This window comes from Phacochoerus africanus, chromosome X (genome assembly GCF_016906955.1).
Source record: "Phacochoerus africanus isolate WHEZ1 chromosome X, ROS_Pafr_v1, whole genome shotgun sequence".
Classification (NCBI taxonomy): Eukaryota; Metazoa; Chordata; class Mammalia; order Artiodactyla; family Suidae; genus Phacochoerus; species Phacochoerus africanus.
In genome coordinates this window covers 55342249-55486427 of record NC_062560.1, presented here as the reverse complement: position 1 = coordinate 55486427, position 144179 = coordinate 55342249, and the positions used below count along the sequence as shown (strand labels likewise).

Genomic DNA, 144179 nt, shown 5'->3' with positions numbered 1-144179 from the left:
TACAGTGAAGCACTGTAAGTGAAGATGAATAAAACTTGTCATATTTGATTTAAAAAAAAACACAAAAAATTTTAAAGTCCAATTAAAACATGGGTGAAAATACACAAACAAACATTTTAGTTAAAAGGATATACAGGAGTTCCTGCTGTGGCACAACAGGATTGGCAGCATCTCTGGAGCACTGGGATGCAGGTTTGATCCCTGGCCTGGCACAGTAGGTTAAGGATCCAGCATTGCTGCAGCTGTGGCATAGATTGAAACTGTGGCTCAGATCTGATCCCTGGTCCAGGAACTCTATGTCCCTTGGAATGGCCAAAAAAGAAATAAAAAAGGATATACACATGATAAACAAGTACATGAAAAGTTGTTCAACATCAATAGCCACTAGGGAAATATAAATTAAAAGCACAATTAGATATCACTACATACCTATCAGAAGAGCTAATTTAAAAAATCCATTAAAATATGAAAAGATGCTTATCATCATTCTCTATCAGGGAAATGCAAATCAAAACTACAATGAGGTACCACTTCACAACCACCAGTGTGGCTACTAACAAAATGACAGAATATATAGAAAGTACTGATGAGGATGTGGAGAAATTAGAATCCTTATATATTGTTTGGGGGAATGTCAAATGGTACATCTGCTTTGGGAAATAGTCTGGAAGTTCTATGATTTATAAATATAGAGTTATGTTACCCAGAAATTCTCTTCTTAGGTATGTACTCACATACGTTGACAAAACAACTTGTATTTGAATGTTCACAGCAGCATTACTCTAATAGCCAAAAGGCAGAAACAACCCAAATGTTCACTGTCTAATGGATAAAATTTGGTATAGTCATATTATGTAATGTTATTCAGCTATAAAAAGAATGAAGTACATGCTACAAGATGGATGAACCTTGAAAACAGCATACTAATTGGAAGAATCCTGTCACAAAAAACCCACAAATTTTGTGTTTCCACTTCTTCAAAATGTACAGATTAGGCGAATTTTTCAAGACAGGAAGTACATTTGTGGTTGCCTAAGGCTGGAAGGAATGGGGTAATTGGGGGATGAAGACAGAGGTGTGAAATTTCTTTCAGAAGTAATGAAAATATCCTAAATTGGGGTAATAGAACCACTACTCTGATTATATTGTCATTAAAGCTCATGCTTTAAGTTGGTGAATTGTATAATATGCAAATTATATCTCAGTAAAGTTTCAAAAATAAAATATTATCTTGAAATCAACAATAATCTTGTGATAAAAAATATTTTAATCAGTATGTTATCTATGAGTGTACTAAAGAAGGTAGTTTAGTTTTAATTAAATCAGCACCTTGATTAACCAGGACCCCGAATCCTGAAATACTGGCACCATGATGAAACTGGAAGTTATAGACAAAAATGGGGAAAATCTAGAAAACTTTGAACATATGTACCTAAAACCTACCTATCTGATGCCCACAGACCCTCTCCTATCTAGCTTCTTTGCTACCACCCACCTAGAACCTTACCACCTCTTAATGGACTACTAAGATCTACTAATTGGACTTTTTTCCTTTAAATTTATGCCCCACAGTGATTCAAATTATATTTACAGCCATATTTGCACATCCCTACCTCATGTCCTAATGAATTAAGTGGCACTCTACTCTTAACAGCTTAAGTCTAAACATTCAAGGCTGGCACTCAAGGTCCTTCCTAACCTGGCCACCACTTATCTTTTTGCACTCTTTTTATTGACGCCCTAGGTGACCTCATTGACTCTTACTGTTTTAACTACTACCTAAACTACTAATGCCATCCAAATCTAGTCTCAGCCTCTACTCTGAATATGACTATCCATCTTCACTTGAATGTCTCTGATAAGTATTTCACAAGCTCTGGAATCAGACTCTTTGAATTTCAGCTTCAACCTTTGCTATCTGTGTGACCCTGGAAAAATTATGTAATCTCATCTGAAAATGTGATAATGACTGCCCCTACCTCACTCAATTGTTGTGAGGATTAAGTTAATTAATACATGGAAATTGTTTAGGATAGTGCCTATTGTATGGTAAGGGATCAATAAATGTTATTAGCTAAAATAATTATTATTATTTTCTAAAATGAATATATCTTCTTTTTTTTTGTTTTGGTCTTTTTGCCTTTTCTAGGGCCGCTCCCACAGCATATGGAGGTTCCCAGGCTAGGGGTCTAATTGGGGCTGTAGCCGCAGGCCTACACCAGAGCCACAGCAACATGGGATCCAAGCCGCATCTGTGACCTACATCACAGCTCACAGCAACGCCAGGTCCTTAACCCACTGAGCAAGGGCAGGGATCGAACCCACAACCTCATGATTCCTAGTCGGATTTGTTAACCACTGCGCCACGAAGGGAACTCCTAAAATGAATATATCTTCTTATCCAACTTTGTCATCCTATGTTCTTTGCCCATCATCCAGCTATCTGTTGTAACCAGAAACTCAGGACTCCTAATTGCCTTCTTCCTTTTCCCTTTAATACCTATTAAACCAAGAACCAAAACATGATTATTTTATCCCTGCATAATTCTTAGTTTTGTTTTTTTTCCTCTTTCCCTATTACTGACATACTATTTCAGGCCCTTCTTCTAAGAACTATAATAACCTCCTACATAGTCTTCCTTCCTATGATCTTGTCCTCTTCAAATGCATTTTTTACATTACTACTGGAGCAATATACAGAAGGTAATTTAAAATAAATGAATAAATGACATGCAAATCTGAACAAATCATGCCCTTATTTACAACTCTGCAACGACAAACATTACCTATCTATCAAAGGACCTAAGGTCCAAGCCCAATGCCCATAACATCTCTCTTATTTATCTAATTCAATAATACCTATAACTTATTTAATAATTTCTACCTTTCAAAACTATTAGTAATTAGTGAATACCTATAAGACCTCCTATAACATTTGTGCAGCCCTCAGTCTCTATTACCTTGAATTTCATTTCTTTGTTTTAAATGCCACACCCACAGCATATGGAAGTTCCTGGGGCCAGGGACTGAATTTGAGCCACAGCTGTGACCTATACCACATCTGTAGCAATGCCAGATGCTTTAATCCACTGCATCAGGCCAGGGATTAAACAAGCTCCACCACAGTAACCCAAGCAACTGCAGTTGGATTATTAACCCACTGTACCACAGTGGGAACTCTTGAATTTCATTTCTTTATGAATATATCCTATTATTCCCAATTGGCTTCTATGCTCCTCAAAGTCAAGGACTTTGGCTTTTATCTTTTTATACAATCTACCTCATTATTTTTTTAGACTATAGATCACAATCAATAAAATAAATTTAGTGGGTTGGCACTAGCATTTTCTAAAAAATGAAACCGAAAACATCAGAGAACATTGAACATGGTAAGAGTAAAGTGCCAAGCCAATTTTAATTAATTGTCTTCAGTCTTCAGTTTCAATTGCTCTTCTGAGTTGGCTCCTGAAGAGCATGGTGGCCAGCAGAATGTAGCACCTCCCCATGACAAGCTTCCTCTTGGCACAACCTTAAGTGTGGAGTGCCATCAGTAGGGCTTCTCCTCATAAAAGTTTTCCCTAGCACCCTCAAGCAGTTTTCCAGCAAGTATTGCCAGTGTGACACCTACCTATGACTGTTTTTTTGTTACATATTCAGGCAGTTTTGTCATGAATTTCAAACTATACATCCTCATGAATGGCTTTCCCTAGCATTCCAGAAAACAATTTCCTCAGCTTCCCGGTGAGTGACCTCAGTCTGCACCTCACCTAAGTTTCTCCACCATCCATTAAGCCACAGCCATGCCCTTTCAAGATGATCTCGATTCTCTGTCAGGGGAGAGGGAAGGAGGGTTTTCCAGATTAGTTCCAAAATTGGGTGCTCTATCTCAGCCCTAAGAGTAGTAGCTGCACCTTGTATCTGCTATATTATATTATAATATCTTATATTATATTATTAATGAGTTTGTTTTATCCCCCTTACTAGCCAATCACCCACTATTATGATCCTATGCCATAATTATTTTCTTATTTTTTTCTTTTATTTATGTGTACATTTTTGTCTACTGTACAGCATGGTGACCCAGTTATACTTATATGAATACATTCCTTTTTCTGATATTACATGTTCCATCATAAGTGACTAGACAGAGTTCCCAGTGCTACACAGAAGAATTCCATTGTTAATCCATCCCAAAGGCAACATTCTGCATCTATTTACCCCAAGCTTCCAGTCCCTCCCAGCCCTCCCCCTCCCCCACACTCCCTCCCCCTCCCCTTGGCAACCACAAGTCTATTCTCCAAGTCCATGATTTTCTTTTCTGTGGAAATATTCCTTTCTGCCATATATTATGTTCCAGATATGTGATATCACATGGTATTTGTCTTTCTCTCTCTGACTTACTTCACTCAGAATGAGAGTCTTTTTAGTTGCATCCATGTTGCTACAAATGGCATTATTTTGTTCTTTTTTATGGCTGAGTAATTTTTATTATTTCCATTATAGTTGGTTTACAGTATTCTGTCAGTTTTATACTGTAAAGTGACCCAGTCACACACACACACACACACACACATATTTTCTCACATTATCCTCCATCATGCTCGATCACAATTGATCAGATATAGTTCCCTGTGATATGAATCAGGATGTCATTGCCATCCATTCCAAATGCAATAGTTTGCATCTATTAACCCCAGATTCCCAGTACATCCCACTCCCTCCACCTCCTCCCTGGCAACCACAAGTCTGTTCTCCAAGTCTATGAGGTTCTTTACAGTGGAAAGATTCATTTGCACCACATATTAGATTCCACATATGTGGTGTCATATTGTATTTGACTTTTCTTTCTCTGACTTACTGCACTTAGTATGAGGGTCTCTAGTTCCATCCATGTTGCTGCAAATAGCATTATTTTTGTTTTTTTTTATGACTGAATAGTACTCCATTGTGTCTGTATACCACATCTTCTTAATCCATTCATCTGTCAATGGACATTTGGGTTGTTTCCATGTCTTGGCTATTGTGAATAGTGTTGTAATGAACATATGGGTGCATGTGTCCTTTTTAAGGAAAGTTTTGTCTGGATATATGCCCAAGAGTGGGATAGCTTGGTAATATGGTAGTTTTCTGAGGTACCTCTATACTGTTTTCCATACTGGTTGTGCCAACTTACATTCCCACTAACAGTACAGGAGGGTTCCTTTTTCTCCACACTCTCTCAAGCATTTATTTGTGGACTGATTAATGATGACCATTCTGACAGGTGTGAGGTGGTTCCTCATTGTAGTTTTGATTTAAATTTCTCTAATAATCAGTGATGTTGAACATTTTTTCATGTGCTTGTTGGCCATCTGTATCGCTGGTTTGGAAGAATGTCTATTCAGGTCTTTTGCCCATTTTTCAATTGGGTTGTTGGGTTTTTTTGCTGTTGAGTTGTATAAATTGATTGTATATTTTAGAGATTAAGCCTTTGTTAGTTGCATTATTTGAAACTATTTTCGCCCATTCCATAGGTTTTCTTGATTTTTTTTTTAATGGTTTTCTTAGCTGTGCAAAAGCTTGTTATTTTGATCAGGTCCCACTGGCTTATTTTTGCTTTTATTTCTGTTGCCTTGGGAAACTGACCTAAGGAAACATTTGTAAGGCTGATGTCAGAGAATGTTTTGCCTATGTTCTCTTCTAGGAGTTTGATGGTGTCTTGTCTTACATTCAAGTAATTAATAATTCTTTATACTAACCTTGCTTGTTCAAATTTCTGGTTTCTGTTTCTTGATTGGGCCCTGACTGACATTAAGTATTGTTTATTAAACTTTCACTTCAGTTGTGTGTACTAGATCATAATCATAAAACACATTTTGAAAGATCTACATCATGGATAATAGTAATTCAATAAATGAAGTAAAAAGAGGCCCTAAAATCTGGTTTGAGAAGCGTAGGCATTTCTCAAAAGCAAAATTTCGACAAAATAATTTAACAGTACCCTCATAAGAAAGAGAAGCATAGTTAATAAGCCATTATGGGAGTTCCCGTCGTGGCACAGTGGTTAACGAATCTGACTAGGAACCATGAGGTTGCGGGTTCGGTCCCTGCCCTTGCTCAGTGGGTTAACGATCCGGCGTTGCCATGAGCTGTGGTGTAGGTTGCAGACGCGGCTCGGATCCCGCGTTGCTGTGGCTCTGGCTAGGCCAGTGGCTACAGCTCCGATTCAACCCCTAGCCTGGGTACCTCCATATGCCGCGGGAGTGACCCAAAGAAATAGCAAAAAGACAAAAAAAAAATAAGCCATTATGACCAAGCAAATAGTTATTTCAGCTCTTTAATGAAGTCAGAGTTAAGCAAATGTATAAAAGATGGAAGAAGGGGCAATTAACAATGGATGAATATGTAAAACAAAGAATCCTAAGAATTGTTTTTGAAAAACCAAAGCCCAGAGTGAAGTAAGGGCTATAAAAATTCTAGTAACAATAACAATGACTTATTAAAGGAAGGATCAGGACAAAAAATTCCACATAAGGAATGGCTTTATTCTTTGGGCAATGTGGCATCATATTATCAGATAAGAAAGCAGAACTACTCAACTTCAATTTATTTCATTTTTTCTTCAAAGAAGAATGATTATCAAGCTAGATAGGGTAGAAAAGCATGGTTATGATAGAATTAAAGTGGATTATGTCAGGTGAGAAAAGAGTAAGAGAACAAGCTACTCTGAAATAAATCAAACTTCCAAAACCAGACACATTATAAACTAGGACACAAAATGCTACAAGTTTGAAAATAGGAGAGGTACTGGAACACTGGATATAAGGTTTTCTGGTTTTATATAAAGGAGGAAGGTAAAAAACAAAAACTTTATAAAATCTAGAATGGAGAAAGTAATATTAAGTCCCACAAAATTCTAGAATGAATTACTAAAAAGACAGTTCATGAATAACCTAGAAAGAAAATTGCTTAAAAAGAGCCAGCATGAATCTAATAAAATTAATAGTGCCAAATTAAACTCTATTGGTTTATTAGACTGAAAGATAAAAATGCATGCCAGAGATATAGTGTACCTTTTACGAATATCTCATAATACCCCAAAGTTAGAGCAGATATGTAGATTTGTAACTGGCACAATCCAAAGAAAATGATAGAATGAATAAACTGATAATAACTTCAAAAAAAGTAACTAGGAACACATCAGTAAGGGCTTCATTCTTGGCTTTATTCTTGAATTATTTTAACAATTTAAGGACAAATAGGAGATACTTACTAAATCTTGGTAGAATGGATAGAAGGATGTATAAGGCAACATGGTATAATTGTTCTCAAAATTTTTGGCCTCATGACCCCTTTACATTCTTGAAAAGTTTAGAGAACCTCAGAACTTGTTTTAATATGGATTCTATCAATATTAACTATATTTAGACTGAGAAATTTTTACTTTTTAATATATATTGAAAACAACAAATAAACACATCACATGTTAATATAAATAACATTTTGTTTAAAAACTACCTTTTAAAATAACTATATTGATCTTAGCCAAAATACTTTCAATTTTTCACCACTGAGAATGATGTTAGCTGTGGGTTTGTCATAAATGGCTTTTATTATATTGAGGTAGTTCCCCACTATGGCCACTCTCTGAAGAGTTTCCATCAAGAATCAGTGTTGAATTTTGTAAGGATGTCCTCTTTCACCAATGTTATTCAACATTGTTTTGGAACTCCTAGCCATGGCAATCAGAGAATAAAAATAAACAAAAAGAATCCAAATTAGAAAAGGAGAAATAAAATTATCACTGTTTGCAGATGACATCCTATACCTATAAAATCCTAAAGACATTACCACAAAACTATTGAAGCTCATCGATGAATTTGGTAAGGGTGCAGGATACAAAATTAATACATAGAAATCAATTGCATTTCTATATACTAACAATGAAAGAGTAGAAAGAAAAATTAGGAAAACCATCACATTTACCATTGCATCAAAAATATAAAATACCTAGGAATAAATTATCTAAAGAGACAGAAGACTTGTACTCTGAAAACTATAAGACACTCATGAAAGTAATCAAAGATGACACAAATGGATGGAAAAATATATGATGCTCTCGGATTGAAAGAATCAATACTGACAAAATGACAATACTACCTAAGGCAATCTACAGATTCAATGCAATCACGATCAAATAACCAATGACATTCTTTACAGAACTAGATCAAAATATTTTATAATGCGTATAGAAACACAAAAGACCTCAAATAGCCAAAGCTATATTGAAGAGAAAAAAGGAATTGAAGGAATCAGGCTCGCTGACTTCAGACACTACTACAAAGTTACAGTCATCAAAACAGTATGGTACTGGCACAAAAACAGAACTACATATCGATGGAAGAGGATAGAAAGCCCAGAAATAAATCTAAACACCTATGGTCAATTAATCTATGGCAAAGGGGGCAAGAATATACAGTGGAAGAAAGATAGTCTCTTCAATAAATAGTGCTTGGAAAACTGGACAGCTGCATGTAACAGAATGAAAGTAGAACATTTTCTAATACCATACACAAAAATAAAATCAAAATGGATTAATGACCTATATTTAAGGCCAGATACTGTAACACTCCTAGAGGAAAACGGGCAGAACTCTCTTTGACATAAATCACAGAAACATCTTGTCTGATCCACCTCCTAGAATAAAGACAAAAAAAAGACATAAAATATACCAATGGGACCTAATTAAACTCAAAAGCTTCTGCACAGCAAAGGAAACTATTGAAAAAAACCAAAGACAACCCATGGAATGGGAGAACATTTCTGCAAATGAATCAACAGACAAAGGTTTAGTCTCCAAAATATACAAACAACTCATACAACTCAACAACAAAAACAAACAAAAAAAAACCTAATTGAAAAATGGCCAGAAGATCTAAATAGACATTTCTCTAAAGAAGACATAGAGATGGCCAGCAGACACCACCTTACACCAGTTAGAGTGGTCATTATTAACAAGTCAACAAACAACAAATGTTGAAGAGGATGTGGAAAAAAGGGAACCTCCTTCACTTCTGGAGGGAATGTAAATTGTTACAACCACTATGGAAAACAATATGGAAATATCTCAGAAAACTAAATATAGAACAACCGTATGACCCAGCAATCTGACTCCTGGGCATATATCCAGACAAAACTTTCACTGAAAAAGATACATACATGCTCCCATACGTTCACTGAAGCACAATTCACAGTAGCCAAGATATGGAAACAACCTATATGCCCATCAACAGTAGAATGGATTAGGAAGATGTGATACATATATACACAATGGAATACTATGCATCCATAAAAAAAGATAAACTAATGCCATTTGCAGCAACATGGCTGGAACTAGGAACTCAATACTGAGTGAAATCAGAAAGACAAAGACAGAAACCATATGATATCACTCATATGTGCAATCTAAAATACAACAAAAATATCTACAAAACAGAAAAGATCATGGACATGGAGGACAGACTTGTGTTTGCCAGGGAAGGGGGAGTGAGTGGGATGGATTGGGAGTCTGGGGTGAGTGGATGAAAACTGTTGCATTTGGAGTGGATGAGCAATGGGATCCAGCTGTATAGAACAGGGAACTATATATTTAATCATTTGTGATGGAACATTATAGAGGATGTGAGAAATGGAAATGTTACTTTGCTGTGCAGCAGAGATTGACAGAACATTGTAAATCAATTATAATGGAAATATTTTTAAAATGAAAAACTATATTTTACAAAACAAAAATAATGAGAAAAGTAGCACTGTTTTATATTTTTGCAAATCTCTTTAAGATATGGCTTAACAGAAGATAACTGGATTCTCATATTAGCTTCTGTACTCAAATCTGCTGCAAAATGTTCTTAGGGTTGTAATTTATGAAGAAAATTCCAGATATGTAATTGGCAAAAGGTGGAGTATTTTAATATTCTTTTCAGACAGTTCTGAATATTTTTTGGTGCTTTACCAAAATTCAACAAATGATAGTTTCTTAAAGGTTGGTTGTAATGTGGAATCTTAACTCTATCAATTACTTCTTGAAGGTTAAAAAAACTTTTATTTAGAAAAATTTGAAATGATTGTATGATAATCTGAACAGCTAGGCTGTACAAGAAATAACTTGAAAATTCCTTTTTGGTGTGTCCTTCAACAGTTGGGTTCTATTATATGTGTCTTGTTCTTTCTTCAGACCTTAGAAAAATATATAAAATTGATTTTTAAACAAGTGATTATTTTTCCCTTTTCCATGTTTAGAAATCCTTATGATCCCTCAGATAGTTAGTATCCTTTAGAATAAACTCATCTTCTCTCCAAGGCTGCTCCAATGGGTTCACATTTATATTCTCTGGGACCAGGACAGAAGGTAAGTCATGTGAATGTTTCTTCACTAGGATTAATGATCTTCTATAGCTCTATCACACTAAAATTTGTTGATCTTTCTTGCACTTTGTCTCATGCATTTTGAAGCTCTATCATTAGGCACATACACATTAAGAATTCTAATGCCTTCATATAAAATTGACTCCTTTAACATTATGTAATGCTGCACTTTATCCCTAATAATTTTCCTTGCTCTCAAGTCTGCTCTACCCGAAATTAATATAGTTACTCTAGTTTTTTATATTAGTGTTAACATGGTGCACCTTTCTTCATTCATTAATGTTTAAGCTATGTATATCTTCATATGATTCGACTTTCTCTCCTTTCTTGGACTATAAATTAACTTTTTTTTTTACTCATTTTAGTGGTTGCCTCAGAGTTTTCAATGTACATTTATAACAAATTCAAGTCTTTTTTTATTTAAAAGTTTTTATTTTTTTCCATTATAGATTGTCTAGAGTTCAATTTTCTACTATACAATGAAGAGACTCAGATATACATAAAATACATTCTTTTTTCTCACATTATCCTCCATCATACTCCATGACAAGTGACTAGATATACTTTCCATTATCTCATTGCTTATACATTTCAGATGCAATATTGTGCATCGATTAACCACATATTCTGAGTCAATCTGACTCCCTCCCCTCCCCATTGGCAACCACAAGTCTGTTCTCCAAGTCCATGACTTTCTTTTCTGCAGAAAGCTTCATTTGCACCACATATTAGATTCCAGATATAAGTGATATCATATGGTATTGTCCTTCTCTCTCTGACTTACTCCACTTAGTATGAGAGTCCACTTAGTATTAGTTCCACCCAAGTTGCTGCAAAGGGCATTATTTTGTTTTTATATGGCTGAATGTTATTCCATTGTGTCTTCTTAATCCATTAATTTGTTGATGGACATTTAGGTTGTTTCCATGTCCTTGCTATTGTGAATAGTGCTGCAGTGAACATACGGGTGCATGTGTCTTTTTAAGGAAATTTTTGTCTGGATATACACCCAAGAGTGGGAAGGCTGGTTCATATGGTAGTTCTATAATTAGTTTTCTGAGGTACTTCCATATTGTTTTCCATAGTGGTTGTACCAATTTACATTCCCACCCACAGTGTAGGAGGGCACCCTTTTCTCCACACCCTCTCCAGCATTTGTTACATGTGGACTTATTAATGATGACCATTCTGACTGGTGTGAGGTGGTACCTCACAGTAGTTTTCATTTACATTTCTCTAATAATCAGTAATATTGAGTACTTTTTCATGTGCTTGTTGGATATCAGTATGTCTTCCATGGAATAATGTGTATTCAGGTCTTAGCCCATTTTTCAATGGGCTGTTTTTTTGTTTGTTTGTTTGTTTGCTACTGAGTTGTGTAAGTTGTATATTTTAGAGATTAAGCCCTTGTTAGTCACATTATTTGAAACTATTTTCATTCACTCTGTATGTTGTCTTTTTTTGTTTGTTTGTTTTGTTTTTAAGGTTTTCTTTGCTGTGCAAAAGTTTGTCAGTTTGATTAGGTCCCATTGGTTTATGTTTGCTCTTATTTCTGTTGCCTTGGGAGACTGACCTAAAAAAAAAATTTGTAAGGCTGATGTCAGAGAATGTTTTGCCTATGTTCTCTTCTCGGAATTTGATGGTCTCTGGTCTTATATTTAAGTCTTTTAGCAAATTTGAGTTTATTTTGTGGATAGTGTGAAGGTGTATTCCAGTTTCATTGATTTGCATGTGGCTGTCCAGTCTTCCCAGCATGACTTACTGAAAAGACTGTCTTTTCCCTGTTTTATACTCTGGCCTCCTTTATTGGAGATTAACATACCATAGGTGTCTGGCTTTATTTCTGGGATATCTATTCTCTTCCATTGGTTTGTATGTCTGTTTTGGTACCAGTACCACACTGTCTCGATGACTGTGGCTTTGTAATATTGCATGAAGTCTGGGAGAGTTATGCCTTCTGTTTGGTTTTTGTTCCTCAGGATTGCTTTGGCAATTCCGGGTTTTTTATGGTTCCATATAAATTTTTAGATTGCTCTCATTCTGTGAAAAATATCATGGGTAATTTGATAGGGATTGCATTGAATCTGTAGATTGTTTTGAGTAGTATGGCCATTTTTATGGTATTAATTTTTCCAACACAGGAGCATGGAGTATCTTTCCATTGTTCTGAATCCTCTTTAAATTCTTTGATTTATGTTTTATCATTCGCAGCATAGAAGTCTTTCACCTCCTTGGACAGGTTTATTCCCAGGTATTTATTTTGGGTATGATTTTAAAAGGTATTTCTGTATTCCTTTTGCAATATTTTATTGTTAGTATACAGAAATTGAATTCTGAATGTTAATCTTGTATCCTGCTACATTGCTGAATTCATTGATCAGCTTTGAGTGCTTTTTGTTGTGGAGTCCTTAGGGTTTTCTATATATATTGTTACATCATCTGCATACAGTGACAATTTTACCTCTTCTCTTCCAATTGGGATACCTTTAATTCCTTGTTTGTCTGATTGCTGTGGCCAGGACTTCCAATACAATGTTGAATACAAGTGAGAGTGGGCATTCTTGTCTTGTTCCAGATGTTAGTGGGAAGGCTTTCAGCTTTTCTACATTGAGTATTATATTTGCAGTGGGTTAGTCATCAATGGCTTTGATTATGATAAGGTATGTCCCCTCTATAACCACTTTGGTAAGAGTTTTTATCATGAATGGATGTTGGACTTTGTAAAGGCTTTTTATTCATCTATTGAAATGATCATATGGTTTTTTACTTTTCTTTTGTTAATGTGGTGTATGATGTTGATTGTTTTGTGTATGTTGTACCATCCTTGTGAACCTGGGATGAATCCCACTTGGTTGTGCTGTATGATTGTTTTTGTATGTTGTTGGATTCGATGGGCTAAAATTTTGTTGAGAATTTTTGCCTCTATATTCTTCAAAGATATTGGTCTATAATTTTCTTTTTTGGTAGTATTTTTGGTTTTGGTATTATGGTGATGGTAGCATCATAGAATGTCTTTGGGAGTGTTCCTTCTTCTTCAACCTTTTGGAAAAGTTTAAGGAGGATGGGTATAAGTTCCTCTTTGTATCTTTGGTGGAATTTTCCTGTGAAGTCATCTGGTCTTGGACTTCTGTTTGTAGGAAGTGTTTTTATTGCATTCAATTTCATTTCTAGTGATTGGTCTCTTCAGTTGATCTATTTCTTAATTCAGTTTTGGTTGGCTGTAAGTCTCTAGAAAGTTGTCCATTTCTTCTAGGTTATCAAATTTGTTGGCATATAATTGTTCATAGTATTCTCTTATGGTATTTTGGCAGTATCCATTGAGATTTCTCCTTTTCAATTTCTTAGTTTTGTTTATTTGGATTCTTTTCTCTCTTCTTCTTCATTAGTCTGGCTGGAAGTTTGTCAGTTTTGTTTACCTTTTAAGAGAACCAGTTCTTGGTTTTATTCATTTTTTTCTATTGTTTTTTGAATCTCTATTTTATTGATTTCCTTTCTGATCTTTGTGATTTCCCTCCTCTATTGACTTTAGGTTTTGTTTGTTCTTTTACTAATTTATTTAGTTGGTGGGTTAAATTATCAATTTTATATTTTTCCTCTTTTTTGAGGAAGCCCTGCCATCACTATGTATTTCCCTCTAAGCACTGCTTTTGTGGCATCCCATAGATTTTAGAATTGTAGTGTCTTCATTATCATTTGTCTCAAGGTACACTTAAATTTCCTTTTTGATTTAATCACTGACCTATTGGTTTTTTAGTAGCATGTTTTTTAGTCTCCCTGTAGTCAGTTTTTTCTCATTTCTTTTCCTGGAATTGATTACTACTTTCATGCCATTGTGGTCAGAGAAGCTACTTGAAATAATTTCTATAGTCAAATTTGCTGAGGTTAGTTTTCTGCCCTTAACCACAAGCTATAATCATCAAATTCATCACTGATATCATTTTGAACAAACTGTTGTCTGTTAGGTTAATAAGAAAAATAAAAGTTTTAACTTTACCTTCTTTTGTTCCTTTTCTATTGCTCTTACTTTCTTTATATAGATTTGAGTTTTGACCTATGTCATTTTCCTTTTCTCTGAAAAATTTTTGTTTATAACCACAGCATGTGGAAGTACCCAGGCCAGGGATTGAACCCATGTTACAGTAGTGACCCAAGCCACTGCAGTGACAACAGTGGGTTAACCCACCAGGCTATCTGGGAACTCCATCAACAACGTCTTTTAGCATTTATTACAAGGAAGAGCTAATGACAACAAACTTCCTCAGTTTTTGTTTATCTGAGAAAGTCTTTATTTCTCTTTAACTTTTTAAGGATAATTTTGCATGATCCAGATTGATGTTTCCTTTTCACCAACACTTTAAAGATTTCAATCCACTCTCTTTTTGCTTGCATGGATTCTGACTATAACTCTGATCATTGTTACTTTATAGGTCAGGTATTTTTTTCCCCTGGCTTCTTTCAGGAGTTTTTCTTGATCTTCACTTTATTTAGTTTGAATATGATATGCCTAGATGTAGGGATTTAGGGTGTTGTTGTGTTTTTGTTTTTGTTTTGCATTAATCCTGCTTGGTATTCTCAGCATTTCCTGGATCTCTGGTTTGATGTCTGACAATAATTTTGGAAATTCTCAGCCATTACTGCTTTAAATATTTCTTCTTTTCTTTCTTCTGGTATTACCACTATAAATATGATACCTTTTGTTCTTGTCTCAGAGTTCTTAGATATTCTGGTCTGCTTTTTTTTTCTTTCAGTTTTTTTCCTCTGCTTTTAAGTGATGGAAATTTCCATTGACATATACTCAAGTTGAGAGAGTCTTTCCTCAGTTTTGCCTATTTTATCAATGAGCCCATCAAAGGCATTCTTCATTTCTGTCACAGTGCTTTTTATTTACAGCATTTCTTTTTGATTTTTTTTTCTTTTTAGGGATCACCCATGGCATATGGATGTTCCCAAGCTAGGGGTCCAATCAGAGCTACAGCTGCCATCCTACACCACAGCCACAACATCAGATCCAAGCCATGTCTGTGACCTACACTACAGCTCACAGCAATGCCAGATCCTTAACCTGCTGAGCAAGGCCAGGGATCAAAACCACAACCTCATGGTTTCTAGTCGGATTTGTTTCCACTGTACGATGATGGGAACTCCCCTCTTTTTGAATCTTTTTAGAATTTCCTTTTCTCTCCTTATATCAGTCACCTGTTCTTATATGTTTTCTACTTTTTCCATTGGTGCCCTAATTATTTTAGGTTGCTGGTCTAGTAATTCCAGCATTCCTGCCATACCTGACTCTAGTTCTGATGTTTGCTCTGTCTCTTCAAACTGTGTTTTTTGCCTTTACTTAGTGTGCCTCATTATTATTAAAAGCTGGTCATGATATACTACGTAAAAGGATCTGTGGTAAGTAAGTAATGTGGTAGAAAGGTGGAGGGAGGGTAAGTGCCTATAGTCTAATATTTGGTCTTTTAGTGAGCCTATGTTCCTGTACTATAAACTTCACAGATCATTTTCAGTTTTATCCTCTACTTAGGTGGCACAGGATGGTGAGGGGACTAGAGTTGGGTATTTCTCTTCCCATAAGCCAGTCAGGCTCTGATAAAACCCCAATAGATTAGTCTCTCTAAAATAGTTTCACCCAAGAGCAGGCTAAGAACAGAATACTCTGGCATATTTCAAAATGGCTACATTTCTTCCTCCCACTACTGGCAGCAGGAAGGGATTTTTCTCCAATCCTCACCCTTAGAACCTGGCAGAGCTCTTGGAAATAAAGCTCATACAAGTGTAGATGTGCCCCATATAACAGGATCCCCCTACTAGGGTTTTTAAGTCTCACATTTGTCCACAATGAGCCATCAGCTATTTGTCAATTACAGTTCAGGTCTTCCTACCCTAGTACTGCTTCCGCAGAGATTTCAGCTTGAGGATCTCTGCTTTGGTGTGTTGTGATATCTTTGTCTGCTTGTCTGTCTCTCCAATTTTGGGGAAGAAAGTGCAGCAATTTTCCCTGTGATCTCAATTCTCCGAAAGAGCTAAGAAAGTTTGTGAATTTTCAGTCTGTTTAGCTTTTTTTACTTGTTGTTAGATGAAGGGATAGCTTTCAAACTCTTTACATGCCAGATCATAAACCAGAAGTACCTGTCTTGAACTTAGAATACAACACTTTATTTTTTTATTTTTATTTTTTGTCTTTTTGCCTTTTCTAGAGCTGCTCCTGCAGCATATGGAGGTTCCCAGGCTAGTGGTCTAATCGGACCTGTAGCTGCCAGCCTACACCAGAGCCACAGCAACGTGGGATCTGAGCTGCATCTGCGACCTACACTACAGCTCACTGCAACACTGGATCCTTAACCCACTGAGCAAGGCCAGGGATCAAACCCACAACCTCATGGTTCCTAGTTGGATTCATTAACCACTGAGCCACCATGGGAACTCCAGAATACAACATTTTTAAATGTATGATTTTCTAATACAAAGTTTTTAGTAATTTTTATTGATTCAATGAGTTAAGATCTTCCATATTTTGACCAATTTCAACATTTAACATTTTAAAAAATCACTTAGTATCACCAATGACCACATGAGAAAAGTCTTTTTTGTGGTGTCTTTTAAAAATTTTTTAATTAAAAAATTTTATTGCAGTTTATTTACAATGTTCTGTCAATTTCTGCTGTACAGCAAGGTGACCCAGTTATACAGATGTATGTGTGTGTGTGTATATATATATAGTTTTTCTCACATTATCCATCATGTTTCATCACAAATTATTATAGCTCCCTGTGCTATATAGAAGGATTTCATTGCTTATCCACTCCAAATTCAAGAGTTTGCATCTACTAACACCAAACTCCCAGTCCATCCCACTCCCTCCTCCTACCCCTTGGCAGCCTCAAGTCTGTTCGCCATGTCCATGAGTTTATTTCATTTCTATAGATAGGTTCATTTGCGCCATATATTAGATTCCAGATATAAGTGATATCATATATTTGTCTCTCTCTTTCTGACTTATTTCACTTAGTATGAGAGTCTCTAATGCATCCATGTTGCTGCAAATGACATTATTTTGTTCTTTTTTTATGATTGAGTGGTATTCCATTGTGTATATATATCGCATCTTCTTCATCCACTCATCTGTCAATGGACATTTAGGTTGTTTCCATGTCTTGGCTATTATGAATAGTGCTGCATTGAACATAGTGGTGCATACATCTTTTTCAATGAAAGTTTTGTCTTGATATATGCCCAAGAGTGGGATTTCTGGGTCATATGGTTGTTCTATATTTAGTTTTTGAGGTACCTCCATACTGTTTTCCATAGTGGTTGTACCAATTTACATTCTAACAGTTTAGGAGGGTTCCCTATTCTCCACCTCCTCTCTAGCATTTATTTTTAGACTCACTAATGATAGCCATTCTGACCAGTGTGAAGTGGCCCCTCTCTGTAGCTTTGATTTGCATTTCTCTAATAATTAGTGATTTTGAGCATTTTTTTCATGTGCCTGTTGGCCATCTGTATGTCTTCTTTGGAGAAATATCTACTCAGGTCCTCTGTCCATTTTTCACCTGGGTTGTTTGTTTGTTGTTGTTGCTGTTGTTTTATTTTTCTGTTGAGTTGTATGAGAAGTTTCTATATTTTGGAGATTAAACCCTTTTCAGTTGCATCACTTGAAAGTATTTTCTCTCATTCCATAGGTTGTCTCTCTTTTTTATGGTTTCCTTTGCTGTGCAAAAGCTTGTCAGTTTGATTAGGTGCCATTGGTTTATTTTTGTTTTTATTACATAAAAGACCCTGAATTTCCAAAGCAATCCTGAGGAACAAAAACCAAGCAGGGGGGTTCCTATGGTGCCTCAGCAGTAACAAACCTGACTAGTATCCATGAGCATTTGGGTTTGATCCTTGGCCTCATTTAGTGGGTTAAGGATCCAGCTTTGCCATGAGCTGTGGTATAGGTCACAGATGTGGGTTGGATCTGGCATTGCTCTGGCAGTGTCATAGGCCAGCAGCTAAAGCTCCTCTCCCAGACTTCAGACAATATTACAAAGTTACAATAATCAAGACAGTGTGGTACTGGTACTGAAACAGACATACAGACCAATGGAACAGAATAGAGGACCCAGAAATTAACCTAGACCCCTATGGTCAATTAATCTCTGACAAAGAAGGCGAGAGTATAAAATGGGAAAAGACAGTCTCTTCAGCAAGTGGAGCTGGGAAAACTGGACGGCTGCATGCAAATCAATGAAACTAGAACACACCCTCACACCATGCACAAAAATAATCTCAAAATGGTTTATAGATGTAAACATAAGACAACACACCATAAAACTCCTAGAACAGAATGGAGGCAAAACATTATCTGACATCAACCTTACAAATGTTTTCTTAGGTCAGCCTCCCAAAGCAAGAAAAGCCTTTAAACACTGGAAAGCTGTCAAGATCATAGTAATGGATACATTTTTTCCAAAATTCTAATTTTCAGTTGAAACCCCAAATTTTATCATCTGTAAAAATTTGCTTTAAAATGACAACTTGAAACAAGTTATTTGTTTTGAAATGATAGTTCCAATTCATCCATTTTTGAGAAAATGTCTGTAACATGGCTAAGTCTGCATAACCATAGATTTTTTTTTGTCTGCTGTTCCTTCAGATAAAAATGGTACTCCATAAAAATACCACTATTTTGGCTCACAACTCAATCATACAAATGCTTTTCCTTAAAACAACCATCACACTTCTTTTTTAAAAAAATTTTATTAGAACATAGTTGGCTCACGAATTTGTGTTAATCCCAGACACACAGCAAAGTAAATCAGTTATATACATACATATATCTGTTCCTTTTCATATTATTTTCCCATATTAGCTTCCACACAGTACTGAGTAAATTTCCTTGTGCTATATGGTAGGTCCCCGTTACCCATATATTCCATACATTATAGTGTGCATCATACTTCTTAAGTAGCAGAAGTGCTTTATATGTACTTCCTATTTTGTAACAAAAATACTAAGTGACACACACTTAGGGCTCAAGATTTAATAAAATTATTTAAAAATTTCTCATTGAGAATATTTCCAAGTGAAGCTTATTTTTTTTTCTGTCTGTGGTTGGTGAAGAAATCAATAACTATTAGTACAGTTTGATACTACTTCCTTGATTTGTGCTAAAATGTAGTTGCTTTTGCCCTATCAGTGGAAATACTGACACAGGGTGAAAAAAAGGCAAAATAACATCTTAGCATTATGTTGAAAATAGTTTTGACCTCATGGACTCCCTAGAAGGGTCTCAAGGACCCTGAGGGTTCTTGGCCAACACTCTGAGGTTTTATAACCATCCAGACTTGCCTTCAAATCCTGCTTCCTCAACAGGCTTTGTAGTTGGACAAATATGTAAATTTTTTGCCTCCCTGGATTTACTATTTTTATTAAAGTATAGTTGATTTACAATATTACAATATTATATTAGCATCAGGTGCTCAACATAGGGATTCAAGATTTTTATAGATCATACTCCATTTAAAGTTATAAAACATAGGCTATATTCCCTGTGTAGTATATCTTAGTACCTTATTTTATACATAGTATTTGTACCTTTTAATCTCCCACCCCTATAGGGCCCCTACTCCTTTCCATTGGAAACCACTAGTTTGTTCTCTTTATTTATGAGTCTGTTTCTGTGTTGTTATCTTTATTCATTTGTTTTATTTCGTAGATTCCACATACAGCAAAAACATACAATATTTGCCTTTCTCTGTTTGACTTATTTTACTAAGCATAACACACTCCAGATTATCTATGCTGTTTCAAATGGCAATATTCATTATTTTTATGGCTGAGTAGTATTCCACTATGTGTGTGTGTGTGTGTGTGTGTGTGTGTATACCATCTTCTTTATCCATTTATCTTTTGATGGACACTTAGGTTGCTTTCATATCTTTGCTACTGTAAATAACTCTTATATGAATATTCTTCATGTGTATAGCCAGGAGTGGAACTGCAGGATCATATGGTAGTTCTATTTTTAGTTTATTGAGGAATCTCCATACTGCTTTCTGTAGTGGCTGCACCAATTTACATTCCCATCAACAGTGTACTTGGGTTCACTTTTTCTACACATCCTTGCCAAAATTTGTTATCTGTTGTCTTTTTGATGTGTCATTCTGACAGGGTGTGAGGTAGTATCTCACTCTGGATTTGATTTGCATTTCCCTGATGATTAGTTATGTTGAGCAACTTTTCATGTGTCTAGTGGCCATCTATCTGTCTTTGTGCAAAATGTCTGTTTGGGTCTTGTGCCCACTTTTTAATTAGAGCTATTTTGCTATTGAGTTTATGAGTTTATCATACATTTTGGATTTTTGGATATTAACCACTTATCAGACATATCATTTGCAAATATTTTCTCCCATTCAGTAGGTTGTTGATAGTTTCCTTCGCCCTGGTCTTACTTCTAATTTTTAATTAATAAATTTTATTTTTATAGCAATTTTAGGTTTACAGCAAATTTGTACAGGAAGTACAAAGAGTTCCCATATACCCCTTGTGCCCAAACACACGCAGCATCCCCCACTCCAAACCTGTACTTAACAACTGCTTAGATGTTCATTATATGATCTTAGATAAATAATTTTATCTCTTTGGACCTCAGTTTTTTCATCTATATAATAGGGTTAACAATATTTATGTAAAGTAGTATCAAGAGAAAAAGAAGTGCTATTAGTAACATTACCTTTCGTTATACCCATACTTAGTACTCATCTATAAATCAAAAGTCTTCTTATAAAAAACAGCAATCTTGACAGGCCAGAATAATGGGCTAAAAATAACAAGATGAAGTATAAGATATGCATGGTATCATATGACTGCTGAAATAAATTATTACAAACTTGGTGACTTAAAACATATTTTCTTTCTTTTACACTTTTGGAGGTTGGAAGTTCAAATTTAATTTCCCTTGGCCAAAATCATACTAGAGCAAGGCCATACTCTCTCCAGAGTTTACTGCCTTTTCTTGCTTCTAGAGCTACAACCGTTTCATTTCTTGGCTTGTGGCCCTTTCCTCTATCTTCAAAGCCAGTAGCATAGAATCTTATTTCAGTTGTCACAATGCTTTCTTCCTTGGTCATATCACCCATATCCTCCCTCTTATAAGGACTCTTATGGAGTTCCCATTGTGGCTTAGCAGGTTAAGAAACAGACTAGTATCCATGAGGATGAGGGTTTGATCCCTGGCCTTGCTCAGTGGATTAAGGATCTGGTGTCGTGGCAAGCTGCTTTGATGGTCACATATGTGTCTTGGATCCTGTGTTGTTGTGGCTGTGGTGTAAGCCAGCAGCTGCAGCTCTGATTTCACCTCTAGCCTGGAAACTACCATATGCCACAAGTGTGGCCCTAAAAAGAAAAATATATATACATAAGGATACTTATGATGCCATTTAGGACCTACTCAAATAAGCCAGGCTAATCTCTCCATCTCAAGATCCTTAATTTAATCATGTGTTCAGAGTCCCTTTTACCATATAAGGTAACATTCACAGGTTCCAGAGATTCAAACTGGATGTATGTGGGAGACATTATTCAACTTACCATAAGTATAAATATTAAGGTGGCATCTAGAATTCAAAAAGAAAAACTATTTCAACTTCAGTGTAGTTAAGAAACTTGGACAAATAGCAGTCCATTTGAAAATAAGGTTATTTGATACAATCAATATGATCATTGGTGTGACTTTCTAACCAAAAATAACCTACTTTATTTCAATTTTATGCTGCATCAAAAGAAGAAGAGGGTTCAAGATGACAAATGCAATAGTCTCAGGTTGGTTTACTATACTTTGTTACAAATTAATTACAAAGTTTAAAAAGAGACAATTAAAAAATTCATAAATATCTAGAGAAAAATAACTAGTATGATGAAAGAACTAAAAAGTCTGTTCTATAATATATAGCTAATATCTATGTACTTATTATATGCCAACCACTGTTCTAAATATGTTTCTTAGCTCATTTAATTATTTGAACAATTCTATGAGGTAGATACTATCTGTTAACTGCTCCCATTTTCCAGGCACAAATAAGTAATTTGCTCAGAAGTGCATATGCTAATAAACTACTAGTTCAGATTCAAACCAGGCAATCTGGCTCTGGAGCACAAAATTTAGGCACTACATCATACTGTCTCTTTAAGACATCAAGAAATGAAGGAGTCATTTCAGAAGATAAGAAAAATTGTCCTTAAATGATTAAAGATAATCAAGCAGAAGAGGAATTAGACTTAGTCTGTGTTATTACAGAAAGCAAGTCTAAGACTAAGGGCTAAAAATTACACCATTTGAGGAAATTCAATAGATTAACTCTGAATCTGCTTTGTGAGACTGTGAGTCTCCCATTAATGGAAATGATTAGGCAGAAGCTAAACACCTGTTTAAAATTTTCTAAAGACTAGATGGAGTAGTAAAGACTACAACTCCCTAAGAAAGCCTCACTAGTGGGATCCTGGTGGGAAGAAGCCCCCTAGGGGAAATATTCCATCACTACACCAAAGGGTTCTCTTCATACCTCCCTCTTTAGAGTCACAGAGACACTTTCTAAAGAGAAGCTATAAGATCAGCAGTAAATTAAAAAGACTTTATGAATGCTAACTTTATCTAGCAGCCCAATAAACTTCCACAGGCTAATTTAAACCTTGCTGTCATTACCACCTCTACAAAATATCTGTCATCTAGAGGCCACAGATTATACTAAGACAGTGGTATTCAAACATTTTCAACCCTGAGCCACAATAACAAATTTTAAATCATCACTAAGCATAAAAGAGTTTCAAAAATAATCCTTACCCTTATATACCCTCTGATATTTTAATTATCTATTTTATCTTTTAAAAATTGTTGACTATAACTCACGAAATTAATTTCATGATGGTACCAAGGGTTTTTTCACTCACAGCACAAAAAACTTTAAGCTAAGAATAGTATTTACCTGTTGTTTTCAAAGCATTTACGAATCTTTCTAATACTATATATTCACCATTTACATATAAACGACATTTTTCTGTATTCTCAGTTCTTTGACAGATTTCTTCACCTACCATGATCTTTTCCAAAATATTGTTTCAGCTACCCTGTCAAACAGTCAAATCCTAGACCTTTTTCTATAATGATACCACACCTAAAATCACATTTTCAAGTGTATTACTCACTGACTGTCACCAATATCTTTACTGGCTCTCTATAAAACCATTCCTAAAATTCTTTGCACATCCAATTTGTTCACCCCATCATATCTGATTCTCCATTGCCCCCCTATGTCTTCATGCAGCTTAGGTTTCACAGTCCATCACCATAATCATTACTTTTATATACCCCCTTAACTCCCTTACCACTCTCTCTCTTTGTCATATAGTCAATCCTCTGCATCTGTAGGTTTCATATCTATGGTTGGTTTAGTCCACTGATTCAAAGCCTGTGGACATGGAGGGCCAACTTCATTATACTCATTATATTAGGCCATTCTACATAAAGGACTTGATCATCTGCAGGGGGCTCCTAGAACCAATTCCTTCTGTGGATACTGAAAGACAAGTCTACTTCCTTGGTAAACCACTAACTCTTGTTAAATGTACCCCTTTCCTCTTCTCAAACAATTCATCCTAAAGCCATTAAGCAGGATAAAGCAAGAACAAGGAAAGTGTTGAGAGTGGAGAGGGTTATCTATGGTAGCTTGGCCTTGGGTGTCAGGACCCCAACAGTGTGAGGAAGACATCTAACCAGAGGGAATCTTAGTGTGATGTGTCAGAGCCCGGGGGGGGGGGGTGAGTAGTGGGATGGACATCTGTTCTGGGTATCAGAACTCAAATGTAATAAGCAAGGTATCCATTAGACTCAGAGAGTATGGGAGAAGATGTAGGAAAACAGCATAGGTTTAGAATCATATGAACTTTGGCAGAATGCTGTCAAGCCTCTTGCAGAGATTGATTGTACCAGGGGAAAAAAAAAAAACAGGAAACTGACACCACTCTGGTGGTTTAGAAAAAAGACCTTTGATCAGAATGTCTTGCATATGAGGGTCTGATGATTGTTACAAACCCTGCAGTTTATAATCTATAGCTATTTCTGTTTGATCATATCTGTTTAACCTTTAACTGGGTGCAGGGTTACGGGACATGCAGGCACTTGTAAGATCCTCAATGAAAGAACAGCCTAAAAGCCTAATCAGCACTTGGACTTTTGAGCACAGAACTCAAGTCTCCTCTCTTTTCTTTCAGTTGCAGAAATAGCATTGTCGGGGACACGAAGTGCTTCAAGTCAATACACCAGAGCAACACCCGCAGAACAACCAAGAACTGAGTGCACCAGATGACTTGACGATCCCACCAGAACAGTAAGGGACAGTGGAACTCTATTGAAATCCACTGCCATGGGACATACTTTACATAAGAGGACATAGGGAATACTCTCCAACCAGAGCAGAAACGATATATTCGAGTGTTACAGGCTCTCGATCAGGCGATAGGAGTAGAGCTTTCTACAAAGGCTTTACTAAAATTACTGTACTGTGAGCTCACTACCCATGGTTTCCACCACATGGGTCCTTTGATATGGAAATTTGGAAAGGAGTAGGAAGGAAACTTAAAGAAAGAGAGAGATAGGGGAGCTCAGCCCCGAAATCGTTTTGGCTTGGTCCCAAGTTAGAGCAGCTTTAAGGCTGTTACATCAAGATGCTATATATAAAAGTGTTGAAAAAATGGAATGAGAAGATGAGCCTGATGATAAAGATGGGGCTTCTGTCCCTGAGACTTGCTTGGAAAGACCTCCTGCTGCACCTAACTCTGTGCCACTGAATAACTCTCCACCTGCTACCACCACTGCTTCTTCTTTAAAAACAGCTCTGCCACAATCACCTTCTGCACCCTTGCTAACACCACTACCTACAAAGAACTAACCAATCACTCTCTAAGTCAGAAACTCCTATGCAAAAATGCATGAAGGAGGCTTTCCAAGCAGGAGAATTACAATTTTTTCCAGTCATTCAAGAAAATGGCCAACCTATATATGATGGTATTCCTTTCTACATGGTAAAATAACTCCAAAAGTCAGTACAGGCATATGGGCTTAACAGCCCTGATACTTTTGGGATTGTAGCAACAATAGCTAGAAGCTCCTTTATGTGTGCCCTTGGGACTGGAATGTTCTTATGAAGACAGTCCTATCTCCTGCTCAATATGCAGTATATAGACAGAAACTTAATGACGTCTGTATTACACAGGCTATAAAAAGCTTAGATATTAATATACCTATTTCCTTGGAACAGCTGATTGGATTTGGTCCTTATGCCCATCCTCAACAACAAGCTGTCTTTCCCATGCTGGGGAGACAACAATTAACTGAAATCATAAAGACTATATGACATAAAATTCCCATTTCAGACCAAGGTACTGGTTCCTTTGGGAATGTCAGACAAGGGGCCTAATCATCCACATATGGAATTTATAAATCAATTACAAGAGGCCATTAGTAGGTAGATAGTTAATTTAGAGGCCGCAGAGACTACTATTATCTTTGGCAGTAGAAAACACCAGTGAACACTGTAAGCGAATTTTAAGAGGCATCAAGGTAGACAAAGACAACCTTACTTCCACAATAGCACAATTTATAAATGCGTGCCAAAATGTGGGGACTGAATTTCATAAAGTGCAGCTACTAGCCTTAGCCCTTAAAGGAAAGCCTGATAACTCCACTATTAAATGCTTTTCAGGAGGAACAGGGCCATTAAAAGGGAAAAAACTTAAACAGCTAAAGAAGTTAATCTCGGAACAATTGGAAGCAGGACATATTGAGCCCAGTAACAGCCCCTGGAATTCTCCGGTTTTCTGCATACCTAAAAAAATCAGGAAAATGGAAAATGTTACATGATCTTAGAGCAATTAATGCTGTGATTGAGCCTATGGGGCCTGTTCAGACAGGAATCCCTTCCCTTTCTATGATCCCATCAGTTTGAAATGTCACCTCAAAGACTGTTTCTTTAATATTCCACTAACAGAATCAGATTTTTAAAAATTTGCTTTTACTGTCCCTGCTATAAACTTTACACAGCCTGAGGTTCGATATCACTGAAAACTACTGCCACAAAGAATGTTAAACAGCCCTACCATTTGCCAGCTTTTTGTATACCAGGCTTTACAGCCCATTAGATATTCTTTTCCTTCTACTCAAATCTGTCATTATACAGATGATATTCTATTTGCTCATCCTGATTCTAAAGAATTAGATAATATAATGACTATTTTGCCAACTATACTTCGTGATTATGGCCTCTACATTATCCCAGAAAAAGTCCAAAAAGCTAGCCCATGGAAATACTTGGGACAGACTATGTTAGCTCAAACTATTAAACACAGATACCTCAAATAAAGGCCAAAGTAAGAACCCTAAATGATGTACAATGTTTACTAGGTACAATCAATCAGCTACGTCCAATGTTAGGTATTTACGATGATCAAATCCAACACCTAACTGCCCTTTTAAAGGGAACTGAAAAAGACCTTGATGCCCCCAGAAACTTAAATGATGAGTCACTATTGAAATTACAACAAATTAACCAGAAATTACAAAAGTGCTCATATGACAGGAGAGTTGCACACTTGCCCTTTCAACTTTTGATTTTGCCCACAGCCCAGTGGTCAACAGCTTTAATCACAAAAATTGTGCCTGCTTGAGTCCTTAAAATTGAATGGTTGTTTTTGCCTTTGACAAAAAGTCGTACTCTTACACCCATCATTACAAATATTTCAGAACTTATTTTACAAGTGTGAGAAGACTTTTAGAGTTGAGTGGGGGAGATTTTGAAATCATTTATTTACCAGTACGTCACAAGTGGTTTGAAGGAATGTTACAACAATCTCTGGAAATACAAATTGCCTTAGCTGACTATATAGGTCAAGTTTCTTATCACTTGCCCAAAGACCCTATGTTAAAACTACATAGTGAAATTGAGATGATTCATTTTCCAGTTCTACAAAAAACCCCAATTAAGAAAGGTCAATATGTTTTCACTGACACATCTGGAAAAAATCATATGTATGGTTACACTTGGCATTTTAACAATAAATGACATTCCATCAGTGGGCAGGATATAGGCTCTACACAACACTTGGAATTAATAGCCATTATTAAAGCTTTACAAATGTTTCCTGAGCCACTTAATATTATTAGCGATTCTCAGTATACAGTAAACCTTATTCAACAAATTCCTAAAGCAATATTAAAGTTACCTAATGGTGAGAGATTTGCCTTACTGTTTTCTACTGTTTATACTTTAGTTAATACCCGGACACAGCCTCTGTATTTGATTGATATTCGCTCACATAACTCCCTGCTGGAATGATTTTATGAAGGAAACGAAAGAGCTAATACCCTCGTCTCTTGTTTCCCTGTAAGAGCGGCTGAACAATCACATTCCTTATTCCATGAAAAATAGATATCTCTTAAAGTTTTAACATTTCATCATAACTAGATAAACAAGTTGTCTGGGCATGTCCTGACTGCCAGTTTCTGTCACAGCACCAATCCTAGGGGAGTACAACCTAATGCCCTCTGGCAAACAGATATAACTCATGTCCCAGAGTTTGGTAAAAAAACAGTTCTTACATGTCTCAATTGATACCTACTCTAAGGTTATCTTTGCCTCTGTGTATTCTAAAAAAAACATCCAAAGTTCCTATAAAACATTTATTGCCTGCCTTTGCAACTTGGGGTAAGCCTCGAGAATTAAAAGCAGATAATGGTCCGGCTTATACCAGTCATACATTTAAAAAATTCTGCCACACTTGAGGAATTCAACATAAAAACGGACTTCCATACAATCCTACTGGTCAAGCCATTATTGAACATGCCCACCTTACACTCAAAACCCTCATTAAAAAACAAACCAAAAAAAAGGGAGTCCGATATGGTGGGCCATTCCACCCCCAGAAGTACAAGTCAATATGGCTCTCCATACCTATAATTTTTTAAGTTTGGATAATCATTATTCATCCCCGGCTGGTAGACATGCCTCTGTTAATTCCTTTAAGATTAATCCAAAAGTACTATGTAAAAATTCAGAAGGCGGCCCTTGGAAAGTGCCTGTGGACCTCCTTACTTGGGGCAGAGGGTATGCCTGTGTTCTTACCCCTACAGGTCCTCAGTTGTGTCTGGCCAAAGCTGTAAAACCATACCATGGATTGGTGGAAGCAACCAGGGCTTCCAGTCCCCCGGGATCAGATGACGATGCAGATGGCTGACGTGCATTTGGAATCATCACTTGTTGATCCATCTATGGGTATACAAGGCACAGTGTCCACCACCCGCTTGGCCCCTAACATCACCTGAGGAAGCATTAAGCGCCTAACTCAACAAGCATGTTTGAGGCTAGAGAGCTGCTGCTGCCCATTAACTCGGGAAAATATGTGGCTGACTATGATTACCATCATTAACTTTAACACAGAAGTAATAAAAAAATTATGGTGGGTCCTTCTTCCCTTAACAGTTGATGCCCAATCCTCCTATATTTGACCCTATTACTTGGAACGTTCTGAATATCCCATTAAGTCATAATGCCTTCCACTTCATGGGAGGACAAAATTTTAACCAACCTTATATCAAAGACAATGAACACTGGATCACAGTTAATGTTAGATCCTCTCTTTTAAAATGGGAATCCCATGACCCACCAATATGTTTAACAAATCAAACTTCTCTCACAAATAATAATTGGTGTATTGATGTTCTTCCACACTGGTATCTCCACTTCAAGGAAAAGAAAAAAGACAGCCTGCTAACATGACAATTATCAGAGTCACAGTTTTTCATATTTTTAATAAAGAAAATATCTCTATGTCCCCTCACGAATACCCACCTTGTGTCTCAAAAAAAGAGCTTCTCAAAACAATGGAATAAAATAAATGGGCACCCTGTACAGGGGATTGGCAATTTTATCATAAAAATAAAGATCATATGTTTATAGACCAAGGGCCTCAGGGACACTTAGAAGGCAGTGTAAGCCATTCTCAGATAAACTTCTTTCAAGCAAAAAAATGAGACCATTTCTTGGAAAGGCAATGGTCTGTCTGGTCCTATAATAACTTATGTAACTAATAACAACCAGATTATTTGGCATGAAAAATTATGGAGACTGGGGTTGATTTGGAACCCCCTACTCATTTCCCACAGTGTTTATAAGAGAACGGGTTCCTTTAATCAGATTCTGCTGGTTAATAACATAACACCAACCATCACAGTATGTACCCCTTCTCCTTATGTCTTTTTCATAACTACTTCTCCTATTCTGTCGTTCAGCTATACCACAGGTAAGTATAAAGTCAAGGACTCTAAGGAAATAGTCTTTTCCTGTATTGGGTATAAAAACATTTCTTCTGAGTTTTAGTTGTTTGTCCTTCGCCAGAGACCTTATTTGTTGTTACCTGTTAATAGTTCTGAACCTTATATACCTCCATCTGGCACTAGACTTATGTAACAAATTGTAAATGGTTGGATAAAAATGAGCAAACGAATTCGGCGTTTTATAGGGATGTTAATTTTGGGCATCCTAGCTGATGTGACTTTGATAGCCTCAGCAGTTTCTGCTGGAATTAGTCTTCATCATTCAGTCACTATATACACCATTTGGAGCAATTCATGATTAATACTACTAAAAAACTTATCACTCAAAGTAATACTGACAGGCAGGTATTGAGCCAGCTGGATGCCCTAGAAAATGCCGTAGAGTTCCTTGGCCAAAGACAGCAAGGTATTATATATCAAATGAAACTTCAACGTGAAGTTTCTCTCATGTCTGTATGACCACTCTCGAATGTAATCATAGTCTTTCATGGGAACAAGTCCAAGCCCATCTTAGGGGCAGTTTCTGCCCCAATTTATCTGCAGACATAGAATTATTAGATGTTCTTCTTCATAAATGACTGTTAATAGCCCAAAATCAGGCCAAAAAAGATTGGGATCAATCCTGGATTGAATGGATCTCTACAAACACTCCATCTAAAATTCTGGATACTAATTGGAGAATGTATGTTACTGTTTTTTCTATTTCTTTGTCTCTGTAGAAGGCTTGAATTAATCCCCCGCCAGATCAATCAAGATAAAAAGGACCTCCTGTTTTTCATCTCATCGGCTGCAGCCACAAAAAAGAAGAAAGCACCTCCAAAAAACAAACAAACAAAAAAAAGGGAATATGTGGGAGAGGATATAGAAAAATAGCATAGGTTTAGAATCACATGAGCTTTGGCAGAATGCCGCCTATAGATTAAGAATAGACTTGGGGCTTGGTGGAATGCCACCAAGGCTCTTGCAGAGATTGATTATACTAGGGGAAAAAATAGGAAACTGACCCCGCTCTGGTGGTTTAGAAAAAAGACCTTTGATCAGAACGTCTTGCATATGAGGGTGTGATGATTGTTACAAGCTCTGCAGTTTATAATCTATAGCTATTTCTGTTTGATAATATCTGTTTAACATTTAACTGGGTGCAGGGCTATAGGACATGCAGGCACTTGCAATATCCTCAATAAAAGAACAGCCTAAAAGCTTATTTGGCGCTTGGACTTTTGAGTACAGAATTCAAGTCTCCTCTCTTTTTTTCTTTCAGTTGTGGCCAGTTCCACGCTGGACACGGAATAATAGCATTGTTGGGGATGAATTCCCCGACAAGAGAGGAGACTCAGAGCCCAAGTACGGTGGAAAAAGAGTTCCACATGGAGTGGTGGCCCCAGCATTAGAACCAAAGCAAGATAAGGGAGGTGTACATACTAGAGCATAGTCTGGCATGGGATGTTACAGCCCAAACAGGGTGAGGTAGGTGTCTGTGTGTGTGGAGGGGAGTGGCCTGGAATGGGGAGTCAGAGTCTGAGAAAGATTATTAGATCATCCGCATTAGGAATGGACTGGTGTTGGAAATGGGAAATTGGTTACAAGGGTATTATGCCATTAAGGATAATGAAAGCCAGGTTTCATACTGTTAGAAATAAATGGAGAAAATTAGAATAAATCCTTTAGTATTAGATTGGATTTAGAATTCATGGGTTTATATATATATACATATATATATGTAAATAACTGCATAATTTTCAAAAGTGTCATGGTCATAACATTCAAGGAAAAATTGGGCAACTATTTCAAACTTCTTTAAGAGACTAAAGACATATGACAGCTAAATGCAATTACGAACTTTTTTCTCATAAAGAACAATATTGACACAATTTTTAGAAAATTAATGAGCTTTAAGGATTGAATTATAGCATAATTTCATTGTTAATTTTTTATATTTTGGTGGATGCTTTGCAGTCACATAGGAGAATGTCTTTGTAGGAAACACACATGAAAGTATTCAGGGGTGATGTGGTGCAACTTATACTCAAGTGGTAATTTTTTTTTAACATTTTAAGTTCTTTAGGGAGTTCCTATTGTTGCTCAGTAGGTTAAAAACCTAACATAGGGTCCATGAGGATGAGGGTTTGATCCCTGGCCTTGTTTAGTGGGTTTAGGATCTGGCATTGCCACAGCTGCAGTGTAGGTCACAGATGTGGCTTGGATCTGGTGTGGCTGTGGCTGTGGTGTAGGCCGGCAGCTGCAGCTCCAATTAGACACCTACCCTGGGAACTTCTATTTGCCTCACCAGCAGTCATAACATAAATAAATAAACAAACAAACAAGTTCTTTGGGAGTTCTCCTGTGGTGCAGTGGGTTAAGGATCTCACACTGTCACTGCAGTGGCTCTGGTCACTGCTGTGGTGCAGGTTCAATCTGGCAAAGGAATTTCTACATGCGTGACCCCCCAAAAAAGAGTTATTTTTACTATATTCCAACTTTTCTCTAAATCTATGATTGTCAAAATTTTAAGAATGAAAATAAAACCCACAAAACCATAGAGATTTTGTTGCACTTTAAATTTAAAACCACAAGTGCAAAGTGGGCAATCAGTGCTGTTCAACAGTCCTATTCTATTTCCCTAGTTGGTTCATTCTCCTACTTGTTGAAATTTCTACTTCACATCTCTCTCCTCTCGCCTTCAACAGCCATCCTTCTCATTCTAAGCTTCTAGTTCCAGAAAAACAAAATTTATCAAAAGAGGAGTTCCCTACTTTTCACAAGTTCTTCATCCTAACTACATCTGGACTGATATACTCTACCTCCCCATCTGTAACTATGAATAAATTATTTATTCTCCTAAAACCAATCCTTCACTTATATACTTGCTTCCATTTTTCTTGCTGCTATATCAAATTTTCTTCTCTACTAAATAATTCCTATCAGCATACAAACATACTCTATGATCTCCCATTAAAAAGAAAAAGAAAAATGTACATTTCTTTGCTCCAAATTTTAGAAGATTCCTCCAAATGATTCTATTATTTCCTGTCTCCATTTCCTTTATATCATCCTCTTGGACCCACCCCAATCAATATTTTGATCTCAGGGTTCCATTAAAGTATCTCTCACTATGGTCACCAATAAACTTCATAGTACCAAATAGCCAATCCTCAACTTGATCTCTCAGCAGCATTTGCTATAATTAATCACTCCTTCTTTCTGAAAACATTTGTTTTATTTGGCATTCATGACAAAAAACTGTCCTTATTTTTCCCCCTACCACATTAACTATTCCTTTCATCTCCTTTACTAGATTCTCTACTTAACATTAAACATTGGATTGTGCCAGGGCCAGTCCTTGGACTTATTCTCCTCTTTTATCTACACTCATTCTCTAAGTGATTTTATTCAGTCTTGTGGGGTTTTTTAAATTATTTTTATTTTTTCCATTATAGTTGGTTTATAGTGTTCTGTCAATTTTCTACTGTATAGCAAAGAGACCCAGTCTCTCTCTCTCTCTCTCCCTCTCCCTCTCTCTCTCTCTCTCTCTCACACACACACACACACACACACACACACATTCTTTATCTCACATTATCCTCCACCATGCTCCATCACAAGTGACTAGATACAGCTCCCTGTGCTATACAGCAGGATTTCATTGCTAATCCATTCCAAAGGCAGTAGTCTGCATCTATTATTAACCCCAGGCCCCTAGTCCATCCTACTCCCTCCCCCTTGGCATCCACAAGTCTGTTCTCCAAGTCCAGACATTCCTTTTCTGTGGAAAGGTTCATCTGTGCCGTATATTAGATTCCAGATATAAGTGATATCATATGGTATTTGTCTTTCTCTTTCGACTTACTTTGCTTAGTATGAGAGCCTCTAGTTCTATACAGTCTTGTGGTTTTTAAACACCATTTGTAAAGGATGATTACCAAATTTATATCTCCATCTCTGAAATCCAAATTTACTAGACATCGTCAATTAAATATATCAAATTTAGCATATCTACAACAGAACCCTTAATTCCCAGTCCCAGCCCCACGAAATCTGTTTCTCCCCTAGTACTTCCTTTTTGAGTATATGGTGCTACCATTCACTTTACTGTTTAGGCTAAAATTCTAGGAACCACCCTTGATTCTCTTTCTCTCACACCCAAAACATAATCCCTCAGCAAAATGTGTTAGTTTGGCCTTTAAAAATAGATCCAGAATCTCTGGAACAAGATAGTGTAGACTCAGATTTCCCTGTTCCTTCACTCTAAATACAACTAAGTACTATAGAAATAATTAACAGACATGACAAAATAATTTTGTAATATGAAATGAAGGGAGACAGAATAGGGATTTCAAGCTTTGAAAAACAACAATGCTGTGAATTCCCTGAGTTTTCCTGTCATCTCCTAAATATTCAAGACTAGGAACCAGGAGGCCTGCAATCCAGAACTGCCAATAAACATAGAAAAGACGGCTTTCTTTGGCCTAGTTACTGAGAAATGGGAAGTCTAAAAGTTACTGAAAAATGGGAGATCCTAGAAGGGAGCCCTAACCCCTACCTCACAACTGGGCCACCAGAGGGTGATCTGATCAGGACACAGAGGCAGCTGCAAAGCCCCTGGCAGACCCAATCTCCACTCCACAACATGAGCATGTGGGCTGATACGCCCTCAGTAGAAGCTTCAAAACCCCAGTGGGTCATCCCATCTTCTGCTTCACAAAAAAGACACCAGTAGCCCACAGTGGCATCAGCAAAGCCTAAGCAGACTGACTCAACCCCAGCTCAACAATGGTGGCAACTTCAGACTGACCTGTCTGCAGTGGAAGCAATAAACCACTAAGCCAACCCAATTCATGTTCCATACCTGGGCACCACCACCTCCCAGTTCTCTATCTCGTGGCATGAAAAGATTCAGTCACAGTGGCTTCTACCCCAACCCCTGCAAGAGGTGGCCCAGTGACACTAGTGGCATAGGAAATAGTTTTATGCTTTGGCAAGTTGCAGATGAACATGGGATGAACAGGAGCTATAGCAGCATCAGAAGAACAAAACAGATCAGAATAGGATGAAAATGACTGAAAACTAAAATGTCATAGGACCTAAAGTCCACAAAAGTAGGCAAGGACCTCTATTCTAAACCTAAATAGGATGACTTCCTGCTAAAATATAAGATTTAAATAGGATCAAGAGACTCCTGAATTAGTAACCAAAATGCCCAAGATGCAATAAAAAATCACCCTTCACACCAAGAACCAAGAAAACTATATTTTGAATGAAAAAGAGACAATTAACGTAAACCAATACAAAGATTATTTAGTTGTTAGAGTTAGCTGACAGTTTTAACTTGCTATCATAAAAATGCCTCAACAGATACTTAAAAATTATCTTGAAAAAATGCAAAAAATTGAAAATCTCAGCAGAGAAAAAGGACTGTAATTCCATTTGGTTATTTAAAAAAATAAGTCCATGGACTTGGAGAATGGACTTATTTTTTTTAAATAACCAAATGGAGATTACAGAACTGACAAAAACAAAATGGCCAAAAATTTTTTTAAAATTGCTAGATGGGTTCAACAATAAAGATGAAAGAGAATCAGTAAAATTTGAAGACAGATCAGTAGATCTGCCCCAGTCTGAACATAAAGCGATAATAGAGTGGAAAAAGGGGGAATAAAACAGAGACTCAGGGATATGTGGAATAATAACAAAAGATTTAAGATCTCTATCACTAGGGACTCAAAAAGAGCTGAAAAAGAATGTGGAACTGAAGAGGTATTTGAAGAGGAAAGAAAAAGAGGAAACAAACAGAAAATAAATAATAAAATGAAAACAGATTATTTCAACAAGATGGTGGAATAGGAAACCCAGCCTTCCTTCCCAAACACAGAAGCCCCAATTAAAAAAATACCCAGATAGGAGTTCCTGTCGTGGCGCAGTGGTTAACGAATCCGACTAGGAACCACGAGGTTGCGGGTTTGATCCCTGGCCTTGCTCGGTGGGTTAAGGATCTGGCATTGCCGTGAACTGTGGCGTAAGTTGCAGATGCGGCTCGGATCCTGCGTTGCTGTGGCTCTGGCATAGGCCGGCGGCTACAGCTCTGATTCAACCCCCAGCCTGGGAATCTCCATATGCCGTGGGAGTGGCCTAAGAAATGGCAAAAAGAAAAAAAAAAATTCCCAGATAAATACACTTTATGCGAAATTCAGAAATCAGTTAAAAGGCTCCTACACCCTAGATGACTGAAAACCAGTTGCATCAAAGCCCTCATTTGTGGCACTCATTTACCATAGTCCCCCTCACTGTCTCGGGATGCTTCAAACAGATATAATTCTCAGCACTGGCTTCCTCCTGGGGAGGAAAAGAATACAGAAACATAATCCAATATTCAGACTTTTCAGGGAATGAACCAAGGGACTGGTTTCTGACTTGCCTGAATCTGGGAACTGGTGGGGATAGGCATCAGGTCAGGGACTGCTGAGAACAAGAGTGAAGTTTGGACTAGCCTGCATTCATTTACCATAGCCACTGCTTCCCAGCTCAATACAGAACAAAGGGGAGAAAATCCTGAACTCCCAGCTTCTCCCTGAGGAAGGAATGACTTGGAGTGTGTGTCCAACATTCAGATTTTTAGGGGGCTAGTCACTAGCTAACCTGTCCCAGGACGTTGACAGGAACTGGCATACTCTAGATTCCTGGAGGGTACTGGGAACAAAAGAAAACTGGGTGGCTTGCTGTTGCTCTAGACGCACATACTACAGCAGGCAGGATAATACAGTTCAAAGGCCTTCCCTCAGGGAGGTGGGGAGGAGGAAAGAAGATTGGAACATCTAAAATTCTTGCTTTTGGTGGGGTCTTCCCAAGGCACTGGTTTCTGTCTCACCAGATTCAGAGCACTGATAGGACCCAGAATTCTCTATAAGACTGGGGATCACTGAGAACAAAAGAGATCTGTGCTCTAGAAAGCCAGTAGTGCCACAGACAGACATTAGAGGGAGGAAGAAATTATCTCCTGAAAAAAAATAATAGAGCAAATCTCTCTGATAGAGAATTTAGACACACAAGTCCAGAGAAAATATACACAAAGAAAACATTTTAGAGATTATCAGAATCTCTAGCTAGGATGATTGATAAAGGTCTTTCACTGTACAAAGCCAATAGGTAAAGAGTCAGAGAGGTAACTGTTTTGTCAAGTGTGCATGTCCCAACAGAAAGTTACAAAGGCACATGAAGAAATAGGGAATCACCATCCAAACAAATGAAAAAAAAAAACCTCCAGAAATTGCTGCTAAATTATTTATATGAATTAACTAATAAAGAATTTAAAGGAGTTCCCATCATGGCACAGTGGTTAACGAATCAGACTAGGAACCATGAGGTTGCGGGTTCGGTCCCTGCCCTTGCTCAGTGGGTTAACGATCCGGCATTGCCGTGAGCTGTGGTGTAGGTTGCAGACGCGGCTCAGATCCCACGTTGCTGTGGCTCTGGCGTAGGCCGGTGGCTACAGCTCCAATTTGACCCCTAGCCTGGGAACCTCCATATGCCACAGGAGCAGCCCAAGAAATAGCAAAAAGACAAAAAAAAGAATTTAAAATAACCATCATAAAGATATTTAACAAGCTTAGGAAAATATGCATAAATCTAATGAGAATATTAACAAAGAGAATATATAAAAAGAACTAAACATAAATTTTGGAGCTGGATAATATGCCTGAACTGAAAAATCCATTAGGGTGGTTAAAGAGCACACTCGGTCAAGCATAAGAAAAAATCAGCACTCCAAGAGAATTCACTTGAAAGTATCCAGAGGATCATAAAGAAAAAAGAGTGAAGAAAGCCTGAAGGACTTATATGACACCATTAAGTGAACTCATATACACAGTATGGGAGTCCCAAAAGGAGAAGGAGAGAAACAGGCAGAAAGCTTATTTAAATAATGGCAAAACTCCTCAAATCTAAAGAAGAAACGGAGATCTACATTCAGAAGCCCAGTGAATTCGAATTATGATGAACACAAAGTAATATACACTAAGATACATTATAATCAAATTGTCAAATATCCAAAAGACAAATATTTAGAAACCATCAAGAGAAAAGAGACCTGTCAGGCAAATGGAGCCATCATAAGATTATCAGCAGATATGTCGGCAGAAACACTGCTGCACAAGAGGGAGTGGGAGGATATATTCAAAGTACTGAAAGGCAAAAACTGCCAATCAAGAATACTATTTCTAGAAAAACCATCATTCAAAAAGGAAGGATAAATAAAGACTTTTCTGGATAAACAAAGGCTGAGGGAGTTCATTACCACTAGACTTGCCTTGGAATAAATGCTAAGGGGAGTCCTTCCATATAAAACATAAAGATGTTAGAAAGCAATATGAAAGCATAATGTTCATGGAAAAAGTAAACAACATTTAAACAAAACAGGATATTATAATACTCTAATGGTGTGTAAGTCACTTAATTCTGATACAGAAGTTAAAAAAAGTATAAAAATAATAACTATGAAAATGTGTTAATGTATACAGAATGAAAATTATGTAATTTTTTTTTCTTTTTAGGGCCACACCCACAGCAGAAGTTCCCAGGCTAGGAGTCAAATTGGAGCTGTAGTTGCCAGCCTATACCACAGCCACAGTAATACCAGATCCAAGCTGTGTCTGTGACCTACACCATAGTTCATGGCAATTCTGGATCCTTCACCCACTGAGTGAAGCCAAGGATCAAACCCACATCCTCATGGATACTAGTCAAGTTCTGTTACCTTTGAGCTACAATGGAAACTCCAAAATTATGTAATTCGTGACATTAATACATTAAGTGTGGGGAAGAAGAATTAAGAGTAGAGTTTCTATATGCAATTGAAATTGTTATTGGCTTAAAATAGTTTGTTAATAACTATAATATGTTTTATATAATTAATCCCCATGGCAATCACACACACACAAAAAAACTAAACAAATACATAAAAGGAAATGGGAAAAGAGTGGAAGCATGTCACTTCAAAAAACTAAGGAAACACAAAGGAAAGTAGCAAGAGGAAAAGAGAGACAAAAGAGGTACAAACTAGACAGAAAAATATTAACAAAATGGCAATTGTTAAGTCCTTCTCTATCAGTAACTGCTTTGAATGTATATGGATTTAACTCGCCAATAAAAATACATAGAGTAGTTGAATGCATTAAAAAATCCAATATATACTGTCTGCAAGAGAATCATTTATATTTAAGGCCATATATGGGCTAAAAGTGAAGGCATGGAAATATATATTCCATAACAAAAAGAGTAGCCATATTTATATCAAACAAAATGGATTTTAAGTTAAAAACTGTCACAAGAGACAAAGGACATTATAATAATAAAAGGGTCAGTTCAACAGAAATATACAACAATTATAAATGTATATGAATCCAACATCAGAGCACTGGAATATATTAAACAAATGTCGACAGAACTGAAAGGAGAAATAGACAGCAACACATCAACAGTAGGAGATTTCAATACCAATGAATAGAACATCCATACAATCAATATGGAAACAGAGAATCTGTACAACACCATAGGCCACGTTAGAACACTATGAACCTGACAGACTTAAATAAAACCCACGTGCAACAGTCTTTGGGGTAAATCATATGGTAAGTGAAAGAACATGTCTTAATAAATTTAAGATTGGAAACATAAAATCTATTCTTATCACAATGGAATGAAAGTAGAGATGAATATTGGAGAGAAAACTAGAAAAGTTACAAATATGTGAATGTTCATCAGCACATCCTTGAACAACCAATGTACCAAAGAGTAAATCAAAAGGTAAAAGTAATGCATCATGAGATGTGAGATATTCTTCCTTTTAATCCCTTTTTCTGACAATGAATTAGATATTTATTCATGAACACAAGAATTATTGTGGAACCAATGGACCCAGAAGGAGTCTCACCCATCTGTGTATCTAGTAATAGGCAGACAGACATTGGTGCATACTCTGGAACCTGCAAAGCCAACAAAGAGCATAACTGCCCAGATTCCTTTAATCAGGTCAGGAAAAAGCCTGGAGAGTGCTGACCTGGATAGATTCCCATTCATAAGACAGACTTTGCAGAAGTCCATCCTTCCCAAGGGAAGATGCCTATATGGCACTGGAGGAAAAAAAAATGTTCCCCCCACCTAGGATTTACTACATGGGGCTGATCTATTTGGCTGTAGTGACTTCTCCCTCAGGGGAAAAGGAGAGCCATGAGTTAGTGCCTGGCTCCCCAGCTATGTGGGCTGCAGCTGGTGAAACATTTTTCTCCAGGAGCACCCAAAGAACTGAGGTGAGACCTCCGTGACTACAGGGAGGAAGGATATTGGAGAAAAGGCAGACAAGAATTTCATAGGGCATTTAATGGGATTGTGCTCAGCAGGAAGTCCACCCATGAGCCTCTGGGAGTAACACACCCAGGAATCTCCCTTCTGAATCCACATGCACCCTAACACCCTGAGGGCTAAACCCACACCTTCTCCCACTGAGGCCAGTTTCTGTGTATGCTTCTGTGTGCAGTGCATGATAGAGTTCCAATAGACAAGGGAGCACACACAGAAAACAGGCCCCAGTCTATGGGCAAGGGAGAATGCACAAACTTCAGCTCCACTTTATGGAAAATAAAAGAGAGATTTCCAGTAGCCAGCATTTTAAGAGCCAAAAAAGACATAAAACTTAAGAATTCTGCCACAAGAGGGAGTAAGAAGAGTGGAGCAGGTATACTGATACCAAGACGGAGAAACACCACCATGGAACAGAATACTCCACCCTGAAGGTATCTAGCAAAAATTTAAGAAAATATTGTCTACTTTAAATACAAAGGCAGCAATAAAAAATGATAAGGAATGTGATAAATCAAGGAAACATATTATCACAAAAAGAAAATAATTTTCCAATAATGGAGCTCAAAGGCATGAAGTTTTGTGAACTAGCTGATAAAGAATTTAAAATTGCTGTTTTAAAGAAACTCAATGAGCTACAAGAAAGCTCAGAAAGAAAATTCAACATGGTCTTGAAAAAATACTTAATCAAAATGAGATTTTTTTTTTACCAAAATAAGAATCGTATAAAGGAACCAAGCAGGAATTCTGCAGATGAAGAATACAATAAATAAAATTAAAAATGCTATAGAAAGCATCTGCAGTAGAGTAGAGCAAATGGAAGAATGAACAAGTAAGTAAGAAAATAGGAATTTTGAAATAACTCAGTTGGCAGTGAACAAAGAAATAAAAAATGGAAAAGACCAAAGAAAGCCTACATGATATATGGAATTCCAATAAAAGAACAAATATTACATTAACAATTACATTAGAAACATTACATTAGCAATCCTAAGAAAAGAGGAATAAGGTAGCAGAAAATTTATTTAAAGAAATAATAGCAGAGAACTTTGCAAACCTGGGGAGAGAAAAGGACATCCAAATATATACCACTAATACAGGCATACCTCATTTTTATTGTGCTTCAATTTATTGTGCCTCACAGATATGGCATATTTTCTGAATTAAAGGTCTGTGGCAACCCTGCCTTTAGCAGGTTTATTGGTGCCATTTTCACAACAGCATTCACTCACTTTGTTTCTCTGCACATTTCGGTAATTCTCACAATATTTCAAACTTTTTCATAATAATTATATGTTATGGTGGTCTGTGCTCAGTGATCTTTGATTCTACTCTTATAATTGTTTTGGGGTACCCCAAACTGTACCCATATAAGACAGAAAACTTAATTGACAAATGCTGTGTGTTTTCTGACTGCTCCACCATCCAGCTGTTCCCCCATCTCTCTTCCTCTCCTCAGGCCTTCCTATTCCCTGGGACATATCAGTATTTAAATTAGACTAATTAATAACCCTACAAAGGCCTCTAAGTGTTCAAGTGAAATGAACAGTCATACATCTCTCACTATAAATCAAAAGCTAGAAATGATTAACCTTAGTAAGGAAGGCATGCTGAAAGCTGAGATAGGCCAAAAGCTAGGCCATCTATGCCAAACAGTTAGCCAAGTTGTGAATGTAAAGGACAATTTCTTGAAGCAAACTCAAAAGGCTACTCCATTGAATACACAAATGATACGTGAAACAGTCTTACTATTGATATGGAGAAAGTTTTAGTGGTCTACATAGAAGATAAGACCAGCCACATCTCCTTAAGCCAAAGTCCCAACTCTACAATTCCATGAAGGCTGAAAGAGGTAAGGAAGTTGTGAGAAGATTTTGAAGCTGGCAGAGGTTAGTTCATGAGGTTTTAGAAAAGAAGCCATCAAAATGCAAGGTGAAATAGCAAGTGATTTAGAAGCTGCAGTAAGTTATGCAGGAGGTCTACCTAATACAATTAACAAAGGTGATTACCCTAAGAAACAGATTTTCTTTCTTTCTTTTTTTTTTTTTTGTCTTTTTGCCTTTTCTAGGGCCACTCCCACGGCATATGGTAGTTCCCAGGCTAAGGGTCTAATTGGAGTTGTAGCCGCCAGCCTACACCAGAGCCACAGCAACGTGGAATCCGAGCCATGTCTGTGACCTACACCACAGCTCACGGCAATGCCGGATCCTTAACCCACTGAGCGAGGCCAGGGATCAAACCCGCAACCTCACGGTTTCTAGTCAGATTCGTTAACCACTGTGCCGTGGCGGGAACTCCCAAATTTTCAATGTAAACAAAATAGCCCTATATCAGAAGATGTCATCTAGGATATTCATAGTTAGAGATAAGTCAATGCCTAATTTCAAAGCTTCAAAGAACAGACTGACTCTTAGGGGCTAATGCAACTGGTGACTTTAAGCTTAAGCCAGTGCTCATTTACCATTCAAAAAATTCTAGGGCTCCTAAGAATTATGCCAAATCCACTCTATCTGTACCCTATAAATGGTACAACAATGTCTGGATAGCAGCACATCTGTTTATACCACGGTTTACTAAATATTTTAAACTCAGTGTTAAGACTGACTGCTCAGAACAAAAGATTTGGTTTCAAAATATTATTGCTCAGTGACAATGCACCTGATCACCCAAAAGCTCAGATGGAGATATACAATGAGATTAATGTTGTTTTCATGTCTGCTAACACAACATCTGTTCTCCAGCCCATGGATTAAAGAGTAATTCCTAGATGCAGATTATTGCCTTTGGAATGGATAAGCAATGAGATCCTGCTGTGTAGCACTGGGAACTATATCTAGTCACTTACGATGGAGCATGATAATGTGAGAAAAAAGAATCTATACATGTATGTGTAACTGGATCACCATGCTGTACAGAAGAAATTGACAGAACACTGTAAACCAGTCATAATGGAAAAAAATCATTATATAAAAAATAAATAAAATAAAAACATCCTATTCCAAAAAAAGAGTAATTTCAAATTCAACTTTTAAGTCTTATTTTTTAAGAAATACATTTCATAAGACTATAGCTGCCATAGATAGTGATTCCTCTTATGGAACTAAGAAAAGTCAATTGAAAGCCTTCTGGAAAGAATTCACCATTTTAGATATAATTAAGAATATCCATGATTTATGGGAAGAGGTCAAAATATCAACATTCATAGGAGTTTGGGAGATTGTGATTCCAACTGTTATGAATGACTTTAAGGGGTTCAAGATTTTAGTGGATGAAGTAACTGCATATGTAGTGGAAATAGAACCAGGATTAGAAGTGTAGTCTGAAGATGTGACTGAATTGCTACAATCTCATGATAAAACTTTAACAGATGAGGAGTTGCTTCTCATGATGAGCAAAGAAAGTATTTTCTGGAGATGGAAAATACTCCTGGTGAAGATGCTATCAAGATTGCTGAAATGATACTAAAGGTTTTAGAGTATTACATAAATTTATTTGATAAAGCAGTGGCAGGGTTTGAAAGGACTCTACTGACTCTAATTTTGAAAGAAGTTCTACTATGGGTAAAATGGTGTCAAACAGCACTGCATGCTAATTGTTCATGAAAGGAAGAATCAATCAATGCAGTGAACTTCATTGTTATCTTAGAGATTACCAAAGCCACTCCAACCTTAGCAACCACAACCCTGATCAGTCAGCATCCATTACCATTGAGACCCTCCACCAGCAAAAGGACTTATTTGCTGAATTCTCAGATGATGGTTAGGATTTTTAGCAATAAAGTATTTTTTAGTTAAGGCATGTATATTGCTTTTTTTAGACAAAATGTTATTACTCACTTAATAAGCTATAGTATAGTATAAACATAATTTTTACATGCACTGGAAACCAGTAAATTCATGTGACTCACTTAAATTGTGATATTCACTTTAGGGTAGTGGTCTGGAACTGAACCCATAATATCTCTGAAGTATGTCTGGAATTCACCCTATTATCTCAATGCAAAAAAACCTTGTTAAAGACACATTATAACTTGTCAAGAATCAAGGATAAAGAAAGAATTCTTTTTTTTGAGACATATAACAATATATTTTCTAAAATTCAAAACATATACAATGTTTGTTGACCACATGCACTTAAAAATTAATACCAAAAACATTTTCGAATATAAATAACGAACTTTTTTTAAAATTTTTATTTTTACTTTTTTTATTACTCAAATGAATTTATCACATCTGTAGTTGTATAATGATCATAATCCCACAGCCCAAGCACATCCCCCCACCCCCAAACTGTCTCCTCCAGAGACCATAAGTTTTTCAATGTCTGTGAGTCAGCATCTGTTCTGCAAAGAAGTTCAGTCTGTCCTTTTGTCAGACTCCACATGTCAGTGAAAGCATTTGATGTGGGTGTCTCATTGTATGGCTGACTTCACTTACTTAGCATGATAGTTTCTAGGTCCATCCATGTTGCAAAGAATGCTGGTATTTCGCTCCTTTTAATGGCTGAGTTATATTCCACTGTGTATATGTACCACCTCTTCTTGATCCACTCCTCTGTCGATGGACATTTAGGTTGTTTCCATGTTTTGGCTATTGTAAATAATGCTGAATGAACATTGGAGTACATGTGTCTTTGTGAGTCGTGGTTTTCTCTGGATAGATGCCCAGGAGTGAGATTGCTGGGTCAAATGGTAGTTCTATTTGTAGTTTTCTGAGGCATCGCCATACTGCTTTCCACAGTGGTTGCACCACTTTACAATCCCACCAACAGTGTACTAGGGTTCATTTTTCTCCACACCCTCTCCAGCACTTATTGTTTGTAGACTTTTGGATGATGGCCATTCTGGCTGGTATAAGGTGCTACCTAAAAGTGGTTTTGATTTGCATTTCTCTAATGATGAGTGATGTTGAACATCTTTTCATGTGTTTCTCGGCCATCTGTATGTCTTCTTTGGAGAACTGTCTGTTTAGATCTTCTGCCCATGTTTTGATGGGGTTGTTTGTTTTTTTGGTATGGAGCTGCAGAAGGTGTTTATAAATTTTGGAGATTAATCCCTTGTCAGTTGATTCACTTGCAAATATTTTCCCCCATGCTGTGGGTTGTCTTTTCGTTTTGTTTAGGGTTTCCTTTGCTGTGCAGAAACCTTAAAGGTTGATTAGGTCCCATTTGTTTATTTTTGTTTTTATTGTCAATACTCTAAAAGGTAGATCTGAGAAGATGTTGCTGTTGTTTATGTCAGAGAGTGTTTGGCCTATGTTTTCCTCTAAGAGTTTTATAGCGTCTGGTCTTATATCTAGGTCTTTCATCCATTTGGAGTTTCTTTTTGTATATGGTCTTAGGGAGTGTTCTAATTTCATTCTTTTCCATGTGGCTGTCCAGTTTTCCCAGCAACACTTGTTGAACAAACTGTCCTTTCTCCATTTTATATCATGCTTCCTCTGTCATAGATTAGTTGGCTGTAGGTGCGTGGGTTTAATTCTGGGCTTTCTCTCCTGTTCCACTGATCTATATTTCTGACTTTGTGCCAGTACCATACGGTTTTGATGATTGTTGCTTTGTAGTATAGTTTGATGTCTGGGAGCCTGATTCCTCCAGTTCCATTTTTCTTTTTCAGGATGTCTTTGGCCATTCTGGGTCTTTTGTGCTTCCAAACAAACTTGAAAATATTTTGTTTGAGTTCTGTGAAAAATGTCCTTGGTAATTTGATAGGGATTGCATTGAATCTGTAGGTTGCCTTAGGTAGAATAGTCATTTTGATAATATTATCTCTTCTAATCCATAAGCATGGTATATCTTTCCATATATTTGTGTCATCTTTGATTTCTTTCATCAGTGTCTTATAGTTTTCAGAGTTCAGGTATTTTGTCTCTTTAGGTAGGTTTACTCCTAGGTATTTTATTCTTTTGTATGCAATGGTAAACGGGATTGCTTCCCTAATTTCTTCTTCTGCTCTTTCATTGTTAGTGTATAGAAATGCCGTTGATTTCTGTGTATTAATTTTGTATCCTGTGACTTTGCCAAATTCGTGGATGAGCTCTAACAGTTTTCTGGTAGAATCATTAGGATTCTCTATGTATAGTATCATGTCATCTGCAAATACTGAGAGTTTTATTTCTTCCTTTCCAATTTGGATTCCTTTTATCTCTTTTACTCATCTGCTTGCTATGGCTAGGACCTCCAGAACTATGTTGAAGAGTAGTGGTGAGAGCGGATATCCTTGTCTTGTTTCTGATCTCAGCAGGAATTCTTTCAGCTGTCCACCATTGAGAATGATGTTTGCTGTGGGTTTGTCATATATGGCCTTTATCATGTTGAGGTAGGTTCCCGTTATGCCCACTTTCTGAAGGGTTTTTATCAGAAATGGGTGTTGGATTTTGTCAAAGGCTTTTTGTGCCTCTATTGAAAGGATCATATGGTTTTTATTCTTCAGTTTGTTAATGTAGTGTATCACACTGATGGATTTGTGGATATTGAAGAACCATTGCATCCCTGGGATAAATCCTACTTGATCATGATGGACAATCCTTTTAATGTATTGTTGGATGTGGTTTGCTAGTATTTTGTTGAGGATATCTGCATTGATGTTAATCAGAGAAATGTGGCTTGTAATTTTCTTTTTTGGTGGTATCTTTGTCTGCTTTTGGTATCAGAGTGATGGTGGCCTCAGAGAATGAGTTTGGGAGTATCCCTTCCTCTGCAATTTTTTGAAATAGTTTCAGAAGGATAGGTGTTAGCTCTTCTCTAAATGTTTGACAGAATTCACCTGTGAAGCCATCTGGTCCTAGATTTTTGTTTGTTGGAAATTTCTTAATCACAGTTTAAATCTCAGTTCTTGTGATTGGTCCATTCATCTTTTCTATTTCATCTTGGTTTAGTCTTGGAAGATTGTACTTTTCTAAAAATTTCTCCATTTCTTCTTGGTGCTCCATTTTATTGGCACATAGTTGCATATAGTAGTCTCTTATGATACTTTGTATTTCTGTGATGTCTGTTATTACTTCTTTTTCATTTCTAATTTTATTTATTTGAGTCTGCTCTCATTTTCGCTTGATAAGTCTGGCTAGGGGTTTATCAATTTTGTTGATATTTTCAAAGAACCAGCTTTTTGTTTCATGTAAAGTTAGCTTGTTTATTTGAAGGACTGGAACTCAACTTCTCTCCTAAAAACAACAAAATTCACAACTAAGGACTGAGCAATCTCCACCCAAATGGACTGGAACCTTAAAAAATATACCCTACTCCAGAAGAACAAGAGGAAGCCACATCAAGAGGTAGGAGGGGTGATTTTGTGATATAAACAACCCCATACCTCCTGGGTGGGAAGCTCCACAGCCTGAAAACTAACTGGCTCACAGAGACTCACCTACAGGAGTGAGAGTTCTGAGCCCCACATCAAACCCTCACATGATGGGATCTGTCACTGGGAGAAAGAGCCCCTGGAGCATCTGGCATTGAAGGCCAGCAGGGCTTGTGCACAGGAGCTCCACAGGACTGGGGGAAACAGAGACCCCATTCTTAAAAGGCACACACAGACTTTCACGTGAACTAGGTCCCAGGGCAGAGTGAGGTCTCCACAGGAACCTAGGTCAAACCTGACACAGTTCTTGGAGGACATCCTGGGAAATCAGGGGTGAATGTGGCTTGTTGTGAGGGAAGGACATTGAAGGCAAAGCTCTTGGGAATATTCAGCAGCTGCCTTTCTCTGGAGGGGGCAATTTTGGGAAAATATGGCCCCACCCATCAGTCAGCTACTGAGAAGCCCCAGGGCAAACAACAATCCAGGTGGGATCACAGCCCTGCCCCTCAGTAAACAGGCTGCCTAAAGACCCCTGGGCACACAGCTGCCTCTAATCCCATCCAGAGACTAAGCCCCACCCACCAGAGGGATTAGAATCGGCTCCACCTACCAGTGGGCAGGCATCAGCCCCTCCCATCAGGAAGCCTACAGCAAGCCCCCCATACCTACTTCAGCCACAAGGGGGGCAGACACCAGAAGTAAGAGAGGCTACAACTCTATTATCTATAAAAAGTTCACCACACCAAAAACCTATAAAAATGAAAAGACAGAGAACTATAACTCAGATGAGGGAGAAAGGAAAAACCCCAGAAAAACAGCTAAATGATGAGGAGATTCTCAGCCTCCAGGAAAAAGACTTTACACTGTCGATGCTGAAGATGAGGCCACACATTGGAAATAAACTGGAGGCAAAGATGGGTAACTTACAGGAAACACTGACCAAAGAGATACAAGATATAAAACTTAAACAAGAAGTGATGCAAAATACAATCACTGAAATAAAAAACTCACTAGAAGCAGCTAACAGCAGAATACAGGAGGCAGAAGAACGAATAAGTGAGGTGGAGGACAGATTAGAAGAAATTATGGATGCAGAACAGAAAAGAGAAAAAAGATTGAAAAAAAAAATGAAGAGAGACTCAGGGAACTCTGGGACAATGTTAAATGCACCAACATCCCTATTATAGAGGTGCCAGAAGGAGAAGAGAGAGAGAAGGGGACAGAAAAAATATTCCAAGAGATAATAGCCGAAAATTTCCCTAACATGGGAAAGGAACCACTCACTCAAATCCAGGAGGCACAACGAGTACCATATAAAATAAACCCAAGGAGGAACACACTGAGACACATAATAATCAAACTGACCAAAATTAAAGACAAAGAGAAAATCTTGAAAGCAGCTAGGGAAAAGAAACAAGTAACATACAAGGGAACCCCAATAAGGTTATGGGCAGATTTTTCAGCAGAAACTCTGCAGGCCAGAAGGGAGTGGCATGACATACTCAATGTGATGAAAGGAAAAAACCTCCAACCAAGAATACTCTACCCAGCAAGGCTCTCATTCAGATTTGAAGGAGAAACCAAAACCTTCTCAGATAAGCAAAAGCTGAGAGAATTCAGCAACACTAAACCAGCCTTACAACAAATACTAAAGGAACTTCTCTAAGCAGGAAAGAAAAGATCAGCAACAGGAAACAAAAATGCCACAAATGACAAGGCTCACCAGTAAAGGTATATATACAGTAAAGATATGAAATCATCCATGCACAATTACACCAGAAAATCAGAAATCATGAGAAGAGGTGGGTACAAATGCGGGACACCAGAGATGAACTTGCAATTAAGAGAACAACAACTTAAAACAATCTCATATACATATAGACTCTTACATCAAAACTACAGAATAACTGCAAACCAAAAATCTACAATTGATACACAAACAAGGAATCTCTGGAGAAGAAATATATCTCATAGGAAATAAGTGCATAATCCACCATGAAGGGGGTCATTTGACATCATTCTTGGAATGCTGAAGTCTTCTTAGATCTGATTCTGATTTCCTCTCCATCAAAGAATTTATGATAATTATAATTAAATAATGCAACTGTACAATTAAATAATACAGGTCTACAATTGTATTATTAATAACCATTTCTCTCCATGGTACAATGTAAGGTCTATAATGTCTTGTTTATCACATTACCTAGAGTGGTGTAATGCCTTTATTGAAGAATCAATGAGATGGAACAAATTGTGAGGGCATATTTATACAGTTACACTGTTTTTTAACCAACTTATGCATTTTATATTTTACTTATTTTCAGAAGGTGTATTATTTTTGTTATTCTTACCAGTTAAGTTATTCTTTTTACTATGCTATATAAAATATTTAATGGTATATAAGGCTTTCTTCTTTATAAATTTTAGTTGCATAATACACACAATTTTAATATAATGCTAATTTTTAAAGAAAAATTGAAATGTAATAGATAATACTAAATAGTAAATGTGAAAGCCACACAAAATGGGATAAAGTATAGAATAAATTTCCTACTTGTCTCAGCATATTTTCCATTCCACTTCTCCAGTGGGAGTCACTTAATCTGTTTCTTAAGATCCATGATATAATAATCTGTGTGAATGTAACTGTGTTTAAATGTATGTATTTTATTCTGTAAAAAAATAAAAATTTCTTTTAGCATAAAAAAAACCATACCATCCAACAGAAGCAGAATAAATGATCTCAAATGTACACAGAACATTCTCCAGGATACAAACCCACAGCTAACATGACACTCAATGTTGAAAATTTGAAAGCTTTTCCTCTAACATCAGGAAGTAGCCAAGGGTTTCCACTCAAACCATTCTTATTCAACATAGTACTGTTAGTCCTCACTAGAGAGCAATTAGGCAAAACAAACATACAAACAAAAAGGCATCCAAATTGGAAAGGAAAATTGTCATAATCTTCAGATAATATGACCTCATACCAAGAAAAATTCTAAAGAGGTCAACCAGTAAATTATCAGAACTAATCAACAAATTCAGTAAAGTTACAGGATAAAAAATCAACATACAAAAATCAGTTGCATTTATATATAATAACAAAACATCTGAAAAAAAGGAAGACAACTATCCCATTCACAATAGCATCAAAAAAGTAAAAGAGTTGATCCTTGAATAATGGGGATTTAGGGGAGGTAGCCCTCTGCACAGTCAAAATTCTGCATATAATTTATAGTCAGCTCTCTGTGTATGTGGTTTCTCTGTACCCCCAGTTCTACATCCACAGATCCAACCAGCTGTGAATCATGTAATGCTGCAGTATTTACTATTGGGAAAAACCCCATGTATCAGTGAAACTGCACAGTTCAAATCTATGTTGTTCAAAGGTCAACTGTCTTTAGGCAAGATCTGTACAATGAAAACTATAAGACCTTCATGAAGCAATTTAAAAGACAAATGGAAAGTTAGCCTGTGTTCATGGATTAGAATTAATATTGTTAAAATGCCCAACTATCAAAAGCCAACTGTAAATTAAATGAAATCCCTACTGAAATTCCAATGGCATTCTGAAAACAGAAATAGGAAAAAAATCGTAAAACTTGCATGGAACCATTGAAAGACTCCAAATAGCCAAAGAAATCATAAGAAAAAAGAATAAAGATGTAAGCATCACACTTCCTTATTTCAAACTACACTCTGAAGTTATAGTAATCAAAACTGTATGGGACTAGCATAAAATAGATACCCAGAGTAATGGAACAGAACTAAGAACCCAGAAATAAACCCTCACATATATGGTCAACTAATACTTGACAAGTGTGCCAAGAACACTCAATGGGATAACTCCTCAATAAATGGTATTAGGTAAATTGGATAATCAGAGCAGAATAATTAAACTCGATTCCTAACTTACACTGCTCACAAAAACTAACTGAAATTTCAGGGTCAAACATTTAAACATAAGACTTGATACTGTGAAACTCCTAGAAGAAAATGTAGGGGAAAAACTCCTCACATTGGACTGGGTGATGTTTTTTTGCTATAACACCAAAAGCACAAGCAACAAAAACAGAAATGAACAAGTAGAACTACATCAAATATAAAACCTACACAGCAAAAGTAACAATCAAAAAAAAAAAAATGAAAAGGCAACATAAGGAATAGGACAAAATATTTGCAAAGCATATAACAGGTGAAGAGTTAATATCCAAAGTACATAAAGAATTCATACAACTCAATCTAAAAAGAAAAAAATCCAACACAAAATGAGCCGTGAAAGTAAACAGATATTTTTCCATAAAAGACAACCAAATGACAACAGGTACATGAAAAGATTTCAGTATCACTAATCACCAAGGAAATGCAAATAAAAACCACAATGAGCTATTACTCTACACCTAATAAAACCATTACCACCAAGAAAATAAGAAGTTTTGGTGAAGATGTGTAGAAAAGGGAATCCTTGTACACTGTTGGTAGGTACATAAATTAGTTCAGCCACTATGGAAAACAGTATGAGGACTCCTCAAAAAATTAAAGATAGAACTACAATATGAATTCCACTAGTGAGTATATATCCAAAGGGAATGTTGAAGAGATATATGCACTCCTATACTTCAGTATTATTCACAATAGCCAAGATGTGAAAACAATCTTAGTGTCTGTTAACAAATGACTGGATATAGAAGTTACATACATACACACACACACATATATATACATACATACACATATATACACATACACATATATACATATACAGAGACATAATGGAACATTATTCAGCTACAAGAAAGAAGGAAATTCTGCCATTTAGAGCAACATGGATGGATCTTGAAGACATCATGTTATGTGAGATAAGACAGAAAGAGAAAGACAAATGCTGAAGGATATCATTTATTTGTAGAAATTAAATAAGTTAACTCAAAGAAACAAAGTAACTCTTAATTACCAGAGCTTAGGGGTAGGAGAATTGGGGCATATTATTGAAGGGTACAAACTGGGAACTAGTAAATAAATAAGTCCTAGAGTGCTAATACATAACATAGTGATTACAGTCAACAATATTGTATTATTAGCTTCAAAGTTACTAAGAGACTACATCTTGATTGTTTTCACCACAAAAAATGATGATTACACGACAAAACAGAAGTGTTAGCTAAAACTCTGTTAATAATCCTATTGCAAAATATAAATGTATCAAATCAATATGTTGTACATTCGAAACTTACCCAGTATTATATGTCAATTATATTTCAATCATAAAACAAACATAATAAAGATGATTTTAGGAATGCAAAAAGGAAATAAAGTATCTTCAGACAAATGAAAATAACACAAGATAGCAAAACATATGAGATGTAGCAAAAGCAGTGCTTAGAGAGAATTTTGTAGCAGTATTCATTGACACTAAAAAAGAAAAAAGATTTCAGATAATCAGCATAATTTTGCATCTTGGGGAACTAGAAAAAGAACAGACTATGCCCAAACTTAGCAGAAGGAAGTAAATAATAAATATCAAAACAGAAATAAATGAAATATAGAGTAGAAAAAAATTGAGTTCTTTTGCAATGAAAACAAAAATTTTAAACCTTTAGCTAGAGTAACTAATGAAAATAGAAAGAATCAAACAAATAAGTAATGCAAGAGGAAACAATATAACAGAAACTGATGTCACATAAAAAGATTATAAGAGACTACTATGAACAATGACATGCTAACAAACTAGATAACATGGAAGAGATGGATAAATTCCTGAAAATATACAAACTATCAAGACTAAATCAGGACTAAATTGATAATCTGAACAGATCTGTAACTAGTAAGGAAATTAAATGAGTCAAAAAATTTTCGAACAATGAAAAGCACAGGACCATATGGTTTCATGGATGAATTCCACCAAACATTAAAGAATACCTAGGGATCAAGATGGTGGAGGAGGAGTTCTCCTCATGGCACAGTGGTAACCAACCTGACTAGTATCCATGAGGATATGGGTTTGATCCCTGGCCTCCCTCAGTGGGTTAAGGATCAAGCATTGCTGTGAGCTGTGGTGTAGGACATAGACGTGGCTCAGATCCTGAGTTGCTATCACTGTGGCATAAGCCAGCACCTGCAGCTCAGATTACATTCCTAGCCTGGGAACTTCCAAATGCTGCAGGTGCAGCCTTAAAAAGACAAAGAAAAAACATTAAAAATACATCTATAAGTGGAATGATTCACAAGGAACATCTACTGAATGCTGATCGACAACCTTAGACTCCCAAAAAGGCAAGAAAACCTCCATGAAGCTGGGTAGGACAAGGGGGAAAAGAATGGAAAAAAGAAAAGGCAAAGGAGAAAGATAGGAATCCAAAAAGGGCCCATCCCTCAGGGAGGGAGCCTGAAGGTAGAAAACATTTCTGTGCCCTGGGAAGTCCCCTAATTGGAAGGGAGAACAGCCTGGGGGACACTGGAGCCCTAGGAGGAAAGAGCAGCAACTGGTTTGCAGAAGGCAAACCAGAGAGTAACCTTCACAGAGGGTAAGCACTGCCTCATCACTTCCCAGCCTCTTCCCTGTCTCTGGAGCAGTTAGGGGATGAGTTCCCATTGTGGCTCAGCAGGTTAAGGACCCAGTGTTGTCTCTGGATGGATGCAGGTTTGATCCTTGGCCTCACTCAGTGGGTTAAGGATCCAGCATTGCTGCAAGCTGCAGCATAGGTCACAGATGCAGCTTGAATCCAGTGTTCCCATGGTTGTGGCACAGGCCACAACTGCAGCTGTGATTTGACCCCCAGCCTGGGAAATTTCATATGCCACAGGTGCGCCTATAAAAATAAAAATAAAAAAAGTCAGATCCAGGGAGAGGACCTGTGTTGGCTACATGGAGGCTGGATTATGACAACGGAGTGTGTACTTGGAACAAATCTAGTCCCACCTGAGAGGAAAGGTGTCATTGTTGGGGGTAGTGCAAGGAGAAGGGCAGGACCTTCATAAAAGCTCCCTTCCGTGTCAGTGATCTCAGGCAATAGGACACCAACTACAAGAGGTCTGGGGGCACACATGAACGTCTGGCACCACTGTGGGATCCAGAGGTGAGGTGGGTGACTGCTTGGAGACCTGGGAGCAGGTGCTGAGCCCTGCCTCTACGATTCTAAGAGTGCCTGAGCCCCATATTCACCTGCAAAATGTGGTAGCTGGCTCCGGAACCTACCCCCACTATCCCAAGAATGAAGTTAGACCCAGATACACCTGAAAAACCTGCCAGCAGGTGGCAGACCTACCGCTACCATCTACAGGGAGCACACTAGACCCAGTCACCTCTGTGAAACCTGCGAGTGGATTCCAGACAATGCCCCCACTATCCTGGGAGTATAGAGACCCAGTATGCCTACAAAGACTGCCAGCAAGCTTGGACCCTGCTCCTGCAGTCCTAGGAAGGCGAGAGAAGTAGCCACCTCTGATGACCCACAAATGGGCACTGAGACCAGGCCCCTGTTGTCACAGGAGGGTGAAAGAACCACCAAACCTGCACACCTCATTTCAAAGCGATAATAACTAACACACAATGAAGAAAGAGGCAGCAAGCATCAAACTAAAAGCAACCCATTGATTCAGAACAAGACTATAGAGCAGAAAGACTTAAGCTCACTTCCTATCAGGAAAATATCAAAATCACAAATAACTGTTGAACAAATATCAACAAAAAAGACTGGAACCTACCAAAAAAGTTATTTTTCACTCAAGGACAAGGAAGAGGCCATGGTAATATGGCAGGAGGGGGGCTTTGGTGATGCAATCAAATCCCATGCCTGATGGGCAGCCCATAAACTGGAAAAAATTATATTGCAGATATTCTCCCACAGGAGTGAGAGTTCTAGGGATTAGGATTGGGAAGAGAAACCCCTAGAATATTTGGCTTCAAATGGCAGCAGGGCTAGACATCAGGAACTCCACAGAACTGGGTGAAACACAGACTCCACTTTTGGAAGGTACACATAGGGTACCAACAACCGTATGCCAATAAAATGGACAACCTAAAAGAATGGACAAATTCCTACAAATGTACAACCTTCCAAGACTTAATGAGAAAGAAATAGAAAATACGAATAGACTAACACATGTACTGAAATTGAAACTGTAATTTTAAAACTTCCAAAAAAAACAAAAGTCAAGGACCAGATGGCATCACAGGAAGATGCAATCAAACATTTAAAGAAGAGTTAATACCTATCTTTCTGAAACTATTCCAAAAACTGCAGATTAAGAAACACTCCCAAGCTCATTCTATGAGACCACCATCACCCCGATACCAAAACCAGACAAAGATACCACAAAAAAGAAAACTACAAGCCAATATCACTAAGGACCACGGATGCAAAAATCCTCAACATATACTAGCAAACTGAATTCAGCAATACATTAAAATGATCATACACCATGATCAAGTGGTTTTTATCCCAGTGATACAAGGATTCTTCAAAATCCACAAATCTACCAGTATGATATAACACACCAATAAACTGAAGAATAAAAATGATATGGCAATCTCAATAGATACAGAAAAGGCTTTTGACAAAATACAATACCATTTCTGATAAAAACTCTAGCAAGTGGGCAGAGAGGGAACCTATCTCAACATAGTAAAAGCTACATATAACAAACCCATAGCTAATATCATATTCAATGGTGAAAAGCTAAAGCTTTCCTACTAATAACAGGAGCAAGACAAGGATGCCCACTTATACCACTGTTATTCAACACAGTCTTGTAAGTCCTAGTCACAGCAATTGGACAAGAAAAAGAAATAAAGGGAATCCAAATTTAAAAAAAGAAGTAATACTGTCATTGTTTGCAGATGACATGATTTTATACACAGAAAATCCTAAAAAGGCTACCAGAAAACCACTAGAACTCATCGATGAATTTGGTAACATAGCAGGATACAAAATTAATACACATAAATCTCTTGCATTTCTATATACAATCAATGAAAGATCAGAAAGAGAAATTAGGGAATCAATATCATTTACCATTATATCAAAAAGAAGAAAACATCAATGGATAAACTTACCTAGAGAGGCACAAGTCCTGTACTCTTAAAACTATAGGATGATGATGGAAAAAAACAAAGATGACACAAATAGAAAGACATAACATGCTCTTGGATTAGAATAATCAACATTGTCAGAATGACTATACTACCCAAGGTAATCTACAGATTCAATACAATCCCTATCAAATTACCAATGGTATTTTTCACAGAACTAGAACAAAAAAATTTTAAATGTGTACTGAAATATAAATGACCCCGAATAGCCAAAGGTATCCTAAGAAAGAAAAAAGGAGTTGAAGGAATTAGGCTCCCTGACTTCAGACTATACTACAAGGTTACAGTCATCAAAATGGTGTGGTTCTGGCATAAGAACAAAAATACAGATTTACAGAACAGAATAGAAAGCCCAAAATAAAACCATGTACCTATGGTCAATTAATATTCAACAAAGGAGGCAAGAATATACAATAGAAAAAAGCCATTCTCTTCAGTAAGTAGTGCTAGGAAAAACGACAGCTACGTGTAAAAGAATGAAATTAAAACATTCTACAACACTATATACCAAAATAAACTCAAAGTGGATTAAAGAGATTAAATACCTAAATGTAAGGCTGGATACTACAAAACTCCTAGAGGAAAACAGGCAGAACATGCTTTGACATAAACTGTATTGATATCTTTTTGATCCCCCTCTAGCATAAAAACAAAAATAAATAAATGGGGCCTATTTAAAATTAAAAGCTTTGCACAGCAAAGGAAACCATTAAAAAATGAAAAGACAACCCACAGAATGGGAGAAGATATTTGCAAATGAAGCAACCAACAAGGGATTAATCTACAAAACATACAAAAACATCTCATACAACCCAATCAAAAAATGGTCAGAAGATCTACATAGACATTGATCCAAAGAAGTCAGATGGGTGTCCAAAATGCACATGAAAATATGCTTAACATTACTAATTATTAGAGAAATGCAAATCAAAACTAGAATGAGGTATCATCTCACACCAGTCAGAATGGCCATCATCAATAAGTCTACAAACAGGAATTCCTTTTGTGGCTCAGTGGTAACGAACCCAACTATTACCCAGGAGCACGTGGGTTCAATCCCTGGCCCCACTCAGTGGGTTAAGGATCGAGCACTGCCATGAGCTACAGTGTAGGTCACAGACATGACTTGGATCTGGCATTACTGTGGTTGTGGTATAGGCTGGCAGCTACAGCTCCCACTTGACTCCTAGCCTGAGAACTTCCATATGCCATAGGTGTGGCCTTAAAAAGACAAAAAGAAAAAAGAAAAGAAAAGAAAGGGAAAAAAAGAAAAGGAGTCTACAAACAATAAATGCTGGAGAGGATGTGGAGAAAAGGGAACCCTCCTTCACTGTTGGTGGGAATGTAAGAATGGAAAATGGTATGGATATTCCTCAAAAAACTGAATACATAACTATCCAGCACTCCCACTCCTGGGCATCTATCCAGAGAAAACCATAATTCAAAAAGATAAATGCACCCCAATGTTCACTGAAGCACTATTTACAATAGCCAAGACATGGAAGCAACCTAAATGTCCATTGGCAGATAAATGGATAAATAATATGCAGTAAATATATACAATGGAATATTACTGAGCTATAAATAAGAATGAAATAATGCCATTTGCAGCAACATGGATGGACCTAGAAATTATTATACTAAGTGAAGTAAGTCAGAGAGAGACAAATAAACCATATCATATCACTGATATGTGAAATTTTTAAAATGATACAAATGAACTTATTTACAAAACAGAAAGAGACTCGAAGACTTTGCAAACAAACATATGGTTACCAAAGGGGAATGGAGGAAAGGAAAGACTGGGGGTTTGGGAATGGCAAAGGCATACTTTTGTATATGGAATGGATGATCAAAAGGAACCTGCTGTATAGCACAGGGAAATATACTCAGTGATAACATATATGGGAATGGACATGCATATATGTATAACTGAATCACTTGCTGTATAGCAGAAATTAACACAATATTGTAAATCAACTATACTTCAATAATATTAAATTTAAAAAGGAAGAACACCAATCCTTCTCAAACTCTTTTTAGAAATCAGATGAGGAAATACTTGCAAACTCAACTTATGAGCCAGCATGAGCCTGATATCCCAGGCATAAAAAAAGATACTAGAAGAAAGAAAACTACAGGCTAATTTCCCTAATGAATAATATGCAAAAATCATATACAAAATACTAGCAAACTAAATTCAATAGAACATTAAAAGGATCATACATCATAAACAGGTGGAATTTATTCCTGGGATTCAAAGATAGTTCAATCACCTTAACAAAGGAATAAAGGAACAAATATATGATTATCTCACAGATGCAGAAAAAGCTTTGACAAATTTAAACACCCTTTTATTATAAAAAAATATTCAACAAATTAGTCATAAAAGGAAATTGCCTCAACATAATTAAGGCCATATATAAAAAGCCCACAGTTAAGATCTGAAAGCTCTTTCTATAAGATCAAGAACAAGGCAAGGATGCTCACCTTCACCACGTATATTCAACATAGTACTGAAGACTGCTGCTAATCTAGATCAATTATGTAAGTAAAATAAATTTAAAAGGCATCCGAATCAGTTCAGGACACAAAATCAAGAGAAAAATATCAGCTGTGTTCCCATACACTAACAATGAACATCTAATAGAAAGTTAAGAACATAATTGTAATTACAACAGCATCAAAAAGAACAAAATTATTAGGAAAAACTTAATCAGGAAGTCTAAAGATTTGTACACTGAAAATCAACAAAATGTTGCTGGAAGATATTAAAGATGACATACATAATTGGAAAGATATCTCATGTTCATAGATTGGAAGATTTAATACAGTTAAAGCAGCCATACTACCCAAAGCAATCTACATTCAATGCAATCCTTATCGAAACCCAAATGGCCTTTTTTTACAGCAAACAGAACAAAACTGAAGGCATCACACTTTGTATATTAAAAAGTAATATTAAAAAGTAATATTAAAATATTACAAAGCTACACTAAATAAAACAGTATAATAGTAGCATAAAGACAAACACAGACCTATGGAAGAGAAGAGAAAGTCCAGGAACAAATTCGCCTGTATACAGTTAACTGATCTTTGACAGGGTAGCAAGAACACACAATGGGGACAGTCTCTTCAATAAATAATATTGGAAAACTGAATGTCCACATGCAAAATAATGAAACTGGATACTTATACATATAAATCAACTCAACATGGATTAAAGAATTAAAAGTATGACATGAAACCATAAAACTCCTAAAGGAAAACAAAGAGGAAAAGCTTCATAACATTGGTCTTAAAAATGATTTCTTAGACATAACACCAAAAGTACAGGGCAACAAAAGTCAAACTAGACAAATGGGAATATGTCAAACTAAAAAGCAAATGCACAGCAAAATAAATGATCAACATAGTGAAAAACCAACATTTGGAATGGGAGAAAATATTTGCAAGCCATATTTTTAAAATATATAAGAAATTCCTACAACTCAATAGTAATAAATAAATTAAATAAATAAATATTCATTTAAAAACAAGGAAATGTAACATTGTAAATCAAGTCTACTTTAATTAAAAAATAAATAAAGAATAAATCACAAATAAACTAAAAAAAAAAAGGAAACGACTTGGATAAACATTTTTCCAAAGAAGACATACAAACAGCCAACATGTCTGTGAAAAGATAGTCAAATATCATTAATTATCAAGTAAATGAAAACCAAAACCACATGAAAATATTACCTCACACCTGTTAGGATGGTCATTATAAAAAAGAAAACTAAAACAGAAAATAACAAGTGTTGAGAAAATGTTTAGAAACTGAACCTTTATGCCATGTTGGTGGAAATGTAAAATGGTGAAGTTGCTATGGAAAACAGCATGGAAGTTCCTCAAAATTTTTTTGAATACTACCATATGATCCAACAATCCCACTTCTGAGTATTTATCCAAAAGTAGTAAAAATGGGATCACGAAAAGTATTTGCACTCCCATGTTCATAGCGTTATTTACAATAGCCAGGAGGTGGCAACAACTTAAGTATCCATTAATGAGTATGTAGATAAAGAAAATGCAGTAAATACATTCAATGGAATATTATTCAGTCTTTAAAAATAAGGATATCCTGTTATATGCTACAACATGGACAAATCTTAAGGACATTATGCTAAGTGAAATAAGCCAGTCAAAGAACAGCAGACACTCCATAATTCTACCTATCTGAAGTGTCTAAAGTGGTCTAAATTAGTCAGAATCATAGACTAATAGAAGCAGAAGGTAGAATGGTAGTTGCCAACAGCTTGCAGGGGAAGGAAAATGGGGAGTATTAAATGGTAGAGTTTGTCATACAAGATGAGAAAGTTCTAAAGATCTTCTGTATAATAATATTGGATTCTTAATTGTTTGTTAAGAAAGTAGAGACTCATATTTTACAACAATTTTTAAAAATTCTAGTCCTAACATATAATTATTTTAATATATAAATACCCTAAATTAACCAATTAAAATACAGAGATTGGCAAAGTGATTTAAAAAAATGCTCTAATATATGCTGTCTACAAGAAATTCACTTCAAACATAACAACATGTATAGATTGAAAGTAAATGGATAGAAAAAAAGACATTCTTTTGAAGCATGAAATGTTTAAGAACACTTTCACATAAAGTAGACTTCAGAGCAAAGAAAATTACTAGGAATAAAAAGTAGCATTTAATTTTTAGCTGCCCCTGTGGCATGCAGAAGTTCTCGGGCCAGGGATCAAACCACTGCCGTGACAACATGGGATACTTAACCAGCTTAGATACTTAGAATGTGTAAACTTGGAAGCTTAATTTAGAATATGTAAATTTAGAATATGTAAACTTGGAAGCTCCAGGTGAGCTAGGGAATGAGAAGAATAAAGCAGACAAGCTGAAAGAAACAGATAAACAGGAGACCCCTTTGGCTCTAAGGATGGGAAGGGAAGAGAGAAAGGAGGAAAGCTCTCATAGCCATTGGCAGCTTTTCAATTCTAGTTATACTCCCTCATGTGCCCAAGCTATACTTTTTGCCCTTGAATTCCATGAGAACCTTTTGTATCCTTAATATAAACCCTTTTTTGTTTTCATTTAGTTTGAAGTAGATCTTTGTTATTTGCAACCAAAAATCCTTAATCAAGACAGACACAATTGGGTCAGTGGTCAACAAACAAAATTATGCACAACCTAAAGCTCCAAACAGGTTATGCAAAGTATCCTTGACCCAGTTTCATTACATACTTGAATTAATCCTTAGTTAATTAGAAAATTCATTAAACAAGATATTTTATGCAGTTCTGGGACTACCTGGATTAGAAACATTCATATTCAAATGGAAATAAAACAATTACCTTCCAAGATAAAATGCCTTTAAACTTTCTTTTAAACTGCAGCCTCCTTCTGTTAGTGCAGACTACTAATAAATAGATTTCTCTAATTCCTCTTCTGCATTGGATGTTTGGCTATGAGAAAGTGTTATGTGAATACTCAGTCTCTCTTCCTCTCATCCATAATGGCAAAGGGGGCAGGAGATGGAGAGTGTTCTAATCAGTTAAAAATTTCCAGAGAGCTAATTTTTTATTCTAGTCAATCCAACAACCTTGGTGTTATTGCTTCCTTTGCTCTTACTCCAAAGACCTATAAGTGAAGAGCAAAGAGCTTACACAGTAGAGGCAAATTATCATTACTGTAAAAGGCACTGAAGCAGAGAACAAGCAGTTTTTCCATTCCAAAAGAAAATCAATAGTAAATAACAAGACTCTAGCACCCCATTGTTAGGTATGGTTGTGCTCTTCTTGGTTAAATGAAATTTATTCCAGCTTCTTGTTAGAAAAATTTTATTTCATAACACAATAAATCTGGGTTTTAGAGCTTACTGCATCATAACATAAACAAAACAAATCTATATTAATTTGCATATACGTATTATACGATTATTAATTCAGAACTGGTGAAGGAGGTCCTGAAGTTTAACTACTTTCAGAGCTGCTGCAACACCATTAACATATTAAGACTACTTTGAATGAACACTTTACTTTCCTAATCTGATGAATTGATAAGAAAAATTTGTAAATGCGCAGAATTTACATGAAAATAATATTGCTAATGTAGTTTTTAAAACATCTGAAAGCAGTTCATCATAACTATTGCCCTAATTTTATTTAAACTGTTAACTGATATTCAAATTCCTTTCCTAGTAAAGAGCCTGATGCAATTTATATTCTCTCATATATTCAACAGAGCACTTAGAAGACATTTTTACATACATAAAACCTAGCTGTTCCTACATTCATCCATCTTAGCACTTATTTTAATTAAATATCAGTGCTTTGATAGCCAGTAAAAAAAGCTCCGATATGTCCTAATCTCTGATAGGACTCCGGCTGCTTTTCCTGTGGAGTGGAATCCATCACCAGCACAGGGTAAGCACTCTAACAAAGATATTTTTAGCATGAATATAACAAATTTTTGATTTGTAGGCCTGAATTAAGGAAATTTTGTTTTACTATAAGTTGGACCACAATGATTCAGAATTTGTGGTAACTGGGACAGGGGCCGAGATTAAATCAAACTTAGTATTATTTATGAAGAGTTTGCTAAGCAAACCAGTAGTGTAAACGAGATAGTAGAGAAGATATTAAATTACTTAAAAGAAAAGGAGCTTCAAGGAACCTTCAATTATTTCAGAAAGATCTCTTTACGTATAATTCATTGGTATGCTAACTATAAATTGTTCCCATCTATTTATTAAAGTAAAATTCCTAACAGGAATACTTTGATAACCAAGTTCATTTTTTAAATTTTTTGCCTTTTTAGGGCCACACCCAAGGCATATGGATGTTCCCAGGGTAGGGGTCAAATCAGAGTTGTAGCTGCTGGCCTAGTCTGTGACCTACACCATAGTTCATGGCAACACTGGATCCTTACCCACTGAGCAAGATCAGGTATCAAACCTGTGTCCTCATGGATGCTACTCAGATTCGTTTCTGCTGAGCCATGATGGGAACTCCAACCAAGTTCTTGTTACTACATACACAAGGAAGCTATGAAAACTACAGCACATTAAAAAAAAATTCTAAAATTCAAAACTTCAACCATTTTAGACCAAATTTTTCTAAAGTTATTACAAATTAAGAAAATGTTGCAACATATAAAATATGATACCCATTTTATTATACCCCTATGTTTTCCCTTCTATGGAATCACAGGTATCTGTACCAATATGGTAGCAGTAGCAATACAATCCATGATAATTAAATCTATTGATGACAAGCAAAAACAACTCAGTTAATAATGTTAGCTTGAAAGTACACAGAAAAGAAACAAAATATTAGGACTCTATGTGCACATTTAGAAGTTAAACTCAGTAAGTATAATTAAATAAATTAGTATATGATATATGCCCAGCCCTGCAAAGGGCAGAGAGCAACTAATAAGTAATGAGACAGGCTTATGTATGACCTGTGAAATCAAACTTATTACTGATTACTGATATATCAACTACTTTTCAATCTGAAAACTAAAATTCCATGTTGATGGTAATTAATGTCACAGGACTTCCCATCGTGGCTCAGTGGTAATGAACCCAAGTAGTATCCATGAGGATGAGGTTTTGATCCCTGGCCTCACTCAGTGGGTTAACGATCCAGCAGTGTTGTAGAGAGCTGTGATGTGGGTCACAGACACGGCTAGGATCCTGCATTGGTGTGGCTGTGGTGTAGACTGGCAGCTAAAGTTCCAGTTCTACCCCTAGCCTGGAACCTCCATATGCTGCTGGTACAGTCCTTTGAAAAAAAAAAAAAAGAATGCTTTGAATTCCTCAGTTGAAAGATACTGTATAAACATACAGTGTAGTAACAAGATAGAAGGGGAAAATAGAGAAGATATTAATTTTTAGTCTACATTAAAAAATACCTATACATACAGTTTAGATGATAAAGATATAATGAAAAACTCCGAACAAATCTGAATGAAAGGATCCATACTTTTATTTCAGAAGTAACTAAATTCTGACTTTTTCCTTTCTACAATAAAGAAAACTATGTTTTAAGTAAAAGTCTAGTGATTCAAAATTGTCTGAGTTAGACACAGCTTTTAAAAATAACTTGGGCTAGTCTTCTTCTTGATGCCACTTCCAGTTGAATCACCCAGTTTCAAATGCAGTTTACCTGATATGGATCCAGCTTTTGAAACTGTGATAGAAAATCTTTCCTGAATAACTTTTTAAAAATATAAATGTATTTTGTAAAATTAATTTCAGAGCCATAGAAGTAGATCAGTAGAAATGACAGAACAAACCAATATCCACAGAGGTTAGGAAAAGTGGCAATGAGGTACAGAAAGTGAACATAATGAGGAATCATATAATTCAGGATATGAAAGGTTATGGAGATACTAATACTGAACAATAGTTTTAATGAAGATTGTTAGAAAACACCCATTTTCCTAATTATTAATTAGGAAATTAATAATTGAATTGACTTCAGGTTTTCAGTTAATATTTATTGCATTTTAAAATTGCTACAAAAAGCTTCTCTTTCAGTAACAAAGACTCACCATCAAATCCCTAAGGTACATCAGTTGTTAAAAAAATAGGAATTAATCAGACCACAGGGAAACTTTTGGGTGCTGATAGTCCCAAGAGAGTTAACAATTTATACTATATGATATTAAGAGAATGATAACTTTGTGTGAAATAGTTTCTGTGGATATTAGCTTACATCTTCTATATGAAGGCCTTCTGTGAATATTAGTTTACATCTTCTATATGTAGGTACCATAATTTAAGAAGGAATTCTACTGTACACATATTTTCCTATATGGAATTGGCTATGGGTATTTTTCACTTAGTGAAAAAGGTTATGTCCCAGAAAATATATTCCAAAAATAATGTTGGGTAAAAGCCATTTTTCCCATAAGCTTTCATAATAAAATAAGGGGATATACTCAGCTGAGAAATTTTTCAATCCATTGACATATTAAAGATCATACTTAGGAATATGACAACACTTTTGAAACTACATTTAAAGAAAATTACAACTTATGGATACATCATTGGTACTTAGTCTAATGCTGATCTACTTTCAGACTCAGTAATATGGTGGTAAAAATATTGAGGGTTACCTATTATATAGCAACAAAACTAATAATTCCTTACCCTATTTCACATGCTGCTACCAGTGAGATTTAGTAATATACCTAAGATGTATACCTACCTGAAACCACCATAGTACTTAGAACTTGACATATAAGGTAATTCTAATTTTATCAACAGTTTCCTCATCACTTGAATTCACCAGTTCTCTTTCCAAAGAGTTTCCCTTTAGATAACCAGCACAAGCAGCTAAGAACAGAATTGTGCAATAATGCTTAGTGACAACGCAAAGAAGACCCCAATACCCTCTAAAAATATTTTGGTGTTAACTGGCTAACTTCCAACAATGATCATCGACTGTGTCTGTGTGGACCATTCTGTTCTCTAATTATTAATTGTTTATTTAACTAATAGCTGACATCCTAAGCAAAGGATGCTCAAAACAAGTATATTCATTGAAACTATTAGCTACTTTGAATTGAAGTTTTTTAGCAATAACTACTGCTGGCAGCAAAAGACATCAAACAAAAAATATAAGATGATATATAGAAGCCTTGAAAATTTTTAAGCTTGGGTATATCATTCCTTAGAGCATATCTGCAAATTAACTCAAAAATTCTTTGTATTTGGAATTCTAATATGCAAGTTTCAGTTGGGGGTGACATAACCTCTCTTTTTGATACAGCTGCAGTGTATTTTCTTGTTGTTACATACATATTTTTTTTACATACAAATATCACCATGCAATGGTTGACAAAAACCCAGAAGACTAGTCATGTAACTGATTATCAACACAGCAGGTAGTTGTTAGAAAAGTACCATAAATTTTGCATAGGTTTATAACTGCAGTTTAAATACTGATGTTAGTTGCCAAATATTAACACATGGGCTATTAATAGCATTACTTTAGAACTCTGACAGACATCAATTTGCAGGACTCCGATATATCTCTCTTTGTTTTCAGAAAACAATAGAAAGAGTAGTACTAATTAACAGTATAAAAACTAAGCTATCATATATTTTAATGGACCAAATTTCATGCTGTTCATAGAATTTCCCTAATTTATTCTATCAAAAAATGGTCTTTGTAGTATATTAATAATCTAAAGTTGTACTAATCAGATCAGCCTTGTACAAAACACTTAGATTTTAACTGTCTTAGGAGACAGCGAAAATGTACAAGTTATAAAAATATGTGAACCTGATATTCTATCTGCTTAGAAAACATTCTTACTTGCCCCAGGAAATAGGAAGGTTATTTTAAATCTGACTTATAAAGTACATACATTTGAAAAATCATTTACATTTAATTTAATAACTTAGTATGTAATTTATCAAAAAAATTTATGCCCACAACAGAGTTCATTGTCACTGACAGGCCCCTCCCCCTTTAAGTTTATCCAGAAGAGTAATATTAGAAAAGATTAGAAAATATTAGTGAAGATTAGAAAATCAGGTGCCTCAGCTCATGCTACACTCAACTCCTCCCCTTCCAAAAAAGTCTACACTTCTATGGAAAACAAAATCAAGTCTGGCTTTCTCTATAATGCCTTCTCAGATGAACATCAATCTCCAAAGATCTCCATTTAACTGTTAATTCTTTTAGTTCCTATTTTGTACTATTCTGTGTTCCATCTGTTGACCACAATGTCTCATGTATGTATTTTCTTTCTCCAATGGGTAAGCAATTTAACTTCTGTTTCTGTTCTATTCACAGTACCTAGTACAGGCACTCAGTGAAGCCAGAAAATAAAAGCTTGTTGAAAGTCAATTTAAAAAAAAAACTAACTCATTCCAGAGTTCACATCAAGTGCCTTGTAAAATGAACTATTAATATTATCTTATAATGTGGTTATGATATTCTATATAAATGCCCTTGAGTATGTAGCACCTTCACAGACATAATCATTATAATAGAATTTTAAATCGGATCCAAATTACTGCCTGCTTCTAAAAGTACATGAAGATGAACAACAAGTATCCACATGGTACATTATTATTTCAAATAATTCAAAGTTTAATTCATCAAGAACTTTTCTAATACAAAAACATTTCTAACTTTGGAATCTAGCACCAAGAAGCATGTCAGTTTGCCAATTCACTTTCACAAAACAAACAATACTAAGCTGAGGTCCAAGGTTATTTGGCAGTGAAACCAGAATTATGAGTGCTTTAAGCCATACCCAAGAGAATGTCAAACAGGAAAGCTTCCAAAGCAAAGCATTTTACCAACAACTATCAGAGGTGTCAGTCTTGACTGATTCACTAGATAAAGTTATCTAAACACAAATGACATCTCTATCCTTTTTCAAAATCTTTAGCCTAAAAGTATTTACCCAAAATTAAATTTAGCTTTTTCATTATTGCACTTCTTTTTCATTTTGTTCTCTTTTTCAAATAGAATAAACCTGAAATGGCTTAAAAAACAGCGTGGAGGGAAGAGAGCCAAATAAAGAAGGAACTCATCTTTCATTGTCTGCACACAGAAGTACCTTACAATCAAAATTACAATTTATCTAAATTTAGTCCACTTTTGAAAGGGGTCAACTGTGAATTGTAATTTTCTTCAACCATTTGCTCTTAAAGAAACAACCTCACTCCTTAAAGATAATGTTGTCGATTTTCAAAAAGTACCTACAAACTTTAGATCCTCATCGAATCACCCTGTCCAAAATATCACTTCAGGTTCCTCATTTCAATGCTTTTTGGAGCAACTACTCTCAACTGCAGGCTACCCTAGAAAGAACAGATAGATTATAACATATCCTTGCTTTTATTAGGAACATTTTAGGTTTCCTCATCATATTTATTTTTTAAAAGTATGTCGTTCTGGATAAAGAGTAGTATGTAAAACCTGTTCTCCCTGTAGCAATCAGCCACTTTTCCCCTACTTCTCTTCAAGTTTGATCCCACTTTGGAAGTCAACTGGAGAGTGTGTTTGTTAGTTTGTTTTATTAGTATTATTTAATACAAGTACTGTCTTCCTAACTTTTACACGTCAGGAGTCAGAAGCCAGGCACACGGCTTTCAGAAGCTCTCAGCACACCAGTAGCAAGAAAATTGAAAAGTAAGGGGCCATACCAGTTGCCTGTTCGAGCCTTGAGGCATGGAGCGACAAGCAGCCTGAGAATTGGCTCTTTGGAAGCCTGAGGTTATGCTGAGCCTTCTGAGGGCAAGAAGGATGGAAAAGGGGCGAGCAAGCACGGTACTGGAAACGTCTATCCCAGAATCAGGGACCTGGCTGCATGACTGTACGTAGAAATTACCAACATATGACATCTAAGAAGCAAAACCAGGCCTTAAGCACCGACCCTGCGTTCCTGGACGCCGAGTTGAGACCAAAGAGTGATGCTTTTTAGAAGGAAAACTACATCGAAGGGATTAGGGAGCCGCGAGCAGATGTAAGAGAGGCATCAGAAGCTTTTGCAGAAAAAAACAGCGCTTCAGTCCCCTCCCGGGGACCCAGAGGCCAGAAAAGCGCCCCAGCACCTGGCGAGTGCGGTGCCACTACTCACCCCTACTCTCCTACGGTTCCTGTAGTCGCCCAGCTCGACACAGCCCCTGCAGGGGGAGCCCCTCCCCCGCCCGCTGCCTGGGGTGGGCTAAGCGGGCTAGAGGAGCCAGCGGCGCAGGTGTCCGTGAGCCGGGACGAGAGACGCGCTCAAAGAGGAGCTGGGTGCAAGGGAGGCAGCCTGGTGCCTTGCGCTCCCTGGAGCCGCCAACTTCACCACCATCGACGTGGAGGGGCGAGAAGAGGCAATGGGAGCGCGAGAGGCGGGGGGGTGCTTGCCCAGCTGCCCGGAGCCTCGGGCACTAGGCCCGAGCTCGGGCTGAACCGCCGCCCCCAGTCTGCTCAGGGACGCAACCCCCAGGCCTGATTCCCGTCCCTCAGCCCCCGCGGCCACACAGCAGTGGCAGCTCCCTCTCGGGGCCGCGGTCGCAGCGGCATCCTCGTGCTCCTCCTTCTCTGGCGCCCGCTGCCTACACACAGTGCCGCGGCGCCCTGGCCGCCGTCGCCTAGCAACCGCGCGCATGCGCCCCACCCCCGGCGGCGATTGCCGTCACCGCTGGCGCAGCTGTCCTGGCTCAGTCTGCGACCTAGAAAAGTGCGCAAAAGCCCACTTCCTAGGGCCTGGATGGAGCGACGTCAAGGTAAGGGTGAGGTGGGAGAAGTGCAGTGTGCTCTGAAAATCCAAAGAGGACAGAGGATTTGGGTTCGTCAGTCTCCTGTCTCCACAGGCAGAATGATTGTTGAGACTGACAGTCCCAACAATCTCCTAACTTATTTTTCACTCTCACTTCCTCCAATCCATACTTCAGAAGCGCTTCCAGGTGAATTTTATAAGTAACTTCTCTAACCAAGTCACTTATCCTTATAACTCCGGTGGTTAAGGGACGGCCCCTAACCAGTTCTTGACTACTGCAACAGCATCCTCTCTGGTCTTCCTGCTTTTAGAGTTGTTTCCCTGAAGTCCGTTCTCACTTTTCTAAAAGAGTGTTTTTTCTAAATCATGAATCTACTCCCACTTCCCTCTGGTTTAGAGAATGGGCTTTGGAGTTAGCGCCAATTTTTAACTTCTGCCCCACCGCCGAGTAGCTATGTTTCCTTGAGCGAAGATGCTTATAAATATAGCACCTATAGACTAGTTAGGAGACTAAAATGAGAGAGTACATGTAAAGCACTCAACATACATAACTTGCCCTGGCATGGAGTAAGCACTCAGTAAAAGTTAGAGCTATTTTTTCAGTAGATCCAATTGCGTATAAGATCTACTTAGCATTCACATTCTTCTAATATCTTGTCACTATTTTTCTAGCCCTAGCTTGATGTTCACTCCCCCTTGGACACCCAGGAGCTGACTAGTCCTTGCAGTTTTTTGAGATACATCTAGATATTTAAAGTGCTCAGGTATATTTCCCCAAAGTTCATCTGGGTAAAAATTCTATGTAAACCCTCCACTTAGTGAACCTTCCAGTAGTCCTTCCCAAATTACATATGTTAATTTCAAAATATTGACACTAAGAATTGACATGGAGGTAGTGACTTTTTACGAAAATTGTGTGGTTTTCTGGGGGCTTATTTCTTGATCTTTTTGAAATTAAGCTTGGAGTTTCTGTAATGTATAATGATAAAAAATTTCACCAATTTTGAACTCAGTACAATGCATAAACATATTTATAAATGTCCTGTGCCCAGAGTTCCCATCATGGCTAGTGGGTTATGAACCTGACTAGTATCCATGAGGATGCAGGTTTGATCCCTGGCCTTGCTCAGGTAAGGATCTGGTATTGCCATGAGCTGTGATATAGGTCGCAGATGTGGCTTGGATCTCACATTGCTGTGGCTGTGGTGTAGACTGGCAGCTGAAGCTCCAGTTTGGGTGCTAGCAACTTCCATCTGTGGCAGGTACAGCCTTAAAAAGCAAAAAAAAAAAAAAAAAATCCTGTGCCCTTCCAAATGTGTATTTAATAAAAGTTTTAAACATTTTAGGAAGTATAAAAATAGCTGTACCATATGTAAGAAGTCTGAGAGGCCCCAGAAGAATTGCTAATGAAACATTAATGGAATCTCAAATGGAATGTAAGACTAAAATGAAACATAGATTTTGAGATAATCTAGATATGAAGACCAAACCAATATGAGATACATCTAGATATGAGGACCAGACAGCCACAAAATATTGAAGAAAGAGAATAATGATTTGAAAGGTGAAAAAGAGTGAATCACCCCTAGATAATTAAATAGAAGTACCAGATGGAAATAATCAGCAAACTAATCAATAGGAACAATCCTAACATAGGGGATATGTATTACAACTGCAAACATGACAGTGATCTTGGGTGGAGTTCTCACATGGATCATACCTTTCCTTTCATATAATACAGACCTGCCTTTCAGGCTCAAAGGAAGACAGCTATTTAGCATTCAGCCTTTTTCAAGGGCCATCAACAAGTCAAAAGAACCGACTTCTAAAGAGAATTTGCTTAGATCTTCTAAAATCTGTATTTAGCAACATAAAACCTTTATTCTCTGTTTACTTATTGAACCCATAATATTCCATAGCACATATTTATTATGTTTATAGTGAAACACAGGAATAAATAGTCATCTACACCCCTACACTGAAACCTCTTTTGTTAAGAACACCAATTACTGATAAGTTTCTCTATGCAATGACCACTTTTAAGCCCCTTTCTTTTGGGCCTCACTGCCACATTGACAGTGTTGATTACTTCAGTTTGCTTGAAGTTATCTCCTTACTTGACTTCTAAACACACATTCTCCTAGTTCTTTTCCTTCTTCTTTAGCTTTTTCATGCATGTAACTTTCATGAGTTCCTCTTTCTCTACCTCTCTCTTAAATGTTTATGTTTTCCTATGGTCCTTTCCATGGACTATTTCTTTTGTTCTACTCTCCACACTCTATTACTTTAAAATCTATGGATGACTTTCAAATCTATGTTGTTACTTCAGACATCCCCCCTATTCCAACCATCTTCTAGACATCTTCATCTGGATGACCGCCAAACAATTCAAATTCACTTTGTCCATAACTGAAGTCATCATCTTCCCATGCTAATATGTTCTTCTTCTTTGTTAAGGGAGATCCCAAAAAACTCACCAAAGGGAGACCCTGTTATTATAAAACAATAATTTCACCTTCTTGCACAAACAGATGAAATGACGGGATTGTGACCATTTTATGACCATTTAAGACTGCTGTACCTCTTTCTGAAAATAAACTGCATATGCACCAAGGAATAGTAAGGTGTATAACTCAAAAGGAAGCTCCATGAGGACAGGGATTTTTGTCTGTTTTGTTCACTGCTATATCTCCAGTGCTTAGAATAGTACAGGAACATAGTAAACCCTCAATAAATGAATGAGTGTGCATATCCCTTGTTTAAAGAGACTTCACTTAGGAATTCTACTAGATTGTAGCAGAATACATATAGCCACAGATTAGGGAGGAGTATGTCCTTTTTGTATCTGATATAAGGTGAAAGGAAATTATAGCTGCATCACCCAGATTTCTGCCCAAGGAAAGTAAATTGAAAAGATCAGGGAGGATAAAAACACTTCATCTAGTACTTGGAACAGTCAATTGACAGTAAGTTCTTCCAGGAGCTCAGATGTTGGTATAGGAAAAACTCCTGTGAGGTTTGCCTCCAGTCCCTGAGTGAACAATACCAGCTCCAGTCCATGGGGAAGGTTGGAAGGATTGTGGGTAATATTTGGATTTTGTTCAGCATTGTATTCAGTTGTGAGTAAAGAGCATGTGAAACCTTTTGCCTTGTCTCCCAAGCCAGATACTTGGAAGTCACCTTAGACTCTCTCTTGCACACTACCCCCACCACATCTAATTAAATTAATAAGCTCTGTTAATACTATCTCCTAACTATCTCTCATATCCATCTTTCCTTTACATTTGCACTGCCACAGATTTTGCCTTAGTTTAGGCCCTGATCTTTTTTTAAAACTATTTCAACAACTTCTAATTGTGCTCCTTGTCTTCACTCCTCTCCTCCAAACCATCTTCCACACTGCTTTTTGAATGAGTTATATAAAAATGATGAGTTACTAAACTCCTCTCTGCTTAAAGACTTTTCAGACCTACCCCCAGAGCTTGTCATATACACTTTAAGCTACATAATAGTCTTTCTTTTCTCCTTTCTCTTCTCCAGCCTTATCTCCTACCTTCTCTGCATTCCAGTTCATGCTCAGAAATATGCTATTTGCAATTCTCCTTTGATAAACATTCTTCTTCTGGGATCTTCTCTTCTCCCCAACTCATCCCAGTGTTGCTATAGAGTTTTCTGATTATGTGATCCCATAGCCGCAGTTGACCAATCTTTGTCTATCATAGTCCTTCCTCAGAAAATTGAATCAAGACTAAGAGATTTAAGCCCACTCTGCCTGCTTCCTTATGCTGAGTAGTGTACACTTCAGAACTGTTGGCAGAAACCATTTTTTATGCCATATGGTCTGGGGAAAAGAAAAACTGGTCTGCTATGAAAGATGAAGCAAAATCACAGAGAGATGCAGAGATGAGAAAAGGGAGACTGAAGATAGCAGTTGAGTCCCTGGATGCCAGCTTATTCCTTTAAGCATACCTGCCTTGTTTTTCTTGGGTTCCATACTATACTCTATCTTCATGCTAATTTTTTTTGTTGTTTAAGCTAGTTTGAATTGAATTTCTCTTCCTTACAAAAAATATTGATCTCCCATATCATGTTGTTTAATACTTCTGTGTCTTTGCTTATTCTTTTTCTCTCTAACTGGGAAACCATTGCTCCTCCCATGACCATTTTACCTGAATAATTCCTATTTTACTAGACAATGTAGCACTCAGGCTCTCTACCTGTACCAGGTATTTTTCCACCTTTCTCTTTCCTCATTCCTTCCCAAGGAAGGGGAATACAGATATAAGTCAGATGGTATCACCATGATTGGGTTAGATTTTCATTGTCTGCAAATGAGTCCCATGGTTATGCATGGCCCTTCCTTTCCTATTCTTCCTCTGTCTCTGTTGTGGATATTGTTAGAGGGCCAGAACCACCTACTTTACTCTCTCTGTCTCCATCTCTTCCCCTAAGAATATTGGCATTAATTCAGATTCCTGTGACTTGTGACTAGCCAGAGAATGCTAAAATTTGAATTTGAGATTGGGAAAAGAAGGGTCATGAGGAGTTCCCATTGTGGCACAGTGGAAACAAATCCTACCAGTATCTACCAGGAGGTGGGTTCAATCCCTGGCCTCATTTAGTGGGTCAGGGATCTGGCATTGCTGTGAGCTGTGGTGTAGGTCACAGATGCAGCTCTGATCCCAAGTTGCTGTGGCTGTGGCATAGGATGGCAGCTGTAGCTCCTATTCGACCCCTAGCCTGGGAACTTCAATATGCTACCGGTGTGCCCCCCCCAAAAAAAGCAGAGAAAAAGAAGAAAGAAGTGTCATGAGAAAACCTCACGAACTATTTAAGTGAGCCATGTTTCAACCACATTTTCCCATTGCTTTACACCAGGGAATATTTTGTGCACCCCCCTATATTTAGTAACCACATTTGCAGCTAGTATTATAAGGAAAAGAGATTCTGTCCTGAAGTAGGAGATCCTTCATGGAATGCACAATTCCACATTGTGAAAGGAAAGTTCTCTTTATGGCCAGCCAGGAAGGGACCCTATAGATGTCTCTTTGCACAGACATTATCTTGCTCTCCTCCCACCCCCATCCCCTGTCTCTCACCTGGAACTGAGTAATGGCATATTTCTCCAAGACAGGTTACATCCTTCTGTGGTGGGAAAATTTAGATGGGATAAGAAAATGTTTATTGCTGTTTAGGTAACCAGAGCCTGGGGAATTCAAATACCAAGGGAAAACAATACTTCCATGGGTCTATGTTTGATAAGTGCCAATAGTATCAGCACAGAGCCAGTAAATATTTGAGAGGCTTTTGGAAAATAAATATGGAAGCTCACTTGATCTTTTGACAGGAAATTTCTCAGTTGAATTTTGTTTAATATATTATAGACACTGCACAATTAGCACAAATTGGCAGGTATACTGATGAAGTTAAAACTAAGATTTTGGCTTTCTCTGTTCATCCTCTACCCTTGTTCCACAAGCAGTAGGGCTGGAACATTATTTTTGAGTAAGATTGTCTTAAGCTCTTGGCCCTACATTTTATGAGTGTAGGACTGAAACTTGAAAAAAAGTGTGACCCAAGGGAGACTTGAAGGTGTATCAGTATGACTTCAAATGTGTTAAAAGAGTTACAATCTCGGAGTTCCTGTCTTGGCTCATGGTTAACAAATCTGACTAGGAACCATGAGGCTGCGGGTTTGATCCCTGGCCTTGCTCAGTGGGTTAAGGATCCGGCGTTGCCATGAGCTGTGGTGTAGGTCGCAGATGCGGCTCGGATCCCACATTACTGTGGCTACGGCATAGGCCAGTGGCTACAGCTCCGATTAGACCCCTAGCTTGGGAACCTCCATATGCCGCTGAAGCAGCCATAGAAAAGGCAAAAAAAGAAACAAACAAAAAAGAGTTACAATCTCAGTGAAATGGAGGCAAGTCTGTAGCTGCTGAAAAAAACTCTACAGAGGCAACTAGGTAATACCTCCTCTGGCTGATATGGAAAAAAATAAGAAATTAGGAGAAGATAATTTTTGGCTTTAATTTTTTGGAATTTAATTTCTACAAAACAATAAGATTCCTATATGGCACTCTTATCTTTGTGGAAACAATTTTCAGGGGGTTTCATATTGTTCAAATGTAGGACATTGTGTTGCTTGTGTTTTATTTTCTGGACTATGCTACCATATAGTACTACTCATTGAACCAGGTTGGACAATTACAGATTATCATAATTTGAGATGGAAAATAAAATAGTGGGTAAACTCTTGGCCTGCTGTACAGCCGTGGTACTGGGAGGATAAATAAAAGAAAGATGAATTTCGCAGAAATGGTATCACAAAAGGAGGAACAGAACTTCCCTGATATTCCATGGGCCTTCTCCCCACAAGGGGGATGATTATCATCCTAGCTGACCATCATCTTGTCTATTAAGCCCAAAGGGTTAAGAGAGAATAATATATAAAGTTGTAGAAAAGGAGAAGAGTTTCCAGTCTCTCTCCTTACTTCAGAAATCTCTTTAACAGATGGTTTTCACATGTTTTCCTATTCTTTTCTTCACTCTTCCTAAATATGAGGGAACACCAAACTCATAGACCAGATGTCAAGACACTGCCTCAGTCACATTTTCTTGTGAACTGAGGAGTGGAGTCACTAGACTAAAGACCAGGCAGCTGGGTCTTGTTCAGTCCTTGTTCTTAGCTGCTCCTCCTTCTATTCTGATAGGATAGTTCTATCTTTTCACATAATGTTCCTGTGTCTTTCAGGTTATAAAATGCTGGTAATATTTTATTCACACTGAGTTGGGGAGATAGCAGCCTCTCTTGGGCCTCAAGCCTGTGCCATCCATGAATTCCAAATCAAGATTATTAGAACTTAAGGCCCAGATCCAACTAATGGTGGTCTGTTCACCATTTTTGTTGTTCTGCTCTCAGGGAACAATTGAAGAGGAAGAGTAAGGCGAATGTTGGACATTATTAGGTATTCTAACCAATACCAATTGAATTTCTTCAACCCCCAATACTGTTCATCTTTTGACTTTGTTGTATCAGGTACCTATGGGACCATTTATTCAGAAACTCTCTCTAGGGAATTCCCCTTGTGGTTCAGCGGGTTATGGACCCAACTAGTATACATGAAGATGCAGGTTCAATTCCTGGCCCCACTCAGCGGGTTAAGGACCCGGTGTTGCCATGAGCTGTGGTATAGGTCGCAGACTCAGCTTGGGATCCTGCGTTGCTGTGGCTATGGTTTAGGCCTGCAGCTGTAGCTCGGATTCCACCCCAGCCAGGGAACTTACATATGCCACAGGTGTTCCCCCCTAAAAAAAAAGCAAAAAATAAAAAATAAAAGAAAGAAACTCTGGGAATTCTGCTTCCATTATTCTGTTCCTCTACACCACCATCTATATGGTTGCATCATGAGCTGCTATATTATTACAACATTATCATAACTCTTAATGATAGTTCATTGGACCAGAGGTGAACCTTGTACAGGCATGTAGCCATTTTCAAATAACCAAGATTGGCTATAATAAATTGATGATCGGAATTCCTGTAATGGCGCAGCAGAAACGAATCCAACTAGGAACCATGAGATTGCATGGCCTCACTCAGTGGGTTAAGGATCCAGTGTTGCCATGAGCTGTGGTGTAGGTCACAGACACAGCATGGATCTGGTGTTGCTGTGGCTGTGGCTTAGGCTGACAGCTGTAGCTCTGATTCAACCCCTAGCCTGGGAACCTCCATATGCCACAGGTGTGGTCCTAAAAAGACAAAAGACATGAAATTAATTAATTAATTAATTAATGATCAGTTCTGATAAATAAGAGGAAGCTAGTGTGCAAGAAGAAGTAGGATTGTTAGGTAGATGTTATCAGAGAAAAGATAACATATTATTCAGCCCAAGAGAAATTGAAGTAGAAAAGGTATCCAGTCCCATGTGCCATGACTGAGTTTCCCTAATTGAGTTTTACAGGATTCTCTACTGTCTCATTACAATAACCTCCTTTTTGCTTGAGTTAACTTCTGTAACTGGCAACCAAATAAGCCTTGCATGAACACCTGAGTTATTTTTTAAAAGCAGGAGACTAAAAGATTGAAATTAATCTAATGCACTAAATTACCCAATGACTTTTACGGCTCTAGTGCCACCTATGACTAGTGTGTGCCAAGAAGCCATAGCATTTACAGGCCTCTCAAAAATGGTATATTTTATCCCCTGCATCTGAATTCACTAGCCCCAGTTACTGCAGATTGACTTAACAGGGAACTCTTCAGCCTCCACAGAACATCCAGTTCCTGGATGCCCATCTGGAGATCTCAATTTGTGTTCGTGATTATAGGGGTGTCACTTTTTGTTTACAACCCTTAATCTGATTGTCAGACCAAGGTCATAAACTGAATCCTGGGAGAATACTTTTACTGCTTCATACCTTGTACAAATAACAGGATTATGTCCCAGAATTCTTCCTTCCCCAAGGCCTGTCTAAACCCAACTGATTCTCTCATAGAACTCTGTGCCTGGAATTATATCAGAATAACTGAGCTAAGAGAAAGGACTGAGTAAAGAAGGAACTCATTGTAACATAGTTGGAAAAAAGAACATGGGCCTTAGAGGTAGACAAGCTCAAATCCAAACCCAGTAACTTCTTAGCTGGGTGACTCTAAAAAGTAACTCACCCCTTTGAGACTCAGATCACTCAACAGTGAAACAGGGACAATAATACCTACCATGGGATTATAATGAGGATAAAGTAGTAAAGTTTGTAAAAGTGCTTTGCCTTATCTTATACCTGGCATAACTAGGTGTTCTTTTAGTGAAAAATTTATCTAAATCTTAGAGGAGAAGGACTCCTCATGCTGTTTTTTCTGCCTAGTGAACCCCTATCCAACTCTCGAGACTCAATTCAAATCCCATTCATTCTGAAAGCCTTAGCACGTAAATTGAAAAAAAAAAAGACTAATTTACCAAAGAGGTTATCTAAACTGTTGAATTGTTTCAAGTGTACGTAACTGGACTAAATTAAGTACTACATTTATGTAAAATAATCTACATGTTCTATCAATAGTATTTTCTTCATATTGTCTTTTAATTACGTGTTATTGGATATACCTAAAGAAACACATAATCTAAAAGATGTCAGTAAGAAAGTATATGATCATTCTCTCCTTAAATGATTTTCTGTGGCTTAAAAATAAATGAGTGTTTTGGAAAAATTAAGATTTGGAGAGGAAAACAAGCTAGTTTATGGGCACACTTAGAAGGTACTGCAAACCCCAATATTATCCTACTCCTACCAAGAGATGGCTTCAATAAGAGTGCAAACTACAGAAAGATGAAGAATCAATAAAAGAGAATACTTGTGCCTGCTTTTCATCTGAAAACTTATGGGTGGGGGACAGCCTTGCAAGTGTTCCTGTGACATCACGGCATAAGCACTCAAAGTAAAATGAGTTTATTATGGTTAAAGAAACAGGGATAGCCTGAAGTGAAATATTCCATAGCCCTGGATGACAGGAAGAGCACCTAACTTTTCCCGTGTTCCTAAGAAAGATGTATAACTTAATTGCGAAGAAGAGTTGAAGAGGTCTTGACTTTGTGATAAGTGGTCTCAGCAGCAAGAGCTTTGTGGTTGGAGACTAGTATAAATTGCCAAAGCATCAGAAGGTTGTACTGTATTTCTATGATCATGCCCAAAGACCAAAAAGCCATACCCCTTAGCAGATACCAGCACAAAACACTAGATGTCTTCCTTATGTGTGCTCTTGGGACTTAAAGAAAAGGGAGACGGGGAGTTCTTGTTATGGCTCAGTGGTAATGAACCCGACTAGGATCCATGAGGATGTGGATTTGATCCCTGGCCCCACTCAGTAGGTTAAGGATCTGGCTACAGCTCCAATTCAACCCCTAGCCTGGGAACTTCCATATGCCACAGGTACAGCCATAAAAAGAAAAAAAGGAGGGGGAGAAGATTAAGAAATCCTGATTTTTTCCCCCTTTTTACTGCCACATTTGCGGCATGCAGAAATTCCCAGGCTAGGGTTGAATCGGAGCTGCAGCTGAGGCCTAAACCACAGCCATGGCAGCACTGGATCTGAGCTGTATCTGTGACCTACACAGCAGCTTGGGGCAACCCCATATCCTTAAACTACTGAGTGAGGCCAAGGATAGAACCCACATCCTCATGGAGACATGTTGTGTTCTAAACCCTCTGAACCACAATGGGAATTCCCTGTATTGTTCAAGTATGACTGAGAAAATCCCTGTTGCAACTTAATACATTGGAACTTGACTAGATTAAGTTTTCTGGTACTAGACAGAAAGGAGGCTTCAGGTAGTGCTAAGATTGATTGTGGAAAAGTATATTTATACTTTTTACGCATACAAGCATGCAGATTGAAAATATCATTGAAATGCAGATTTAAAATATCTATTACACATATGAACAGAGAAGCAAATAATAACAAGGATCCTGAAGTAATAAGACAACGAATTCTAGGATGAGATCCATAGAACCAGAGCAAAAAGAAGAAATTTACCAAAAAAGAAGCAAAAGGCTTGTACTAATTCATGACTTATCAGCATTAGAAAGTTGATGCACACATTTTATGGTTGTTTTCTGTATTAACCTAGGTTGATGGATAGTAAAAATTCATAATGTTCTTTTCAAAAGTATGAGTTCAAAAATTCTCAATATATTATTTTATTGTCTTTGCAAATTATGGAATTAAATGTGACCTCCTCTAGTCTTTCCTACTTAGGCTGTTTGATGTCAAGAACTATGAAGGATCTAAAAATTTTACCCTATTTTGCAAGATGTCAAGTTACCTTGGAACAGTTTCATAGGTGGTAACAGAAGACATGAAACCCCTAGGTTAAAGACAAAAGAGTTTATTACTCATGCCACAGTAAGCAGCATGAGCATCATATTTGTGTTGATTATGCTTGCCATCCATGTCCCAGTGTTCACATAGAGGGGCCCCCGTGGATGCTGCACATGCAGTGGGTTTTAATCAAACTGAGGTACCTTGAATTTAGGGCACCTGATTTTTTATAATGGGCAGTAGCAAACCTACCTGACTCTTGTTGTTGAGGGAGACATTACCTTTATTATACTGGGCAGTAAACCAACCTGCTCTTTGCTCTGGAGGAAACCATTATTTCTATTTTGTAAGACTGTTCTCTTTACAAATAAATAGTTGAAAACAAAAGGGATATTGGTATCTCTGCTCACAAAATGTACAGAAGTATGAGAGATCCATGAAAATTATCTCCTAACATGTATATCTTTCCTTACCATTAAGGCCAAGAGTCTAATGATCAGAGTTGATAAACTAGGTAATACCCTTTTAGGGATGGGGTATTAATGGAATCTAATTCTATTTGGATGTCCTAAGTAATAAAAAAAAAAAAAGCAGTTACTTGCAGCTGGAAATAAGGGGGCTTCTGGGAAGTGGAATGAAATAAAACTAAAGAGTTAGGAAAAATCCAAAAAATAAAATACTCTGAACTTTATTCTGAAACCTGTAAGGATTCATAGATGGAATTTGATGGGCAAGAGGAAAGAGATTAGATAGAAGCAAGTGGATTACAGAATTACAAGAAGCATGATAAAGTTAACATTTTAGAGAGGTCACTGGCAGTTGTGTTAATGATGAACTGAAGGCAAGAAAGGGCAGATAAGCAAGACTGGAAACGTGTGTTAAGATGTGAAATGATGGTGCTTGAACTAAGGTACTGGGAGTCAAGGTAAATAGAAGTAGGTAGATTTGAGAGTTTTGAAAGAGGAATAATGAACAAACATGAGACCTTAGTGAAAACGAGGCATATGAGCAAAGAGAGTCAATGATGACTCTCTGGTTTCTTTTATAGTGCTATAATGGATCTTTGCTGCGTTTTTGGTTACCTAGCATTCATTTTCCCTTTCTTCGGTAGTATCACTTTGATTTTAATTACAGAATGGGATAAAATAGTTTCAAATGATGCAACTGACAAGGGCTTAATCTCTAAAATGTACAAACAACTTATACAACTCAACAGCAAAAAAAGCCAACAACCCAATGGAAAAATGGGCAAAAGGCCTGAACAGACATTTCTCAAATGAAGATATACAGATGGCCAGCAAGCACATGAAAAAATGCTCAACATCACTGCTTTTTAGAGAAATTCAAATAAAAACTACCATGAGATACCACCTCACACCAGTCAGAATGGCCATAATTACTAAGTCCACAAATAGCAAATGCTGGAGGGGGTGTGGAGAAAAGGGAAGCCTCCTACACTGTTGGTGGGAATGGAAGCTGGTACAACCACTATGGAGAACAGTATGGAGGCACCTTAGAAAACTATACATGGAACTGCCATATGACCTAGCAATCCCACTCTTGGGCATATATCTGGACAAAAGTTTCCTTGAAAAAGACACATGCACTGCATGTTCATTACAACACTATTCACAATAGCCAAGACATGGAAACAACCCAAATGTCCATCGACAGATGACTGGATTAGGAAGATATGGTATATGTACACAACGGAATACTACTCAGCCATAAAGGAGAACAACAGAATGCCATTTGCAGCAACATGGATGGAACTAGAGACTCTCATACTGAGTGAAAGGAGTCAGAAAGGGAAAGACAAATACCATATGATATCACTTATATCTGGAATCTAATATACAGCACAAATGAACCTTTCCACAGAAAAGAAATTCATTGACTTGGAGAATAGACTTGTGGTTGCCAAGGGAGAGGGGAAGGGAGTGGGAGGGATTGGGAGCTTGGGGTTAGTAGATGCAGACTATTGCCTTTGGAATAGATTAGCAATGAGATCCTGCTGTGTAGCACTGGTAACTATGTCTAGTCACTTATGATGGCGCGTGATAATGTGAGAAAAAAAGAATGTATACATATACATGTGACTGGGTCACCATGCTGTACAGTAGAAAAAAAATAATGTATTGGGGAAATTAAAAAAACACAGTGCATGAAGTTCCCAGAAAAAAAAATGACCTCTCTACAGTATTGTGTGTAGACTTGGTAAGATTATCAATCAAGGAAGGTGCCCTGCCCACCCCAGCTAAGGAGTAGTCTTGTTGCCAAATCTTTGCCAACTAGATTGTCTTTTCTAAAAATATAAAATTTGAATAAAGTAATGCATAAGTGGGGAAAAAATATTTGGAGTTGATTCACTTTAGTGATAGCACCCTGAGGAAACTGTCAGGTAGTTCTTGCAGTCTGGTCTCAGGAGCTGCTACCCTAGTTCGTATGCTTTTTTGGCCTTCATATTGATTCTGTGGCTCCCAAATAGCCCTACATTTCCTTTTTATTTAAATTAGCCAGATGTACTTTCTGTTGAATTGTAATAGTTCTTTATATATTCTAGATGTTAAACCTTTAATAGCTATATGTTGCAGATATTTTCTCCATTCTATAGGTTGCTTTTCACTTTATTTCTTTTTTATTTTTTATTATTATTTTTTAAATTTTTATTTGTTTTTTTCTTTTGGTCTTTTTAGGGCCACACTCACAGCATATGGGAACTTCCAGGTTAGGGTCGAATTAGAGCTGTAGCTGCAGGCCTATACCACAGCCACAGCAATGTGGGATCCCAGCCGCATCTGCAACCTACACCACAGCTCATGGCAACACCAGATCCCCAGCCCACCAAGTGAGGCCAGGAATCGAACCCACATCCCCATGGATACTAGTTGGGTTTCGTTATTCCTGACCCCAAACTGGAACTCATGCCTTTCCACTTTCTTTTTTCTTTTTTCTTTTTTTTTCTTTTTCTTTTTTTGCTTTTTAGGGCCACACTCGTGGCATGTGGAGGTTCCCAGGCTAGGGGTCCACTCGGAGCTACAGCTCCTGGCCTATGCCACAGCCACAGCAACGCAGGATCTGAGCCACGTCTGCAACCTATACCACAGCTCACAGCAACACTAGATCCTTAACCCACTGAATGAGGCCAGAGATCAACACGCAACCTCATGGTTCCTAGTCAGATTAGTTTCCACTGCGCCATGACAGCACTTTCCTGACTGTTTCTATTTACTTGTCAGCCATTATTGAAGGTGATGTTTTGAAGGCTCCAACTATTATTGTAGAATTGTTTATTTCTCCCTTCAGTTCTGTCAGTGTTGATCCGTACATTTGGGGTATTTGCTGTTTGTTGTGTATGCATACAATTGTAATATCCTCTTGATGTAATTCAATTAACCTTTTTTTTTTAGTATGTAATGCCCTCCTTCTTCTCTTGTAACAGTTTTCCTATTATAGTCTGTTTTGTCTTACACTGTACAGCCACCCTTGCTCTCTTTTAGGCACTATTTGAATGGAATATCTTTTCTGTCCTCTCACTTTCAACATGTTTGCATCTCTGGATCCAAAGGGAGTCTCTTATAGACAACAAATAGTTGAGTCATGTTTTTTTTTAAATCCATTCATCCCATTTTTACCTTTGATTGAATATTTAATTTATATTTTATGTAATTACTAATAAGGAAAGACTGAATTCTGTCATGTTACTATGTGTTTTCTGTATATCTTATACCTTTTATATCTCTCAATACCTCCATGACTGCCTTCTTTTGTATTTAATTGACTTTTGGAGTGTACCATTTTGATTACCTTCTCATTTCTTTTTGTGTATATTTTCAGATATTTTTGCTATTACTGCCATGAGGACTATATTTATTACCCTAAATTTATAACAATATGGTATGAATTGATAACAACTTAACTTCAATAGTATATAATGATTACTCCTATACATCTCTGCCCCCTTTTATGTTGTTGTCACAAATAACATCTTTATATATTATATTCCTAATAACATAGATATATAATTATTTTCTATGCATTTGTCTTTCAAATCCTATAGAAAGTAAAAAGTGGAGTTATAAACCAAAATATAATAACACAAGCTTTTATATTTGCCCATGTAGTTACCTTTACCAGAAATCTTCATTTCTTCCTACAGCTTTGAGCTAATGTCCTTTCATTTTGACCTGAAGCATTTCCACCCTTTAGCATTTCTTATATGGTAGGTGTAACAGTAACAAAATCCTTCAACATTTGTTTTTCTATATGTGTCTCGGTATCTCCCTCATACTTGAAGGACATTTTGTCAAAATAGAATTTTTGGTTGACAGGTTTGTTTTCTTTCAGCACTCTAAATATATCATCCCACTGCTTTCTGGCCTCAGTGGTTTCTGATAGGAATCAGCTTAGGAATTTATCTTATTGAGGCTCCTTGGAAGGTCTAAGAAGTTGCTTATCTCTCGCTGCTTTCAAGTTTCTCTCTTACTTTTTTTGACAGATTGAATATGCCTCAGTGTGTTATCACATTAAGTTTGTCCTACTTGGAATTCATTGAGTTTATTAGGTGGGTAGAGTTATGTCTTTCATCAGATTTTGGAAATTTTAAACCATTATTTCATGGAAAAAAAGTTTTTGCCTGTCTCTTTCTCTCTCTCCGCCTTTTGAGACTCCCATAATATATTTTATGTCTACTAGTCTGCTTGATGGTATGATGCCACAGGTCCCTTTTCATTTTCTTTTTATGCTTTTCTGACTGGATACTTCAATTATCTTTTATTTCACTAATTCTGTCTTATGCCTACTAAAATTGGCTGTGAAACACTTGTAGTTATTTTTTCATTTCAGTTATTGTACTTTTAAGCTACAAAATCTGTTTTATTCCTTTTTAAATTTATATCTCTATATTGATATTCTCATATTATTCATATATAATTTTCCTGATTGATATCCTTGGTTCTTCATCCATGATTTCCTTTAGTTATTTTAGCACATTTAAAACAGTTGTTTTAAGTCTTTGTATAGTAATTTCAACGTCTGGACTTACTCAGGGATGGCTCTGTCAATCTATTTTGTTTTATGAATGAGCCTTTTTTCCTGTGATTTTGTTGTTGTTGTTGAAATCTGGACATTTGAATGTTACAATGCATGATTATTGCTCGTCCTCAAGGTTTCCTGTTGTGTTTTTTTTTAAGCTGCCTCAAGTTCATCTAGTGACTTTGCTTATTTTGCATAGACTCTATACAATTAGGTGGTGACTGAAATTTCTATTTATCTTGTGTCCACCTAATGTGAACATATTTCTGTAAATGCCAGCAGCTAAACAAACAAATAGCAACAACAAAAAACCCACCTCTTCCTGTCTTTACAGATTGGCTGGGTGCTGGGTCCTTCCTTAATACTTATCCTGCACTTAGCCTTTAAACATTGAGCCTTGAGATCAGCCAAGGTGAAAGTATAAGGTCTTCTCAGATCTTTTCCAAGCATCTTGCTCTGTGTACATGTGTGTCTTTCTAAATCCCTTTATATACCTAGGAACTTTTGAATGCCCACATTTCCAATGGAAATTCTCCCCCAGCATTTTCTTCCAGATCTCAAGATGTCTATTGCCATGTCTCAACAGTAGTCTTTTACCTCAATCATCTGTGGGCTGTTCATCTGCCATACTTTCCAGTGTTCTTAAGCAATGCCCACCATTTCTGACCTGGGTGAATTCCAAGTTAGGCAAAACAGAGATGAACACTTTGCATCAGTCATTACGTTAGTCCCCACATAGATTAGAACTGGCCTATATAATAATTTACAAGTAAGTTCTGCTGTGATTCTTCTAGAACTGGGGACGAGGACCACACTCTGTGAATCTAGCTGCCATATTCAAGATCATTTCCAAGTGGAGAGGGATGGAACAGACGCAGATGAAAACACAGCAAGCTTTCCTACAGTAATTTCTTGATTGAAATTCTCTTGGTTATTGTAAAATTTCGACTGTTTTCCAGAGTTTTGACAAAGTTTGTTCTGACAGTTTTTGCTTGTTTTTCAATGTTTCTTTAAGGGGATGGGAATGCAGCTGCATGATCTGCCATTTTCCTAATGTCACCTAGAATCCATTTTTTAAAGACAAGGCAATCCTGAGAAACTTATTTGCTTTTTTCCTCTCTATGAATCCTACGATTGATTTTTGTAATTTAATTATGACTTTCTTAATAAACTCAGAGATATATTTGTGGCTACTGCTAGCAATTATGCAAAAAAAAATTTGGTCCTACCCCTAGCTTCATCTTATTTTTTGAATTTATCTCCCATTTGGTCCTATTTCTGCTTTCACTTTATTTCTTATTTTTCCCAATATGTGTATGTCCATAAACTGATGAAATTCATTTTGTGCAAAGAAGTAAGATATGCAGAAGCTCACATGATTAAAATTCCAATATTTTCACTCTACTTGGCCACTTTAAAACTGGGAAAGAATTCGTCTTAAGTATCTGTTGCAATCCTGTTGCTTTAGCAGTATATCATTTCTTCAGTGGAAAAAAAGCCAAGCAGATCACAAAAATATATCGCAGCTAATAACTGATGAGTTTGAAATGAGTTACTGAACCTTCCTTTTTTTTTCTTTTTAAGGCCACACATGCAGCTTATGGAAGTTCCCAGGCTAGGGATCGAATTGGAGCTGCAGCTGCTGGCCTGCATCACAGCCACAGCAACACAGGATCCAAGCTGCATCTGCAATCTATACCACAGCTCACTGCAATACTGGATACTTAACCCACTGAGCGAGGCCAGAGATCAAACCCGCATCCTCATGTATACTAGTCAGATTCATTACCACTGAACCACAATGGGAACTCACCTGAACCTGCCTTTTAACCATGACAAAGATTAAGGTAACTGAAACAAATCAGCAATATAGATCAGTGCAAGATTTTTGAAGTTGACTATCTTGTAGTTGGATTCCCTAAGAACACCCTAATTTGAACACAGATATAAAAACTTTCATTTAACTTATATATATATATATATTTTTATATAGAATATTGCATAGCACATGAGCTCTCCAGCTAGGTTGCCCAGATTTGATCCCAGCTGTGCCACTTATTTATTTGGCGGCTTTGTGCTAGTTACAGTACTTCTCTCTGAGTCTGTTTCTGCAGTTTTAAAATGAGAATAACAGTAATGCCTAATTCATAGAGTTGTGAGAGTCAAACCAATTAATACATGTAAAAGGTAACATAGGGCCTAGAATATAGTTAGTACTCAATAAGTGTTAGTTATTATTCAATGATAAATCATCATGCAAAAATGAAGTTGTGTTTCTATAACTAGCAACATAAAATTTTGAGTTAATTTTTTTGGTAGTGCAATTTTTTTAAAATTATGATGTAGATGCCTTATAATAGGAAATAATTATCTTAGAAAATGAAAATAAATGTGAATAGGATCCCAGTTTTGCCTTTTAGTAAATGGTTTTGGGTAAATTTATTTTACCTATTTGCAGCTGAGATTCCTCATCTGTAAAATGCGGGTTGAAATAATAACTGCTTTGAGGATGACATAAGAGAATACAGGTAAAGCACACATCACAGTGCTTGGCACATAAGTGCTCAAATAACTCTTATTATTATTTTGGAATAAAGAATGGTCATGTTTAAAATAGGGAAAAGAAGAGTCCCTAGGAGAGCAGGGAAGAGGACGACCCTTAGCAATAATTAAAAAGCCTTGGATTAAGAGCTAAAATCAATCAATCAAGCATTACATGAAAGGAGAGAGGATGACACCAAGATAGGGAGCTTGAAGGGATGGGGTGGTTAAGCTGATGTCAGCCCCCATCAGGACAGGGCAGCCAAATGAAATACAAGATGTTCAATTAAATTTGATTCTCAGATAAACAACAAAAAATTAGTATATCTGAAATGTTGTGTGGGACATACTAAATAATTATTGTTGTTTATCTGAAATTTGAATTTGACTGGGTGTCCAGTACTTTATTTGTTAAATCAAGTAACACTATCTAAGGGGATGCAATAGCTCCACAGAGGTTGGCTAAAGAGTGCTGTTAAGTGCTTCAGGACCAGGCCTCAATTCCTGAAGTGACAGCACTAAGTTAAACCTTGTAGTGGGTGGATCAGGCAAGCAAAGATCGAGACTCTTGTGAAATACTCAGGAATCAGCTGGTAGGTAGCATGAGGGACTCTGGAAGATTCTGCTCCAAGACACAATCAGTGGTTGGAGGTATGGGGAGCTGTCCGAAGTAAAGGCATTGACAGGCAGTGAAAGCAGGGTGGAGAACAATGAGCCGTGGTATTTATTTGTATCTATGAGAGGAAAAGGGGGAGTGGAACTTGGCAGTATCAGCCACAGTAACCATCAACACCAAAATGGAAAAAATGTCAGAAAACTAAACCTGCAGACTTGAGCACAATTTGGGCAGAGCAGGCAAGTTGAAGATTTAGGAAATATCACTTATGTGAACAAGTCTAGTCCCTGAGACCACTGGAGTCCTGGGTATGCTTAAGAGAAAGGAGGTTTATGGAGTTCAGCTATTGTGAAAGGATACCAAACCCCAAATTTAAGAATATGAATAAATTTTATACCCCATAAGGCAGTGGGCAGTGTTTATTACATGTAATTTTCAATGAACTCATAAATAGGCAGATATGCACATGGATGGAGGCATTAGTGGATTCAGCTAAAATTTTAGCAGACATGTGTATGGCATAAATTGAGGGATTCTCAATCATTAGTCTATCAAAGGGTGGGGCCCAGGGGAGAAGGGGAACAAGAATGTTACATTGATGTAAGGTCTTAAATTGAGACTTTGGCATTATCTCCAGATGAGTTTACATATCGTCACTAAGATAAGACATGACTTGTTATTTCCCTTTTTTAAAAAACAACATATTACTAATATACCATAAATTTCACACTCTTAGAAATGTACAATTAATTTTTAACTATACAGTTCAATGGCCTTTATTACCTCCACAATATTGTGCAACCATTACCACTATCTAGTTCTAGAACATTTTCATAACCACCAAAGTTATACCATACTCATTAAAAAGTCACTCTTTATTCCTCACCCCTCCCAGCTCCCAGCAACCACTAATCTACTTTCTGCCTATGGATTTGCCTATTCTGAATATTAGTATGAATGGAATCATACAATGTGGGCTTTTTGTCTGGCTTCTTTCACTTAGCGTATTGTTTTCAAGTTTCATCCATGTTTTAGCGTATGATCAGTATTTCATTCCTTTTTATGGATGAATAATATTTCATTAAGAGGACTGACTACATTTTGGTTATTCATTCATCCATTGTAGGACTTTGAGGTTTGTTTCTTCCTTTTGGACTCTCATGAGTAATGCTGGTATGAACATTCATGTATAGCTTTTTGTGTGAACATATGTTTTCATTTCTCTTGGGTAGGAGTAGAATTAATGGGTCATATGGTAACTCTTAGTAACTTTTTGAGGAAATTCCAATTGTTCCATTTTTTCATATTCCAAGATCCTTCAAAAATGAAAATAAATATGAGCCTTTCCACCACTAAAAAGTCCTATCTTCAACCAGTATTGATCCTGGAATGATCTTCAAGGTCCAATGAAAACAACTATGCCAATATAGCACTGCCATCCCCAAATGATGTCATATATAATCACCATTATATATCCCCTTTCCGTTTCCCCATACCTTCCATCTGATGTCATTGTACCTCATGAAGATAAGGAGGTATAAATTGGATCTTCATGGTCTTTTAGATACACAGCATTTTTCAGGCTACAAAGCTCTTTTGACAGGCAGGTATTATATTTCCACTTGTTAGATTAAGAACGTGAGCCTTCAAGATGTAAGGTAATTGGTCCAAGGTCCCAAAGTTAGTGAGATGCTGAACTTACATTAGATGCTAAGGCTTTCAACAGCTGGTCTAGTCTTCTTTACACTGAAGCGTATGCCCTACAAAGGTAGAAGATTACTAATTTGTGCTCACAAACTGAATCTAGATCACCTCAACAATGTTGAAAGTTGATCTTTAAAGACAAATAGGAAAGGAACGAACATGGAAAGGAGGCAACAATGTATGCTTTTCTCCCTGTGAAGATAGCATGACTAGGAATAATTTATCTGAGGGGGAGTTATTCACTCCCCATCTACATAACCTGAATTCACTGAGGGCTTTGTCTATGCTAGCCTCTGGAGATACAAAATAGAAGGATAAAGACTGAGGATTACGGTGAGATGCATGAGGTATTTGCCTGGGGCACAATTTTGAGGAGATCCAAAAAAAAAAAACACAGTAATCAAGACAAACAATAATTTTTTCTTAAACTTCTGATTTTCAAATAATCATAGAATCACATGCAGTTGCAAAAAATAATACAGGTAAATCCTGCATGCTCTTTATCCTGTTTTCCCCAATGGAAAACACCTCTTACAAAACTAGTACAATATCAAAAAATAAGATATTGATAATGATAGATTCAAGACACAGAACATTTCCACCACTGGAAAAATTCCTCACATTGCCCTTTTATAGCTAAATTCACTTGCCTGTCACTACTGTCCCTTCCCTTAACCTCGGCAACCATTAATTTGTTCTCTATTTCTATAAACTTGTCATTTCAAGAATAAATAGGAGTTCCCGTCGTGGCGCAGTGGTTAACGAATCCGACTAGGAACCATGAGGTTGCGGGTTCGATCCCTGCCCTTGCTCAGTGGGTTAACGATCCGGCGTTGCCGTGAGCTGTGGTGTAGGTTGCAGACGTGGCTCGGATCCCGCGTTGTTGTGGCTCTGGTGTAGGCCGGTGGCTACAGCTCCGATTCGACCCCTAGCCTGGGAACCTCCATATGCCGTGGGAGCGGCCCAAGAAATAGCAAAAAAGACAAAAAAAGAAAAAAAAGAATAAATAGAATCATACAGTATATAACCATTGGGGACTGGCTTTTTTTCACTCAGCATAAATATATTTTTATTGATTTGTAGTATCCTATGATACCATAGCTTGTTTAAACATTCATGTGTTGAAGAACATCTGCTTTGTTTCCAGTTTTTGGCTTTGCAAATAAAACTGCTATAGCTGTATAGGCTTGGTATAAACCTTTTACTTTTCTGGAGTAAGTATCCAAGAATATAATTACTGGGTCATATTTGCATGTTTCTTTTTTAAAAAGAAACTTCCAAACCATTCCAGAATGGCCATAACATTTTACATCCTCATGAGTAATATATGAGTGATCCGTTTTCTCTGTATCATCACTAGTATTTGGTATTGTCACCATTTAAAATTTTGTTAGTTTTTATGATAGGTGTGTAGCAATATCTCATTGTGGCCTTAATTTATACTTCCCAAATGGTTAATATGTTGAATATATTTTCATGTACTTAATTGCCATTTCTAGATGCTTTTCTGTGAAATGTCTCTTCATATGTTTTGCCAATTTTCTAATAGGTTTAGTTGTCTTTACTGTTGAAGTCTGAGGGTTCCTTACATATTCTAGATACTAGTCTTTTGTTGAGGATATGGATTTAACATCCTTTCTCAGTTGAGCTTGCCTTTTAATCATCTTTCATCTTTCACAGAGAGAAAGTTTTAAATTTTGATAAAGTCCAATTTATCAATTTTTCCTTTTATAGATTATGCTTTTGGTGGATTCATTTTCTTAGCCCTAGATCCCAAAGATTTTTGGTTTTTTCCCTAAAATTATTATAGTTTTATATTTTAAATTTATTATTAATTTTGAGTTAATTTTTACATAAGATGTGAGGTTTAAATCGAGATTCTTTTTTATGCCAATGGATATCCACTGAATTCTAGCATCATTTATTGAAAAGACTATCCTTCCCCCATTGAATTTCTTTTGCACCTTTGCTAAAAATTGGTTGGACATACTTTTGTGGGTCTATTTTGGGGGTCTCTATTCTATCCCATTGATCTATGTGTCTATCCACCTACCAATGCCAAACATTTTTGATTACTGTAGTTATCTAATAAGTGTTGAAATGGGTTATGGTTATTCCTCTCACATTATCCTTCTCTTTAAAAATTGTTTTTAGCTATTCCAATTCCTTTGCCTTTCCATAACAATTTTAGAATTACCTTGTCTCTCTATTTACCAAAAATCTTTCTGGATTTTGATATCAACTGCATTAAACAATTGCATATATCAATTTGGGGAGAATTGACATTTTGTTCCAGTTCTGATCATTAGGCTCTTGCCCTTGTTCCCTATGCTCTCATCTGCTGTCCAGATCACCAAGCCCTCTAAAACAGACACCTGCTTTTATCTTACTGGGAGGTCCATTTACCTTCCACCATTCTTACATCTCAGAGATTAACTGAAATCTGGTGGCTGGAGCCCTTGTCTATATAGATATACCATCTTGGAGCCACTTGCCTCATGGGAATCTCCCAAACATGCATCTCTTACCTGTCAGCATACTCCTGTTAATTCACATGATACTCCAAATTTCTAGTTTGGAGCTTATCAGTTATGCACATAATCCAGCCTTCTACCTGGGGCCTGAGTCCTCCCAAAGCACTCACCTAATTTCAGTGTGAATATGTGATAGTATGGGAATAGGGGAAATGCTTGGCCCAGAATTCTGACCCCCTCCAACCTTACCTAGTCATCCACTGCTGACAAGGCCATTCCAGGACATCTCTTGAAATATGGCAGGCAGGGCTTCTATCTTGGGACTGGATAAGTCATAGACTAAACATATGCTTTGTCAAAGCTGTCTTTGACAAGTAAAGGATAAGCAAGTTTATCTTAATAACATTTGTTTTCTTGTTGCATTTCTTTGGTCTTTGGCCAAGTCCTTCTTGATTTGATCCTCAGTTTCCCTATCTTAAAAATATGGACAAATAGGACTAAATGACTGGTTTTCAAATGTTTTAAAGCAACAGAACACTATGTTGAAAAATTTCTTCCATGAAAACCCAAAGTATGAAAATGATACCAGTTGAAATTTAGTTGAAGCAGGAATGGGGGTAGCTCCCCTTCACTGTGAAATTTTAGGGTTCTGTCAAACCCAGTTTGAAAACCATTGATCTAGCTGATTTCTGAGAGGCCTTTCCAACACAGATATTCACTAGCCTTTGTACCATTAAATAAACTGAGGAAATAAGAGGGTCAAGAGTATAAATGTTCAATCAGTCTTAATATAAGATGTATTGGTTTGGAGGGGCATGGGGCGTAACAACCCTCAGGGTTCTGCCTGCCACAGAAAACTGATTCAAGCTTTCCAGTGGTACTTTCAACAGACCCAGCTGTCTGGGAAACCCCTTCTGATTCTCTTATGTTGAGTTGCTTTGTCCTTTCTGTGTGATCCCAGAGCATGATATTCACCCCTCAATTATTGCTGCTATTTATATTTTTATACTCACAATGTATTTCTATTATTTATTTACCAACCCATCTCCAATTAGACTATGCAATTCTGAAAGTAGGAACTTTTCATATTTCTTTGGACTGCCAGCCCCAGAATAGCACTCAAATTGGAGAGGTTATTTAATAAACATGTGTTGAAGTTAAATATTGGATCAAGAAGAAATCATTACTTGGGAGTTCCCTGGTGGTCTAGTGGTTAGAATTTGGCACTTTCACCACTGCAGCCTGGGTTCAGTCCCTGGTCTGGGAACTGAGATCCCACATCAAGCTGCTTGATACCACAGCACTGCCCATCCCGTGCCACCCCAGAAAATGAAGAGGAAATAATTTCTTGAATTCCTTTGTTCCTTGAATTCATGTTTCCCCCCAAGAAAACCCAAATCATCCAAATTATTTCTCAATGAAAATATCGAAATAAGAAGGCAAAACTATTTTGATTAAATGTTTAAATAGTATTCATTAGAGCTAATATATTATTTTTATCTGATTTATGGTACAGTTCAGATGTATTTTTGTGTGCTACTGTGCTATATGTAGGTTTTATCTGACTTTATTCAATTAGTATGAATAGTAGATGGAGTAAGGTGTATAGTAAAACTATGGCCATTTTATAGGAGTGGGAACATTATTTTCCTATTTTTAAATGATGTCAGAGTTTTAAAAGTTTTATATCTTCAATTTTATGACAGATTGGTGACCATATCAATGACGTACTTATCTGGTATTTTTATTCCCAAGCAGATAGGCACAATCTTTTCTCTTAATCCTTAAATATTAAGAGAATGCTGGAACCTGCCTGGTGGGGGAGCTAGGCTGTCAATGGTGGAAAACAAGGAGGTGATAAGAAAGTTTACTGAAGAATAGGCATGTTAATAATAGCAAATACTTGTATAGTGTTTACTATGCCAGTAACTGGAACTGGTTTTAAGCCAGTTCCAAATATTAACTCAATTTAATTCTCATTCCAGCCCTAAGATGTAGTTATATGTACTATCATCCCCATTTTTCAGATAAGAAGTCTAAAACTAAGTGAAGGGAAATGATTTGTCCATCAGTCAAACAGCTAAAAATATCAGAGCCCAGACATGAACTCAGGCAATCTGACTGCTGAGTTTGGGTGCCCCACTATTCTGCATCCTTCCACCTGTGCTAAGAAAGGAAGGGATATCTGGGACAGTCAAACTGAGCAATTATATGGAGTCTATGGAAGGGAATTTTAAAGGCTTAGGGAAGGGACATTTGCCTTCCCGCTCACCTGCCAATCCATTTACTTGATGATGCCTGATGTTTCATTTATTGTAATTCATTTCTTTGACTTAAGATTTATTCCACTATTTATAATGCAACCAACCCCTGGGTGAGGTAACACCAAGACCTAAGAGTTATTTTTAATTTTTCAGCCTACTTTCATTTTTTATTTTATGACTGTCACTTTTCATTGTACAGTTTTGATCTTTATATAGTTTAATCTCTCCATATTCTCCATATGTATTGTGGATTTACAATTTATCATCCCTCTAAAGCTCTACTACAATTTTCACCCTGCACTCAGGGGATACAATGGCTCCAAATTTCACATCATATGTTTCTTTAAACACTGTGAGATATCTAAATAAAACCTATGTCATTATCTTTTCAAACATAAATCAAAACAATTTATTTATCTTTTTTCATGCTCTGATCCTATTTCTGTTCACTGAATTCATCCAAATTTAGGGGCTTAAAATGACTCTGAGTGGAGAGGAGTGTGAAAGGTATTAGCAGGTACTGAATGCCTACTATATTTCAGGCATTGTGCTAGGTGCTTTTTCACACCTTTCATCTAACTCTTAAACATCTCTGTGAGGGGGAGGAGGGAACTAAAGGTGGTTCCAGGGTTTTCCAGACTGGGAAAGATGTGAGGAGATCCTGGCAAGATTCAGCCTTTCTAGAAGCCCAGCTCTATACCTGGTCCTGAAGACATAATGAAGGCAGTTAAAAATGAGGATCTGAAGTTATTGGAAGCTAGACTCAGTTTGGTTATCATCAAAGAGGTAATAATTGAAGGAAGACGGAGGGGGTACTCTCAGTTACCTGAGGGAGAACACAGAAGAAAGAAAGAGATGTCATTACCTCGCAGATCACTTCTATTTTGAAGTCAGGATATAAAAAAAGGAACTAAAGAAGGAAAAGAGCACTCAGAGAAGAACAGTAAGGACAGAGCTGAGGCTTGAAAGCCAAGGGAAAAAGCCCCATTTCAGTATGACGTCACTCTGGAAACATGGCTGTGACCATTTCCCCAACAACCATACATACAGTCCAGCAGCTGGTCTACTGCTCTGCTACCATAAATGCCAGTGAGAACCAGGATAGGTTGTAGCAAACATTAAACATATAGATGAAAGCGTTTGAACACATGTCTTGGCTTATGTGTTTCATGGGAGGGAAATACCAAAGAAGTCAGAAAAATTAAAATATAGTTAACCAGTTATTTTGCTGCCCAGAAATCTTAAAGGATACCATTTACGCTGTCATAGAATCCCAAAATGCCTGAGCTAGGGTACCAGACCAACTAGTCCAACCCTTTTCTGTTAGAAATGTGGGAATAGAAGCCAAGAGAAAGGAACAGACCTAGATAAAGTCACACAGGGAGTTAATGAAAAGGATGGACAGAAAACTCAGATTTCCTACCTCCATTGCCTCCCATTTGAGTGAGTCTGCATAAATGAGAAGTGAATGAAGAAAAGGTTGGTGGCAAACGTTTCCAGCAAGTTTATGAATTTTTAAAAGCATATCTGGTGAAAAATAAAATCTCAAGAATGTCAACACTACAGAAGGTCCTAGAGTTCATCATCTAGTGTGATGTTATTTTACAGAAGAGGAAACAGACCCAGAGAAGGCTTGGCTGGTTAGTGGTGCAGCCAGTCCCTCAACACAGCTCTCCTGTTTCCTTAGTCTACCTCTTCATGGAAGCTGATTAGCACAGATTTAGAAAACCTGCATACACGTATTTAAGAAAAGAATACAACAGAAGCAGCTGTTCATGTGATTTCTCACCTCTCCTGATCAGATTGCAAGAGCTGTGAGAATAAACACCTAAAGAAAAAGTTCAAGGAAATGAGAGAATGACTACATCATTTAGAAGAGGAAAAAAGGAAAGGTGAGGGGTAGATAGGTTAAATGAATCACATCTATTGGGGGTTGGGAGGATGGATGGCACAGGGCAGAAAACCAGAGAGGGCCCTAGGCCTATTTCCTGATATTCTTAGAAAATAAGGTTTTCAGCACATATCCTCTGTTAAGTATTTCACTTTAAGTTCCAGGGGATATTAGAGAGTTAAATCCTATTGTTGTAAAGATGGAAAGACTAAGGTAGTCTCAGAGCTGGGATCTGATCTAAGCTCCTGGACTCTAACTCAGTGTTTCTTCTTTTCCTTTAAGTTCTGGAGGAAGATGGTAAATGTTTACTAAGAAAATTCAGTAGATGTATTCTAGGCAACTTACTTTTTTTTTCTTCTTTTTAGGGCCGCACCTGTGGCATATGGAAGTTCCCTGGCTAGGAGTCGAATTGGAGCTGCATCTGCAACTTACACCACAGCTAATGGCAATACCAGATCCTTTAACCCACTTGATGAGGCCAGGGATCAAACCCACATCCTCATGGATACTAGTCAGTTCTTAAGCACTGAAGCCATGGCAGGAACTCCACTAGGCTATTTTTTTTTCTTCTTAATTTTATTTTATTTTTATTTTTATTTATTTTTTTAATTTTTTAATTTTTATTTTTTTACAAAATAAAATACATACATTTACACACAATTACATTCACACAGATTATTATATCATGGATCTTAAGAAACAGATTAAGTGACTCCCACTGGAGAAGTGGAATGGAAAATATGCTGAGACAAGTAGGAAATTTATTCTATACTTTATCCCAATTTTATGGCTTTCATCTTTACTACTTAGTTTTATCTATTACATTTCAATTTTTCTTTAAAAATTAGCATTATATTAAAATTGTGTGTATTATGCAACTAAAATTTATAAAGAAGAAAGCCTTATATACCATTAAATATTTTATATAGCATAGTAAAAAGAATAACTTAACTGGTAAGAATAACAAAAATAATACACCTTCTGAAAATAAGTAAAATATAAAATGCATAAGTTGGTTAAAAAACAGTGTAACTGTATAAATATGCCCTCACAATTTGTTCCATCTCATTGATTCTTCAATAAAGGCATTACACCACTCTAGGTAATGTGATAAACAAGACATTATAGACCTTACATTGTACCATGGAGAGAAATGGTTATTAATAATACAATTGTAGACCTGTATTATTTAATTGTACAGTTGCATTATTTAATTATAATTATCATAAATTCTTTGATGGAGAGGAAATCAGAATCAGATCTAAGAAGACTTCAGCATTCCAAGAATGATGTCAAATGACCCCCTTCATGGTGGATTATGCACTTATTTCCTATGAGATATATTTCTTCTCCAGAGATTCCTTGTTTGTGTATCAATTGTAGATTTTTGGTTTGCAGTTATTCTGTAGTTTTGATGTAAGAGTCTATATGTATATGAGATTGTTTTAAGTTGTTGTTCTCTTAATTGCAAGTTCATCTCTGGTGTCCCGCATTTGTACCCACCTCTTCTCATGATTTCTGATTTTCTGGTGTAATTGTGCATGGATGATTTCATATCTTTACTGTATATATACCTTTACTGGTGAGCCTTGTCATTTGTGGCATTTTTGTTTCCTGTTGCTGATCTTTTCTTTCCTGCTTAGAGAAGTTCCTTTAGTATTTGTTGTAAGGCTGGTTTAGTGTTGCTGAATTCTCTCAGCTTTTGCTTATCTGAGAAGGTTTTGGTTTCTCCTTCAAATCTGAATGAGAGCCTTGCTGGGTAGAGTATTCTTGGTTGGAGGTTTTTTCCTTTCATCACATTGAGTATGTCATGCCACTCCCTTCTGGCCTGCAGAGTTTCTGCTGAAAAATCTGCCCATAACCTTATTGGGGTTCCCTTGTATGTTACTTGTTTCTTTTCCCTAGCTGCTTTCAAGATTTTCTCTTTGTCTTTATTTTTGGTCAGTTTGATTATTATGTGTCTCAGTGTGTTCCTCCTTGGGTTTATTTTATATGGTACTCGTTGTGCCTCCTGGATTTGAGTGAGTGGTTCCTTTCCCATGTTAGGGAAATTTTCGGCTATTATCTCTTGGAATATTTTTTCTGTCCCCTTCTCTCTCTCTTCTCCTTCTGGCACCTCTATAATAGGGATGTTGGTGCATTTAACATTTTCCCAGAGTTCCCTGAGTCTCTCTTCATTTTTTTTTTCAATCTTTTTTCTCTTTTCTGTTCTGCATCCATAATTTCTTCTAATCTGTCCTCCACCTCACTTATTCGTTCTTCTGCCTCCTGTATTCTGCTGTTAGCTGCTTCTAGTGAGTTTTTTATTTCAGTGATTGTATTTTGCATCACTTCTTGTTTAAGTTTTATATCTTGTATCTCTTTGGTCAGTGTTTCCTGTAAGTTACCCATCTTTGCCTCCAGTTTATTTCCAATGTGTGGCCTCATCTTCAGCATCGACAGTGTAAAGTCTTTTTCCTGGAGGCTGAGAATCTCCTCATCATTTAGCTGTTTTTCTGGGGTTTTTCCTTTCTCCCTCATCTGAGTTATAGTTCTCTGTCTTTTCATTTTTATAGGTTTTTGGTGTGGTGAACTTTTTATAGATAATAGAGTTGTAGCCTCTCTTACTTCTGGTGTCTGCCCCCCTTGTGGCTGAAGTAGGTATGGGGGGCTTGCTGTAGGCTTCCTGATGGGAGGGGCTGATGCCTGCCCACTGGTAGGTGGAGCCGATTCTAATCCCTCTGGTGGGTGGGGCTTAGTCTCTGGATGGGATTAGAGGCAGCTGTGTGCCCAGGGGTCTTTAGGCAGCCTGTTTACTGAGGGGCAGGGCTGTGATCCCACCTGGATTGTTGTTTGCCCTGGGGCTTCTCAGTAGCTGACTGATGGGTGGGGCCATATTTTCCCAAAATTGCCCCCTCCAGAGAAAGGCAGCTGCTGAATATTCCCAAGAGCTTTGCCTTCAATGTCCTTCCCTCACAACAAGCCACATTCACCCCTGATTTCCCAGGATGTCCTCCAAGAACTGTGTCAGGTTTGACCTAGGTTCCTGTGGAGACCTCACTCTGCCCTGGGACCTAGTTCACGTGAAAGTCTGTGTGTGCCTTTTAAGAATGGGGTCTCTGTTTCCCCCAGTCCTGTGGAGCTCCTGTGCACAAGCCCTGCTGGCCTTCAATGCCAGATGCTCCAGGGGCTCTTTCTCCCAGTGACAGATCCCATCATGTGAGGGTTTGATGTGGGGCTCAGAACTCTCACTCCTGTAGGTGAGTCTCTGTGAGCCAGTTAGTTTTCAGGCTGTGGAGCTTCCCACCCAGGAGGTATGGGGTTGTTTATATCACAAAATCACCCCTCCTACCTGTGAATGTGGCCTCCTCTATTTCTCTGGAGTAGGGTATGGGTTTCCGGTCCATTTGGGTGGAGATTGCTCAGTCTTTAGTTGTGAATTTTATTGTTTTTAGGAGAGAAGTTGAGCTCCAATCCTTCTATTCTGCCATCTTAATCCCATCCTCTAGGCTATTTGTATAACAGAGTTTTTCACAGTAGGTCTCAGACTTGGAGTTGGGCTCCCCTCTCCTACCAGCTCTTCTGTACTTTGTATGTGGGGGCTCTAGGTCAGTGACATTAGGTAGTTGAAAAAGGATAGAGGAATGAGGAAGTTCAAGTGACACAAAGCCATCAAAAATAGCAAAAATCTGGAGTTCCTGTCATGGCACAGCGGAAATGAATCCAACTAGGAACCATGAGGTTGTGGGTTCCATCCCTGGCCTCAATCAGTGGGTTAAGGATCTGGCCTTGCTGTGAACTGCAGTGTAGGTCGCAGACCTGACTTGGATCTGGTATTGCTGTGGCTCTGGCATAGGCCAGCAGCTACAGCTCTGATTACACCCCTAGCCTGGGAACCTCCATATGCCATGGGTGTGGCCCTAAAAGGACAAAAGACAAAAAAAAAACACTAGCTAGAATCTCAGCTGAAACTTTGCCCGAAAATACCTAGCACAATCCGTGTAGGCAGATGCAAATTATATGCTAATTACCCATAATTCCCTTTTACTAAGGTAATCTTGGTGAAGGTTTCAACTACTACCCCCCATTATATGAACTATTAGGCCAGATTACTTGAATAAATGGAGAACATGAAAGTTTATGGAAGACTTTGAAAACGAAGTTACCTATCCCTTCCCCCAGTGCACTGGTTGACCAATTACAATTTCTGCTCTTCGGTTTTTCAATGTGCCACATGTGGGGCCCTTCCAGTTCTAATATCCTATGGTTATCTTCCAGTCTTTCCTGTCTCATTGAATGGCACTACCCTATTACTCAGGCCAAAAATTGAGGAGTCATTTGAGATGCCCCTCTTTTTCCCTCCATAATGCCTCACCCCAGCTGTGAGCTAATCAGATAAGTTACACATCCAATACTGTGTTTCCAATCAGTCAATTTTTCTTCATATCCATTATTATACACCAATCCAAGCCATCATCTTGTATTTACTGGATAACTGCAATAGTCCCTTGGCTGGTTTTCCTGCTGCCATTATTGCCCCAGTACAATCTATTTTCACAGCAAAGTTGTCTTTAAAAACTAGATTGTGTTATTCCTCTACTTAAAACCTTCAATGACTGCCTATTATAATTAGAATAAAACCCAAATTCCTCACCATGATTTACAGGATACTATATATCTCTGCCTACATCTTCAGTCTACTACTGTTCCTCTCAATCAGCCAGAGCCCCTACCTACTTTCTTTCATAGGCCAAGCATGTTCCTATCTTAGGACTGTTGCACTGGCTATTCCCTCTGCCTGGAATACTCTTTCTCCAGGTCATTGTATGGCTGACTCCTTTTAAGATCTCTACTCCAGTGTCATCTCTGAAGAGAATCCTTCTCTGACCATTCTACCTAAAGCCCTTCCCCTTCTGCCACCACTCTATTCAATTATCTGTTTTTAGTTTGTTTGTTGGCCTTATCTCTACCTCAATCATCGTATTAATTTGTTTTTTCTTTTCCATGATTATTGTCTGCCACCTTCCACTAAAAAGTAAACTTCATGAGGAATCTTAAGGAAGCAATAGAACATAGTGGTTAAGAGCATAGTGCTTAAGAAGCCAAACTGTCTAAATTCAAATCCCAGTTCTGCCAGTTTTATTAGCTGAGTAACTCTGGCAAAGTTATCTAACTTCTCTATATCTCCACTTCCTCTTCTGTAACATGGGGATAGTAACAGTAATACTTCATAGGGTCATTGCAAGGATTAAACTTACTTAATACATGCAAAATGTGGGACTTCAAGGCCTCTTCAAGGAGAGAGAACTCAAAGCCTTTGGCCAAGACTTATCATCACCCCACCCGTCTTGTTGTAATCCCCCTCCCCAACCTTGAACAATCTGGCCTACTCCTTCCTACCCCTTGCTAGGAAAGTTATGTGGCCCACTCCTCACTCCACCTATGTAGGCCCCTTATACACCCCAACCAACCAGCAAGTGTCTAGCAATACCCTTCTTTCCCCAACCAATCATCAGGTCAGAAGGTATACCATAAGACCTCTCTTCTCTCCCTGGGCTAGAAAAACATGCATGACCATGTCCTTGGGGTCAGCGCTCCGAGATAATAAGGAAGTCATCCTGCTGCACTAGCAGGGTCTCTTATCTCAATAAATTCTTCTTTCTTTTCACCCCACTATGGATCTGGAAAATTCTTTTTCCAATCTGTGTACACAGACCACCAACACTATATCTCCGGTACCTAGAAGAGTGTCTGCTGGTATGTGGTAGGTGCCAAAGAAATATTTGATGGCTGTTCGCATGAATGAATCCTTGATGCCACCTATTCCTTCCTTTCTTTTCTGTCTAGTTTCCCCTTAGGAGTCTTCCTTCAGGAAGCTTTTCCCTGACTGCTCCCTTTCCTACTTCCTAAAACTAAGTTGTGCTCCTGTTTTGCATGCTCACAGAATCCAGACTTCTTCCAATCCCTAATCTCTGAGTATTGCTATATAGTTATGTGTGTGTGATCTTTGTAGTAAGTGCAAGCTTGGTTAAGGCAGGGCCTATGTCTGTCATATCTACTATTGGATTTCTGCTGCCTAGCATTAGTGCCTGACACAAAAGGCAAACAATAAACATGTCTTTGTTGAATGACAAAAAACTTTGGCTCATTTTTCTCTTAGAAATGGTGATTAAGAAACATGACTTGAGGAATTTATTAAGTATTTTGCATTACTTTTTGAAAGGCAATTCAGATTGAAAGCTATGGTTGCATCTCTGCCTACTCCCTTAGTTCCATTCATTATTGTAGCACAGGGCTTCCACTCTTTAAATCTTGATCTGTTCCCTGAAAGTATCAGGTCAACAAGAAACTGGCTGGCTTCCCCTTTGCTAATTCCTTGCTTTTTAATGGAATTCATCCTAAAATACCCTCTCTCCTTATGTGTTTCTTAGCAATAAGGACAATGTTGATCCTGATAGGACTAAGGTTTTTTTTATTCCCATCACCTTAAATCAATCAGTTTTTTTTGTAATAACGCATTACAACTTACTGCTTGCACAACTCCAAAATATTCTTTTATCCATTGCAGACTTCTGATCAATTGAGAGTTATTGAACACTTCTTACTATAAGGCTACCAGCTTGGTTTGATGATACTGTTTTAACTACTGCTCTAGAGAAGGAGCAGAAGGGTGTGGTTTCTTTCTATTCCCCCTCCTTATATGAATCATTTTTCTCCCTATCATTACTAGCCTTATTTCTTACAACTCAGCAAGGAGCAAGCAAGATACCTGTTATTAAAGAGGTCAAGAAGCCAAGACAAACCCATGGGAGCTAAAGAAGCTTATGGTGCCTTTCCTTAATGAGACACCTTAACTGTTAAAACTTCTTCCCAGCTCCAAGTGCTTCCAAGGCCCCTTCACATAGGTTAGTTGTCATCTCCCTTTAATATCCTTGGATTTGGGGCATGGAGCATACTTGGCCATCCGCAGGCTCTCTGTATTGGAGTGTACTATCTGGCTGAAGTAACAGAGGCATTTGGATTCCACGGGGGGAAGCAGTAGTTTAATATCTGGAGTGTGGAACTATGGGAGGAGCACAAGTCCCTGAGTCAAGGGTTCTATTTCTGTGTCAGACAGTCTGGGTTACCTTGGATAAGTCCTTTGTCTCTCTTGGTCTGTTTCCTCATCTGTGAAATAGGGTTTTGGTGAGGCTTTAAAGACAAGATATTTTGAAAATCATACTGTAAAAAGATCCTTATCAGATATGCGAACATAGCATGAGGCAAAGAGTCTAAGAGGAACTGGATGGCGAAAGAAGAGACATTATTTTTAAAACTTCAGATCATTCCTAAATTACTTCCCCCATACCCACCTACACACCCTCCATTTCTTCTCAAACCAGAGTTAACTTGTATTATAAGGTGATTTTTGGACATAATTATATATAAGACCCCATTTTACTTTTGTTCTTCATATTTTTTCATAGATATTCCTGTCTTTAATCTGCAATTCCACTTTGTGGCCTTGGCCAAGCCAGTTTTCCTGAGTCGGTTTTCTTCCTTGTAAGAAGAGATAAATCTCTACCTCCTTCACAGTGTTTGAGAAGATGAAATGAGGGACTGCACATACAGCTCTCAGCACAGTAACTGATACATGCCAAGCACTTACATGGACTTTCCCATCCCTCTCCTCTTATAGAACAGGGATACAGCTAGTTCTTGGCTCTGGACTCTAAGGTAGAGTAGCTCAGACCCATAGTCTTTGTGACCAACCTACTCAATAGTCTTCAAATGGCTGCTAGTGACACTATAAGACAGAGGTCTTCAAGACCATCAGGAAATTTTTAGTCTGAACAGCAGAGAGGATTTCCTGGTTATGAGAGTTAGTATATCCGGGATCCAAAGAACAAAAGAGGTTCAGTGCCTTTCAGAGAGAACTCAAAATCAGTGTGGACATCTAGAATATCCTGAGACTCCTGTTCCACTAACTTTTCTCTAGCTCCCCAAAATATCAAGCCCTGTATTTAGCACCATCTGAGTATGAATTCATTGAGTACTCACAACAAAACTGTGAGGCGGGCTAAATAGGTCTGTATTTCAGATGAGGAAACTGAGGGCCAGAGAAAGAAAGGGAAAGCTCAATCAGAGAGAGGTCCAGATTACTTTCAGTTAGGAGTGAGCTGAAGTCCTCCATTTGTCCAAAACTGAGCTCTCTGGAAAATTACCTCTTACATGTTCTCACCTCCAAATCATTTTGGACTTTGCCTCTAGAGTCAGCTGCCTAAGACATCCCTCCAATCTTATTACTCTCGTTCTTTGAAACATAACTTGGCATTATTTGGCCAAGTTGACACTGAATAAATATGTATTGGATGAATGTGTGCCTATACGATTAAATTCAAACTGTAGTTTGGATTTAAATGGAAGGTCTATCACAGTCCATTTCCAACCGAGTTTTTCTAGACACATCTCCTACTTCTCTTTCCCATCTCCCCATTATATATATGAATTTTATGTTCCAGACACCTTGGCCTATTTGCCCTTTCCTTTCTATATGTGCTGTGCCCTGTTCTGGAAAGTCAGTCCTCCCTAATGACCTGGAAAATTCTCAGTTACTTTTTGAGACCTTTTTACTGCCTCTCTGGTCAGGTTACACTTTATCCATTTCTGTATCCCTACCACACAATGCACTGTAATTAATGGGTTACCCTTCATTCCCTCCTGCTCCTCAAAGGCAAGGACTTGTTTTTATTTATCTTTGCTTCCGCCCAGTGCCTCCCACAGTACTTCCTTAATTGACTGTTAAAGTCTGACCTTAATAACTGTAGAATGGATGGAGGGCTAAAAGGAAGGAGGTCCCTCTCTCCCCATCCCTCAGCTTTAGTAGCTGCTCCCTCCTCCCTTCAGCCTCATCTCCACCTTGGCTCCATTTCCATTTGAATGCCAAAGCCACTAGTTCCCAGAACAACTCAACCTCTCTGAAGCAAATTCACATGCAGGATTTCGCTCCAGCCCCAAAGTGTCTACTAATTAGTGACTCCTGGTCAGCTTTTGTTGGCGTGAAGGGCCACGGCTGGGTGTATGTCTCTCCTCTCTCCAGTTGCCTTCTGGGTATTTCATCTTCGATTTTTTTCCACGCACGGGCCAAAGGAACATCACCATTCGCTTGTATTCCTCACAACCTTTGACACAATTACCCGTGACAAATTGATTTAAAGTGCAGCAGCAGGAAGAGAAACAGGAATGTCTCGCTTGGCCTTCTGGGAGTTGTAGTTCTTCAGGCCTCCAGGCTGCTCGGCTGGTCCCCGAGCCGTGGACTACAGCTCCCAGGCCTTCTCAAAGTCCCCACCGCACAGGCTCAGAGCCCCATGCCGGGAGGAGGTGGTTACATTGTGTCTATTGTATCCCTGGGCTTGTGTGTTTGTACATTTCTCAGGACGTGAAATTGAGAGTGAAAAGCATGGCAGATGAACAAGAAATCATGTGCAAATTGGAAAGCATTAAAGAGATCAGGTAAGTGGAACGTTGCAGCGCCCCCCCCCCGCCCCCGCCCCCTCCCCCTCCGAAGCCCCCCCCCCCAATCCCTCACTGAGGGAGAGAGCTGAGTTATCAATGGAAAGTATCTATTGTTGGGCTACTTGTGGAGGGGGGCAGGAAAGGATCCCATTCACTATGGAATTCAAGGATGAGAAGGAGGCTGGAGAGAGTCGGAACTGGGACCAGCAGAGAGAGAAGCAAAGAGAAACGGAGACTGACCAAGAGATATCTCTTGCCGGAAGTGTCTGAAAAAGCCAGATGGAGACACACGGTGTGTGTGTGTGTGTGTGTGTGTGTGTGTGTGTGTGTGTGCCGGGAAGTGGGGAGCTAGGGTGTTGGTCCCAATACAGCTTTAATTCTTATAGGATGGGAGTTGGGGGACGGCTTTCTTGGACCCGTGATTTTTGAAAGTGTTTATTGGCTCCAAGGTGGCTCCTTGCTGTTTAGGAGTCTACATTTTTTTTTCAGTTTCCTGTTTAACTTCTGGACCTCGAGCTCGGGCGAGCCTTTTGAAAGCAGCGTCTAGCTCATCTGGGCTGGTGGCGGCTGCCAGGGACTGCCGGCTGAGGATGCAGAGGAATCCCTGCAGGCTGGGACTGGGAGGACAGAGAGCACTCGCCCTTATGTTATCTTTTGCTCACCACTTTCTTCTTCTCCTACCGGGAGCTCTGGAAGGGGGATGGGAGTGTTGGAGATTTAGGAGGCAGTCAAGGTGCCAATGGTGGGATTGCAACAGTTGCTCTCAGGCCCCAGAGGTGATGGGCTGGCAAAGTAGGTGTTGCCTGCTTCCCTTACACCTCTCCAGGAGTGGTTTTGGCTAAGCGATAATATGTCCTTATGTCCTTGCTCAGAACATAATAGCGCTGGTTGAGTGGACTGCCTAGGCCAACACCAGGCCTTCCTTCACCCACCCTTCTCTTGTCTCCCACCACCCTGCTTCTGCCTCGGACCTCTGCCTCTGCTTCCACCCTCCTGAGAGTGCACTGGGTTGGGCTGTCTCCCTTTAGTGTTTTCCAGGAACCTGAAGAAAAAGGGGGGAGGATATCAAGTGTGTTCCTTTAAGAAATTAGACTTCAATCAAGAGATTTAACCCTTAGAGTGAATGCCTTTGAGTGAGACTCACACATGGTGGTGGTGGCGGGGAAGCACTTTGGCTTTTTTGTCCTTTGCAGGGGTTATATCTCTACTTCAGCTGGAGAGTAAAAGGAAGGGAACTATTATTTACTGAGCCCCTGGTTTTCCAAGCCCTTTGACCCACTATCATTCACTCAGTAAGAGTCCTAATAACTTCCTGCACCTCCTTTACAACTGGGAAAATGGAGACTCAGAAAATTTAAGTAACTTTTCCAGAGCCAGACAGTTTGAAAATATCATATTTTGACATGAACCCAGTCAGTTTGCATGCAGAGGCTCTGATCTTCCCACTCTATCCCATGGAGGGTCTGGGGAAAGGTAGAGAGGAGGTGTCTATTGCAAACTTTTCTGCAAAAATAATCAGAAGATAGGAAGTGAGAAACTTTAGTGAAAGAAAAGGTTAGCTGTCATGCTAACCACACAGGTAATAAGAATTTATGCCTGAAAATGAAGAGCCTAGACTTATTCTTACTGGACTTTAAAGGAAGCTACCAAAGTCTAAGAGAAGGAACAGTTGGGAGCAAGGAATAGTGACCCCTCCCAGACCATGACTTTGACCCCCACCAGTAGTAAACCTGACATTCCTACCACTGCTTGTTGGGTAGGATCCTACGAGGCCTAGAGAGAGGCCAGAACTCTCACCCACAACCAGCAGTAACAAAGAACCTCTCCCCAACTTAGATGTCAATGATAGACACAGTGGAGAATCTGGACTTATACTGCCCCCCTTCCCTGCAAAATTAGTATATGAGAGGAGGCCTGCAAAAACAAAAGTATTAAGAAAGATCCAGAGTGTCCAAATTTAATTGAAAAAAAAATCACCTGTCATACCAAGATTATCAATTTCAATGACAAGAGAAAGTAAACAGATGCCAAGATTGAGATGACATAGAGGTTAGAATTATCTGACAAGGATTTTAAAGCAGCCATCATAAAATTTCTTCAGGGAGCAACTGCAACACACTTGAAACAAATGATAAAAAAGAAAAACCTCAGCAAGAAATAGAAGTCTCAACAAAGAAATACAAAACACAAAGAAGAACCAAATAAAAGTTTGAGAACTGAAAACAAACCTCTAAAAATTCAATGGATGGGCTCAATAGCAAGATGGAGAAGACAGAGGAAAGAATCAGACAACTTGTAAAACAGTAGAAATAACCCAGCCTGAACAGCAGAGGGAAATTAAATGCAAAATGAAAAAAGAAAAAAAAAAAAAAAAGAAGGAATTGAGCAGAGTCAGACCCTCCTGACCTGTGTGGGACTATAATGAAATATCTAACATTCATGTCAATAGAATCTCAGAAAGAGAGGAGAAATAGTATAGGACTGGAAAAGTACTTGGAGAAATAGTGGCTTAAAACTTCCCAAATTAAGCAAAGGACATAAACCTCCAGATCCAAGAAGACAGGCAAACATCATCAGGAAAGACTCCGAGAAATTCATACCAAGACATCACAGTCAACCTTCTGAAAACAAAAGCAAAGATCTAGGAAGCAGCCAAAGATAAACAACATCTTACCTATACCTTCAGGGAAAAAAATAAGAAGATAGCAGATTCCTCATTAGAAACTGATGAGGCCCTAGCAGGAAGTAGCACAAGATTTTTTTAAGTGCTGAAGGAAATTAATCATCAACCTAGAATCCCTATGTTCAGTGATAATATCCTTCAGGAAAAAGGGATAATCCAGATATCCTCAGATGAAAGGAAACAGGGAATTTATCAGTAGGAGATCTACCCTATAAGAATGATTAAAGTAAGTATTAGAAAAGAAATGATACAAGAAGGAACCTTGGAAGAAAGAACATAGTATGCAAAAATATGGGTAAATACAACAGAATTTCTTTTCTTTTTGAGTTGTATGAATCATGTTTTGTGATTTGATCAAAATTTATTATACTGTTTCATGGGGTTCTGAATGTATATAAAGGAAATATTTAAGACATTTATATTATAAACAGAGAGTGTAGAGGAATGTAAAAGAGAGGTCAAGTTCTTGTATTTCACTTGCACTGGTAAAATAATGACATCAGAAAACTGTGATAAATTATGTATAAATAACGTAATGCTGAGAGAAAATAATAAAAAGGCTATACAAAGAGATTCACTCAAAAACATTATAGATAAAACACTAAGCATGTTTTATCTCTCATGTTGCACATGGCAAAATTTAATTCTTTTTTATTGCTGAGTAATATTCATATTACATATTCATATATATTCATATATATATGTCATCTTCTTTATTTATCTGTTGATGGGCACATATATTGGCTATTGTAAATTATGCTATGAACATATGCTATTGTAAATTATGCTATGAACATATGCTATGAATGTTAGGGTACATATATATCTTTTTGAATTAGAGTTTTCATATATATTGGCTATTGTAAATTATGCTATGAACATATGCTATGAATGTTAGGGTACATATATATCTTTTTGAATTAGAGTTTTCATTTTCTTTGGCTATATACCCAGGAGTAGAATTACTGGATAATATGATAGTTCTATTTTTAGTTTTTTGAGGAGATAAATTCTGTATATTATCATTTATAAGTGGGATCTACAAAATAAAACAAATTAATAAATATAGCAAATTACAAAAACAGACTCACAAATATAGAGAAAAAGTAGTGATTACCAGTGAGGTGAGGAAAATAGGCGAGGGGTAAAATAGGGGTAGAGGGCTAAGAGATACAAAATACTATGTATAAAATAAATAAGATACAAGGATGTATTGTACAACATATGGAAATATAGCCAATATTTTATAATACTTTTTTTTGTCTTTTTAGGGCCACACCTGTGGCATATGGAGGTTCCCAGGCTAGGGGTTGTTTCGGGTCTATAGCCGCTGGCCTACGCCACAGCCACAGAAATGCCAGATCTGAGACCTACACCACAGTTCATGGCAACACCAGATCCTTAACCCACTGAGTTAGGCCAGGGATCAAACCTGCATCCTCATGGTTACTAGTCAAATTCATTTCTGCTGAGCCACAACAGGAACTCCTGTAATACTTTAAATGGCATGTAATCTATAAACAATATTGAATCATTATGTTTCTTACCTGAACCTAATATCGCAAATCACCTATACTTTAATAAAAAATTATAGATACAACCGTAGGAAGACAGGACAAAGAAAAGAAAAAATAAAAACAGAAAAAACAGGTAACAAAAAATGAAATGGCAAATTAACCTTAACATTTAAATAATTGTATTGAATATAAACAGTCTAAATACACTGTTGAAATGACAGTTGATTTAAAAAACATGCCTGAGCTATATGAGAAAGTATCAGTCCACCAAGAAGACATAACGATTCTAGATGTGTATGCACCAAAAGCGAATTAAATTAGCTTGCTTTTGACAATTTTACAGTAATATGCAAAGGTTACATCACTTGGTTTAAAAATTTGAAATGAGGAAAGTACTACTTAATGTTCACATATGGGCAGATAAAATATGTATGGGGGGTGGAGGGAAAGAAGGGGTAGAAGGAACTGGAGAAAGGAACTAACGTTGTTTGAACACCTACTAATTTCAAAGTTCTTGGCTAATTTAGTACTTAATCTTGCTAATGGAAATCTGAGGTAGGAATTATTACCCCCATTTTATACATAAGGATACTAAGAGTCAGGGAGTTTGGGAAAACTACTTATGGTCACACAGCTAGGAAAGGAAGAGAGAATGTATCCTCCTATCACGTGGCATGTGCATTTCAACAAATGCTGATAATCTGATAACCATTATTCACAGTTCTTCAACTGCTCTGATCCTAAATCCCTTAAAGGTATAAACAAGGCTGCCTATTTCTATTACAAAAATAATGTTACTTCTGGACTGAAGTAGTAGTGATGATGATAATATCACCTAAAGACCTGATTGAATCAAGCTGAGAGCCAGACAGCCCCAGGCACACACGCAGAAATATGTATATTCATAGCGCTCACACTGATGGGAGATTTTAAAGTGGGAAGTGTCTTAAGAATGGATTCTCTCACCACAGATCATTCCCCACTTCTGACTGACTACATGTTCACAGCCCTGTCTTTACTCCCAATCCCAACCATATTACAACATTATGGTCCAGATCTTGGCCCCCAGATCCCACAGTAGTCTATTTTGTCCATCTGTTCCTTAGGCTTTCAAGTCATGATGAAGGAGAATGTGGATATGTGGAAAGGGGAAAAGAAGAATGGAACAAAAGAGATGGAAAAGAGGGAAGGAAAGGAGAAGAGGCAAAGAAAGTGAGTGCAGCTACCACTAGAGCAACCAGAGCCCTTCATCAGTTCCCCAAATGCATACTAATATCTCCTTAACATGCACATACCATCTATATACACACATTGCACATACCCATGCCCCATGTGCACATATCCATAGACAATGAGCTTTCCTCACTTAAGAAAGGAAAAATTCATTTTGGAAATAAATATTATAGCATTAGGTAGATCCTCTTAAGTCTAAATTTTTGCACTGGGTCCTCTCTCTCTACATATTATCCTGGCTTACTTACTGTACTCCTATGGCTTCAAATATTACCTCCAAATCACCAGTCTCTACCCACTACCTTCCTTCCAAGCTTCAATCTGAAACCTCCCACAGCCTACTGGGCCTGTCCACCTGGTTGTTCCAAAGACACGGCTCAAGTCAACAAAGCTTAAGACTTTGTCTCTCCCTGCCCCAATCTAGCTCCTCCCACTAGACCTCTTATTTAATGCCATCATTCTCTGCACAGTTACCTCATATGGAAACTTGAATGGTGATGCTGATTACCCTGTCTTATATTACCAACCTCTGATCACTTAGCAAGTCCTACTGTTTCTACTTTTAAATCTTGCCCAAATTCCTGCCCTGCTCTCCATCTCTACACTCACTGCCCCATTTTAGGCCATCATTATGAGCAGCCTGGATAATTGTAATGTTGTATCCATTTCCACCTATAGAATTACTTTCCTATCTTCACTCCACCCCTTATCTTCAATTCTATCCATTGCTATGAGAACTACCTTCCTAAAGCACCGGTGTTACTATGTTATTCCTCAAACACATTTCACTGACTTCCCATTGCCTGTTGCAGTATTTTTCAAAACACACATCAAGAACCATTAGTTGGTGATGAAATAAATTAGTTGCTAGTAGCATTTGTAAAAATAAAAAGTAAAAACAAAATAAGATAGAAATTACCAGCATACCTTGTGTAAGAAATCGTAGGTATTCTCTGTGGAAACTTTTACTTATGATTTATATTGGTGTTTGTGTGTATTGGATCACAATGTAAGATTAATTTTTCACTTTAGATCATTTCTTACTGTCATTCATGCCCCTCACCCCCAGAAGTATGGCCCAGACCCACCTTTCCAATCTTATCTGCTGCTGCTCCTTTTCATTCACCTTATTGTTTATCCACACAGAAGTTCTTCACTATTTCATATACTTTCATTCTTTCCAGGTTTTTATAATGCTTATCCCTCATTCTTGAATGCTCCTTCCTCAATCCAAGCCTGTGAATCCTATTCATTCTTCAAGGAAGACCCAGGACAAATACCATTTCTTATTCAAAACCTTTTCTCATTCCCCAGTCCACGTGAATCACTACCTCTTTGGGCTCCCACATGGAGATTTTTTTTATAGCACTCAGTTTATTTTGCCTTATGATAAAGTTTTGAATTAACATGTGTCTCCTCCCTTCCCTTCCTTCCTTCCTTCATTCTGTCATTGCTGTGGCAGCTTCAGCAAGCTCCACCATCTCCTAGCTTCAAAACTAACTTGGCCCCAGTGCTCACTCAACAGCAAATCACAGAACAGCTGGGAAATCTGGGTCTTAGGGGTGGGCAAGTCAAGCCAAACAATTAACATTTGGTATTGAACTGTAACAAAGTCTTCACTGTGACCCAGTCTAAGAAAACTGCTTTTCTGACATTAGGTGTTTTCCCAGAAGATCAAGTAAATATTAAATGCAAGAACATAGTACTTAGGCAGTGTTATTTTCAGACTAGAGTGGACAGGAGAAGCTGGCTCCTTTTTCTTAATTCAGGGACATTTACCAAGCACCTATTCAGGGCCATACAAAGGGCTGAGATATTCTCTGAGGTCCCCTAAGATGAGTAAGATTTGTTCTGAAGGATCTTAAAATCAAGATGAATAGCTCTGATCTCTCCCCTGAGTTCCATACTCACATATCCAACTTCCCACTTCACCAAGCCCACTGAATGTATTATTGGCATCTCAAACAGATTCCAACAGAACTCTCAACTTCACCCTATCCTCACCCCCTGTCTCCTTTCCTAGTCTCCCCAGTCAGTAGTAAATGCCCCCCCCATCCCCTGATCTGGAATCATTATTCATTCTTCCCTCTTTCTGACCTTATTTATCTTAAACACTAACACAATGGTTATCAGACTAGGGTGTGCATTAGACTCCACCTGGAAAGCCATTGAAACCTAGATTGCTGGGTCCCATCTTCAGAGTCTCTGATTCAGTAGAAGTCCTGAGAATTCACATTTCTAACAAGTTCCCAGACAATGCTGTTGCTGCTGGTCCAGGGACTATACTGGGAAAAACCACTATCTTAATAGGACCTGGCCGGTTATACCTTATATTCTATCTGTCCACTTCTCACTATTTCATCAGTTCATTAGCAAATCTAAGCAGTTTCCCACCCATCTATGCTAGCTGTGTCTTCACTTGATCTGCCTATCCTCAAGTCCTACAGGTCCCAGCTGCCCTACACTGCTTTTTGAGTGAGTATTGGAGCTGTTATCCCAGGTGACAGATGAGCCTGCCAGGTTCGTCTCAAGAATGGATGACCCATTGCCCTAGAACCTCTCCTCCTCTCTACCCTATCTCCTCAACATTAATCAGCAAAGAGCCACTGGAAAGATGTTAGCCAGCAGAATGTATTTTTGTCTTGGCCCAAGACTGTCTGGAGAGGCTGTAGCTTAGGGAGGTCAGAAATATTTGTTCAACATTTAAGTAAGACTGTGACCCCAATAACTGTCGGAAAACCTAAGAAAATATTCTGTGGTTTTCCTGGGATTTGGCCACACCAGCTGCACTTTAGCCTCTTGGAAGGATCTAATTGGGAAACTTTCCACATAAAATTGAATCTTTAATGACTTGGATGCTTTCCTCACTTGTAGGGACAAACGTTCTACAAATTCAATTTCATAGAGTCATCCAAGAGTTCTGTGCAAGGCTACACTGAGCCCTACTTCTCAGGTAGACAGAATTTCCAAATTTCCAAGAGGTTCCATGATGTGCCATATTTCACCCTAAAAATTGGTGACTGACTGAGGGAAAGCTTCCCCCCATTGGCTTGTTTTTTATGGCTTGAGATACATAATATGAAGCAAATTCCTTGGTATGGTGGAAACATGATTAGGCTCAGCACACTGAATTCTGCACTTTCTGGCTTTGTGATGTTGGTCAGACCACTTTACTTTTCCCAGCCTTTACTTTACATTTTAATTTTTCATATGTAAAAATGAAGCTAAACATATCTATTTATGTGGTTGTGATGAGGATTAAATTAGATAGCATATAAAGTGCCTAGCATAGTTGCTGGAACATAGTAGACACCAAAATTAGATAGATAGATAGATAGATAGATTTTTTTTATTATTAAATAATGTCTTTCTTAGCACCCAATTCCCTCCCAGTTCCTGGCACTTAAAGACTCTTAATAAATGTTAACTGAATGAATCAAAGACCCCCCACCCACAGTAATATCTTTCTTTTTCTGAGGCTACTGAAATTACAATAAGTACCTTAGACTTACCGCCTATTTGCATTCATTTTTGTCACTCCAAATGTAATTGTTGAGCCCCGCTTATGGCCAAAACTGTGTGATAGATGATGTGATATTTACAGAGAGAAATATGGTATAGTGTCAGTTTCTAGAAGACTCGTATATATAATTATCCAGATTTCAAATTGCTTCATTCATAAGTCTGTACATTTAGAGGACCCAGAGGACCATAGCCACATGATCTTGGGCTAGTTCCTTTCCCATCTGACATTTGTTTCTTCATCTCTGAAATGAAGAGGATGGATGAGGAGGATTGATTGGTGGCCTTGAAATGTGTTCTGAGGAGCCCTGGGGGTTCCAGGGATGTATATTAAGGGCCACTCTGGTAGTCAGCCCACGTCGGATTTGAGGAGAAAATAAGGACTCTGGGACCCACTTCTACTTCAACCATAGTAGTTATGATTTGGTCTGTTTTCTATACTGGACCACAATAAGTTATTTTACTTGAAGGAAGGGGGTCGTCTCATCAATCACCCACAGGATCCAGCACAAAGTTTGGTACTCACTTGACACATTTTTTTTTTGTCTGATTGATAGAAAATGTAAAGAAGAGTTCCCTCTTGGCTCAGGAGTTAAGGATCCGGCACTGTTGCCACTGTGACTCTGGTTACAGCTGTGGCATGGGTTCCATCCCTGGCCTGGGAACTTCTGTATGCTGTGAGTGCAGCCAAAAAAAAAAATGTAAAGGAAAGGAAGCTAGTATGTGTGTGTGCCTTTAAGCGTAGCTGCAATGATGCCTACTCTGTAGATCTGAGAAAGGAACAACTTTTACTTAAATTTAGTCTTAGCCAAAACTACCCATTTGTTGGACAGAGCATGGAAGGCTGGACGGTAGATCCTAAGCCCAAAGTGCATGGTAAAGGCAATCGGCCACAAGGGTTTGAAAGGGTTTCAAGTCCCCATTTCCTTTTTGTTCATCATTAACCCCCTTCCCTTTCCTCCTGGGTATCTCAATTGTCCAACTCCACTTAAAATCTATTTCTTCTACACAAGCCTTTTAACAAGTCATTCATTTTCCTAGGAAAACAGGAGCAGAGGAGTAGACACGGATTAGGATTTAGGTTCAGATGGTGTTGTGGGTTTAGATTTAATTCTGGGTACATTAAGAAGCTATCAGAGGATATATATTTAATGGCTTTATTCAGTTGTGATTTATATACCATAGAAACCATCCATTTTAAGTGTACAATTCAATCAAATTTATGGAGTTGTGCAACTATCACCATATTACAATTTTAGAACATTTCCAGCATTCTCAAAAGAGCCGTTATGCCTGGTTTCAGTCCATCTCTGTTTCTACCCACAGGCCCAAGTGGCCAGTAATATAGATTTGCCTTTCAAGACATTGCACATAACTCAGCATATTGTTTTTGAAGCTCATACACATTGTACCATATACCAGTATTTCTTTCTTATTTATTGTTAAACAGTATTCCATTGTTTGAATATACTTCATTTTGTTTATTCACTCACTAGTTCATGAATACTAGGGTTATTTCCACCTTTGGGCTCTTATGAGTGCTGCTCTTAATGTTCGCATATGTCTTTATATGGAAATATGTTTTCATTTCTCCTGGCTAGATTTCTAGAGTAAAATTTCTAGGTTATATGATAAGCATGTTTATAATTTTTTAAGATATTACAAAACTATTTTCCAAAGTGGTTGTGCCAAATTCCATCCCCAGAAGCAGGTTATGATGGTTCCAATTTCTAATCCTGTTGAGCATCTTATTCATGATTTGCCACCCATCTATCTTTGGTGATGTGTCTATTCAAACCTTTTGCCTATTTTTCAGTTGGGTTGTTGTTTTCCTTATTGTGAATTTTGAGAGTTCTTTATGTATTCAGTTTTTTTTCTTTCTCTTTTATTTTTTTTTAATTGTTATTTCCCTAATATGATTTTTTTTTTCTACTGTGCAGCATGGTGACCCAGTTACACATACATGTATACACTTTTTTTCAGGATACAAGGCCTTCATCAGATACATGCTTTGCAAAGATGTTTCCCAGTCTGCAACTTGTCTTTTCATTCTTATAAGAGTTCAGAAGTTTCTAAAGTTGATAAAATCTCACTCATCAGTATTTTCTTCTATGGATTGTGATTTTTATACCATATAAAAGAAGTCTTTGCCTAAGCCAAAGTCACAAAGGTTTTCTTGCAGAAATTTTAGGTTTTACATGTAGGTCTGTAATCCATTTTCACTTAATTTCTGTGTATGACACAAATTATAGGTTTTAACCTTTTGTTTATTTCTTTCTGCATGTAGATATCCAGTTTTTTCAGCATCAAAGATGAACAGTTCTCCACAGCATTGCCTTTGCATCACTGTAAAAAATCAGTTGTCCATATGTTTGTGGGTTTATTTCTGGATTCTCTATTCTGCACCATAGGTCTATTTGTGTATCTTTAAGTCAATATTTCACTGTTTTGATTACTGTAGCTTTAGGATAATTCTTGAAATCAGGCAGTATAAATTAGCCAATTTTGCTATTCTTCTGCAGAGTTGTTTTGACTACTCCAGCCCCTTTGTATTTCTGTATGAATTTTAGATTCCACTTATCAGTTTCTACAAAAATGCCTGCTGAGATTTTGATAGGATTGTCAAGATAATCACACTGTACTTGTGGTTTTTTTAATTTTTAAAATTATAGTTTATTTACAATGATTCTTCAATTGCTGTTGTACAGAAAAGTGACCCAATCACACACAGTTCCTTGTGCTGTACAGTAGGGCCCCATTTCTCATCCATTTGAAATATAGCAGTTTGCATCAAAACCCCCAAATTGCACGTCCATTCCACTCCCTCCCCTCTTCCCCCTCCCCCTGGGAACCACAAGTCTGCTCTCCTTGGCTGTGATGTGTTTCTGTTTTGTAGATAGGATCATCTGTGCCATATTTTAGATTCCACAAATAAGTGATATCATATGGCATTTCTCTTTCTTTCTGGCTTACTTCCCTTAGCATGAGAATCTCTAGTTCCATCCGTGTTGCTGCAAATGGTACTAGTTTATTTTCTTATGGCTAAGTAGTATTCTATTGTATACATGTACCACATCTTCTCAACCCATTCATCTGTCAAAAACATTTAGCTTGTTTCCATGTCTTGGCTATTGTGAATAGCACTGCGATGAACATAGGGGTGTAAGTATCTTTTACAATGAAAGTTTGTCCGGATATGTGCCCGGGAGTGGGATTGCTGGATCATATGGTGGTTCTATATTTAGTTATCTGAGGTACCTCCATACTGTTTTTCCATAGTACCATTGGTTGTACCAATTTATATTCCCACAAACAGTGTATGTGGGATGGAAAAAAGGATGGTTCCCTTTTCTCCACACCCCTCTCCAGCATTTAGTTATTTGTTGACTTGTTAATGATGGCCATGCTGACTGGCATGAGGTGATACCTCTTTGTAGTTTTGATTTGTATTTCTCTAATATTTAGTGATGTCAAGCATTTTTTCATGTGCCTGTTGGCCATCCATTTGTCTTCTTTGGGAAATTGTCTATTTAAGTATTTTGCCTATTTTTCAATTGGCTTGTTTGTTTTTTGTTGTTGAGTTGTATGAGTTGTTCATATATTTTGGAGATTAGGCCCTTGTCTGTTGCATCATTTGCAAAGATTTTCTCCCATTCTGTGGATTTTCTTTCTTTCTTTTTTTAATGGTTTCCTTTGCTGTGCAAAAGTTTTTGAGTTTAATTAGGTCTCGTTGGTTTATTTGTGTCTTTATCCTCATTATTCTAGGAGGTGGATCAAACAAGATGTTGCCATGATTTATGTCAAAGAGCGTTCTGCCTGTATGTTCCTCTAGGAGTTTTATAGTATCTGGCCTTATATTTAGGTCTTTAATCCGTTTTGAGTTTATTTTTGTTTGTGGTGTTAGAAAGTGTTCTACTTTCATTCTTTTACATGTAGCTGTACAGTTTTCCCAGCACTATTTATTGAAGAGACTATCTTTCTTCTACTGTATGTTCTGTCCTCCTTTGTCATAGATTAGTTGACCATAGGTGCTTGGGTTTATTTCTTGACTTTCTATCCTCTTCCATTGATCTATATTTCTGTTTTAGTGCCAGTACCGTGTTATTTTGAAAACTAGCTTTGTAGTATTGTCTGAAGTCAAGAAGCTTGATTCCTCCATTTTCATTTTTCTTTTCAATATTCCCTGGCTATGCAGGGTCTCTTGTGTTTCCTTACAAATTTTGAAATATTCTGTTCGAGTTCTGTGAAGAATGTCCTTGGTAATTTCATAGGGATTGCACTGAATCCGTAGAATGCCTTGGGTAGTATAGTCATTTTGAGAATATTGATTCTTCTAGGCCAAGAGCATGGTATATCTTTCCATCTGTTTATGTCATCTTTAATTTCTTTCATCAGCGTCTTATAATTTTTGAGTATAGCTCTTTTATCTCTTTAGGTAAGTTTATTCTTAGGTATTTTATTCTTTTTTATGTGATGGTAAATGGGATGGTTTCTCTGATTTCTTTTTCTGTTCTTTCATTGTTAGTATATAGAAATGCAATTGATTTCTGTGTATTAAGTTTGTAGCCTTCAACTTTGCCAAATTCATTGATGAGTTCTAACAGTTTTTTGGTGCTGTCTTTAGAGTTTTCTAGGTATAGTGTCATGTTATCTATAAATAGTGATAGTTTTACTTCTTTTCCAATTTGATTCCATTTATTTCTACTTCTTCTCTGATTGCCAAGGCTAGGACTCCCAAAACTATGTTGAATAATAGTGGTGAAAGTGGACATCTTTGTCTTATTCTGCATCTATTGAAATGGTCAAATGGTTTTTATTTTTTAATTCGTTGATGGGATATATCACATTGATTGATCACACTTCATTTAAACAGCTTTCTTTTGATTGTTTGTTTTTTCCAATATGACAATTGGCTTTTTAATTGAGGATATTTAGACCATTTGTATTTATTGTGCTTGTTGATATGGTTAGGTTGAAATCTACCACCTTGTTGTTTTCCATTTATCCCATCTATTTTTTGTTCCTTTTTCCCTTCCTTTTTGTATTCTTTTAGATTAAGTGTGTTTTATGGTCTTAGTTGATCTTTTTTCTGATGTATTAGCTATTATTCTCTTTTTTTTGTTTTAGTAGTTACTTTATGGTCTATAATATTCATCTTTTTTTTTTTATTTTCCCACTGTACAACAAGGGGATCAAGTTATACTTACATGTATACATTACATTTTTTTCCCTACCCTTTGTTCTGTTGCAACATGAGTATCTAGACAAAGTTCTCAATGCTACTCAGCAGGATCTCCTTGTAAATCTATTCTAAGCTGTGTCTGATAAGCCCAAGCTCCCGATCCCTCCCACTCCCTCCCCCTCCCATCAGGCAGCCACAAGTCTCTTCTCCAAGTCCATGATTTTCTTTTCTAAGGAGATGTTCATTTGTGCTGGCTATTAGATTCCAGTTATGAGTGATATCATATGGTATTTGTCTTTGTCTTTCTGACTCATTTCACTCAGTATGAGGTTCTCTAGCTCCATCCATGTTGCTGCAAATGGCATCATGTCTTTCTTTTTTATGGCTGAGTAGTATTCCATTGTGTATATATACAATGTATATAATGTAATGTAATCATCTGTTGATGGACATTTGGGTTGTTTCCATGTCCTGGCTATTGTGAATAGGGCTGCAATGAACATGCGGGTGCATATGTCTCTTTTAAGTAGAGTTTTGTCCGGATGTATGCCCAAGAGTGGGATTGTGGGATAATATTCATCTTTACTTGTCATAGTTTATCTTCAAGTGATCTCATACTACTGCAGATATAGTATAAAGAAATAACATTGTAGGAGTTCCCCTGTGGTCAATGGTTTAAGTATCTGGCCTTGTCACTGTAGTAGCCCAGGTTGCTGCTGTGGCATGGGTTTGATCCCTGGCCCAGGAACTTACATATACATGCCACAGACAAGGCCAGAAAAAGAAAGAAACAACACTGTATTTTTATTACTCCATTTCTGGCCTCTGTGCTATTACATTGATATATTTCTTGGTTTAATCTTTTTAATTAATTTAAATCACAAGAAAAAAGTCATTATATTTTTCTGTATTCAATGCTCCATATTCCTCTGCTATCATTTTCCTTATGCTTGAAGGATATCCTTTAACATGTGTCATAGAGCAGCTTTGCTGGTGATGTAGCATTCTAGCTTTTCTACTTCTGAAAAAGCCTTTATTTCACCTTTGTTTTTAAAAGTTAATTTCTTTCTATATTTTTACTTTTTTCTTTTCTTTTTCTTTTTCTTTTCTTTTTTTTTCTTTTTTTTTTTTTTTTTTGGCTGCCCTATGGTATATGGAGTTCCTGGGACAGGAATCAGATCTGAACCGCAGTTACTACCTACACCACAGCTGCAGCAGCCCCAGATTCTTTCACCCACTGTGCCTGGCCAGGGATCAAACCTGCATCCTGGCACTGCAGAGATGCCACCAATCCCATGGTGCCACAGCAGGAATTCCTTAAAAGTTATTTTCAGTGTGTAAACAATCATCAATCTTTTCTCCTTTTTTGTCTAAATTGACTAATATAGTTTTCATCACAGACATTGTAGTTTTCTTCTCTAGATATTTTATTTGAGTCTTTTCCATCTCTCTCATGTCTCTACTTAATGTGACTAGTATTTCCTTAAGCTTTGTGAACATATAAAATGCATTTATAATGACTAGTAATAGACTTAGCTACTAATTCTATCAACCATGTCATTTCTTGGTCCATTTTGATTTATTATTTTCTACATTATGGATTGCATTTTTCCTGCTTAATTGCATACCTGGCAAGGTTTGTTTGGATGCAAGACATTTCAAAATTTACCTTGTTGACTCTGTATATTTTTTCATCTCTGTAAATATTCTTGAGCTTTGTTCTGGAATGTCATTAGACATTTGGAATCAGTTTTATCCTTCTGGGCCTTGGTTTTCATCTTAGTTAAGTGGGACCATAGCAGTATTTAGTGTAGAGGTTATTTTCCCCAGTAGTGATGCAAAATTTGTCTTTGTGCTCTAGTGTTTTATAAATTGTAAAGTTTTTCTACTGTGGTTGTTTGGAGAAGTCACTATTTTCAGACCTTTGTGGGCTATGATCACTGTTTCCTCTAATCTGTTGGGGGTAGTTCTTTCCTTGGCTTCAGATAGGTAGTTTCCTTACACACATGTGCTGATTAGTATTTCAGTGAATACTTATCCTCTGAAGACTGTAAGCATTCTTTCTCTACACAGGTCTACCCTCTCTAAAACTCTTCCCTGCAAACTCCATACGTCTTGGCTTTCTCAGGCTCATAGCTCCATTTACTTAATTGAGTGAGATGGCCAGGCTCTGTTAAGTTCCCCATCCCTGCCTTATAGCCTAGAATATTTCTCTAAGCAGTAAGATGGGGAAATTTTCAGGATCATCTAAGCTTTTCCACCTCTCAGAGATCACTGACCACTTGCCTGATGTCCAACAACTTGAGCACTGTTTGTTTTCCCCCATATATTTTGTCTTGGTGTTTTTGTTTGTTTTGTCTTAGTTTTATTTGCACAGGTGTGTAAATCTGGTCCCTGTTACTCTATCTTGACCAATCAAGGTTATTCCCCAAATTTGGCTTCAAAGGAACAAATTTCACCATTTAAGACATACTTAAAAATCTAAAGTCAAGATGTGTCTTAAATACAAACTTATAGCCGCTGTTGACCAAGAGGGAACTGTGTTATTGTTAATGCATTAGCACATGCAAACTTGGCCATCGCTGTTTACATTATCATCCCTTCCCTTCAATTGACTCATATGAATGATTGCCAGTGTATGTTTGAACTTAATTGCCATTTAAAATATCTTCTAAAAGATTTCATCATGGTTCTCCCTTGAAATAAAGAGTTATTGTGTATGAGAAATGACTCAGACTAGAAAAGTCTGATTAAAATAGTGTCTTAAATGAGTCTATAAGAGCTCTTTCAAAAACTGTTAAATGGACATTTAAAGTAAAAGAAAACAGTTTGTCATAATATAATTGGTAGCATTTTTTCTTAATAGTATATAAGATAATGTATACCTTATGTCCATTGGCTTCTTAGAATCAATTAAATATGGTAACCAGTTAGCCAGGGTATTTATTGGTAAAGCTAATCCAACTCAGTTCCAAATTAGTAGTGGTGAAAATGAGACAGAAATTCATTTCTTTCACACATTATTAGTCTGGGAACAAGCTACCCATAGTGGTTACTTTGTATTGAGAACTCAGGCTCTTTTTATCTTGTTGCTTCACAATGTACAGGGTGTAGCCCTCATCTACATGGTTCAATATGGCTAAATGTTGTGTACACATGCTAGGCAGTGGGAAGAGGGCAAAGGAGAAATGAATAGAATGCTCCTTCCTTTATGGGTCACATCCTAGAAGTTGTACACATCACATGTGTCCATTGATCAGAACATTGTCACATGGCCACAAATAGCTCCAAAGGAGAGAAGGAAATAGAGCCTATGGTCCATGTGTCACATACCCAGATGAAAATCACAAGTTCTCAAATAAATTAAGCCTTTGTCCTTTGCATTGGGAAACTATCTTTGAATAGGAATAGGAATTAACTGAATCATTTGAATGTTTTTAAGATATAAACCAAATATCTGCTTAAAAATCAGTTTATCATTAATGACAGCTTTACAATCTTTGGCCTATTTAGTGCAAGGAAAAGAAGAAAATAATATTTCTGCTTTACATTTTGAAGTTTCATGTTAGAAGGCCAACATTTTTGAGTAAAATTCCTAAATATGTGAAAAAAAGAAGTTGTATTATTATGGAGGGAGGAGAGAATGAATTTGAGGGACAAAGGGCATCTGTGTTCTGTGTGTGCCTAGGATTTTCAAACTGTTGGAGCTGCCCAAAGATGGAATGGATTGCCTAGAGTAGTGAGAGCTCCATGACTAAATTGTTCAGGGAAGGTCTGATTGAACACTTGAAAGTAATGTTATAGAAAGAATTGGGGAGGGGTGATAGATGTTTTTGAAGGTCCTTTTCAGCCTGGAGATTCACATGTGCTCAGGTCCTACCCTTTTGCTGTATGTGAATCACTTGGCTGCTGTGTCCAGCATTGCCCTGTGTTTGGCTTCACTATAAATGCCCCGGTACATACAGAGAACTTCAGATAGAATTCTCATTTAGCTTCCAGATATCAGGGATGGGGGGTGCAGAGCAGCAATAACTAGGTAAAGCTCTTAGTCATATCTTGACGGTGGTAGGCTAGAGCTGCTAGGTGAGTCAGGTGGAGGTTGTTTAAGAAAGAAATGAGATCAGCTCAGGGTGCATTCTGTGACAAGTCTCTAATTGAATGAATCCCATAAGCTTCCCCATTGGTCCTCCTTTCTGAGTACAGACATAGATACAAAAATGCCCTCATCTTTATATATATATATATATACCCTAATCTATATATATATATATTAATATATATAATTAATATATATAAATTAAATAAAATTGCCTCATACACTATTGGTAAGAGTGTGAACAGGTGTGACCATCTGGCATAGCAAATTGGCACTGCTTAGATCAAATAAGAATATACATTACCTGTACATTTCTCACTCCTGGGATATAGCCCCCTAAATTTACTCAAACAAGTACAAGAATATTCATTGAAGTATTGTTTGTGGAGGGGGGAGATCTAAGCAAAGTGAGAGTCTATCCTTGCAAAGGTGAAGAGGTAAAATGGGGTGGATGGCCACACTTAGAAGCAAGAAATCCTGGACCTTAACATCAGAGTGCCATGTGAAAAATATGTATTATTATTAGTCTATACTGTGTATATGTGAGTGTGTGTGTATTAGTCTGCGACAATGAAATAACATATTCTGGGTGGCTTAAATAGCAGACATTTATTTTCTCACAATTCTTGAGGCTAGAAGTTCATGGTATGTATACCAGAAATTTCAATTTCTGGTAAGGTCTGTCTTCCTGTTTTGTAGATGGCTGCACCTTCCCTGTGTCTGCATATCAACATTCCTCTGGTCTTGTGTGGAGATAGAAAGAGTTTGCATGTCCCTTCCTTTACTTATAAGGACATTAATGCTATCAAATTATGGCCCTACTATGATGATCTCAATTTTATACCACCCTAAAATTCCTCTTTCCAAATACATTGGGGGTTAGGGCACTTAAAGCATTCCATAACATTCCACTCTATGCCTCCCTCAAAATGCATGTATTTCTCATGTGAAAATTCATTTATTCCCCTACCAAAGCCTTCAGTGTCTTAATACATTCTAGCGCCTATGCTCAGTCCAAAGTCTCATCTAAACATCATCTAAGTTAGGTTTGGGTGAGACTTCGGGTATGATTCATCCAGAGGCAAAATTCCTCCCCAGCTGTGAAACCAGACAAACTATCTACTTCCCAAGTATAATGGTAGGACAGGCTTAGGATAGACATTCCCTTTTGAAAAGGGAAAAATCAGAAAGAAGATAGGGATGACATACCCTACGAAAGAGCCAAACCTAGCAAGGCAAATTTTATTAGATTTTTCAGGCTTGAGAATAATCTTCTTTGGCTGGATGCTTTGGGAATTATCCTTCTCACCCCCACAGCTCTTTACTATCATCTTTCTCCTGAGACACTAGTCAGAGGCATCCTGGCCCACTGAAACTGAGGAGTAAACAGGCTCCTTGCCCCCAGAGCCTGTTAAATCTGGGTTTAAAGTTGAGAATGGCAGCCCTGATGATCTCTTAATCACTTTTGGTGTCATTCCTTCCATTAATTGATGGCTGAAGCATGTTTTCAGTCAAATGACTCTACTGTTCTATATTACAGATTCCAAAATTCCAAACATTTTCCCTTATTTTATCTTCTCTCTGCATCCGTTGGTCCATGCTGACAGTGTCTGTGCTTGTATAATCTCATCTCTATTCCTGACTTCTGCTGAGATACCTAATTAAAATCATGAGTAATCTTCTCAGGGAGTTATTTTGCAGCCATACCCTTGGTGTTTCCTCTGGAACATGCTTTATCATTTTTTGCAATATGGATAGAATGAAAATTTTCCAAATCTTCAAGTTCTGGTTTCTTTTGCTTAATGATTCTTCTGATGAATCGCTCTCCGCTTGCATTTAACTACAAGCAGCAGGGAGCAGCCAGGCTTCAGATTCAACACTTCACTTAAAAATATCCTCAGCTAAATATTTAATTTTGCTGCTACCTTCACAAAACACCAGAACAAATTCCTTTCTAGTTTATAGCAAGGATCACCTTTTCTCCAGTTTCTAATAATATGTTCCTCTTTTCTTTTTGAGACCTCACCAGAAGCACCTTTAATATCCATGTTTCTACCAACAGTCCCTTAAGTGCTATTTAGGCTTTTTCTAGCATGCACCTCAAAACTCTTCCAGCCTTTACTAATCACTCAGTTCCAAAGCCACTTCTACATTTTTAGGTTTTTATTAAAGTAGTACCTCACTTCATGGTACTGAAATCTGTATTAGTCTGCTTGGTCTTCCACAACAAAATACCACAGACTGGGTGGCTTAAACAACAAACATTTATTTTCCCACAGTTCTAGAGGGCTGGAAGTCCATGGTCAAAGTGCCAGCAAATTTGCTTTCTTGTGAGGGCTCTCTTCCTGGCTTATACTCAGCTGCCTTCTTCCTATGTCCTTACGTGGCCTTTCTTCTGTGCACGGGGTGGGGGGGGTGGGGAAGGAGAGACAGAGAGAGAGAGAGCACATGTGTGCAATCCCTTCATTTTCTTATAAGGGATTAGGATAAAGATTAGGGTCCCACATTTATGACCTCATTTAACTTTAGTTACCCCTCTAAATGCCCCCATACACTCATATTAGGACTTAGGGCTTCAACATATGAATTTTTTAGGGACATGATTTGGCTCACATTCCCTGAAGATCTTTCTCTCTCTCTGTCACTCTCCTTTTCTCTTTCTCTCCCTTTCTCTCTCCCTTATCCCTCCCCATCTTCTTCTCTCTCCTTAATATATATCAATAATTTACACTTTAGAAGAACACATACAACACAACAAACAGGCATTAAATATTTGTTTTGTTTTGTTTTTGCTCTTTGGGGCTGCACCTGTGGAATATGGAGGTTCCCAGGCTAGGGGTTGAATCAGAGCTACAGCTGCCGGCCTACGCCACAGCCACAGGAATGCAGGTTGAGCCATGTCTGTGACAGACACCACAGCTCACAGCAACACCAGATCCCCAACCCACTGAGTGAGGCCAGGGATCGAACCTACAACCTCATGGTTCCTAGTCGGATTCATTTCCACTGTGCCACAACGGGAACTCCGGCATTAAATATTTTTAATGGCTGCTTCTGTGGGGCATAAATGGTGTACACAATGGGGTAAAAGAGAAAGAAGGAAGAGGAAGGAAAGAAGAAGAATTAGACAACAGTGAGAAGAATTAGACAACAGTGAAAATATAATTCAAAAAATTTCAGTTAACCATAGGAAGGCAGCAAAAAGAAAACAAAAAATCAAATAAGACATCAAATAGTAAACAAAAATAAAATGACACACTTATGCCCTAATTTATCAATAAGTACACTAGATATAAGTGGCCTAAATACTGCAATCCAAATACTGATTAGCCAAGAAGATTAATAAAACGGGACTCATCTATATGCTGTCCACAAGAATCTCACTTCAAATATGAAAATGGAAGATATGCTATGGAAATATTAATCCAAGGAAAGCAGGAACAGATATATTAATATCAGATAAAATAGACTTCAGAGCAGTGAAAATTATTAGGTACAGAGAGGTACATTAGATACTGACAAAAGTGCCAATCTAACAAGAAAACCTAGTAATTAATCCTAAATGGGTATAAACCAACACAAGAACTGTAAAATATGTGAAGCAAATCTGATAGAACTGAAGGATGAAATAGACAAATTCACAATTATAGGTGGAGTCGTTAACATACATCTATTATTTGATAGAGCCAGACAGAAAATCAGCAAGGTTATAGAGACATCAATGACTGGATCTAATTAACATTTATAGAACACTCCACCCAACAACATAATACACTGGCTTTTTAAGTGTCCATGGAACATATACCAAGATAGATAGAACATATCCTGGGATACACAAAATTTCTTAACCAATTTAAAAGAATGGAAATACATACTGTATTGACATTAATAAAGTCAAACTAGAAATCAAGAAATCAGGAAAAGAAATACTGGGAAAAATCTATAAACATGTGGACAGTAAACAGTATATTTCTAAAATAATGCATGTTTCAAATATGAAATTTCAAAGGAAATAAAAATATATATTGAACTGAATGAAAATGAAACATATCAAAATGTGTGGGATGACACAAAAGCAGAGGTGAGAGGAAAATGTATAGCACCAAATGCTTACATTAAAACAGAGGAAATGCCTCTAATTAATCTAATCTTCTACCTCAAAAAAATAGAAAAGAAGAACAAAATAAACCCAAGGCAAGCAGAAAACAGGAAATAGTACAGACAAGAGAAGAAATCAATGAAACTAAAAGCAGAAAAACAGTAAATAAATCAATGAAGCAAAAAGCTGATTATTTAAAAAATGTATAAGATTGAAAGACCTCTAGTAACACTAACGGATAAAAGAGGACACAACTTATGAACATCATGAATGAAACAGGCTATCACTTCCTACTTCACAGACTTCAAAACAATAGCAAGAAAATATTAAGAACAATTCTACTGTGAAAATTAAACAAGTTATATGAAATGGACTGATTCTCAAAAACACTAACTACCACAACTTACCTAATATAAAATAGATTATTAGAATAACCGTATAACTATTTAGAAAATTAAATTTGTAATGTATCAACTCCTGAAACCACAGTTTCCATGCTTATATGATTTGGCTGGGAAATTCTACCAAATAAATGATTTGATTAAAGAGAATTCACCCCAATTATCAACAATCTCTCCATAAAGTGGAAGTGGGATGAATTCATCTCCATTCATTTTATGAAGCCCATAATAACCTGATACTAATTGCAGGCAAATACAGTACAAGAAAACTACAAACTAATGTCCCTCATGGTTATAGACATAAACATCTTTATCAAATTGATGCTATGACCAAGAGGGGTTTACCCCAGAGATGCAAGGCCAATTTATTCAAGTCAATCAATGTTACTTCCCATATTAAAAAGCTAAAGAAAAAAATCCCATGATCATGTCAATTAATACAAATAAAGAACAACAAAATTCAGTACATATTTATGATAAAATCTCTTAGAAAAGTAGGAATTGGGGGGAGGGATGTTCTCAAATTGATGAAGTGCATTTACAAAAGCCATTCAGCTACCTAACATTGTACTTAATTGTGAAAGAATGAACGCTGTCCCACTTAGATCATGAATAAGGCAAATATGTTCACTCTCAGCTCTGTTAGTCAATATAGCACTAGAGTTTCTAGGCAAGAATATAACACAATTAGGTAAGAAAGTAAATAAAAAGCATACAGATACAAAGGAAGAAAAAAAACTGTCTTTGCAGATAACATGATTGTCTATGAGGGAAATCCTGATAAATCAAAAGCAAAACAACTTTCCCCAAATTACTAGATTTAATAAATGAGTCAACAAGATTTCAGAATGTAAAAACAGCAATATGCATGTGGAAACTACAATTACACAACACCAAAAAACACAAACACTCAAAAACATGAAACACCTAAGTATAACAAATATTTAAAAGATATATAGGACTTATATGCTGAAAACTACAAAATGTTAGTAAAGGAAATCGAAGGAAATCTAGAGAGACACTGTATCCTCAATTTGGAAGGTGAGTCAATATAGTAAAGATCTCAATCCTCCTAAATTGATATACAAATTTAGTGAAATTCCTATCAAAATTCCAGAAGGATTTTTGGAAGATATAGAAAAAATTACTCTAAAATTTACATGGCAAGGCAAAAGAACTAGAATAACTTAAATAATTTTGAGATATAAAGTGGAAGGAATCACTTTATTTGAAAACTTATTATATAGCTACAGTAATTAAGACTATGGTATTGGCAAAGGGACAAGACAGATAATCAGAACAAAATTGAGAATCCAGAAATTGACCTATACAAGTAAGGCCAACTGATTTTTGACAGGGATGAAAAAGTAATCCAACAAAGGAAGGGTAATCTTTACAACAAATGATGCTGGAGAAATTGAATATTCATAAGCAAAAAAACTGAATCTCAGCCTAAACCTCACACTCTGTACAAAAGGTAACTCAGAGTAGATTGTAGACTGAAATGTAACTATAAAACATTTAGAAGATAAGGAGAAAATCTGCAGAACCTAGAGCTTAGTAAAAAGTCTTAGACATGACACCAAAGCATTATCCATAAAAAAAAAAAATTGATTTGACTTCATTAAAAAAGTTTTTCATTTTTTTTTCTGGCTGCTCCTGCAGCATATGAAAGTTCCTGAGCCAGGGATCAAACCTGTGCTACAAGTGTCCTGAACCACAGCAGTGACAGTATCAGATCCTTAACCTGCTGAACCATGAGGGAATGTTGGACTTTATCAAAAAAGCTTTAAATGTTGTTCTGAAGGTTTGGTTAAGAGGATGAAAAGACAGGCTAATGCCTAGGAGAAAAATATTTGCAAACTGCATACCTGACAAAGATCTCATATCTAGGACACATAAAGAACTCTCAAAACTCAACCATGTGGAAACAAACAGTCCAGTTAGAAAATGGGGGAGTTCCTGCTGTGGCACAGTGCGTTAATGATCCACCTTGTCTCTGTGGTGTTGGTGGTTCAATCCCTGGCCTCGAACAGTGGGTTAAGGATCCAGCAATGCTGCAGCTGTGGCATAGGTCACAGAGGTGGCTCAGTTTCAGTCCCTGGCCTGGAAACTTCCATATGAAATGGGTGTGGCAGAAAAAGAAAAGAGAAAACCACCAGATTTGAGGTATCACCAGATATGTGTTAAAACAGTTCAAGTAAAATGGTCAGATAGCAGAACTGGATCACTTATACATGTGGGCATGTAAAATGGTATAGCCACTCTGGAAAACAGTTTGGCAGTTTCTTAAAAAACTAAACATACAATTACCATGCAATTCAACAATTGAAGTCTTGGTCATTTATCCTAGAGAAACGAAAACTTATGGACACCCTAAAACTTGCAGTTGGATATTCATATCAGCTTTATTCATAATTGCTAAAAATGGGAATCAGCCCAGATGTCCTTCAGTGAACATTATATAGAATTATCAGGAGTTCCTGCCGTGGCGCAGTGGTTAACGAATCTGACTAGGAACCATGAGGTTGCGGGTTCTGTCCCTGCCCTTGCTCAGTGGGTTCACCATCCGGCGTTGCCGTGAGCTGTGGTGTAGGTTGCGGACGCGGCTCGGATCCTGCGTTGCTGTGGCTCTGATGTAGGCCGGTGGCTACAGCTCTGATTCGACCCCTAGCCTGGGGACCTCCATATGCCTCGAGAGCAGCCCGAGAAATGGCAAAAAGACAAAAAAAAAAAAAAAAAGAGAGAGAGAGAGAGAATTATCAGTGCATGGTGATAATAAAGAGCAGACCAACTTTAGTTGGTTCTATTATTATTTTTTAATTCTCTACACTCAATTCACCCCTTTATTGTCTGCACCCTGGGTGGACTGCTGTCACTGCCTTGCCCTTGGTATACCATTAAGGCCTGCAGTGACAGTCCAGTAAAGCATGGGCCAGACTTCCCTCTCTCTGAGAAACTGACTTTAGAAGTGGCAGTAAATAGAGGCTATTTCTTCACCCTATCTTCATAATTCTGCTTCCTTCCCTAAACTAGGAGTCTTGGCCCTTCTGTCCCTTAGAGGTCAGGGTCCCTATTCCCTGTTATTTCTTGCCACAGTGGATAATAGAAAAAGGCGCCAAAACACCTTGAATACCCAGCAGGTAAAGTTGCCCTTTCGCTGGTGACAGCCCTCCTCCCCAAGGAAAGGAAATACCAAGGTAGTTTGGGGAAGTCTGTGTGCCTTTGATTTTCCAGTTTCAGGCAGCACTGGACTGTGAACCTATCAGGTGAAAACCTTTTGATTTTTTTTTTTTTATTTAATCTAGGATTGCAGTGTCTCCTGCCTGACAACATGGGGTTGTCTATAAGTAGAATTAGACATGGATGGAGGAGGGAGAATTATATAAAAGTCACTCATCCAAGCAGGGAAAAATGTACTATGTTGATTTCTCACCCCTGACTTCATTTAGTAAGAATTGCTAGCATCTTAATTGAATTGGTTACAAATTAGGAAGGATTGGGCGAGCACTATAAAATGCCGTTATTCATTTGGACATTATGATGTGGCTTGTAATCTTAGTAACTGGTAATACACCTTGCTATTCATGTTAGTACACATGTACACATGCACGTGTACACAAACACACACACATTATACATACATCCTACCTGTTGTAGGCTCTTTATAAAAAACTTAAACCACTGTGGTAAAGGATATAATCATAGCAGAAGAGTTAGGCAGAGTGGGGAGGGATAGGTACTATCATTTGTTGACTGCCCACCATGTGCCACATACCCTGCTTGGGTACTTTACACATCTTAGCTTATTTAACCCTCACCACATAATCTGTAAAATAAGTACTATTATTATTCCTGTGTTACTGCTGAGGAGACCAGGACTGAGAGAAGTGAAGTGAGATAATCAGATTGTCATTGTCCTGCTGCTTAAAACGTTATGATTCCCCCTTCTGAAGATAAAAGTACTTAACTCCTCATCTCAATCTCCAGGTTGGGTTCTGGCAGCCTCCCTAGTATCATCTCAGACACATACATCTCTTGCAGTAGATGCTCCAGCCACACTGACCTTTTTTTTTCTGTTCCTTTAATGTGCCACGTTTTTTGTTTTTGTTTTTTCTGTTTGTTCCAGGGCCATTGCTAATAATACTCCCTTTGCCTGGACTGCTTTCCTCTGTGTCTACCTGTACTCACCAGCTACCTCATACCCATTCTCCAGGTCTTAGATGTCACATCCTCAGGTTCTCAGGGCACCTTCCTCTGACAGCTCCTTTGATTCCAGTGTCCTTCAGACTATGTTAGATCCCTTTGGTGAGTCCTTCCATTGCATTCTGCATCTCATCCCTACTACTTATCACTTAGTTTTACATGTGTTCAGGGTCTGTTTCCCTTATTAGATGAAGCTTTCTGTCCTCTGTCTTGTTCTCTGTTCTATTTCTAGGACCTAGTAGTATTTGGCACATAATACATGTTCCATAAGTATTTGTTGAGCAAATGTATCTTTAAACTCCATACTTGGTACATAATCTGTGCTCAATAAATATAGTTAAACTATATGTATAGTTGTTATTCTTATTGTACAAAGGCACATAGCTAGTCAGGAGCAGAATCAGGAATTACACCTACGTCTGAATCTAAAGTCCATGTTCCTTTCACAATATGGCTCTGCTTGCAGAAATGGGTTCTAGACCCAGCACTGGCACAGACAGCATATTTGAATTAGGGTGAGATACTATATCACTCTGAATCTCGGTTTTCCCATCTGTAAATTGGGGTAGGGATAGATGAAGTTTAGATTTCTCTGTAGGTAATCTAGAGGGAGAGAAAAGAAGTCTTGATCGGACAATCTCTAAAAGGTTGATTAATTGACCAGTACATATCATTATCATCCTTCTTCAAGACAGGTGAACAGGTGTACCAAGAACCCTCAATAACGTTTATGCCCTTTAGCCCAGGTAGCTTCGCTCAGGCAGTGTGGAGTAGTGGGTTGTGTTAGACAGCCCTGGGTTCAAATCCCAGCACCCCATTTACTAGCTCTCTGGTCTTGGGTAAGTTACCATTCTTAATCCCCAATTTCCTCCTTTACAAATGGGATAATAACACCCATCTTTTAAAGCTTTTCTAACACAAAAGCAATATAATACTTTGAAAATAAATTTTTTGAATATTGAAAGAAAAATTTCTCCTGTTGTCCTTCCACCTAACAATTTTTTCCCCATGATTCTGTGCCATCGAAGGCCACTTCTTGAGGCAGGAGCCATAGGCAATGTTGAAGAGAGGAGAGAGAATGAAGCAGAAGCAGGCTGAAGTCAGAGGCCAGAGAGTAGAGCATGAGCATCCATGGGATGGGCTGGGGCAGAGGAGAAAGCCAGCTACTAAGGCAGAATAAGGGAGATGCTTAATCTGAGTAATGGATAATGGCTTGACAGAACCTGAGAACCAGAGAGTAGAGAGCGAGTAAGAGTTTTGTGGTTCTTTTATTTAGTTAGGCTTCAAATGGTCTCAAATATCCTCGCAACTGTACTCTTGCCAAATCCTTTTGTTTAGTCACATGCATGTGTATTTTGAAATTGCAATTTTAGTGTATTTACCTTTTCATTGAGTATCCTATCTTCAACCTTTACATGTTACAGGTCTTCATAATGATTCCTTTTCTGCCAAATATTCCACTTTTACCCATAGCCTAGACAGCATGTCTGTGTGTATTAACTTTTTGCTTCCTTGATTTATTTCCTTAGAATAAATTCCTGGGTATGGGATTACTGAGCCAAAAGGTATTCACACAATTGGGATTTAACAACCAGAAACTGGTTTTATTTTTCTAAGAAAAGAAATGAGCTATAGTTCTTCCCTTCCCCTTCCTTTTACAGAACTGATAAGGGGACCCTATAGAGCTGTGGGGTTCAATATAAGAGCCGTTATCCACATGTGGATGTTTAAACTTAAAATTAAATAAAATTCAAAATTCAGTTCCTCAGTTGTACTAGCTATATTTCAAATGCTCAGTAGCTACATATACCTATTGGCTACTGTATCAGAAAGCATAGATACAGAGAATTTCCATCATTGTAGACAATTTATTGGATAGTGCTCCTCTAAAATTTCTCAAGATGTCATGTTTGGCATTGTGCATGGTATTTATTTGTGGTGTGGGTCTTTTTTATGCATTGAGAGGTTATTTAGCATCTCTGGCCCATGTCCACTAAATTCCAGTAGTGCTCCCCCTTGAATCAATCTAACAGCTAAAACCTACCCCATGTTTGCAAATGCTCCATCAAGGAATAAAATTATCCCTATACAAGACCCACTGAGCTTTTATCTTAGAAGAAAGAATCTCCTACCTTTAGGGGTATAGTTTTGGGTTGACTCTGTCTAAAGCTTATAAAGATGGTTTAAAAAAAATAACCCTGGCTCAGGGCCTAACTCTGTACTCCATTCCTGTTTTCCTTCTTTCTCCTCCTTGTTTTTTGGGAATTACAGGAATAAGACCCTGCAGATGGAGAAGATCAAGACCCGTTTAAAGGCTGAGTTTGAGGCCCTTGAATCAGAAGAGAGGCACCTGAAGGAATATAAGCAGGAGATGGACCTCCTGCTACAGGAGAAGATGGCTCATGTGGAGGAACTCCGACTGATCCATGCTGACATCAATGTGGTATGTGACTGGCTGCCTGAAGCCTATTTCTAGGCCTTTTGAGGAATAGGCCATAGTGAATGCTGTAGCTTATTCTTGAGATGTGGCTATGGCCAACTTGGGGAAGTAGGCATCAGGCTGTGGTGAAGTGGAAGAATCCAGGAGTTCTGGGATCTAGCCCTGGTTCTGTCACTGATTGACAAATATAGCACTGGACAAGCTCCATCTTTCTGGGCCTTATTTTCCCTCTCTATACCATGAGAGGGATCTAGTCACCTCTGAGGTCTCATTCAGCTCTGATGTGCTCTTATTCTGGGAATCTGGGAGTTGAGAGAGTCTTGGAGTTTTCCTTGGAGAAAAGCAAAGCAGGCAGATGCCTCTGGGGTCTAGCTAAAGAGGCTCCAAAACTCCCAACTAGGCCAAAGAAATCATCTCTTCCAGTCTACCAAACTGGGGCTCTCTCATTAGGGTCACTCTTTTAGAGACTCTTGGATGTGGGGAATGAACTGCCTGTTAAACTAAGTTCCCCACTTTTTAAAGTAATTAAAGCAAAGTCCAAATGATCACCTGTCTGGGCTATAGTATTGGTGATTTCTTCACCAGGAGGGAGCTTAGAGTTACTGACCTATAAGGCCCTTTCCAACCCTTAGAGCCTATGATAATGAGGAATTTTTTTAAATTATATTTGAAGGAGCTAAGCTGCTATTCTCGAGAAACTTGTTTCTGTGGCAGTATTCATTTCCTGCTATTGCCAGGCCTAGGATCTTAAAGGAAATATGAATGTGATTTGGACAGCAGTTACTTGGGATTTTCTGTGTCATAAGATCACAGGATAACAGGATATTGTGAAGAGTTGGCAGTTATAATGAAATAAATAAGATATTAGTCACACAAGGGGCTGAAAATCTGAACCAGTGGTTCAAAAACTTGAACATGGTTCAGTCACTTAGAGGGCCTCTTAAAACACAGATTGTTAGATTCCACCCAAGTTTCTGATTCCTTATATATAGGGTGGAACCTGAGAATTTATATTCCTAATGAGTTCCCAGTTGATGCTGCTGCTGCTGATCTGGTGACTGCATTTTGGAAGCTACTGATCTAGGAGGAACGGGCACTGGCCTGGAAGGCAAAAGCCCTGAGTCTTTATCTAGACTTAACCCCTAAGACACTTTTCTCTGAGGAATTTCCTTCTTCTCTCTGAGTCTCAAATCTCTGATCTGTAAAATGGTGGTGAGGTGCACTACATGAGCTCTAAGGGGCCATTTCAGCTCTAAGATGCTATATTTGAATAATAACTATTTATTGAGCCTTTACTCTGTGTTAGCCCCTGTACTGAGAGCTTTTATGAATTCAATTTATGAAGATTTGACTCTTCACCAAGATTATATGAGGTAGGTACAGTTATTCTCACCATCATACAGATGAAGAAACACAGGCTTGACAAGAGCCACGTAGAATACATGGTGTGTTGAGAGCTTTACCATAGATTTCTCTGGCTCTGAGCCCACTCAGCCTTGCTTCAAATCTTGGAGTCTTTTCTCTGTTCCTGCCCCACTCTGTGTTCCAGATGGAGAACACCATCAAACAGTCTGAGAATGACCTAAACAAGCTGCTAGAGTCTACCCGGCGGCTACATGATGAATATAAGCCACTGAAGGAACATGTGGATGCCCTGCGCATGACTCTGGGCTTGCAGAGGCTCCCTGACCTATGTGAAGAGGAGGAGAAGCTCTCCTTGGAGTAAGCTTCCTGCCTCCTGCCCATACAACATACACCATAAACACACACACACACACACACACACACACACACACACACACAGAGAAACATGCATATGTGAATGTATATATATAAAGCTTAGTTTGAATGTCAGGGTACTCAGTTCTAGCCCCAGGCCTGTCAGTGGCTGACTCATTGCATGACCTTGGTCTTTGTGTTGGATTGTTAGATCGTTAGACTAGAATTACTCGATGGCTTATAAAGTTCTTTGTGCAATTTTGACAATACAAGACTATGTCTATGACTCTTTGCGTGTATATGTGTCTATGACTCGTAAGTGGTCACTTCCCAAGTCAAGGTGTCCATACACCTTTGAAAAAAACAGAAGGGTGAGCTTTCATGGCCTCCAGGGGCTAGCCTTGAACGTTATCTTAAGATCCAGAGATAAGAAGTAGGCTCACCTTACACAGAGTTCAGTTCAGTAGAAAGAAGCAAGGTAGAGCAAGCTGCCTATGGAAGTGGTGAGCTTCTTATTCACAGAGGTATGTCAGTAGAGGCCTAAGGACACTTAATAGGAATACTGCAAAGGAACATGGGACGAAGGGTAGGCAAATGTCTTTTGAGGACTTTTCTAGCCCTGGAATTTCTTAATTTTTCTGGGTATGTCAGATCCAAGGAGCATGAGAATTATCCTTCCCAACAGATAGTAGGCCTGGTACCCAGGAAAAGAACCTTGTCCTGGAGAAGTTGCAGGAACTTTCTACAGTGAGCCACAGTCCAACCCACTTTTTCCACGACATGGAGTCCTTAAGAGGGACAAGATTCTGAGAGTTCCTATTGTGGCTCAGTGTGTTAAGAACCCAACTAGTATCCATGAGGATGTGGGTTTGATCCTGGGCCCCGCTTGTTGGGTTAAGGATCTGATGTTGCTGTGAGCTGTGGTGTAGGCTGGCAGCTGAAGCTCCGATTTGACCCCTAGCCTGGGAACTTCTGTATGCCATAGGTGCGACCCTGAAAAGCAAAAACAAACAAACAAACAAACAAAAAAACACCCAACAACAACAACAAAAACCAATAAAACAAAAACAAACAAAACAAAAAAAGAGGGGCAAGGTTCTCTTTGCTTTCAGAATGATCCAGCTAATGTCTCTCATCTCCAAAGTTACTTTGAAAAGCAGAAAGCAGAATGGCAGACGGAGCCTCAGGAGCCCCCTATCCCTGAATCTCTGGCCGCCGCCGCCGCTGCTGCCCAACAACTCCAAGTGGCTAGGAAGCAGGACACTCGGCAGACAGCCACCTTCAGGCAACAGCCCCCACCTATGAAGGTGCGTGAGCTGGGTAGGGACTGTGAAGGAAGCAAAGTATCCTCTAGCAGTCCTATGGAAGGTTGGGTCTGGGACTTTGGCCTTACTTATTTGGGGTCTTCATAAACAGCCTTTGCTTGAGACACGGAGGAAGGGGTGGTATGTATGCGTGTGTGCATGCTATAATAGACCCACTGGTCTTGTTCCCTCATATTCCCAGAGAGGTTAGAATGCAGGGAGATTGGCAGGCTCTGCTAAAGTAAATTTTCAAAAAGTTAGAAACATAGACTCAGACAAATATATAATGAATGTGTGTCATTAATGAGGTAGCCAGCTGGAATACAAAGCTGGTTCTAAAAGCATTAGAGGAACAGATAATTATATAGTCAGGAAAGGAAAGGAATGCTGAAATAAGTTTGCAAAGTCAAATCTAGAACTAGTTAATGTCCTACAGCACCATAAAACTGTAATCTTTGTGATTACCTTTTCTTTGGAACAAAAATAATTTGCATCTCTACTGGGCAAAAAAATTTGCACCTTATCAACATTAAGTCACAGAATCTAGGCTCTGATCAATAGTAAATAGTTAAATGTTACAAAGCTACAGTAGTCAAAACAGCATGGTATTGGTACAAAAGCAGAGATATAGAATAATGGAACAAGAAAAGACAACCCAGAGTTAAATCAACACACCTACAGTCAACAAAGGAGGCAAGAATATAAAATTGGAAAAAGTCTTTTCAGCAAGTGGTGTTGGGAAAGCTGGACAGCTGCATAGAGGTCAATGAAGTTAGAAAATTAGAACATTCCTTCACATAATACATAAAATAAACCCCAAATTGGAGTTCCCATCGTGGCACAGTGGTTAACGAATCCAACTAGGAACCATGAGGTTGCGGGTTCGGTCCCTGCCCTTGCTCAGTGGGTTAACGATCCGGCGTTGCCGTGAGCTGTGGTGTAGGTTGCAGACACGGCTCGGATCCTGCGTTGCTGTGGCTCTGGCTTAGGCTGGTGGCTACAGCTCTGATTAGACTCCTAGCCTGGGAACCTCCATATGCCGCGGAAGCGGCCCAAGAAATAGCAAATAGACAAAAAATAAATAAATAAATAAAAATAAACCCCAATTGCTTAAAGACTTAAATATAAGACATGACACTATAAAACTCCTAGAAGAGAACATAGGCGAAACATTCTCTGACATAAATCATATCAATGTCTTCTTAGGTCAGCCTCCTAAGGCAATAGAAATAAAAGCAAAAATAAACAAGCCTAATCAAACTTACAAGCTTTTATACACTAAAGGAAACCATAAACAAAATGAAAAGAGAAACTGTGGACTGCAGAAAATATTTGTAAATGATGTGGCTAACAAGGTATTAATTTCCAAAACATACAAATGGCTCATAAAATTCAAAAACTTTTTGTTGTTAACAAACAACCCAATCAAAAATTGGACAGAAGACCTAAAGAGATGTTTATCTAAAGGAGACATACAAATGGCCAATAGGCACATGAAAAGATGCTCAACATTGCTAATTATTAGAGGAAAGCAAATCAGAACTACAATGAGGTATCACCTCACACCATTCAGAATGGCCATCATCAAAAAGTCTACAAATAAATGCTGGAGAGGGTGTGGAGTAAAGCGTTCCCTCCTACACTGTTGGTGGAAATGTAAATTGGTGCACCCACTGTGAAGGACAGTATGGAGGCTCCTTAAAAAACTAAAACTAGAGTTGCCATATGATCCAGCAATCCCACTCCTGGCCATATATCTGGAGAAAACTCCAATTCAAAAAGATGCATGCACCCCAATATATTCATAGCAGTGCTGCTTACAATAGCTAAGACATGGAAATAACCTAAATGTCCATCCATTTAGGTTGATGAATGGTTAAAGAAGATGTGGGATATTTATACAATGAAATTTTACTCAGCCGTTAAAAAAGAATGAAATAATGCCATTTACAGCAACATAGATGGGCCTAGAAATTATCATACTAAGTGAAGTAAGCCAGAAAAGAAAAAGACAAATAGCATATGATATCACTTATATGTGGAATCTAAAATATGATATAGATGAATTTATTCACAATCCACAGACAGAAAATAGATTTATGGGAAAAGAGTTGGGGCAGGGATAAATTAGGAGTTTGGGATTAACACATACAAACTACTATGTATAAAATAAACAACGAGGTCCTACTGTATGACCCAGAGAACTACATTCAATATCCTATAATAAACCATAATTGGAAAGAATATATATCTGTGTCACTTTATTGTACACTAGAAACTAACACAACATTGTAAGTCAACTCAATTTCAATTAAAAAGACTAGTAAATAGTCAAACAAAGGGACTTCTAAAGCAAAGGTCAACAACCAGTATCCCCAGGCCAAGTATGACCTGCTCCCTGTTTTTGTAAATAAATTTATATTGGCCCACACACATGCCTGTTTATGTATTGTTTATACTTCTTTTATGTAAAATAGAGTTTAGTAGCTGCAACTCAAATCATATTATCTGAAAAGTCTAAAATATTTACAATCTTGGTATATACAGAAAAAGTTTATTGATACCTGTCCTAGATAATTAAATAATCTTTGAGTGGGCCTATTAGACCCACTCAAAGATTCCAGTGTAATGCTTAATGGATTTGTAATTTTCATTTTGCCTTATTGCCATGTTTTGGGTATTTTTCCTCAGTATCCATTTTTGATCCTCATTCTCTTATATCCTTTACATCTTTACATCCATCACAGATCTCGCTACTTGGGTCTCACTCACTGATCACTGCACCTTCCTGTTGGGAAATGACAGTTTCGTTGGGGATCCTGGGGGATCAGGATGAACCATGGTCTAGAGGAATCTGACCACTAACTGTCTTTTTCCTGTGTCCCCCACCAGGCCTGCTTGTCATGTCATCAGCAAATTCACCGGAATGCACCTATATGCCCTCTGTGCAAAGCCAAGAGTCGGTCCAGGAATCCCAAAAAGCCAAAACGGAAGCAGGATGAATGAGGAGAAGGAGTACACATAGAGCTCTGCTGCTCATAACCCCTCCCCTTGGCCAGAGTGCTTGGTATCCTGATGTGAAATAACCCTCCCCCACCTCTATGAAGTCTCCTATTTAATGTAATGGAAGCACAACCCCTCTCCCATTTTTCTTTCATTTCTTTCTGTTCTTGGGGTTTCTGGTTTAGAAAGAGATGTGGTTCAGGTGCTAGTGACAGTCGTGTCTGAAGATCCCTTCTCTCTCATCTGTATTTCAACCCTGGCCCTTGTTAAGGGAAGAGCAGAAGTCCCAGATGTGATTCTCTGACTCTTGTGCCTGAGGCCTGGGGACTAAGGTCTGAGGGCTGAGGATATGAAACAAACATATCTTGTTTCAGGTGAATGCTTCAGTGTGCCCTCTCCTTATACTTTTGCCTTAGCCTCTGAAGTCTAGCAACAGTCTTCTTGCCAGACTTTACAATAGGCTAGGTGCATATATCTCCCTTACTCCCACCCTCATCTCATCCTCAAGGCCCAGAGGTAAAGGTAGCTTTGACAAGCTCTCCTTTTCATATTCATTTGGGAAGCCTGACAATTATTATTGAGTTCTGCACCCCCTATCACTCACCTCCCAGATATACTAAAGTTCTCAGGTACCAGGCTGTGTATCTGGGGATCCTAAAATCTGTGGGATTTTCACCCATAACCCTAGTTTTTGAAAATCAGTAGTATATATTCCCCACAGTGAAATCAGGGAGCCTGACCCACTCTACAAGTTCTATCTAACTCATTGCCTAAGTTATTGAGGGCTCTGCTACAGGGGCTGCCTTAGGCTGGAGAGGCCCCAGGCTGACATTTGTGTTCTCTTTAGTTCAAAACCATTACTATGGCACTTCCTCAAAAGGTATATCTTAGTGGTCAGAAGAGTGGGTTGAGATTCAAAGGAATGCCAATCACTTTCCACATGCAGGTAGGTGGGACTTCTTCTACAGTCATCCCTCCCTCTCTTGGGTCTGCCCTCTTCTCTAAGGCAGCCTCAGGTCAGCTTTTGGCCGCCCCCTTTCCTGTGGATTGTGCAAGTGGTTTTCCCTCTCAAAAGAAAAGTCACCAGATTCCCAAAGCCCTATAGCTCTTCCCTACACCAAAGCCAGATCTCTAGTCAAGTCACTCTCAAACTTGAGGGATGGGAATGAGGACTGGCTGACTGAAAAAAGTTTTAGCTCCAGGTATCAGTCCCTGGCTGGCAAGGGGGGATATTTTTCCTTCCTTTCTTAACTGTAGTTTTAAGTTGCCACTGTGTCTGTGTGTTCATAATATATAAAAGGTCCCTCTGCTTTTTAAAAGTAAGATGTTACATCTATACAAATCCTTTTAAATAAACATTTGTTCATTGGAGTAAATGCTGACTGAGTGCCTACAAGTACTAGGTAACAGAAAAGATGTAATGTCTTTTTTCCTTATTCACTCCACCTTACAAATGAGAAAACCAGGCACACCACTGCATACTAATATACCCTGTTTTTAGAATAATTTCCATTTATTCACCACCTACTCTGTGTCAGGTCTCTATGTATGATGATTATATAAATTATTTTATTTTCCAACTAAGTATCCTTATTGCCATTTTCCAAAAATGTAAATCAAAACTCAGAGAAATTAAAAACTTGTATAGTTAAACAGACAGCTAGTAAGAGAAGTTTTAGGATTTGAACCCAGATTTGTCTGGTTCCAGAGTCCATTTTTCCCTACTTTTCCTCCATAATCATTTTTTAAAGCTTTCTCCCTTTTCAGATGGATTGATCACAGGAGTTGTTAAAATAGCTCTGAAGTTGAAATCAGCCACTAAGAATCCAGTGACTGATGTAGAAATGCAAAAGCCTGGTCTGATACAGGAATACAATAGGAAACAACTCTGAAGGGCCATCCCAACTTCAGAACTCCCCATAGTTTCTATTAAGACTGAGTTGCAGTTCAACAGCCCCTTCTCTCCAATCCTGTCTCTTTCTCTTCCTTTATCTTCTACAAGTGTTGATCCTAAGGGCTCCCTAATTAATATCCTGTATATCAAACTGTTGCAATATTTGCCAGAAACCCAACAGTTGACAGGAACTTCTCCGTGCTTCATCTGGAAAATGGGGAAAATATTAGTACCTACTCCTGGGGCTATTATGAGCAATGCCAGGCATATAGTACTTGAAAAGTATTAATTTCCTTCTTTC

The 144179-nt window shown here is 37.8% G+C and overlaps 1 protein-coding gene and 1 non-coding gene across 6 annotated transcripts; one reads left to right on the top strand and one right to left on the bottom strand.

Annotated features, from left to right (window-relative positions):
* Positions 1 to 10289: 10289 nt before the first annotated feature.
* On the bottom strand, positions 10290 to 10417 carry LOC125119000 (small nucleolar RNA SNORD22). Its single transcript, XR_007132965.1, has one exon. It is a non-coding gene; the product is annotated as a small nucleolar RNA SNORD22 (small nucleolar RNA).
* A 59240-nt stretch (positions 10418 to 69657) lies between these two features.
* ZC4H2 (zinc finger C4H2-type containing) lies at positions 69658 to 143360 on the top strand. 5 transcript variants are annotated; one of them, XM_047765294.1, is made up of 7 exons: positions 69697 to 69775; positions 106500 to 106576; positions 111886 to 111991; positions 135790 to 135961; positions 137508 to 137680; positions 138822 to 138984; positions 141874 to 143360. In XM_047765294.1, exons 2-7 carry the CDS (start codon positions 106531 to 106533, stop codon positions 141985 to 141987), a joined length of 774 nt encoding a protein of 257 aa, XP_047621250.1. In that variant the 5' UTR covers positions 69697 to 69775; positions 106500 to 106530; the 3' UTR covers positions 141988 to 143360. The 5 variants fall into 5 exon arrangements, with proteins under 5 accessions (XP_047621248.1, XP_047621251.1, XP_047621250.1 ...); XM_047765292.1 differs by lacking the exon at positions 111886 to 111991 and having other exon boundaries at positions 69658 to 69775; XM_047765293.1 differs by lacking the exon at positions 69697 to 69775 and having other exon boundaries at positions 106433 to 106576.
* Positions 143361 to 144179: the final 819 nt, after the last annotated feature.

Bases quoted from the DNA above. Each gene is read 5' to 3' on its own strand.
- ZC4H2 (XM_047765294.1), top strand. From the start codon at position 106,531: ATGAACAAGAAATCATGTGCAAATTGGAAAGCATTAAAGAGATCAG. The intron at 111,992-135,789 runs GTGAGTGCAGCT...TGGGAATTACAG, and splicing joins AAGGAGAAGAGGCAAAGAAA to GAATAAGACCCTGCAGATGG. The intron at 138,985-141,873 runs GTGCGTGAGCTG...GTCCCCCACCAG, and splicing joins AACAGCCCCCACCTATGAAG to GCCTGCTTGTCATGTCATCA.